A 116,554-nucleotide genomic window follows, 5' to 3' on the forward strand; every position below is an offset into this window, starting at 1 on the left:
CTTTTTGTCATGGGCCCCTGGCCACTTGGCCATTGTGCCCGTGTGTTAATCCGGCCTCGCCAGGAAACACAGGGCGCTGTAGGATGACTCATTAAGTGTAACAGTGAGGGGCTCAGCTCCACAGTTTGCTTCACTTGACTGTGTTGTCCCTGTCTCATTGACTTAAGACAGGCCTAATAATATGCATGAACATTCTATATTGAGAAGATAATAAAAAACTGAGGATGGAAGTGGCTAAAAAAGAGAGGATGCTATTGGCTGTTGATTCCTTAGGTTTGTACACGTAGTAAGCGCAAGTACTCTCCCTCTTCAATAGAAGCCCTTGGTTTCCTTCCTCCTTTTTAATCCCGGTTTTTGAAAAGAAGTGTTTATTTTAAATGTGAAACCACCTTGCGCAAGTACAAAATGAACACAAGTTTATCTTTAGCACCTGTTGACGTCAAGATCCGGTACTTCAGCAGTTGAGAGGGACATTAACAGTTTTGATGGTCGGCTCTGTCCGTGATCAAGAAAATCGGTGGGAAAAAGAGATATAGTTATCTTAGCTGAGTACTGCTGTGACACTCCATGCTTAGTGAGAACAGAAAGGGGAGCTCAGAGAGATGCTTTCAAATACTGTATGTGTGAATTTGCAGCACTTCGGGAAGGGCGTGAGCAGTTGTGGTTTCCTCTGAAGTTACATCGTTTAGGCACACCAAGTAGGTAGGGGAGCTATGTAAATACACTACTGGGGTGCTTGGGTGATAAAATGTGTTTTTTTATACAGAGAACTGTGCAATTGAGTGCATTTAAAATTGAACATTGATGCATTTTAACTTCCGCTCATCATTTAATGTAAGCAATGCCTTCCGAGTTTTGGTTTGCTGGGACTCTGAATGCCAAGAAACTGTGATACCATAGCTTATTTTATCAGGAAGTCAGGGAAGGAAGTCTTTATCTACAAAATGTGTGCATGTGTAAAGACAATTCTCATAAGCAAGTAATACACGAAACTGAATCACACACCATTGCTGCAATAAATGGTTGCCTATATAAGTTTATGATAATTCAATGAGTGTTTACTCTTGAATGGTAAGCTTCTTTGATCATTGCACTTCTGATGGATCTAACTTCACTCTCTGCTTGGTTGTGCAGATGCTACATGAATCATGAAGATACTATGGTGGGCCACTGAGAAGTCAGTGGTGTGATGGCAAGTGCAACATGGTGTGGAGCTGACTGACCTAACTGCAATTGTAAGTGTTTGTGTTTCATTGAGGTTATTGGGTAGTACTGTAAATGAGACATTGTCTCTGATTATTCATCATTATCATCAATACAATTGTCACCTGTACCTCTGGGGCGATATATCCAGTGCTGCCTACTAAGGATTAAACATAACTGTAATTGACCACTGTGATTTTATTTAATTTATGCTTTATTTTACCAGGACCTGACAAATACAAAGAGATGTAAAACAATATTAATTATATTGATTATAAGACACAGCTTTTGGGAGAGGTTGTAAAAATATGAAATGGTTAAATAAGATTAAAAACAGTTGCACTCCTCAGTTATAGTATTAAGAATTAAACCAGTCAAATCAGACCATAATCGGACCATTGATATATGAACAAAAATAACTAAAAGGGAATATAAAAGGCTTAGTCTAGGTATTTTCTGTATATTTTTAACTCCCTTTACAATATGTCTCTGATTAACAACTATTTTTCAAAAGCTACGTTGGTTATATATTTTCTATTTATTTTCACTTTCACATTGCACATTCTGCACATTACTGAAGTTAGGAAATGTCAGTGGGCTTTGGAGGTAAGGTGACCAATGATGGTTATTCTTCTTACCCTGCCAGTCATGAGGAAAGAACTCTAGCTTGATGGAGAGAGAGAAAGGCAAAGTTTGTATTGTCACAGGCAATTCACATTGTGCTCCACACCATCTCTCCTTCAGTAATGGTGTTAAGATGCCCCTACAGAGACTCATCCCCTGTCTGGCCTGTCTTGCCCTCAGCCTGATTTGGGATGTTCTGCTGCCAGCCGCTAAGCATGGCCACTGCCAGCTGGTAAGGAGCATGCAATCTTCCAGGAGTTCCCAAAAGAGCAGTAATGGGTACTAGTGACTGTGCATAGATAATGTCCAACTCTTTTGTCATACACCACTTGGTTGGTTTATCTGGCTTCTCTTTTCTAGAAAAGGATATTGCCATACATGTGGCATGTGGGCAGCTGTGTGTATACCACATTAAACCGTCATCAACTGACTGAAGTTAAAAGTTAATTTTAGTTTTTCTACATGGTTTTTCTGCATGGTTTTAAATTATTTTATTTTATCTCATTTTTACGTTTTCAAGTAGAGATACGTACATTATGTTTTCCTATAATTTGATTTTGTGATAGTCAATGATGATGACAATGTACAGGTAAACTAGTGGAAGCACTTCAGGATGAGCAAGACATTTTATACTTTGAATTTTATATCTGTATGCTTTGCAGGGCCATCCATGATAGTCCTCCCATAGCACTAACCTAACACCATGTGGCTAACATCCCCCATGGCTTTAATCACTTGCCTAACAGGAGCAAAGACTAATAAATGGATGGTAATATACAAATTAATCTGGAGAGATTCATTCGAGTTTTTGAGAATTTGGGTTCCATTGCTTGCAAACCAATTCAACTGCCAAGAACATTTAAGGAGAATCAGTATTCCTCAAAATGGCCTTGTCCACTGATGCCTCTCTCCTTCCTCAGGCACAGCAGGCTGCCCTGTGTATAGGACTTCAGCTCTCATCTGTACCTGCAGACCTGCCAGAAAACATAAAGGATCTCCAGCTAGATCACAATGCCATCAGCGTGCTGAGAAACACGTCCCTCTCCCGCTATCATCACCTCGAAGTCCTGAGTTGTGCCAGCTGCCACTTGGAAACCATTGAGTCATATGCCTTCCATAATGCCCTTAACATAGAGAACCTCAACCTTGCAAAAAACTATATTCACACCAGGTACCAGCAGACCAGTCAGGCCCTATGGCATCTAGCCCGCCTAAAGGTCTTGGACCTTTCTGAAAATGGACTGACAGAAAACATGGTGGCTTTCCTCCTGTGTAACATGTCTTCTCTTGAGCGCCTCTCTCTCTCTGGGAATATCATGTTGAGGCTGGACCAGACTATCTTCCGTGATCTACGCCGGCTGGAAGAGCTAAACCTTGAGAGGAATGCACTCTATGAAATTGAGGTAGAGGCATTCAATAGTCTGCAGGGTCTGAAAAGGCTCAGTCTGGCCTTCAACAACCTGCAATGCCTGATGAACTTTCGGCTCACTCAGCTGTTGGTGCTGAACGCCAGCTACAACAACCTGGAGTGGTTCATCTCTGACCAGGATATTAAAGAACCTTTCCAATTACAAACCCTGGACCTCCGGGACAACAGGCTTTTCTTCTTCCCCTTCCTGCCCACCATAAGCCATGTCCACACTCTGCTCTTGTCTGACAACAAGATTGGCTTTTACCAGCACCTTGCCAATGTTGGTTCCTTGAACTGGACAACCCACGTGCAGTTTTTCAATCTGAATGGTAACATGAGCAATATCACAGTTGAGCTTTGGGATGAGACTCTCCATGGGGATATCACCTCAGTGGAGCTGCTGGACCTGACTGGGAACCATGTGGCTAACATCCCCCATGGCTTTCTGGGTAAGATGCCAAAGTTATTGAGGTTGAAGCTAGGGAGAAACTGCTTGGAGTCACTGGACTTGAAAGAGCTCTCTGCCTCCCTGTATGAGCTAGACTTGAGCAGCAACAGGCTGACCACGCTCTCAGCCAACCAAACCACCCTGAATGCGCTTGCCTCTTTGGCTCATCTTAACCTGAGCCGAAATGGTCTTCAGAGTCTCCCACCAAGACTGTTTGTAAGTTTCTCCAGTCTTACCACAGTTGACCTTAGTTACAACCAGGTGGGTATTTGTTCCTCAGAGGAGTTAGACTCATGCACAGATGACTGTGGCTGTGTCATTTGGACAGGTGTCAGCTCACTGAAACAGCTGTACCTAAGAGGGTGCAGCCTGAGGCAGGTACCACCCACTGCTTTCAATGGGACACCTATAACACACCTTGAACTTTCAGACAACCCAGGAATATTTCTGAGCCACAAATCTTTAGCTAGCCTGAATGGAACACTGCAGCAACTGGGCCTTGGGAACACCAAGACTCAAACCTTTGACTTCACCCCGTTCATTCACTTGAGGTCTCTTGATCTTTCCAGGAATTCCTTGTCCTACCTCCCAGATATCCCGCATCTGAGGTGGTTGGATTTGAGGGAAAACAGCCTGACCACCATCCCCCTTCAACAGGCTGAGACTCTAAGCAGCAGTCTGCAGACCCTCTTCATTGGGAGAAACCCATTCAATTGCTGTGATGTGGACTGGTACAAGATGTTGGGGGAGGTGAATACTGTGAATATCATGGACTGGTCTGATGTGACATGTTTGCATGCTGTTCATGGGACACACAGGATGGACCGTCTAAGTAGCAACTTGTGCAGAATCAATGATGAAGAACCAAGCTGGTGGTATCTTGTTGTCCTCCTGGTTGCTTGTCTCTGTTTTGTGGGCATTGCCATTATTACACTGACCTTCAGGTCCAGCCAGGTTCCAGGGCTGAGAAATGAAAGATGTCTGAAGCCCACCTCATATTAACAATGTTGCTAAATAAAGACACAGCATCATAATGATTTGGTTTCAGTGTATTTCTTCTTATGGGCCACTGTTACTTTGATAAGCATGCCTACATTTTGTGTTTTTATATTGCTGGATTTGACCTCTGTATACTTGCTCAAATTCTAATTTTGTTGTTATTTGGCTCCTTGTTGACTACTTCACTGTCACTCAGAGGCATACGCATGTACTGATAACAGAATGTGAAGAAATACAATGCATTTCATACGGAAATACTTTTTTAATTGTTGTCCTGACAACATATTTCTATAGTACTATTTCTGTATTGCCTTATGAACATCACTTCTTACCTTGGTGGTTCACATGCTGCTTTACGTGCACAAATTAAGTAATCTGATTGTGAATCACATGGCTTGTGCAATGTGTAACAAAAGATGATGGTTCTGTTGTGTGTGTGTGTGTGTGTGTGTGTGTGTGTGTGTGTGTGTGTGTGTGTGTGTTTGTGTGTGAGAAAGTATTGCAGAAGTAAGCTTCCACTGTAAGCAGCAGAGGAAATGTGAAATTTCCGGTTGTGCCACACTGCAGTAAATGGCCAGTTCTGCACCTTAGTAACTTGTATCTGCGGTTTGGTTGTGGGTGGATGTTATACACACAGCTGCACCTTGGCCAGATCAACACCCTCAAGCCATCTCCATAGACCACAGCTGGGTTAGTCTATCTTTAGAACTTTTGCAACTTCCCATAAAATGTTTACTAGGGGAATGTGAAGTGCACATCAGGATACAAACTGTATGAGCAGATAGGGACTAATCTCAACTAAGAAGACTTTATCATTGCATACAGACTGTTTGACTGTTTGGCTAAGAATAAAAAGCAGGAAATCACTTTACCATACTACTGTAGACTGGAGGTTACTGATACAAATCCCATGTAGCACACACTGGACCAGAATTGTTTAAATGGTGAGAAGTGTTAAAATGGTGTGAAGTAAACTATGTATTAGATGTATTATAATTGGCCCTATAGAATGATAAAGGGGACTATACCTCAAGGTATCAGTGGTATGCCACAAAAGGCAGCCTAACTCAGCTGCAGTAACCAATCTGGGTAAGAAGCATGGTACTTTATGCCTAAAGAAATCAAGTGAAAGGTTCTTTGCAATGTGAAAAACCACATCACATTCTGGTTTCTGGTGCATAGATGGGGTATGAGTTTCAGTCATTTTGGGCTGAGCGACGGGGACTAGAGGCAACATTGGTGACTGGGATGCATTTGCAACTTTGCATACCACACTGAGGCTACAAGCAGGGATGCAAACCAGAGTGAGCATAACCAGAATATCGCTGTGGTGAGGCTGGGCCAGGGTGGTTTGAACAAAGAAAAGGTCAAATGGCTTCTGTAATGTTAGACAAAGGGAAACTAAGTAAACACATCAGGAAGGGGGAAATATGTTTTCATGGCACTGTATTTGTTAAGACTTTGAACACCAGTTATTTAATCATACTGTTCACCATCACATTGAAACCAACAAGCAAGGGTAACATGAAAATGCTTGGATGTGCAGAACATTTTGGCTTTGCTGTTTGACAGCGATAATGTGCATATAGGGTGGTGGGGAATAGCACTTCTCTAAATTTGTTTTGGGGAAGGAATTACCCAGGGCATCAGCATGTGTGATTAAACAGGAACTGAACAAACCACAGAACTCTACTTCCACTTAACCCTTTCCTCGCCACATAGAAATACTGAGAAATATGGAATTTCAGCAGTGTTGAGAATGATGGCACAGGACTATTCTAATGTACAGCACATCCATACTGTTCCAAGGTTCATGTTTACCACTGTGGCTGGCAGTCATGCATGGCTTTGCACACAAGGGAGGGATTCAGTTGGCACAAAACATATAATGGCTAGTTCTTTTGAATAGAATACATCAACAGCAGAATTAACTGTGTTCCATATATTTTAAAATTATAGCATTTATACACACAAATCCCCTTGCTCCTTGCTTAAGTCAAATACCAGTGAGATTAGTAGTTATTACAGATAAATGTGTCACCATTCCAGCATGTCATGCAAGCAGGGTGTTTCAAGCATGCGCTGCCATAAAATAATAAAATATATTCTCAAATAAAGTAGGTAAGCTTGCATTCAAGGAGTAAAGTACAGCTTTAAGGAAGCCACAAATATCTATACCACACAAGTTCCATGTGGGAGCTTAAATTGTGGTATTCTAAGTGAAAAACAAAAACAAAACTTCTTTCAAGAGGTAGCAAGACCCTTTATTGCGCAATATGGCAAACTTGTGACAGCATACCACATTTCCAACGTTTTATAAAGAATACGTAACTAAGGGTAACCAGTCTTCTCAGAATGTTAGATTGATACAAATAATGTTCTTTTTAACAATAAGTCACCATGTTTTACTACAGAAAAATCAAGCTTTAGTTGTTATTCTGAGAAACCAAAAAGTCTTCCAATGTGGGGAAATATATTCTAATATATATATATAATAACTAATATCACATTTATGCATTTCTATCGACTATGGACTTTTAAGAACTATATTATTAATTAAATAGTGATGTGCAAAATATGGCAATGTATGCTTCTACAAGTACCTTCTTTCAGTTAAGATATATACCTAATAAACATTTATAGGTTTAATATTATTTTCCAAAGACAATAATTTCCTGCAAGTAATAACATTCCATTCAGCAGAAAACAAATACTCCATTGTGACAAAAAAAACTAATGTATCAGCCTTTCCATTTCTGATAGAAATGGCAGTCAGTACACGGTAATGTTTTAACATTTCTGTAAAGCTAAAACAACTGCAGTGAGCTGAAAACAGTGTTCTAACCACCAAACTCAGTGAGCACTTTATTTGGTAGTTATTAGACTTATTAAGTCTTCTGCTGCTGTAGCCTATCCACTTAGAGGTTTGACATGCTGTGTGTTCAGAGATGCTCTTCTGCATACCACTGTTGTAACGTGTGGTCATTACTGTCAGCATTGACCAGTCTGGCCATTCTTTGTTGACCTCTCACCAACAAAGCGTTTCTGTTTGCAGAACTATCTGCATGATTTTATGCATTGCACCGCTGCCGCACGACTAGATAATCGCATGAATAAGTAGGTGTACAGGTTCCTAATAAAGTGCTCAGTGAGTGTATATATCACTAATTCTGTCTCCTATAGCTTTATCACAAGGCACTGTTGCTCACCTCTGAAACAGCATCTTACTTTGAGAGAATCTCCTCTGCTCGCAGCCTGATTTTCCCCTTGTGAAGGTTCTTAAGGTATATTCAAGTAAAATACATGCTATCTCTCAATGGAATAGACTTTCATACAAGTACAATTGACTGACAAGAAGATACCTTTATCAGTCAATTCTTTAACATGACAATGTATGACATTAAATTAATATTTTAAAAAGTAGTGTGTGGTCTTTGCAAAGATAAAAACATTAAATTCAAGTAACATTTACTGGTTATGTACTAAGTAGCAGTACAATTACACAATTTACGTACGAGCCAACGCTGTGGTTAAAGTCAGAGTTGGAAAAAATGACCAGTAAAAAAAGGAAATATCTGTTTGGCAATCTGAAATCCCTGGAAAGGTTTTTCCTCAATGTGTTGCTGTCGGCCATCACTGTCGGCCATGTGATGTGAAAGAATCGAGATGGCTTCATAGGAAATAGCAGTTATTGAGTTTAAATGCTACATCTTGGCAGGAATAAGCGGTTAGACTCTTCAGCTCATGCTACACTCTTAGTCCCGTAACTCCAGATAGGTAATGGGAACCTTGCCCTTGTGGTTCCCCCTTTCACCCATCAGCCAATCAGAGTCCATGTCTGGGGCACTGGACACTATGATGATCTGAAAGAAAGGTGTGCCTTTTCAATCAATGTGGTACACTCTACAAAACAAATCGTTATACCGCGATGGCTATATCGCCCAGCCCTAATTCACAAATGATTGGCTGTAAAGCCATGAACATAAGTCTAGTACACAAGGTAGACAGGACCCACCTCGTCAGCTACAAGGGACATCACTCCGCTATCCGCGGCCTCATAGTCACGCAGTACCCGTGCCTTGTGGCTGGTGCTGGAGCTGTGCAGCTCATTCAGGGCAGAAGGGGAAATGGGTGGCACTGAGGGGGAAGCTGTGAGCATGGAAGCCTGGGATGTGGATGTTGAGGGTTGCTGGTTGTTGTTGGAAGAGAGCATGGAAGCAAAGCTGGAAAAGAGAGGAACAGTTAAAAGCAGAAGACTAAAAACACTGGGCATTCAGTACTGCAACTGTTTAATGAGCTGGCTGATGCGGCATCACACAAGTCCAAGTTCTCTTTTCCCAAACAATATCACATATTAATCTTAAATCAAAAAAATAAATAAATAATAATTTCAAGTATATTATATATTATGACTTGCTCTGCATTTACAGTGGGGTCCAAAAGTCTGAAACCACATTGAAAATCTGAGATGAATTCATGTAATCCTGAAAATAAAAATGAATTGTTTTTGGACTGAGGGCGGCACGGATGGTGCAGTGGGTAGCAGCAAGGAGGTCCTGGGTTCGAATCCCCGTCGGCCGGGGCCTCTCTGTGCGGAGTTTGCATGTTCTCCCCGTGTCTGCGTGGGTTTCCTCCAGGAACTCCGGTTTCCTCCCACAGTCCAAAGACATGCAGGTTAGGCAGATTGGAGAGTCTAAATTGCCCATAGGTATGAGTGTGTGAGTGAATGGTGTGTGTGCCCTGTGATGGACTGGCGACCTGTCCAGGGTGTATTCCTGCCTTTCGCCCAATGTATGCTGGGATAGGCTCCAGCCCCCCTGCGACCCTGTTCAGGATAAGCGGGTTAAGATAATGGATGGATGGATGGATGTTTTTGGACTGAGAGCAAGGAGTGCTACACAATCCACAATGACCTGACCTCAACCCCAATGAACATTTATGGGGGCACTTGAAGACTGACAAATGCTATGCATTCAGTAATATCACAATATACTCGTTGGAACATTGTCAAATAATGCTAGGATAACATGGGTTTGGTTTTGCACAAATGTGTGCATGCCAGCTCGAGTGCACAGGAAATGAGGACAGTGGCCATAGGAAGTGTCATACAGAAAGCTTTGCGAAGCCAAGTGCAGGATTGCATGCACTATATTTAGCTAGGTTAGGGGCGTGTCCAATCTGATTTGAGAATGGCTAATATCAGTACAGTCTTTTCTTCCATCTGATTCACCATCTGATCAAAGCCTTACAGAAACTGAAAATTGTATTCATTGAATCAAGCGTTTTAGTGCTTGATCAAAAACTCGGACCTACATTGGCTCCTCTCAGTCAGATAGAACACACTGAGCTGGAAAGCACAGATAAGCTCTAGGGAAACTACATCCAGCGTTCATCCCTCTCCACCAACTCTCACAAGGGACATATACAGCAGTGTACCAGGGGCTTCCTAAAATAGTGGTGTCAGACCTTCCTAGCTGTTTCTGGAGGTCCAGCATGTACTGGCAGCACCGTGTGTAGTGGGCGGCCTGGGCCTCCACAAATTCGTGCAGACAGCGGAGGTGGTTCGCCTAAAGTGGAGAGGAGCAAAGTTCAGTGTTCAGAAAAGAAGCCCTCTCAGATTGGAAGCGGTGAGGAGCATATCTTCTGGGTGTTTTTGTGTCGGTGCGTTTGGCGCGTGAGTGCGTACGTGGGTGGTGCTGATGCCCTGCAGCAGGAGTCTGGTGGTCTCTGCCTGCTGGTCGAACTCGCGCTGCGCCACCCTCAGCTCCGTCTCCGCCTGGGGGGGGCACACACGCTGAGCAATCTCTCAGGACTAGGAAGGCCCAGAACCGCATCTTACTAGGCATGCTCAGAACCGTGACATACTGGGCATGCTCAAAGTAGCATCACACCAGACATGCTCAGAATGGCATCACATCGAACACGACCAGAACAGCCTCACCAGACACACCCCTCACCCTCATACTGGGCACGTGTTTGGTAGAAGGGACAGGAGTTTTTCAATGTTAATGACAGGACTGAACACGTTGTTCCTGTAAACAAGCTATGCACACAACTGGCACAAACACACTGGTCTCTTCTCGGTCATTCCTGAAGTCCCACAGCTTCATTAAAATACAGTGAAACATAGTTCCATTCAGACTACATATATACAGAACAGTATAGAAAAGCTGTCAAATCAGGTGTAACCTTTTTTCAGCACTAACACTAAAGCAAAAGCTATATTCATAAAATCTGCCATTGGACTTTACAGTTAGACAAAAAAGGCTGGTCTTTTAACAAACAGCGCCACCTGCTGGTGACAAATGGGGATGTTTCACTCACCTGCACCTCCTCCTCTGCCCACATCTGACCAGCATGTGAAAAAAGTGACATCATTAGAATAACACACCTCAAAGGGGTAATGGATAGACACAATAAAAATATGGCCATAATTACTTGGGATGACTATACACAAATGTAAAAATATGTGTATAGTCAGTATGTACAAAAGAAACCAAAGAAAGGACAATGCATCTTTGTCAATCCAAATGAGAGAAAAAAAAAACTCATCCGATCCACAGGAAAGTGTCACTGGGCCGCAAACGTGCCAAGTGGATGACCGAGACACACAGCCCTTCGTTACATTCTAAAGAATCAATCTCAAACGCAAGCAAATTTAATACATCACAATATCCATGCTGTTGTGAAAATATTGCAGCAAAGAATTCACTTTGATTTACAAATGACCTGACACACCACACCATCCAGGTTCATTTCTCAATCTCAATTCCTCTTCTTCCAGATGAGGTCACATATTTATCCCTTTTGAAAGGAAGTGCCTGACTGCTTTGCCTTTGCATTGCAAAATGCTCAAAATAAGTGTGTGCATATGTGAAATCATCACATTCTGTACACAAGGCCTTGCATATACAGCAATCATCAGTGTCTCCGAATTTTCACCCCCAAAACGGGTTCCGGGCTACCTGGTTGATCCTGCCAGTAGCATATGCTTGTCTCAAAGATTAAGCCATGCATGTCTAAGTACACACGGCCATTACAGTGAAACTACGAATGGCTCATTAAATCAGTTATCACCTGGTTAAATAAAGGATAAATAAAAAATAAATTGGCACTAGACACTGCCATTTTGCTTCCCCCAAAACCATGGTAATTGCATGTGAAAGCAGATGATGAACAGGGAATTCAACTGAGATAACGAACCTTTAGCCATTTTACATGCAGAAAGCTGAGCATGTAGCCAAAGTGGGCTCCGTACTCCTCTCCCAGTGGTGGAGTCGAGTTTAGTTGCTGAAAACACCAGGAAAGCGTAAGAAAACACGAGCTTTGTAGCATTGCAGGAAAAGTGTGAGAAACAGAGGTACAGAAGGTCTATACTGCAGTGTCTATAAATCAGTAGCACAAGCAGAAGTGCATGCACAATGTGCATCCTTATTGGACAAGCCTGTTCCAGAATTGATGGTACATGAAAGTAAGGCTTTATATATGCTTTGCAAAAGTAGCTAACAAGAATGAGTCATCCCTTTAAAAAAAAGTTGCTGTAAGGTATCAATGTTCTGCAGAGGAGCCTATGTATGAAGACACCCCCGCTGCATGTGTAGGTCAGTAGAGCTCAAGAGCTGAGCACACTAGGAGTAAAGGGCGGTGGAAATGGGGGAATGAGAATACCCACTGCTGATCTGGCTTCAGCAACCTTGGCTTTCTTCAGTTTGGATTTGGCGACGTCCAGGTCCAAACGCTTGTTCTGCAAGACCTTTCGTTCTGTCTGAAGGTAAATGAGGGCAACTCTTTATTATTTTTTGAGTAGAACACTGGGCAGGTTTGCACATTTGGCTATTGCTTTATCTACAGAAATATGAGCCACACAGCCAATGTGGAAAGGTAACAATGATAACGCTTCCTCTTAGTAATGTAAAACAATTAAATCCTTCAATTCTTACAGAGATGGCCTGAAAGTCCCCTTCAATGAAGTTCCTGAAGGGTGTGAGGAGGTTGTTGGTTGAGCTCTGAATAAACTCTCTTTCTGCACCTCCAATCTGTCTCTCAGTTGCTCCACATTTGATGAGTGCATTTCCTGAGATAACATTAATGACAGGTGAGCCACAATTCACAAAAGGGGCACCCACAGGCATTACAGCAAATGGTACCATGTCATTCTCAGGCCTTACCAACTTATGCAGTACCCTAGATTCAACAACAGCGTGGGAGAAGTGGTAAGACGCCAAAAAGTCGGCCGACTGCACACATCTACATTATAATGTGGAAGCATCTAAAGCCAAGCTGAACTTACCGTAAGCCGTTCCCGGCCCAAGCTCATGTCCGGAGTCAGTCATGTGCTTCCCTAGTTGCTCATGGTTATTTGCATGCAAGGGGACTTTCTTCTCCAGTTTCTCATATAAAAACTCCTCTATTCTGACATCTGAAAATTGTAAAGTGGAAACTCAATTACAGGAGGAGACAAGACATCAGAAGTCAAGTGAATCCTTTCACGAATGCAATGAATGGAGCTTTTTTTATTAAATAACCCTGTGCTTTCACAGCATAAAATTCTGAAACTTACTGTTACTCTACTCTATAAAAATCTGAAACTTACTGTACCTCTAAATACAGTGGGTTCCAGAATTATTTGATCAAGGGTGTCAATAATTCAGCAGCCCTCTGCATAGGCTTATATTCTGCACAAAATAGTTTACACATGCTGTGGTCAGTCGTGTTAGCTATTAATGTGTACTGCTTTCTGTACACAGAAAAAAGTAGTCAATGAATGCAATGTAGCCTATTTCAGGTGGGCTTCCTTACTTGGGTTGGGTTGAAGTAAAACTTCAGTCTGTTTCATTATTATCTCCGTCCACAGTTTTGTATATTCTGCTCTGGCGAGAAGAGTTTCCAAATGAGCATCCAACTCGGTTTTTTCAGCTTGGCCAAATATTTCCCCTGTGAACTGAGTGTGACAGAAAGCACGGTCACAATATGAACAACTCAAGCCCATGCAGTCACTATGTACAACCCTTTTTTTTGGGAAAGAAGTCCAACATTATGGCCAAATATGCAACCTGGTCCCAAGTTTTTCAGTTGTCATCATAGAGTCTTGGAGTCAAGTGTATTTTCATCTGTATACATTACATTACATTACATTATTGGCATTTGGCAGACGCTCTTATCCAGAGCGACGTACAGTTGATTAGACTAAGCAGGAGACAATCCTCCACCGGAGCAATGCAGGGTTAAGGGCCTTGCTCAAGGGCCCAACGGCTGTGCGGATCTTATTGTGGCTACACTGGGATTAGAACACTGGCCTTGTGTGTCCCAGTCATTTACCTTAACCACCACGCTACAGGCCGCCCCTGTATCCATGCAGTCACCTTTCACCACATTTATTTTTGGGAAAAGAGAATCAACATTATGGCCAAATAAGCAACCTCGTCCCAAATTTTTCAATTGTCATTGTAGAGTCCAAATTTTCCAATTCTGAGTACGTTTTTAAGCAATTACACACTTTGTAATTTGTGCAGTTAAATTATGGGGGAGAGTGAGGATGTGAATTTCTTCATGTCACTGGTGAAAAGAGAGTGACAGACTGTGTCTTTGGAAGCGGTAAGGCAGGGACTCTCCCTATAAGGGCAAGTGAGGTAGTTCTGGCTGCCGTGGCGTTGTCCCAGCAAATCAGTCTCACTCAGTTTCAGACAAAGGGAGAGAAAAGGCTTGTTAGCTGGGAAATGTAGCTGAGTTTCAACAGCACAATACTCTGCTCTGTTTCACATGGAGGAAATGATGGGGTACAGATTAGTCAGCCCCTCAAAATGCAGCTGTAGCAGCACAGGGGCACTGCTCAATGTGTTGAGTTTTTCTTGCAAAGCTGCTGTCTATGGTGCTGATCCCTGGTTCCTTATCGTTTGTCTGTTGACTGAGAGCATCACAGCAACGCCTGGAGAAGGTATGTGTTACACTTCGGATTACATTCATTTCTGACTATTTTAACATTGTTACCATTGACATTCCTTTAATGAAAATCTGTAATATTGCAAAGTACACGGTTCGGTTTGGGCCTAATTTCTAAGTTCACCTGAACTAAACCGTGTCCTGTTTACCCACCCTTGTTGCCCTTCCACCATCTCACCCCAGATACACCACTTTAAATAAACAGTCTATCTCTCAGGGGGCATTTAAACACACACTGCTGTTACTGCTTCTGTAATTCTTCTTAAAAAACAGTCCAATTAGACCCAGATTGCATATTTGGCCATGTTGTAATCATTTATAATAATGTTGATCCCAGGGCTCCATGAAACAAAATAAAAAAGCTATTGAGAAAACAATGAATAAATTGGGCCCAGGTTGTAAAATTGATGTTTTCCCAAAAAGAAAGCTTGTGAAAGGTGACCTGGACACAGATGAAAATAAACTTGACTCCAGGACTGAAAAATTGGAAAAGCTATTGAGAAAAAACTGAGAACCAGATTACATATTTTGCCATAATGTAGGGACTTTTTAGCAAAAAGAATGGTTGTGAAAGATGACTACATGGACAGCAACTAAAATAAAGTTGAGTTCAGGGCTCTATGATGGAAATTGGAAAAGATACTGAAAACCTTGTGCCCAGGTTGGGATTTTTTCCGAAAAACTGCATGAACAGCAACTAAACTAAAGTCAAATTATGAAAAAGAATTTGGCCCATGTTTGACCATATTTTTGGTATTCTTTCCCCAAGGACAAATGTAAAAGGTGATGTGGTCACTGATTAAAATAAAATGTGTCCCATGGCTTGCTCTATCTTCATCACTAAGTGAGCTATTAAGCATGAAAAACAAACTGGAAAAGAAAATGGATTACATGTCATGTATGGTCAGTTTTTCTTCAAAGGAAAGGTTGATGATTATTTGGACAGGGATGAAAATAAAAATGATACCACGACTCATCAGCTATTTATCAGCTATTTAAAACAGGTGTTTATATTTCAAACGGTGTTCTTTGATAGGCAAATGAATGACATTAAATTGATTTGTTTTATCAATGCACAAGAACAGACAAAACAAAAGTTTCCACGTTTTGTAGTTATCATGCACTTGTTCAACGGTCCCTAAATCGCTGAAATTTGCCGTGCGTCTCGCGGTGTTTTTTCTGTGCACTTCAAACCAAAAGCAAACATATATAAAATGTATGTTGACTTGTTTCGTGTAAATACACGGAGTCTGGAGAACACTAATGGCAAAAATAAATTAATAAACATGTACTGAAATTTACCCTCGCCGAACGTCTAAGACCATACCTAAGTAGCATTAGTTCTAGCTGCTAAGACATAGCTAACGTTAGAAATATTGATGATCACACTTCACAATCGGCCATACAGCTACATATTTTATTGTCATTCAGCTAGCATTACAGAGCAAGACAACAAATGTATAGTGACAACCACGTTTTCTAAACAACAAAATCACGATGCTTGGATTAAGTAACGTTAGCGTACATTATCTAACGTTATATTAAATCAGCCAGACCCTGTAACAGAAACAGGCCTGAGATGGCATCGGATATTTCGTGATCAGAATGATGTGCTGGCTAATACACATCGATGCTTTCTTTAATCGATTTGCAATAACGTTAGCTATGGCTCGCAACATCTTCAGATCTCTAGAAATTCATCATAACGTTAGTAGCGTACCTGTACAGCGCGGCTGAGAAAAGTACCGGCGTCTGCGGTTAATCTTTTGACGTTGAAGTCCATGTTGTCTTTTTCCCTCAAATAAAATGCAGCTGTCTTTCCGATTTAATATGGGAATGAATCGGATTGCAGACATCAAATTTCATAAATCTTTTCTGAGAGTTTCAGTCGGTCCAATTGACCGCTTTAAATTACCTGTACTTGGATTAGACTTGGATCACACAGTAGCCATCGTGAAAAGAGGAGGAGTTTAACATGCAAGGTTACAGTTGGTTGTGTATCTTTCAGGTAGGCTACTGTTGCTTTGACCACTGACTAGGTAACAGCATGGAGCCAGGCGACCCTCTGCCATACCCTATTATTTTGCGGACACCACCAGTTAATATGATTTAAAATGAACGGATTCAAGGACTGTGTTTACTTATTGCTTTCTGAATTACCCATTGACCATTTCTTTGTGCTGTGTTACTGCCTCATCAAACCACTTTTTAATAATAGGCTAATAATAATAATAATAATAATAATAATAATAATAATAATAATAATAATAATGATAGCCCAATCAGATATTATTGCACCCTCATTATCATACTCTAGGTGTCTAGGTGAAATTAATAATTTAATAAAATAAATTAAAGGATAAAATAAGTTAAAAGATATACGTTTGAGTTTGTGTACAGTTGTTGAACACTAGGTGGCAAAGTAAGTCAACCAGTAAACGGTCTGGGCTGTTTAGGAAGCAAAGGTGAGGCGCATTCCTGCAAAGAATCACAATACTATGTGAGATTTAGAAGAGCCTTTCAGATATCACTACAACTATTACAGTTACAGTACTAATGCAGAATATGCCATTATGACCAGGGATGTGTCAATATTCTAAATGTTCAGCAATGGTTTGGTACCATTTGCCTAGAATGAAATGATCTGAAATAATATTTGAGACACGTTTGATCCCATCTAGCAGGACTGACAGGGGTGTAACCAGAAGCAGTAAATTATGCATTTGCTGTAAGAATCGGTGTGACACTGTAGTCACCCTATAAGCAGCCATAACAGTGCTCTGTATCTGGACATTCAACATGGCACCATTTTACATAAATGTACAAAAACACACATAACAATTAGATGTACATTACAGAGACAAATACGTAATTCACAAATCAGTTCCATCCCCTACTATTTTTAATATAAGCATACTGCTTTATTGTCCAAGTTTACATGTCTTCAGTCTGCACATGCTGAGATTCAGCAGAACAAGAGGCATCTTAGTCCAACCTTAAAATATTTAAGTTGAACCATTCATTAAATGTTTTGTCAAAGATCAACAGTACCATCCTGAAATACATTCAGACAATATGTAGTTTCTCACAGGGAATAGGGTCCGAAGGTCTATTCTTATTGAACAATTTGACCAGATTTGAATACACTCTTCTAAACTATAACTGTGGTATTGATGTGTATAAGGATACCCTAATTAAGCTTGGTGTGTGCTGCTAATTTTTTTTGCAAGCTCAAGCAAAGACTGGTATCTGTGGGTCTTGCTCTTCCAAGAATTCGGAATTCCCTGGAGTCCAATCTGAGAAGACAAAGATGGAACATAAGAAATCCATTTGCATCTTACCCAATTTCAGTAGTCTAAGGTTAAGAAAATGAAACTAACTGAAGCAAAAAATCTATATGACCAGAACCTGGCAGAGAGCATACCCGTGCCACTCATTTCTCTTTGGATTAATTTGCTATTATTTAATAAAAATCCATCCATGGCTTTTGGCCCTCATCATGTCTACTTACAAATGCAAACAAAATTTTAAAAAGCACAAATTTACAGGGGCGATCACATGCAACTAGTGGTGGGAGAGCTAACAAAATAAAGTGAAACAAAACAAGATGACAGGTACCAGGAAATGAACTTAAGAGAAAAGGTAAAATAATAGGAAGTACACATTGCTGCAAGGTGTGAAGTATGTCATATGTAAAAATATGGATTGAGAGGTTTCCAGAGGTGCTATACCTGAGCCCCCAGACAGGCCCCGATGAAGGAGCTCCTGCTGCAGGTGCATCCCCCGCAGCACATGGTGTCTCTCATAGCCTGGGTGAACTCACCCGCTGTCAGGACTCCATGCAGCGCTGCCTGGAATGCACCAGGCAAACCTGGGAGGAACCAATCAAACATCAGCCAAAGGGAAGGGGTTTTAGGGGGAGCTGCACAAGTTTGAGTTTGTGACAGATTGTGGCTATATCAGAATCAGCCTCCTAACTACTGTGTCCACAAACTGCTGTCTGCTGTCTACTAAACATACTGCTTACTGGTTAGTGCATGTGTTTTAGTATGAGATGGGCAGTATGCAAAAAATATTTTCCAACCGTATTGTGGAAGTGTCTTAAGATGTTCCGCCCTTGTGGCCATACTCACGTGTCATTGTTGTTTAAAAAAAACCACCGGCGGTTTGTTTTCAAACCGAAGCGAGGAAAACTGTGTCATATTTATTGGACCAAAATGTTTACTTCCTCATAAGGATATACTGAGTATATCCCGAAGTACATAATTTTTGTTTCTGACAGAGAAAATTTAGCCTACTTAACACCTTTCTCATCCAGTGCACTCAACAACTATACTCAAAGTAGGCAAGTGTGCTGGCCCGTGTCCCCAAATTAAAGCATGTTATCAGATCCCAATGTCCATCCAAGGCAGCAGTAGCTGGGTAACTGTCTTAAAATCTAAGGTATAGCCTAAATGGAGGAGAAGAAAACCCTTCTGGTGCTTATTGCTGATGCCTTGCAAAGGTGCTTTTTCTGCCAACATTTTTTTCTTTTTCTTTACTTTGCATGGCATCATAGCTACAAGTGACAGATGACTGTATAGCCTCCCAAATCTGCTGTGTGCTTCAGTGGCCTGACAGCAGGAGGGAGCTTAGAATACCTTTTCAATGACATCCAATCAGTAGTCAAGACAAGTGCAAAACACTATCACACGCCTATTTTCTTCTTGTACATATTACATGGTGGAGTTGATAGGAAGCTACAGTCAGTCCAGTACTACAACATTTGTCTAAAACCTGAAAGCGCCATTACAACACTGTGCTTAGCCATGGCCTGGTATTACCTGTTAATTTCTGTGCCTCCTACTTTGCTACGTAGTAAGTGACTTCCTTAGCATATGTTTCTTGTCAAAACAAACAACCGTTTTAGGGGTGGAAAAATCTTGGCAGGATCAAAGACCCATGTGTGAACAGAGCTCAAAGGTTTGCTGACAATAATGTTATTGTACCATGGAGACAAACAACTGATTGGGCCTACCTCATGAGTTTGGGAACACAGCAGGTATCAGTTCCTGTGGCGTTTTGGATAGGTTCTCCTTCACTTGGTGAAAATGTCCTGCCGCAAAAAAGAATAATTATGAGTAACATACTTCACATGAGCCCAGATTTAATGGGTATGACTCCTTTTCAAGTGCCAGGCCATTTTATTAAATGTTCAACTTAAAGTGAATTAATGAGGACCCACACACTCTGGTCTCCAGATGAAGACCTCCAGATAAGGTGTTTTACTGTAGGTTTGTAAAACAGTTTAGGAAGCGTCAATAGTTATTTAAAAGAAAATCCATATTATGGTCTCGTACACAGCATATACAAAGTTCCACAGCATGTGAATGTGTACTTTGGTCTTATTAAGTGGCACAAATTCCATTAGTTTAGTAGTATATCACAGTAATATTCGTAAACAAAGCAGTCACTTTACATTACAGTTCTTTAAGTGTACAACATGGTGGCATTGCAAACAAAAACAAAGCTATCAACAGTTCACAGTATTCAGTCTGGCAGTATGAAAAAGGTGACCCAAAAAGGAGGGCACACCGCACTAAAATTTCTCCAAGGAAATAATGAATTGCGAATGTCATCGGCCCTGGCGATCCGTGGATGTGGGTGCGCTGAAGCGTAAGACCCGTGCTTCCCTTTACCGGCCACGACCTGGTCCTGTTCCTGGGGCTTCTTTCTGTTCGGGTTACCAAGCTGCGTCAGCACTGAATCCAACGCCTTCGGATCAGGACCGTTCGTGATGTAATGCTCCAAGACCCTGAAGCGAGATGTTAATAACAACCTTGTGCTTTTCAGTTCCAACTCTGCCGTTAAAAAAAGGTGATTCAATGAAATTAATGAAGAATTAGTCATTCGATGATATTTGCAGCATTGCGTTTTTACAAAAACAGCATTGCCCACTTTTCTCTTCCCATGAATAAACATAACATCATGCTATCTGTGGCAGGTTCAATCTGTGGAAGGATACCTGCAACTATCCAGCTTATTCCACACCATATTTACAATTTACTATGCACAGTGCAATATCACTGCTGAACACAGCAGTTTTACTTATACAGTGTTACAACACCTTCCCTTGTTGATATTGGTGTATAAAGGCAGTGGCCTGGTGACTAGACGCTGGCATATCGCTACTGTGTATAGATGGATGGACAGACCTGGCTGCAGCCAGCGTTTCTGCAACACACAGGTCATTGTTCTGGGTCACCCGGGTTGCATCCTCCACCTTTTCCAGCATTTCTGGCTTCCCAGCATAGAGGGCCACAATCGGGGCCAGCTTTGCTATGCCGTCAATCTGACAATCATCGCACCCTGCGATTACAAGAAAAGCCACACTAAACACCATAGAAACAAGAAACATCGGAAACAACATAGGGGAGGGTGATACAGTTTATCTTTCACACCTGATGTACAATGTTAATTATATGCATGGCTAAGCATATTGTGCCTGGTATGAGATGCATGTCCTGATACATTTCTGAAAGATAAACCAGGCCCCCACATACCAGTTTCCTGTCTCCCTGCATCCACATTTTTCAGGAAGCCCTTTATACTTCCATGTCTCCATGGTCCCTCGATAGGAAGCTGAGGTCTTGGACCTTTAATATTTAGACAGTGCAGTTAACATCAAATAACAACAAATCTACAAGTTTCAATTAAACTGGATATCAGAAGTAACACAAAAGTGTTTCCCAAAACTCCCTATTTCGAATCTACAATTGAGCCTCAATTTACAGCTATGCCAAGCACATCCACAAAACAGGAAATCAGTGCAGTTGAACACTGGACCATATACTATTTCAAATGCCGCTGTCAACACAGTGCTATAGAAGAGAACTTGTGCTGATTATAGAGGACAAAACCATTAGCCACCTGGAGTTATTGGAGAAACTAACGTAAAGGTAACCTGCGTCCACTTAAATCCACTCTACCTAATGGAGTGAGGCAGTTGTGTCCCACCAGTGTCCTCTTGGCAACATTGTCTAGTCATTGCTCAAAACAATCCCTAGTGTTCAGTTAGGAGCCACTGACGAGACTTGCTTACCCCCTTGCTCTCTGTATGGATCATTGACAGGTGTGTCGTATTCTGATCCTGGGCCAAAGGCCTTGTACATCCGCTGTTTCAGATCCTCCACATTCAAACCTGTTGAAAAAGGGTAGAACAGAAAAAAAGCAGTTACACAATGCTTAAATACACACAGCGCTGATAATATAGCTTTGAAAAATATTGGGAAAGAAAGACCACAAAAACACTTGGACTAAATGAAACTGCTTGAATGTGGTGATTATTATGTTATTGAAAAATATAAAAGAAAAAAAAAAGATATGCCATACCATTGCATTCAGCCAACGACTCAAGCAGCACATAGGCCTGGTCACCATAGCAACTCTGCTGGCCAGTAATCCTCCTGTAGAAAGGATTAGCCGACTGGGGAAGAAATTCTGGGCAAGGCTCTTGCGCCAAGATAGATTTCAGTTTATCCAGGTTGTAATTCCAATGGAGGGGTTGGGCTGGTAATAAAAACATAATTTAATTTAGACTGCATTTGCTTTATATGAGAGAAGTAAAGGTTTTAAGCTTGTCAATTCTAAAAGAATGAGTCATCACACAGCTGATTGTAGTAGGAACATTCTGCCCCAATGAAACTTTAATAAATATGAGGTTAAAATACAGACTGTCACCTCCAATTTGAAGGTATGTACATCCATATTGGGTGATATGTGAAGGAATGAAGTATACTTTTTATACATAACATGGACCAAAAGTAATTGGACACTTCTCAGCGGTTTCTGATTAGACGGATGTATTCGATTGCTTCCTTAGTGCAGGTATTAGAAAGCTTTCGAGTCTTGATTCTAGGATTTTGATTGCCTTTTGGAATCTGTTATTTAAGTCTATAGTCCAAATGTTTACGGACCTTATTGTATGTTCCAAAGAGGTGTACAGGGATGGAAGTATGCATGTCATCTACCCAAGTCATCACAAGCTGCGCTTCTCTCCTTACTGCATATGCATTTAAGGGAGGATATCTTGCAAATAACGAGCAGATATACAATCCAGAATTACTGGCACCCTTGATAAATATGCACAAAAGATACTGTAAATGCATGCTGAAACTGCATTACTAAATTAATTAACTAAAACAGGGTTACTGTGTATCTGTTTTTATTTATTGAATTATAGTGTAGCCTACATTGCAAGGTTTGAGTCTTTGGAGCGCCTGTTGTCATTGACTGCAGGATGTATTATAGTTACCATCGAAAACTGTTCGCGCCCCCCAACAAAAAAAACAACTAAAAACACACAGAAGACACTAAAAATAGGGAAAGACAAGGAACTGCCAGAATGGAAAAAAACATGGAATCAGTGACACCTGACAACGAGAAATAATTACTCTTCGGGGAGAAAACTTGAATCATTACACTATGTTGTGCACTTACAACACACCAGAAGATGCATCAATTTCCCCAAGGCAGTCCCATTCGCTGTAGCAATGAGCAAATAAGACATAATTTGTTTCCCTAAGCAGCACCATACACTTGGCTGCAGTTCCAGTATTACAGACATGTTTACAGTGAAATAACACACAGAATAGACACAATCTTTCTTTTTTAGTCCGGCAGTTTGCTGCAACTGCAAACAGTAGGTTGCCTTTAATGCGCGCTTCAATGTAGGCAAGTTACATTGAGGCAAGTGACCACACACCCGATAGAGAAAAAAGTCAAGAGAAGACGTGGACTGTACCGTTAAGTCAGGACCTTTCTATTGTTGATATCATTTATGCGGGTCCTATGACGCTGTCAACAATTATCCTTTTAAAAGTAACAGTTACCTGCTGCGTCCGCCACAGCTGCGCCGATAATTGCTCCAACGGCTCTGTCGACGATGGACAGAGCCACGGCCATCTGTAACATTAACAGTTTAAAAAATAAATGACTACAGACAAATGTTAGCTAGCCTGGTAGACCTAGTCATACAATAATCTTTGACCTGAAGATCATCTTTCCTCAGCTAAACGTAAATAATAGATTGCTAAAAAATATATATATATTATTTGTAGAATATTTTATGTTGCATGCAAAAATATTTATCAAACTGTGAGCTATCGAATGTGCGAATAATAAACAAGCTACCGAAACAGACATCTTGCTTAACCATTTACTGAAGACAACTGACATCTACCTTTACGAAAGTAGATGTTGTAGGCAAGATTTAGGTCTGCTGCCTTCGGAATTCAACCACCTCGTATTCACTTCCGCTTCAACTGGCGAACAGATTCGGAAAACTGGAAGAACCCTGTGTTTGCGTTTTGTGATTGAGATAAGAAGTTCCGGTATTTCCGGCAATATGGGAAAATCTAATAAGTTCCGGTTTTATGATTCCCACGACAAAGAGATTACGACTGGTAAAATGATCTCTATGCTGCTTCTTAAAAGATATCAAAATGAGAAATATCTAGCCTATATGACCTTTGGTATCCAATCATGTTGTCAAAAGGTGATCGTAAATGCCATAGGACAATATGATATATTAATATTAATATTAAGATTCGTCTTAATGTTGTGTAACACGTGTAGATAAAATTAGAATTTCCATAGCCAATATTGTAGGCTATCTCAATTAGCATGTTTCTTCATTTGGAGAATGAAAATGCTAGAACAGCAGCCAAATGATCAGATATGCTATGTGAAGTGGATAAAATTTTGATCCAAAGTCCATCATGTGAATTGTACTGTTTTACTTGGGTTTGATGAGATATTAATTGTTTTTACTTTCTCGACTTCTTCTACTGGCCTCACAACAAGGAGGCCCTGGGTTTGAATCCCCGGGCCTCTCTGTGCGGAGTTTGCATGTTCTCCCTGTGTTTGCGTGGGTTTCCTCCGGGTACTCTGGTTTCCTCCCACAGTCCAAAGACACGCACGTTAGGCTGATTAGAGAGTCTAAATTGCCCATAGGTGTGAGTGAATGGTGTGTGTGCCCTGCGATGGACTGGCGACCTGTCCAGGCTGTGGCCTTTCGCCCAATGTATGCTGGGATAGGCTCCAGCCCCCCTGTGACCCTGTTCAGGATAAGCGGGTTAAGATAATGGATGGATGGATGGACTTCTTCTACTGCTCCAATATAGACATGATGTATGTTGAACCTGGTTGGGTCAATAAACAGTTAACTTTATTTTAATGCTGTCAGAATGATGCCATTGAAAATGTAGAGGGAATTAAGTGAGAGAGGGTATATGGGTTATAGCACATTGTAGGTTGCAAACATTTGCCTCAAAATTGAATTTTCCAGTTCAAGATGTTATGTAGCTAGAATCCAATGTAGCTAAATTTAATCCCTCCTGGACTAGTACCTCGGAGGGAAAGGGCTTAACAGTCCAATAAATCAGAAAGCTTTAATGGATTTGTTAATTTTAAATAGGCAATATATTGGACAACCAATATGCATTTACATAATTATGCTTTACAATAGGCTATGCTCCACATTAATATTGTATTGCTCTTTATCAGTTGAATGCATCTTTTGCAAACTATTTTGGAAATTGTATGGGCAGGCCAGTTATTTAATTCAAAACATTATCCTAATTACAACGGCTTTAACACCAAAGTCTAGGTAGGAGCATGTATATAAAAAGATATGTCTATTAAACCAAAGCATTAACCAATTTTGGAATAGCCTACAACGCCTGCATTTAGGCTAGGCTATTACAATTTGGTATTATCCATAGACAGTGCAAAGTTTGCTGTGAAAACCACGACTCGGTTTTGATCCAGAACCTCTGATACGTTGTGATGAAATCTGGGCTGATTGACAAAATATTTTTTCTATAAAATCTTTGAAGGAAATAACAGGAAAACACCCGCAATGTTCCCCAAATAATACATCAATATGAACTCGTCCCTTATCTTCAAGCACTCGCTTAACGGCATTTTTCTGGTAGCCTATGCAGGCTACTACAGTAGGCTACATCTTCCAACCTTAAGCCAACTTCAGCGTCGAAGCATTTGTACATAATCATTATAAGCACAGAGCAATTGAGTGGACGGAAGATAAGTACAAATGAGGCAAAGAGAGAGGGCGGGGGAGCGCTATATACAGAGAGCAAGGAAACTAAGCCAGATATGCAAACCGTCACAGCTCGCTCGCAGCGAGACTGAGCAAACAAGCAAAGCGTGTATCAGTATGCAAGCGCATCCATCTCTGAAATGCACATTGCAAGTCAATATGTGTTCTCCAGCTGTAGGTGAATTTATCTGAGCCCCAGTTCGATAAGAGTTTATCTGTAGTTTTTACAGAGCAATTGGCTTTCTAGTTCCACAAAGAAACGATGGAGTATTGGAGGCAGTGCGCGCTGTGGCTGATCAGTTGCAAGGTGCTGCCGCCGAACCACCGGGTCACATGGGAAACAGCACAGGTATTCGATTTGGCCCAAACCCTTCGGGATGGGGTCCTTTTGTGCCAGCTTCTAAACAACCTGCGACCCAAGTCCATAAATCTGAAAGAGATCAACCTCCGGCCGCAGATGTCACAGGTAGGGTTTCCGTTCGCATTTGCACCGATGTAACAGGCGTAATGGTCACCCAAGCGTCGTTTTTGCTTTTAACAAGCTTTGCACACGCTCCAGACCAGTCTGACAATGGACATTAACCGATCCGAACTTAAAAGTTAATCAGACGGCTTTCTGTGTTTTTCCCTTGTTGTAGCCTATTATTAAAAGCGTATGAAAAGGGAACTCGGCATATCTCTTGTCTCGGTCTAAATGTGATTTCTAGACCAAAGAAGTTATAGCCTATAGCCTACTCAACAAAAAACTATGGCATTATCTTATATAAAATATAATTGTCCGTATAATTCTTACATATGCATATTGTCTTGGCTTACTTTGTATTGAGTTTGTTTTGCAGACATAGCTGTAGCCTATACACCGAACACAGTCCCCCCCCCCCCACACACCCACTGTATAGAAAAATCCACTTAAATAAGCCATTATTTGGTCTAAATAATGACTCCAAGAATAATATTTATCCCTTAAATCAGCTTAATTCAAAATGCTTAACCTGTATTTTGATGACTCAGCACAGCTCTGAGTAGTTCCCTGTCTGTCTAATATGAGGAAAGAGCCTTTCTCATGCTCATGCCAACTCTCTGTCTCTCCTGTCCTGAATTGTGATATGCTGTCCCTTTATATTTTAAAACATGATAAACACATTTAAAGAACGTTTTATTGAAACACAGGCACACATATTTATTTGCTTATTCATTTGGAAGAGCTGACCAAATCAATCTAATCTATAACTGATGTAGCCAACATGCAGATGATATTACTGTACCATCTCCACATGACATACTGTAACTGATTGCTATTGAAGAAGTTTAGTATTTGTCATGTAGCTAGGTTTACATTTTAGTTTCTTACAAAGGAAGTAGAGGAGCATTTATAGGACTAGTTGCCTCTTCAGACTGAACCAAACTGTACTTTTCAAAGCCCTTTGTGCACTACGACATCACCGGGTAAGCTTTGTATCAGACAACTTAATACATGGTGACTATTGCACTGTATTCAACAGAACTCATTAATAAGCAGTGTCACTCTGTTAATATGGTGGTTAACGCAAACCAATTAATACATTTGTGATGTACTAGCTTTTGTGTGGAACGAGGCTCTTGATATTTCAACACAGTTCAATACACAATTCTACCATGCCTGACCAATCACTGCTATTAAGAATGGGGAAAAATCGAAGTGACTTTGACCATGGAATGATTGTTGGTGCCAGATGGGGTGGTTTGAGTATTTGCTGATCTCCTTGAATTTTCATGGAAAACAAGTCTTTGGAATTGACAGAAAATGGTCTGAAAAAACAAACAAACAACCCGTAAGTGGCAGTCCTGTGGGCCAAAAAATAAATTATGAGGGATGTTATTATTTTAAAGGTAGAAAAACTCAAATTAGCTCCATGCCAATTATTTTGTCAGAAGAGTAAAACATGGCATGCTGTTTCTGCACATTTCATACAGATTGAGGAAGCATGCATCCTTTTGAAACAGAAGACATGGTTATCATTCTGTTACATTAGCTTTGTAGTACATTGCAGTTACAGTCATGTTGATATATAAATAATTGAAATAGAATAGGCTCCAAGGAAGGGTGTACTGAGGAAGGATCTAAGAGGATGAACCCTTAAGAAAAGTTTGGTTGGATGTACCAAGAATTTCTAAATCTGGCTTTTAAAGACTGTTTACTTGATGTAAAAATTGACTTGACCTAAACAAAAATGCCTTCCCTGGGGCTTATTTAAAAACATTGTAGACTTTATGTCTCAAAAATGCAAAAGAAAAGTTCCTACTGCAGCACAATGTTATTGCATATCAAAGAGCAAAGTTTCCCGTTAAAGGTCAAAATAGTCCTTTGAGATGAAGAGACCAGTTTGCCACGTCAGTAGTTTTTCTCTCATTTTTTTCTCATTTTCACTTTTCATCACTTTGCGTTACTTGTGTAGCACCACTCTGCGGTAACAAAATGTTTCTACAGTGTTATACTATATTAAATATTAATTTGATTATTTACAATGATAGTTATTATTATTGATAGTGTAGGTTATATTAAATATCATATTATAACACTGGTTTTGTCGGCAATTACAATTGTTTTATTAAATATTAAATTATCATATCAGTCTTCATTTTTGAGGCAATTATGTTCAATGTGGGCATATGTTGATATGGTGCACAATCAAACATGTGGCAGACTTGCAGACTTGCAGACTTGCAGCCTCATCTTGCATATGCAGTAAAAGTGAAAGGAAGGGCCTCAGGACCCATGGGGAGGTCTTGAAATAGAAAATGGCGGCTGTGGATAATAGCATCCATATCAGTGTATAACCAAGTTACCACAATGGATATTATCTGTTTGCTTTTCCTACACATAAAAATTAGTCCAAATTTTTGTATGTACTGGTAACCATCTGACATTAAAATGTAGCTTTTGGTCTAAAGAGTTTGGTATTCTGTACTTGAGTAGCTGGATCAAAGTGGGGGTGGGGGATGGGAGGAGCAGCAAATCACAATAGGGGTTGTTCACCAATAAGTTGTTCATCAAGAACTTCTGGCTGTAAGTCTCACCCAGAACATCAACTTGGTCCAAAAAATCGTTGTGATATGTGGGGATAAATGGAGAAAAACGTACTGTAGCAGTTTTTTTTGTTGTTGATGAGAAGTCACATTTTATGGCATATCATGTTAGTAATTTTCTGTCTTTCCTGTTGCTGCTGCCTGGCTGTAACACAGTACAACCCCCATGTCCCACACACAACACTGATGTGAGAGTGTTGGACAAAGAGGAAGACTGTTCAAAACTGGTGAAATGTTTTTTAGGGAACTTCAATGCAAAGACCTCCTAGCTCCTCAAGACAAAATTCTAGAACAGGGTGTAGTGTGAGAATTACAGGGGTTGTGTGAAACATTTGTTGAAAATGAGTGATTTACAAATATGCAGTATCATTCTTTACATATGTGTCATTTTAAAAAGTATTTAAAATCTGGATGTAATTCCAGTTTTTAGGAAGTTATAAGCGATAAAACTATCAGAACTATAGAAAAGGCAGATAGAGCCCTGTAATTATCAGAGCTTGAGTGGTCTCCATGGATAAAGTATTTACAAATGACTGTTTGGTTCTAAATCATTTGCAGATTTACACTGACAACAAAAACACTGTAGTACCTGTGGAGGGTGTGCGGTTATTGGATTTTCATGATAATCTACATTAATCTTATTTAGTTTAGTCTTCAGTGTAGCATTGTATGTTAGAAACTGAACTGAAACCTGAGAGCTGCAGGACTGTCAGAACATGGTGATGGACTGCAGTTATATCCTTGAACCAAGTGCAGAAAGAACACACAGACAGATTGTCTAAAAAAGGAAGACTATTCGGTTGAGGAACAATATATCACTTTATATCTTTCTAATTCGAATTTGCTGTAAATTTTTAACAAAGTATTTGAAAGCAAACTCCTGGTAAAGTAATGTTGCACAGACCAATCCATAAAGCCACTGGCACTTAATGAAAAAGGAAAAACCAAAAAAATCCACATTGCATTTACAATACAGTCTTTTATTGCATAGCAGTCAGAGCTTTTTCGTTTATTTGCATAGTTATACAGCAGCAAAACACAGAAAATTGTCAAAGATTTATAAAATTTAGAGCCAACTTGGGTGTACAGTACAAATTAAAACAAGGTGCCTTGGTCAGTTCTCAATATATTCAGTGATGCAATATTTAGGACTCTTTAAGGCTTTGAGTCATACTTTATAGTGCTAGCTCAGCTCAGACTGGTCCAAGCTGACAAGAAGGTGACAGTAACTCAAATAACCACACATTACAACAGTGGTATGCAGAAGAGCATCTCTGAACACGCAATGCTTCAAACCTGGATTGGCTACAGCAGCAGAAGATTTAATAAGTCTAAAAATAGTGCTCACTAGGTGTATATATAAATTAATTAAAAAATAATTTGTTTAAGAAAATCTTATGACAGAATGTGATGAAATTACCTCAAAGAACATACCCCAGGGGAGTGACTTATTTTTAGAAAACCAGCTCTCAAAAACAAATGTGCAATTGCATATCCTCAAGTGATACTTGTTAGCAAACAGTGATGCTAAGCAATTCATTGTGGATCGGTTGTGAAACTGTGTATTTATAATGGTTAGTTATATCATTGGATTGGATTTACTGACTACCATTGGGAATGTTTGAATCTAATTTTAGCATTAAATGTGGGCTCTCCTACAATTGGTGAAAATACCCCACCCCAACTGATAAGGACCAATAGCGTGGGCATGCGTAATATTCAGTCAGTACAATATGGAAACGCTGGTGCTCAAAGGTACGTAGGGTGTAAATGATGAGTAGCCAAAATATGTCCCCGAACGATACTGCCCAAGGCTGGTTTATCAATGAGGTGACCTCAATTACACTGACATACTGTCTCCACCAAAGCCTGAGCAATATGACTGCACTTATAACCCTATTCGGTCAGCGTGACAGTGTCGCAAAATGTAGCCTAGTTAAACTTGTCTAGTAATACTGCCCACAAAACTGCAAAAATCTGTGGTAACCTGAGGTGACTAGAGATACAACATAAGCAATTTCCTGTATTGCAATGAGCAGCCAACACCGTATAAAATACTATAAGAGTGGCTAGTCATACAGTTTGAAAGAGATGCATGAACACTGACAATTTCATTTTGTCATTTTCTAGTAGCTACATGATAATTGTCTTCAACAGTTTAAAATGTTTGGCTACAGTGGCAAGAGGAGACAGATGCAAAATATGGTTTTTAGTAGCTGTGTTTCTCAAGAAAAAAAACACATTTTAATCTTGACTATACAGTGATACGATTAAATTTAGAGGTACTGTGATCAATAACAAAGGTCCATCTTGAATACAGTAGTCTAAACCGACAAAAATGTTGATTAACCTTGGTTATAACATCGTTTTTATCAAAAGGCAATGCTGCGTACATGCTTATCATTTTGATGTTGGTCCAGTGTGTATTCGACCAGAGGTATCCATTTTATTTATTTCAAAGTCCCATAATATGACCACATTCTCTGGCTGTGGGCCTTCTATTATGCCAGCCCCTTGTGCCGTGTCTATAAGACTGTAAAGATGTCCTTATACAAATGTCTGTAAAGATGTCCTCATACAAATACTGAATTAAAGATGGAAATGTTAATGACAATATTACAAAGGGTGTGTTACGGCTTTACAATACAATTATTTGAACTTAAGGCCTAAAATATGGCATTTATGAAATATGAAATTATAAATGGGGATTTTCACATGAAAATCCTGGGGCACCTTCACAGATGCTAGGGGTCCTCGTACCTCCTGTTTTGACTGTAATATCCAGGTTCAATCTTCATTCTTCCATTGTCATTGCCGTATAAATGGATTCTGTTTGAAGTACCACAGGCAAAGACATAATTAACTAGACCCAGATATAGCCAGAGATATATAGCCTACAGCAATGGAGCAGCTTCCAGTCCAAGTGGCTTTCAGTGCACTGTAAAATTTCAGCGCACCTCAAAGCACTCTATAAATTGAATGGCCTTTTGCATTGTGTGATTCAAGCCAGAAGTGGAGTGATAATGGATAAAGGAAACTGAGTGCAGCGCGCTGTTATTAAGTAGCATGTGAAATTAGCCATTCTGTCTGCGGTGTTTTGCTTCATGCCTTGGAGTCACTACTGAAACACATATTTACACTGAAATATATTTGCAGAAAAATAAAAAAGAGAAAGCGAGAGAACTGACTGATCATCTTGTACTGATCTGGACATACCTACCTGGACAAGTGCAGTGCAATTAGAGGAACACCAGTTAAAAATTTACTATTTCAGTTGAAAGCACATTCAGATTTGTTATTGTATTATACATCTTTCAATGCACTTCTGTGTGCAAGTGCATGAGGAACTGAAATTACAAACATTGGCTAGAAACATTTCTGGGACTTAAAGGTGTACCAAGGATTTGTGACTGGTGGCCATTTACCTGGGTGGGGCACCATATACTTGCGTGTGACACAAACGAGTACTCAACTCCAACCTCTATAATTACAAAGGAAAGCCAAAACAATGCATGTATTAAAATAAACATTTTTGTATATAGTTAGCAACAATCTTTACCTTGGAGGCTTAATAAACTATATAGGGTTAATACAACAATGAAAAACAAGAAAATAGTAAACATGCTGTCCCAATTAGCCTCCATGATGCCTGATGTTGGTAGTACGTAATGCAAATGCTTCCATGAAAAAACGCATATGACGTCACTCTCCCCTAAAAGCATTTCATAACTTTCAGTCTTCGGAGCATGGATTTCTTTCTTGGACAAAGTGAAAAGGTCAATTAATTAATATTACCCTAGATGGCGAGAGACTTTAGAGATCATTTAGATTCAGCTTCTCTTTATAGGGAAGCAACACAAAAGATTAGAGAAACAGAAAGCCTGCAACTCAAACAGTGGTCCTTTCAGAGATGCTCTGACCTCTCTCATTAACGACACGTTTCTGCCCACAGAACTGCTGCTCACTGGATGTTCTTTTGTTTTTCGCACCATTCTCTGCAAACTCTAGTGACCCCAGAAAATCCCAGGAGATCTGCAATTTTTGAAATACTCAAACCACCCTGTCTTGACCACATCTGCATGCTTTTATGGATTTGCCCACATCTGCATGCAGTTGCTGCTACATGATTGGCTGATTAAATATTTGCATTAATGAGCTGGTGTACAGGTCTACCTAATAAAGTGATCACTGACTGTACTATACAATAATAATTTCGTATATGGCCTTCACATCAGGAGATGTGGGCATTTTCATGACTTTCCAGCTATGATATTTTCCCCATTCCCAAATTCTTCACTCCTTTGATTGGTCATTTTCAATACCTGCCTTGATTTGTATGATTGGCCGTTCAATCGCAGATTCTTTTTTCAACTGGGAAGTGATCTCAATGGACAATGTTAATTTTGAGTGAAGACAGTTTTAATTGGATGGTTCCAAATCACGAAAATGACAAAGCTAAAGTATAAAATTAACATGAATGGCTGTACCCAATTAAAGTGTATTCCAGCTGGAATAATCAGATTAATGAGAGCTGTAGCAAAATGCAAGAGGTGCTCACAAGCTATATAAGTGCACAAAATAATTGCTTGATTTTGCTTGAAGAAGACATAGTTGTGTTTTCTTATGACAACATTTTTCAAGGGACATCCAGGAAACAGATTTATGTGAGGTATGGTTGTCCAAACCTTCCAAGGATTCTGTGAATCAAGGCATATTGACCTCGATTTGTTGAATGTGGTCTGAACTATCAACTGCAAAACTAGACGAAAATACTAACTTATGCATTGTTGCATGTCCTGTTGGCAGACTGTATTACAACAAGTCTTTCATACTGTTTCAACTGCACTATTATACTACTGTGACCCCTGAACCTGATGGTATATGTTTCCAACTTGTGCAAGCTTTGTCTTGTGTACCATTTTCTGTAATGTATTTAATAGGTTAAGGCTCTCTGATTAACATTTCAACAGATACCTGAAATTAAACGGCAAATCCAAGTGTTTTCTTAATTGGCCTTCCTGATTCACATGTTAATATTAATATGTTAGTTCTAAATCAATGTAAACCTCTGATGTCTGAGGGACAGTTGATGAATTATTATAACACTGTTCCAGTATGTGGATGTGTCCCTGTGGTCCACAGTATGGATACTGTAAATATAATTTTGCTGACATTGATAGGATATTACTCTCCCTCTGTTCTAGTTCCTCTGCCTGAAGAACATTCGGACATTCTTGAATGCCTGCTGGGAAATATTTGGCATGAAGAAGAATGAACTGTTCGAGGCGTTTGACCTATTTGATGTCCGGGACTTTGGAAAGGTAAGACCTGCTGATGTACTTGTTTCACTATTGCTCTTTTCCTCACTGACTTTGAAGTTTCAGAGAAAATTGTGGGGAATGAACATTCAACAAGTAAAACTGTTAGATAATGAACCATCTCCCCAAGTAGTGCATTGATTTTATGTTTGGGTTGAAAAGATCTACCACCTACCCACAGAGACGCACAGTGGTATACGAATTCTGTACTGCTTCTGTTTGTACTGAACCAAAACAAACAAAAATTGTGTTAATGGCCATTCCACTCTTCAGAATAAAAATAGCTCCTCTAGTAACGTTCGCCTTCATGGATGGACAGCTTTGCTTCGCCTCATTATCTTCAGCTATTACTTGAATCTCAGCCTGGAATCTCTTGATTAAAATTATCGTCCCCTGCTGGGAGTGCACAGTGCAGTCTGGAGTTGGCTTAATTAAAGATGGTCCTAATGCAGCGGGACTTCAGTGGCAGCTGTCATGACAAACTTGGGGTGTGTTCCAAAACACAGCCTAGATACTTGTGAGCTTGATAGCGCGTATTGGCATGTGTATATCTGAGTAAGTAGGCTATGTGAGGCATATGAAGTGACACTTTCGCGTCATCGTTTTGCTGTGAAATGTAACTTTTTTATATTGAGGTTATCTCACAAAATCCACAAAGTGTTACAATAACCAAGTGTACAGTAATAGACATAGCGCTAAGCCCCATCAATACTAACCAGAACCCTAAAGAAAACCAATTTGAATACACAGTAGTATGAAAAAGAGAAACGGGCAGAATCCATGCCGAAGTGAAAACAGTCCTCTCCTCAAGAGTCTGTTAACCAATACCTCACCGATGTTCCAAAAGAGGAATTGAGGTAACTTCTGACTTCCCGTTTTAACAGAACAGAATCAGAAGCGCAGAATCAGAATCATCAGAAAAATAGTCAATGCAATTTATACTCCTGCATCTTTCAGCATCTCCAGTAATAGGCATCTTTTAGTTTGGTTGCTAGGCGATGGCATCCCTGCCTCCCTGCCTCTCATGAAGAGCATTGCCAGGCAACAGCGCGCATCTCCTACTGGGATCTCCAGAATGGGACTCTGGCATCCTCCACTTTGGTTGTTCAGCAGTGGGACCTCAGCATCCTCCACTCCAGCTGTAAAAATAAACTGAACGCACAGCAGCACCAAAACAAAATGCATTGCAGGAAAGACACAATAAAACAGAAACTACATTAATTGTTTCTCCTGAAAAATGTTCCTATTGAACTCGGTGGAATAAATATTATGGAGAAAGAATTATTGTGGTATCTACTGCCTATCTGACAGCAGCAGTTTGAGGCTCTTTTCATACCTTGGACCCCTGATGACTTAAAACCATTTAGGCAACAAATGTGTTCCATACTGTATTAGCATAATTATGCTGAATGTAGTCCCACCCCCAAATTCTCGTACAGATCCATATAAATGCAAGGACTTTTAGTATCGCTTGTAGGACAACCTGAAAATAAGATATCCAGACTCTGAGGAGGAATCAGGCATATGGAACAAAAATATAAAGCACGACTTGTTACGATGTTAATTTCCCTCACACATTGAACATGGGGAACTACATATAAAAATTGCTGTAATTACTACATGGTGAAACCAAAATGTATAAATATACCCTTTAATAAAAGCTCTGAGTCTGCACTTTAACCACATATGAATTGTTTGATTACAAACAGAGAAAATAAAATTTTAAATCAGAAAAAGCCAAGGTGACTCAGTAGTGTAGAGTAGTGTATTGCAATTTCTATGCATGTTCTTTTTGGAACAGTACTTGATTTATCAGCCATTAATGAAGTACCTTCTATGTGTTCTACATAGTATGCAAGTGTGCATTTTGGGACATGCCTGTGTGGGCATTTATGAAGTTCATTGTGTGCTCATGCGCAGAGGTAACGGGATTGGCCTGGACATTGTTTTGTTTCTGGGGCTTGTAGACCCCTTCAGTGGTGGGCTGGTGGTGTGATCAATGATGTCCACCCCCGGCGGTGGGTCTCTGGCGGTCACTGGGTTGTGCTAACAATCCCTTCACACACCATCTGTTTCAGGAAAGCACATCCTACAGGTTCAACATGACCGCAGCCTTGCCAATACGAAATCAAGAAGTGAGGTTAGGGTTGAACCTAGAATTGAGCAGAATAATTAAGCAGTAATAATGGGGAACAAACAGAAATAAACATGTCTCCATGGTTTATATTGATTTCCGTAATAGTTTGTTGTACACATACAGTACAGTAACCATTAGGTTGCATGTGTCTACACTCAGCAACCACTTTATCAGGTAGACCTGTTCACCAAAATAATCAACAGTGGTATGCAGAAGAGCATCACTGAACACACAATGCGTCAAACCAATACGTCTAAAAAATAAGTTTAATAGATACCTGATAAAGGGGTGTACATCTACATGTGTAATGTTAACCAGCGGAATGTCCTGTCTTGCACATAGCAGCAGCAGTTTCACCTTTCAAGGTCGTCTATAATCAATACCCCTCGCCTGTTAACCCCCTCATTCTCTGCCCCTCCCCCGGCCCTACGGGCTATACTAAAGGACATGCATTTTTATTTGTTATATTTACATTGTTAAATGGAGGTAATCTTGTGGAAAATGGAAAACAATGACAAATAGTGAAACTATCACACCTCCAGAACAGATCAGAACAGAGAAGGTTTATAATAGTATAGGTGTCTGTGCTTAGGCTGAGTTAAGCTTATGCAATTAAATGGAAAGATTTGTTTGTGTGTGTGTCTTTTTTGCTGGGGTGTTTTTTTTGCAGGGATGAGCTTTGATTATTGATTATTGGAATTATGAGGTTAATTGCTTAAAACTCAATTTCACAATTTTAAACTGTATTTTTGTGGAAAACCTCACACATATACTCACTGAGCACTTTATTAGGTATTTAATAGACTTATTGGTATTCTGCTGCTGTAGCCTATCCACTTAGAGGTTTGATATGTTGTGTGTTCAGAGATGCTCTTCTGCATACCACTGTTGTATAGTGTGGTTATTTGCATTACTGTCACCTTCCTGTCAGCACATTTGCCTAATGTTAATAAAATGCATCTTTTGTCTCTACTGGGAAAATTTTGCCCTGTTGCCATTGTTTACTCATTCTATGTCAGTGAACCTAAATTAAACACTCACTATAAACCTCAGCGATAAGCAAAGACCAGTGTATACAGTATACTGTGAGATGGGCAGGAACCGCTAGAGCAACAGTGACTAACTGCACAAGGATGGGATAGATATATAACCATCAAACCACTTTTACATTTTATATTACATCAGGTCAAGCTTTCTTCTAGGATTGCTGGCAGCTTCATATCTTGATGATTTTTACTGTATAATGGTATGCACACATGTCACTGGGGTTCTACCCTATAGGTATGTAAACTTGTACCACGAGCAAGCAGTGCATAATTCATTTATAACCTTTTTGCTTGTAAAAGGCACTTATTAGAAACAAAATAGAACATTATTATGCTTCCATGGTACATTTATTCCCTAAGAAGTAAAATATTCCTCCATTGTAGCTTTATTTGTTGAGAGTGTACCCCTGGTGAGACATGGCCAAATGTGTCCCACTTTGAGGAGTCCTCAACATATTGAGCAAATGACACGCTGTAATGTAGGGCCCGGCCTGCACTCGAAACAGACTAATGCTTATGAAAATGAGGTTTACATTTGATTAATGCCATGCATTAATCTCTCGACATTTACAAGTCAGATGCTCTGTTTTTTCCCGTTATTGTTCTTATTCACACTTTTTGTGTAGCCTCTTAAAAACCAGGCTATGATTACTGTATTTCCCTCTGGTTTTAATTTACCATGACAAAGCTTGTCTATGATAAGCTCCTGAACACACAGTAACTCAAGTTCGAGTGGCTTTACTTTCAGTAGAAGACAGGGAGCTGCCCTTATAGAATAGAGTTATTGTTGGGGGAAAGATACACCAGCATGCAGGACTATGTTATGAAGATAAGCACCAGGCCTTTGTGGACCAGTTTGAGCTGTGTGAAACAATAGATGAGAGCTGGTTTACTGCAGGCTAATTTTACCTCTTAAAGTGTCGGCTGCAGCCAGAGACAGGAAGTGTGTAATGCGGCAACCACTTTGAGTTTCCTGGCTTAGCTGTGGAGTGGGAACCCAGGTGTGTGCGTGGGTGTTTGTGTGTGTGTGTGTGTGTGTGTGTGTGTGCGCGTGTGTGAGTTTGAGTGTTTGTTACTGTGCATGTATATATTCATCTATCAAGGTGTTTGTAATGTGTAAGTAAGTAAGCATGAGTTTGTATGTACATGCATGTATGCATGTGTCTATTTGCCTATGAGGACATGCATGTATGTATACAGTAAATGCATAGGTGAATTTGCGTGTGTATGCATGCTCAAAAGTCTCCTGAGATCAGTCAGTGTTTGCAGAGAATGGTGCAAAAAACTAAAAACAGGCAGTGAGCAGCAGTTCTGCAGGCAGAAATGCGTTGTTAATGAGAGAGGTCAGAGGAGAATTGCCAGACTGGTCGAAGCTGACAGGAAGATGACAGTAATGCAAATAACCATGCATTATAACAGTGGTATGCAGAAGAGCATCTCTGAACACACAGCACATCAAACCACTAAGTGGATAGGCTACAGCAGAAGAAGACTTAATAAGTCTAAAACACAAGTCTAATAAATACCTAATAAAGTGCTCGGCGAGTGTACATGTGTATACATTATTGTCTATGTGTGAGTGTATGAGTTTGTTTGTGTGGGCGTGAGAGAGAGTGTGTGTGTATGTGTGTGTGTGTGTGTGTGTGTGTGTGCATGAGAGAGAGTGCGTGTGTATGTTTATGTGTGCCTCATGGCTCTTCCTTTGGTCTCTTGCCTCCAGCCTGCTGCGTGTTCCTTTAATGCTGGCAGGTCACTGAGTGTATATACATGTGTATACATTAGTGTCTGTGTGTGAGTGTATGCGTGTGTGTGTTTGTGTGTGAGTGTGTGAGTGTGTGTGTGTTTGTGTGTGTGTGAGAGAGAGAGAGAGAGAGAGAGAGAGCGAGAGAGAGTGTGTATGTTTGTGTGTGTGTGTGCCTTGTGGCTCTCACTTTGGTCTCTTGCCTCCAGCTTGCTGTGTGTTCCTTTCATGTCAGCAGGTCACTGAGTGTATGTACATGTGTATACATTTGTGTGTGTATGTGTGTGTGTGTGTGTGTGTGAGAGAGAGAGAGAGTGCATGTGTATATTTGTGTGTGGCTTGTGGCTCTCCCTTTGGTCTCTTGCCTCCAGCTTGCTGTGTGTTCCTTTCATGTCAGCAGGTCACTGAGTGTATATACATGTGTATACATTTGTGTGTGTATGTGTGTGTGTGTGTGTGTGTGAGAGAGAGAGAGAGAGTGCATGTGTATGTTTGTGTGTGGCTTGTGGCTCTCCCTTTGGTCTCTTGCCTCCAACTTGCTGTGTGTTCCTTCCATGTCAGCAGGTCACTGAGTGTATATACATGTGTATACATTTGTGTGTGTGTGTGTGTTTGTGTGTGAGAGAGAGAGAGAGAGAGAGTGTGTATGTTTGTGTGTGCCTCATGGCTTTACCTTTGGTATCTTGCCTCCAGCTTGCTGCGTGTTCCTTTAACGCTAGCAGGTCACTGAGTGTATACACATGTGTATACATTAGTGTCCATGTGTGAGTGTATGCGTGTTTGTGTTTGTGTAAGTGTGTGTGCCTTGTGGCTCTCCCTTTGGTCTCTTGCCTCCAGCTTGCTGTGTGTTCCTTCCATGCCAGCAGGTCACTGAGTGGACACAGTAAACAGTGACAGCTTCTCCCTTCCTGCACACACCGTGGGTCAAAAAAAGGTCTTAGTCACTCCTCCAGTGGCAGTGCTGCAGGCCTGTTACAATCTCCAATCTCCAAATCAACTTTTTGAAGTAGACTACATTCTTCTTGTTTTTCAGTTTACATATTTTGGTTTTCCTGTCTGAAATTCAGCCATCTCATGGAACACAAAACTAACCAGGCGCAAATCAGTTTTCACCCCCTGGTGGTCTGACAGAGAAGTACACTTGGTAATTGTTAGCAGGAGTTTCTTACAAACAACTTGTGAGCCACATAGTGTCACATTTATTTATACAGAAAAAAATACATTACATTATCAGAAGGAGGATATTGAAAAGACTGAAATAAACTTTTAATTACCCCATGGTAGAGATAGGACTTTTGATCCTGACCACTGCCATTGCATTTATCAGGATGTTCTGCTGGCAGGATACTATGGGACCATCTCTGAATACTGTTGAACCATCATATAGTTCATATGGGAAACACTAAAATGCAAAGAAGTCAGAACATTTTAAATAAAGTGTCCAGACACCCACATTAGTATGTGCTGTACATGTTCTGTTCTGTTCTTTTTTATTTTTCAAACTCCTGTAGTGCTAATTTCCTTTACCATTGTGCTGCTCAGTGGATCTCAGGAGTGCTGGTGGATTGCCAGTTTTACAGGATAGGCTATATAAATAGCCCCAATACAGTTTTCCTGAGTGCCTAGTGAATAACTGCACTTCAGAGCGCCTTTAGAGAGAGTTATGTGCACCAAAGGCGCCCGGTAAATACGATGTGTTATTTATTTATTTACTGCAGAATGGAAAACATTTTAATGGGGAGATATTTAAAGCAACAGGCCCACCTGTGCTAGCGAGAAGCCGCAGATAAGACACAGGAAACTAGAACAGATCCCCCACCTGATATAGCATGTCTTGCATTTGCTCATTGACTGTAAGGCCCTGTGACAAATGATCAGTGAATGCTCTCTCCTGCTAATCTGTGCCAGGGCTTTTTATATCTCCTTACAATATTCTTTCTTTGTGTATGTAATGCTACACTACTCATACTGCTGCTGAAGTTTTACCATTCCACGCATACAGTAGAGAAGGGTAGCACAGCTTGCTCAAGGCTTGAGACTCAACCCTGCACCATGCTGCTCGAAAGCCAATTTTACTGGGCAGGATGTTGCACTGGAGGAATTCCTTGACTAGAGGCATAACCGAGAACCGATTGCCACATTGATCTTCACACCATATTACTGTTTTCGGGAATTTATATAGCCTATTCCTGTCATCTTAACCATGTCGATTTTTTTTGTTTTACAACTGTGGTAGTGTGGTAAAACTGAAGTACCTGTCTGACGTACTTTTTAACATCAGGGTGTTCATGGATATGGTGTGTAAGAGTATTGTAATACAGGGAACGACTGTTAAAATGTGGACTCATATAGTATCTGTGTTGGCTACAAATGGAACTGTTTTCCACAGGCAGTAGAAAATCTCTCTTTCACTTGGAGAGATCTGAAATGTAATTCATTTGATGCTTTGATTTCAAAAAGTCCAAAAAAAAGCATATTGTGTTTTCCACATAATTCATAGTACAGCAGTTGGCTGTATCAGTCTGACCTTTGCTTAAAGTTTCCTGATCTATGTGCATCTCAGGAAGCTTTGAAAGACTGAAAGACACTTTACTCTTAAGAAGTATGAACAGTATGTAAGGAATATTCTCTCTTCTGTTCCTATGGCTGCCACAGACAGACCATCAGTACCCTATGACGGTTGCAGCATTAATAGAAGTGTGAAATGAAAGGAATTGTCTAAAGGTCTTGCTGAGTGAACAGCACATAACCCAGTGCTCCTCTGAATCCAATAAGAAATATATTTTATTCAGGCTGCTGCAATATTCTCTTTGATGTGTAAGATATTAAAACGTAAACTGACGGGTAAATCATATCACAATTACAAGGGATCTGTGTGGCCAAATGGAGACAGTAATTGACGTCTGAATAGGTGATTGGGCAGAAGAGACCAATAAACTCCTGAAACCAACAATAGCCAGTAGAATACATGGATAGGTGATCAAACAGTTACTCAGGCCAACCATTTAGAGTTGAGTAGGTGAATAGGTGATCAAATGGTTACTCAGGCCAACCATCGAGAATTCTAATTGTATTTAAGGTCAATGTTCTCACAAAACAGGACTCAGACGGACTCTGCTGAATCCAGAGTGCTTGCTGGTATTCTTGTATTACCTGCCATTTACTTTGTCATTGTTGGTATCGGAATAAAGGCCTTTATTCCGAGCTGTTGCTGCGATAGCAGGACTTGAGGTTGATCAAGAGCTGCATTGGGTGAGTGTGACCTGAGAGGATTAGTTAGATATCACTGCTCTCCTCTCTTTGTGTAACATTGGGCACTCAAATGATGTGGTGCACATAACCACATAGAAATATAGATCATCTGCAGACCACCAGCTACAAAACAGTGGCACTATGCAGAGAACACAGAAGCAAGGTGCTGTGCTAAATTCAGACTCCATGTACGCTAGAGAAAGGCTCCCTCTATGAATAACTGCAGTGGTCCACTGTTTTACACAGGTAAATCCTATGCTACGGTCCTTCTGTTGGAATGGAATAATACTACAGGATTGTGCTTAGTTTAAAAACAAAACCACTGTACTTTTGCTAAACTTCACAGAATACATTTAAGCTGCTCAATGTGGTGTGAGGAGGGATGATTGCAGTTTGCAGTGAATTTTATGTGAAGAAAAGAAATGCAACATTCTCATTCTCTCTCTAAATTAGGTTTCATTTACTTGTACTGCTGTGTTAACCTGCGCTTTGAAGAACTCAAACCTGTATGTAAATGTACAGAACATTTGAACATGACAAACAAAAAACATTTGATGACAAACTAAAAACATAAAAAAATTGCATTATATCTGTGAGCACTGAAGCCATTTTATACAGTAATTGAATATAATTATTATATGAATATTATATTAAATTAGTATGCCCATTTCTGTTTTGTTTTCCAATGCCTTGGCATAGAATATTAGAGCACCAATGAGGAAAACAGGAGGCTGTTTTCTAAATGGCAGCTCCAATTGGAAAATTACGATTTGCCATTGAGTCGTATACAGTGTGCGCACAAAGGCATCGTTGAACACAGGAGCTGAGGAAATGCAGGTGCCGTACAGTTGTAGTCAGAAATAGGCACCGATTCATCAGCCTTGCTGAAGCTCCAGAGAGAGCCTGGAGTATTATCAGGGGAAGGGTTTCCTGGCATCGTAAAACATGAGCCCTGCGGTTTATATTTTACAAAGTTCAAGCTGTGGATGATGAATGACCAAGGCTGCATCAAATGCCGTTTTTCAGAAGAAAATTCCAGCACTGCATATTGTCCATGTTCAAGACACAGATCTGCATGCAGATTTAAATGTATGTTTGCGGAGGGTGCTTAATCTTTATGCATTCTTGTGTTACATACATTATTGCACATGTTTTGCTGAGCAGGGGCTACACATTCTTGGAACATTCTAGTTTTTTTCTCCTTGTTTATTATTGTTATTGCATGTACTGCATAGTTCTCCCGGAAATAGTGTATATGGTCACATTCAACCAATTGGTTTCACATTTTTTATTTATTATCGCTTTCCACAGGTCTTTATTGTTGCAAAAGGCGAGTATTGCTGGGCTGAATGGTCTGTTCTTGCCATTACCTTATGTTATGTTATATGCAAGTTAATTTACAGCCCATATTAAAGCAGACATACAATGTAGGATACAACAATGACAGAAATGAAAATTTCATTGGATGTTATTGCCTGAGGAAACTTTGTGATGAACAAACATGCTCTCTTGCTGTCGGTGACTTGCTGTCCGCCATGAAAGGGGCAGTACCATCAAGTAAGGTGAAACTAAGCTGCCATAGTGAAATGAGCACAGATTGAAATGAGCACAGATTGCATTCTGATTGAACGAAGATTTGAGAAAGAGTATAGACTTCTACAAATATGGACAACATTATGAAAAGCAAGTTTTGAAATAATAATTACATTTCAACAAAACACGACAGAGGGTGGGAAATGCTGTTTGTTAGTCAGCTGACATATAAAAGCCAATTAGCTTTGTGTGAGCAGATGCACTGGTACCGAACCAGGTGTTTGACAGGACGAGGCGTGGAAACCACAGTGGCTGCCCAAATCTCTCTCTCATCTCCCGCTACTTCTGAGAACCTACATTTACTTGCAAAACTTCCTGTTATGCGGGGCTGCATTCAGGATTGTGCACGACCACTTCCTCCAGAGAAGAGTAGCGAAAATTTTATTGGGTTCACAACACTGAGAGAGATATGATCGCTGTTAAAACCAAACGACATTGGGGGAAAACATAAACGCAAGAGTCTTGTCCTTGTGTTGTGAGACACTAGACTACCAGCCAACTATCAACTGCATATAACCACACTGAATAACTGCAAACTCTATGTCTATGTGCAGCTGTTCTAATATTAATCATTGTTATTAATCATAAGTATCATTTTTTATTACTGTTACACTCCAGATAGGTGCACAATTTCACAGTTTATACAGTTTTCAGGAGTTGACCATGATGCTTTGTTTGTATGTACAGTAATGTTCCTAGATGGGGAATGACTGACAATTCAGGGTGAGTGACTGAATCAAATGATGGGAAATGTAATGTCTCACCATTGCTGCTTGACTTGTAAATTCCCTCTGTTGTTTTAGGTGATGGACACCTTATCCAGACTTTCACACACAGAGTTTGCACAACAGGCAGATATAAGGTAGGACTGGATGGAGAATTCAGATCCGATTTTTATTTTTTTTGTACAACAGACATGCAACAAAGCCCTCAGGACTTCCAGGCTTGAGAAGGTATTCAGCAAATTAAGTCCTACATTCAGATTTGTCTGTTTGCATGTTTTCCAACAGGCCATTTCCAACAGAGGAAAGTTTGGGGGATGAAGATATATACAATGACCTAGAAGACTTGATAGAGTACGTATTGGCCTCATTCTACTAGAATGTTCTATTTGTGGTTTACAGGTTCAATATGGAAATCTGCATGCTGCAAAAGACATAGGACATTTACTGGCTGCTTTATTGATGGGTTACAGCACCCGCATGTTTTTGCATAAGTAAGGAATGTCTTCCTGATTCACTGGCAGGTACAAACTTTTCAACATTAGCATGATGACCATGCATTGGTTTAGTTTGAATTAAAGAGTAATTGCACTCACAGTTTCAGCCTAGCTCCACCTTCGACACAGTTTAAAAAAAAATGCTTTTGGGTGGGTCGTTTTGGCGTGTCCATCTCATTTGCATAAAGTTTAGAACAGCACTTCATATGTATTTTACTAGCTATGGATGTGATGCTTTAACTTGTGGAAGAACCTATGCACTTGTAAATCGCTTTGGATTAAAAGCGTCTGCCAAATGACTAAAATGTATGTAAATGTAAGTATTCTCTAACCAATAAGGTGCAGGCAGTGTTCCATATGATATTGACCTGTAACAGCTGGCCTTCCTACTTTGAAAATGAGCCCTTTAAATAAACAGACAAATTAGTTGTCAACAATTTTCCGACTCAATATCAATTAATATCATCATCATCTTCATTGAAATCTATATGGCTTACCTTGAAATGGGTACCCTGACATCACAATTGGGGTGGGGACAGAGTGGACTGCAGAAACCATTTTTCAGACTTTATAGGGCTGCATAACATGCTTCTCTACCTGTTTGCTATGCGAGAATACAGGTTGAAATAATGGCATGGATTAAAATGATTCACTATAAAGTCTTCATCTGGAGTGTAATTACACTTTGAGGGGTGAATGCACGGCTGTCTGAGGGATAGGGAGGAATGCTGAGCCCAGGTAAATGTGATTGACAGTCCATTTTGGTCCAGTGACAGATGCCTGGCATCTTAAGCTCCCTGATCTGCTAACATAGTCACCATGTGACACATCAAAATGATAGATGGTTCTGTTTCCATGTGTGAACACCCAAGGCACTTCTGAACGTGCACCCGGAAAGACTGCATTATCTCATGGGTTAGGTAGAGCACAAGTACATGTATTTATACAAGTGGATGTATTTATATGTATACATGCACACACACACACACGCTCTTGCACTTTTATAGACATGTGCATGCACACACATGCAAAGTGACATGGTACAGATATTATATGGTAAATAAAAACACAGACACATACGTACGTAGCACATGCATTCACACGCATGCATAGGCTCATGCACATTAACCTAAACACACACTCACACACACACACACACACACTCACTATGTTCAGATAAACATATTAAGTGCAATTACTTGCCCAAGCATACAGTACAAAATGCACACATGCTTTCAGTATATTAAAATACATGCTGTGAAATCACACTAATACCTCTTAAATTAAAAATACTTTCAATAAAGTAAGCCTCCCAGTTATCTCAGTCATTTACTGACTGGATAATACTACTTTATTATTATATAATAATAATAAATTAAAAAATAAATAAATAATAATGCTGTCATTTACTTTTTTTCAATGGTTACATGCTTTACTTTCTACTGAAAAGAAGAACATGTAAAACATACTGTGGACACAGTACTGTAAAGTAATACAACATGTAATGGTTAACACAATAATGTAGCACAAGCTTTGATAACTAAACATTTGCACCTTTGGGTTGAGAAGGAAAAGTCCACCCTTGTAATTGAGAGGCAATCGATCAGGAAAACACTTCACGCTAGATCAACACCGCACTAAAAATCATTATTTACAGCGGGACTGTGCAAATGTGTGTATACCAGTTTCAAGGACATCCACCTCATTTGATAAGAAAATAAAATGTGTTCTCATCCTGTCTTTTTGCCCTTAAGTCTGTAGGGCCTGTGAGATATTAATCTGGCTCACACGGTTACTGAGTCATCCCTTTTCATACAAAGACAGAACACATACTTTTATATTAAATGAAAATCTGAATAATATGGACAACAACCCTTCACCGCTTGTAGGGACCTTTGACCTAATTTACTGAGCCACCAGCTAATCCAGCTTCATGCTGCATCCAGTGTGTGGGAGTTATGGATTTCTAAGTATTAACTGCAAATCAAGAATAGAAAGCAAACAGCCTGAAGACGTCCTGCTTCACTATTAGCCACGTATTGTGTAACCCATATTGGCAGCTCATTAGTTTTCTTATTGCACATTTGAAAATAGCCACTATACACACCTTTAGGCAAGGATCTGACCCACAACTTGATTGATGATTAGAGGGCAGACTCTTATTGAAAATCCACCAGAGCTGAAGGCTGTTGAAGAATAGTTGTCATGGTATTAGCAGCATATCAATTAACATGAGGGTAATATACACCGTTGTTGGAATGTTTGTTAATAATATTAAATTTGATTCAATTTGGTGGATTTTTCATTGTGTGCTCATTTTGAATGTACTTAACATTTCCATGTGATTGATATTAACTTGTAGACTTTTGTTGAATTACTCTTGAAAGTCTTAAACAATTCTGTGAGCACATATGGGGACCAGTTTCATGGCAGATTTAGCTTAGTCCTGGACGAAATTGAGTTTTGTATGGATAACTTGAATTTAGTTGAAGACTCGGCTTAATCTGTGTCTGTGAAAAAGGCCCATTATGTCTAGGGCTTAACTGCAACGATGATGATGACGATGATGATGATGATGATTATAATATTAATGATGATGATGAATGTTATTTAGAATAATATATTTGAGAATAATGATGTGGTATTCCTGCCTGTCGACTGCGTGACAGTAAAGATCTAGTAGATGACGAGGAGGAGCTGTATGACAGTGTGTACGACGATGACGGAGTCTACGACGACCTGATGAGAACTGAGGCAATACCCCCACCGGTATGTTACACACACATAGCCCTCTCTCTGTCTATCTCTCCCTCTCTCCCTCCCTCTTTCGCTCTCTCCCTCCTTCTGCATTCTAGGAGTACAAACTTTTGGCTAAATTGTGAGGAAACTGTCCATCTTAGAAACATTACTACTCTGGGTCCCCAGACAGACACAGATATTAGATGTGGGGTTGATTGACTCCCCCCAGAACAAGACCTCTTGCTATGTGTGACATGCTTTTGATGGATTTGCCGGGGTTTTCCTTTGGTGACAGCAGAAGCAGACGGAAACTGATATCCGAAGCTGCTGTGTGGCAGAGATTAAACTCACAGAAGAGAAATATACAGAGACTCTGGAGTCCATAGAAAAGGTGAGAGACGGGTTGCAGTCTCGTGTTTTATATTTTTATCCCGATTTGACATGCTGTCTTAATTATAGGCTCGGAGGTGCCACATGCTCTGTTCGGAAGAGCCAAGTGTTTGTATCGGCTGTGCACACAGATGATACGAACTGCTGACTGTCGTTACACGTACAGGGTTGCACTGTGGCTGTGGCACCATTAGCATTGGTTGTGAGGTATATCATGAGTGCTAGACAGTTAGTTTTTTCGGTCACAGCTATTTGGCAGACAATGTGCTGAACGTTAATTTTCACATTTACTATTTTTATGGCCATTTTAACTTGCATTTGATTGCATTGAAAACCTTCAGATGTTCTTTTCAAACCTGGGTCAAATGTGTAACACTTTTGGATTGAAATTGTTTTCTGTGAGCCATCCAAGAGGACCAGAAGGTTGGGTTTGCACTTTTTGAGAGTATTACATAGGTTCTAATACACCAGACAAGCCCAATAAAGCATAGAAAAGTATTTGAATCCAAAACAATTACGTATTTGATCCAGGTATGGTTTTGTCTTTGTTTTCTAAAGCCAAACTGTGTTTATGAAAGCAAACAATGAAAACTGTTAGTCAAATTAATAATAAAAATTGATCCTGACCTCTGTCTAAAAACATGTTGTACTGCTTTTTTTATTCGCAGTACTTCATGACTCCTCTCAAGAAGTTCTTATCACCAGGAGAAATAGAGAAAGTGTTCATCAACATTTCAGTAAGTAAACCTTATTGGTGAGAGCAGGTGTAGGAATGTGCTCATTTCAGACTCCAATGCCAAGAGGCTTCTGGAGGGAACTTGTTTCACACCTGAATGCCAACAGAGGCTGCAGTGATATTGTGTTTTTGCAGAGGTGGAAAATCCAGGTTCAGAAAGTAAATGTCCTGCCTGGCATTTTGGTCACTGGATTGGCTAATTAGCACAATCTTTAAGCGAGAAGTTACTGTAGAACTCATTAATAGGTTCTACCTTCTGGCTTCTGATTTTATATTAGTGAAAACAGCTGGTTGAGTTCAGGGATGGAAGAAGCACATGACAGGATTTTATTTTCTGAGCCCTGGACTTTCCACCTTTTGTGATTTTGTTTCAACATACATAAGAAATGTGGTCTTCATATAGTTTGTACTCAATGTTGCAACAGATTACCCCCACTGTTTACAGTTACAGTATTTTGAAAAGACACACTGTGCTATCTTGTTCATTACCATTGTACACCATTGATGATTTTAACCCTGTGATCTTGGTACCACATAAGACAGAGGGGCTGAGAGACTGTTGACATGGACAGAAAAAAAATCTATTGTTACTAACTACTAATGCTATTTAATTCAAGTGTTTTTAAGGTGTATTTGACAAGTATTCGGCCTTTCGTCTGATGGAAGGAGTGTTGCAGATATTCATGACTGTTTTTTCGTGCCATTTAAGTGCCCCCTCACTTTCTTTTCTATTGTAATATAGGACCTGGTCAAAGTGCACAAAAGCTTAATGCAGGACATTCAAGACTCTATTCTCAACAAAGACGCACAGAACCTCTATCAGATTTTCATAACTTATAAAGAAAGGTAAGCATTATCGTCTTAGATGACATGTGTACGAAGCCTGTAGCTGTTATGTCTGAATATGTTACTGTTTGTGTTTTCTGTGTTTTTGTTGTGTCTGCCAGACTACTTATTTATGGAGTGTACTGCAGTCACGTCGAAATAGCCATTGCTGTATTGGATTATATCTGCAAAGAGAAGGAGGCTGTACGACTCAAACTGGAAGTAAGACCGCGATTCACATCCGATTTCTTCCTTAAAGTTGAAAGGCATCAACAACTTGCAATGGGTTCACGATATTAATACGGGAAAGATTATTTTAAATCTAGCACCCCCTAGTGTTCAACCAGTTGTTTTCCTTAAATGCCCAGTTTATTACAATACTGCTGTATGTGTATGGAAGTTCTAGGAAAATGCTTTCGGTCTGTACATTACAGTTCATGGATGCTGTCAGAATTAAAAAAAATATGTTCTATTCTATGCTTTTGTTGTAGGAATGTTCAAAAAGAGCAAACAATGGGAAATTTACGTTAAGAGATCTACTTGTTGTTCCAATGCAGAGAGTCCTGAAATATCATCTTCTTCTACAGGTAAGCAACTTCAGACAAAACAGAGGTGCTACTGCCACATAAAGACTGAGAAAAGTATCTCTCATTCATCTCATAATTCATTTCTTATAATCTGAGGACAAAATTACATAGGGTTGACAAAAAAAAAAGAATTAGTATTCATTATTTTTGATTTCTTGCTTGATTTCTTGAACTGGTCCAACCATCATCTTATGCAGATGTTTCCTGATCTATGATTGGTCTGAAATGGCAATATGGGTGTGTCCAGTCTAAAAAAACTAAATAGTACTAAAAAACATTCCACCAAATCTATGCAGTTTTTATGTTTACATGCTCACTGTCGAAACCTGAAAAGAATACAATACAAGTTAAAATCCGCTTGTCATGTAACATTGCTGGTGTTCATTTTTTTAAAACTTTTTTATACACATTCAATAACAACCGCTGTTGATGGAAGTGCTGAATAATCTGATACAAAAAGAATAAGAAGTTAACACAGGCACAACAGACAGTTACAAAATGCATAAATATTGACATAGACAGACATTCATGCAAAAAACTAGGAACATTTAAAGGAGAAGGAATAAAAAATATGCTCACAAAATGTTTAGTGGGTTTGGTGCACCTTGATTCATTCATATCCAACAAATTAACTCTTTGGCAATTTCTGTCAGTCTCTACAAATACTATGGAAAACAAGAATAAGGCAGATGTTGCTGTCAAAAAGTTATTTTGCGGTAGGTATTTATAAGTATTTATTAGGTTTTACTAAACAAAATAAAACCAGGGAAGATCATAACACAGGCTGTCATGCGGATGACTCTGTGAACTGTCGCTCAAACAAAAGGAAAAAAACAACATACAATTAAATCATTAATTCATATGAATGATATGGCTCACTAAACTGAAGTGAACACTTTTGTTTTGAGTGGAAACGGGCATTGTGTATGTGAATGTTTCCTTGATTATTTGCCCTTCAAATCAACGTGATTTTTTGGCTACCTATCAACATACCCTCACTCTTGGTCCCGGAGAGCCGCAATGTGTGCTGTTTCTTGTTTTTGCCTCAATATCAGCAACCAATTCAGACCAAAGAAACCAGGTGCATAACTGTATAATTAACTGCTTCAATTGATTAATTAAGCAACAATAGCCAGCACACCCTGCGGCTCTCCAGGACTAAGAGTGGTCTAGACCATTGGACAGTCAAGAGCATAAGAACCTGAGGGATGTGGAGGTTGAGCGGGAATGAAGGTGCAGAACAAGGTTGCTTGATCCTGTTGATTGCGGACCCCCAATTTCATGTTGCTCTATGGAGGTACTGGCCTGTCAACACTGGCAAAGCTAGGATTCAGTCCAGTGTGGCTCATCCCGGCACCACTGTTCCGTGCTTTAACCGAGTGAGTCCTCCTGTAGCCCTTGTCAATAACATTTCTTGGAATTGTAGAAATTAGTTACTATTCTGGAAACTCACATTTCCTGTCCTGCTCGAATGTGTCAATGCTTCATACTGAAGTGTACTCTAAAATATGAAAGATATTCCTGAAATAGGCGCAATACTGTATATACTCAACTAATTCTGTATCATTCTTGAATGCTTGAATTTTCAAAAAAGTTTTTTATCGTCTTTTAGGACTGTTATACGTACATTTGTTAAAAAAAACAAACAAATAAACAAACTCTGTTTTGCCAGATCAATTTTGACTATGATAATCAGCAACTACCACTAGGTGGCAGCAGTGTTCTTTAAACCAAATAATTTTGTCCTTGGGAAATTTCTAATTGACAGTCCGTCTGTGTGTATAAAAGTCCGAGTTAATCATTATTGTCTTTAAGTTATCCTCAAGTTCCCAGAGCATATAAGGGAACGTAAAAAAACAAAAGACGAAAACAAAACAAAAAATGCAGGTGCACACAATCTTGCCATGAATGAGCGACATTAATTGCCACGGTAACAAGCGTGCTGTACCGTTGCCACGGCAGTGGTGGACAGGGGGGTCTCGTGGCCTGACCCTGGGGAGTGCGTGTGCGACACGGCGCACCTGTCCGCCTGCCACTTCACATCGCCCGGGGAGACAGGTGGCAGAAATGCCTCAGAGGTGGCCGAACGCCGGGTGACCCTCCGAGAGACAAGGGCCACTGTCGCCCGCTCTGCTGGACCAAACCACGATGCGGAGGGGGGGTATCCGGGGCCGATAGGACAGCATTGATTGAGCGTTGCTTCCAGGGCAGCATTCAGCACCATAATACCCCCCTCTTCTGGTGCAGTACACCGGGGGGGGTGCAGAGAGGGCCACATGCCACACCTGCCAGGTCCGGTCCTGTCACCACAGACAGCCCGGTTCAGGGAGCGGACGCTCCTGTCCTCTCTCCTCGTCGTTATCAACTGATTTTCCGCCGGCCGCTTCCCCACGCATCCCCGAGCTCGCTTTAACTTTATCTGCAAGTCCCCTGCTGTCTGGACTACTGTCTCCCCCCGTATTCAGGGCTGAAGACACTGTAGCCAAAACACTGTCCCCTGTGTATGATATTAATGGGGAAGTTCAGCCTGACTGACACAAGGGACTCTGGGATGCCTGTGTGTGTGTTTGTGTGTGTATACATATATATAGAAGGCCGGGGACACAGTGTGGGCAAGCAGAACAGATTCATCTCAGATTTTTCTCATAGACTGACATGGAAAGTTACCTTAGCCAACTATGTACATTTTGAGTACATCCTTATATCTTTTCCGTGGATACATACAGTGTATGCAATTTTCTGTATACTGATTCTCTTAAAACATGACAATTATTTTTTTTCCCCTATAGGGGACATCTGTCTCTTATTATCAATAACCATATGCTGAGATTTTCACTGCACACGTTTTTGTCATCTAAGGCAATTGTGTTATTTAAATACTTATAATTATAATTATTACAACTTCATTTGAATATTTAAACATTTAAAAATTTTAAAATTGTCTCAGGAGGATATGAATTTATGAGATGTTCACACAGAAGAAGAAGTGAGATGATGTGCTCCAGGTTCATTATTAAACATTCAGTTCAAAATACCGTTGCAAATTATGCAGTGCTAACAAAGAAAAAAAAAAAAAGATGTTAATTCAGTCGGTTGACTGCATAAAGCCAGTGCAAGGTATGCTTTGACAATGGCAGCAGTAATTTTGCAAGATGGACACAATTAAAGTCATCAATAAATCAGGAGAGCTGGATTATTTAGAATGATAGTTTCCAGACTGGAAAACAAATGATTAAACAGTACAGGCTGTTGCTGTGGCATTGACTCTTATTACCTATCTCTCCCTGAAACAGCTGACACCCTTTTTCTTTGAAACTGACTTCTCGGACCTCTCCACACCTGCTTTGATGTTTGTACGGAGTAAGGCCCAGCCCTGGGCCCAAGATTTTGAATTAGTTTAACCTTGTAGGCAGCAGTAAAATTCCTTCTTACTGACAGTTTGTTTTAGGCGCATTTGGTACAAAATGACTTCACATGCTTGCCTGGATGTTAGAAAAAAAAGTATCTGACGAGGACATTTTTAACACACGTATGACACAGACAGCTATGACGCAGATCAGATCACACCACTCTGAAGATAAGTTTCATCGCTTGGCTTCCTTCCATCTTTTCTTTCAGTCTCTGTTTTACAATAAAAACAGACAGGCCCTCCCTTTTTTTTTTTTTTACTTTTGTGCTTTTTACAGGTAGAAAGCAGAGCACGTAACCAGTAGAGGGCCGGGTTAAAACCCACGCCCTTGTGGGGGTACTCGCATGCAGCATGTCTGGCAAGCCAGTTGTCTTATCGACGTTTCCACAGCTTGGTGATAGACTTGTATAATATTTCATGTCATTTTACGTTCTTTCTTACTGAATTTCAGTCTTCTCTGATGTGCAGTATGTTCAGCCAGACAGTGGAATGAGTGATGCTTCAGTTCTGACTGAGCACTTTGCTCATTATAATGGCTAGTACTCATCCTTGATTGACTGCACACTCAGCGGTTTGATATAAATACAGTAATTGAGTAAACTTCATGGTACTCGAGTTGCTTATTGTGAATTTAGCCGACTCACAATTTCTGACAGAATGCGGTGTAAGAAATATGTCTCTAATGCCACTAAGTCTGCTGGCCATACATTCCCTTGAACTTAGTTAGTGTTATAACACAGTTGGTACAATGGTAGAATAGCGACTGAGAGTGAGAGATCAGGAGCTGCTCAAGTCAACAGCCTTGCTTATTCAGTCACTGCAGGATGGCCAGTACGCTAATGCCTAATTGATAGGTGTCACGAATCAAGGCTTTGAATGGTATAAAAAGTAGCCACTGCAAATGTTCTGGGTTCAGACGAAAGCCGCTGAACCAGAACACGTTTAATGTATTCCTGACAACTGCCTGTAATAAACATACCTTTCATCAAGTTTGAGAGACCTTCCTTTTTCTTCTTACAGTGATTTATGAATTCATTCTTTGTGATTTTAACCCTCAGAGTAATAAGCTACTCTTAGAGCATAATAAAAAAAACATGTAGGAAGTAGGAAAATATTTGTATTTATATTGTAATGATATATATGTTCTTGATTGTGTGTAATCTCTAAGTTTGGCACAGTGTGTGAGGTAAAAAATGCAAAATAAATACTCTTACTCAGACACACTCACAAATAGATACGTGCTCATATGCTTACATACATCTGCATACACACAATCCAATATGAAGAAACCTATGTGCATTCACTAATTTTCAGGTAAAATTCACACTCTGTAAGTGTACTGTACTTAGCTAAAGGCTACGTTTAATTTGTTGGATTTTGTAACAGCGTTTTATTAAATGGGAAGGAAGGAAAACATTTGATCCCTGCTGAATGAAAAGTGATTTCACACTCTGTGGCATCCGGGACCAATTTGCACACTTTTCAGCTGCATGCTAAGTGTCTCCCAAGCAGAAAATATGCCCTAAGCTAAACATGCTTTCTCAATATCTATTGATGTGACAGAGAATTGAGGTGCTGCTTTATTCAACTATTTACCCATAATTAACTGTTGGACAACACAGACAACACAGGGATACGCTGCAGAGCGGACTATTCAACCGTTCCCTTTGTTTAAACCCAACAGGAATTAGTCAAGCACACCCACAACACCGCTGACAAGAACAATTTACGGATGGGCCTAAGCGCCATGAAGGTAAGTGTTTTTACCTCTTGTATTGTGGTAAACTGGGTTTTGGTTTGGGTAGATAATCTTAAGCATCGCCATTTGGTGCTGTGGTTCTCTCTCCAGCAACTTTTATACAATCTGCAGAGGTGAATCGACGGAACCAACTAATGATTCAGGAAGTGTGTGTATGCGTGCGTGTGTCTCGGTTTTATTGTTTTACACTTGCAAGTTTCTAGTTTTAAAATTGGAACGAGTCACTTTTTCTGATTTAATTTGAACTTCACAGTTATACTAAACTTAAGTAAATAGGTTGTCGCGCTAAATGGATAATGGATAAAGTATTTCTATATCATATATATTCATATAATATAGATTTAATGCACCGTCAAATGAATTTCGAGAGAATGCCATATTGCTGACATCTTTGCTTTGCATAAAATCTCTATTTTCGAAATCAATATTGGCTCCCCACTGAATGGTCCTGAAGAATGATTAAGGCAGCTGCCTATGGGCACTGACAGTCAGGGTCCCTGTAATAGAAGCAAATCAGTCGGAGAGGGGATTGCAAATTATGCAGATGGGCTGTGATGATTTCATTTAGAGGAATTATCCACTTAACAGCGATTGTGCAGGCTGTATATCCGAGGAGCTGACGCCACTCCGTAATGCCTGCATTTTCCCGCTCAAGTGCTTTTCCACGGGTGGCTGGGTTCGTCTCGTCTTCGTCTTGTAGCTTGCTCAGTGGAGTACGCTCGCCGTGGATTGTTTTTGGTGGGGCCTGTGCGCTGGCTGTTCCCGGGACTCCCCCGTCTGGGGTCCCCACAGGCTCCAGAGACACCGATCACCCTGCCTGTAGCGTAGTCGTTAAGGTGCTTGACTGGGTCCTGCAAGGTCGGTGGTTCAGTCCCTGGTGTAGCCACGATAAGATCTGCACACTTGGGTAAGGCCCGTAACCCCTCATTGCTCTTGGGGGGGGGTTGTCTCCTGCTTAGTCTAATCAACTGCAATTCGCATTGGATAAAGTGTCAGCCATATAACATGTAATGTACTCAGTTCTTTTTTGTTAAGTCTGAACATAAGTCTCCCCACCAGGGGTGCCAAAATCCTTTCAGAAGTGCAGGGGGCAAATATATCCTTAGCCAACCCTACAGAAATACAGAAGTCCAGCAAGATATTTTATTGATCCTTAATTTCCGACCATGCTGTGTCTCTTGGGCTACTGGTTGGCTTATTTAGCTTATTTTAGTTTAGTTTACTTTATCAGATAAATCTTACTTTAGTTAGTTCAGGTAATGTTTTTTTACCTTATGTAAAAGTGTGTGTGTGGGGGAGGGGGTCCAAATGAATTGGTCCAACTATAGAAAAAGAATGCCTGGAGAGTTGTGTATACCATGTTAAGAGTCAGCAGAGAGCAGTAATGTGTAGACTGAATGCATAGAAAATGTGCATTCAGTGCATGATCCACGACATACACCAATGTCCTTCTCTCTGTTGTCCCTCAGCCTGGCCCTCAAAGCACAGAATGAAAATATCTCTGCCTCATGCAGTACCCTCATTCAGTAACAAGGACATTTTTCTATGCAGTAAGAAGTATCTATGAAGCCAGAGCATTCTCATGAAACCTCATTTTAAAATTGATGAATAGCATCAATGTGGAAACATGATGCCATGCGTTTTAGGGTGGACATTGTGCACACGCTGTTGATAAATGAGGCACACAGAAATGCGGACCCAGTACGGACGCGTTTCTCCTCCATCTTGAACCGGATGTCCTTGTACCTCTTCTTTTCACGAGATTGGTCAGCGAGTTCGCCTCTTGGGGGATGACTGTCTCAGAATATATTTCCGACTTGATGAAAAGTTGCGGCCTGCAGCTGGTTGAGAATCGCACGATGGCGTCCTCTCCACGGAAAGTAAATTAATTCATTTCAGGCTGTGGGGCAGGGAAGCTGCATTTGAAGTGAATGTGGTGTGGGAATCTCTGGCATTGAAAATACATTTTCATTACAGATGATCTTTTTTTGTACGTTTGGTGTGTAGGACCTTGCTCAGTATGTTAATGAAGTGAAGAGGGACAATGAGACCCTGCGGGAGATCGATCAGTACCAGAGATCCATCGAAAACTTGGTGAGCCCTTCAGACTCAACCAGCAAAGTATATTGGCTGTTATTGGAATCATATCTGCATGAAATACCCGCTGCATTATTTTATGTACAATAAAAAACTGTATAATTGAATGTTCAATTTATTTTCATTTAATTGATATTGTAGTTCATTAAATGTGTGGGATTCCTGATATTTAAAACTGGCTATCATTATGCAGTTATTATGTAGTAATTACAACATTGATCAATATTTAGCCAGCTGCCATTAGATTAGTCAAGTATTACACTATTATTATGAAATCAGACACTTCCTTTAATTAAATCTACTTTAGGTAATTGTTTTCCAAATAATTAATTTTTTTCTGTGAAACTATAGGAAGATATTATTCATATTAAGGTTTTGACTTCTGATTACACAGGTGAAGTGCTAATGGAGATGCTTGTGAAGGGTTGTAATTTGGATTGTAATTTGAGTAAAAAACTATGAGAAGTGTTTCAGAAATAGTTTAGCATTTTGATACTTCAGCTTCAGTTTTAGCTGTTCAGCTGTGTGTAAAAACACCAATGCTGCAACCACTACTACTACTACTACTACTACTACTACTACTAATAATAATAATAATAATAATAATAATAAGAAGAAGAAGAAGAAGAAGAGTAACTGTCATCTTCTTGCCAGTGACATCATTCCCATACTGTAGGTTGTCTTAAGACTTGTTTAATGTTCTCAAGAGTGCGTTTGCGTGTTTGTCTTGTATTTGCCAGGGTCTGAAATGTTCTTTTGTTCTGCAGAATCACTCTTTACGGGACTACGGAAGACCCAAAGGTGACGGGGAGGTGCGGGTTGCAACGGTCGATAAACGGGCCAAGCAGGACAGGTGAAGAGCGTCCGTCCGTGAGCTAGTGAACGCACCGCCTTCCTCGGAACAGAGCTGACGTGTTTTGTGTGTTTGTTTGTTCTGTGATGCAGGCACATATTCCTCTTTGACATCGCTGTGATTGTGTGCAAGAGGCGGGGCGACAACTACGAGATGAAAGAGGTGATCGACCTCAACCACTTCAAAATCACTAACAACCCCACCATGGACAAAGAAAACAGAAAGGTTAGTTGGCTACTGAGACGCACACCATGAGGCCGTTTCAGACCATCGCAGATGCTTCGTAGCCAAAGCAGACTGGATTTTGAATCGGAATTAATTTCCTTAATTTCAATAGCAAATATTTTGCTGAGAGGGAATGATGGCCAAACCAACTGCTCTGAATTTTACAGCCAAAGGAAGATATGGAATGTTTCTCTGTTTCTATGTACCAGCTCAAACATTTATGGAAAATGGCTTTTACATCTTTTCAGAAATATCACCAGTCATGGCTAGTAATAATATTTTAGGGTTAGGGTTAGCAAGCCCTTGCTATTTAACATGGTGGCTTTTTACACCATAATTATTTAGCAAATGGTAAAGTAGCAATGAGATCTTTTTTTTTATTCAAAAAAATATTGTTGGCCATATAAAGCATTAATCAGCCTAGTATCAGTCGATATCAGTATTATTTACTTTATTTGTGGTATATCCAGCTGTACATCTCCCCTGAGCTTTATCAAATAATTAACCTTAAAGCCTGCAGATACTGTAGATATGAATGTTAAATTATCATTAAAATAAACGTGTGACATGGGCCCAGATGGCAGAGCAAGATTACCCCGTTCCCCATTATCTTGCAAATTCACATTATATTCCATTGTGCTACCTTTCCTTACATTCATTTAGCAGACATTCTCACCCAGTCTGACTGAAAGAAGTACCTGAGCACAGAACAAGAAAATAAAATGAGGAGCTATAAATAAATAAAAGAAATGATGTCAAAAAGTGCTAGAATCCTCAAGTACACTATCATTAGCGGCTGTCTTATCAATCGTGGTCAACTATCCCGTGAGCGTATTGAGTATTGAACCTTGTACTGAGCTATGGTCAAAGAGCTTTGGTGCTAAAGGAGCTAAGATGCCGAATGTAGCACTTTGCCTAGAGTTGGCATTGCAACATAGCCAAATTTCTTTGTTGTTCTGACCACCATGGCAAGCTTGATCAACCACCAGGAAGCCCGAACAAGAACAAGCCACAAATTACACGGGCTCATTACAAGGTCATCAGTATCATTATTTTTAAATTTGAGAAATACTTATTCCTGTCAAAACCCTGTCCAGTTCTTTGAGGTTTCTTTGAGCCTCCTGTTCAAAAACATGGTGTTTGTTGAAGGAGACCTTGGCTGAGCCAACACCCACTGGACCGCTCTTTTGAAGTTGCCCCGTTGCCTTCCATACTCCAGATCTGAGGCTCACAGAGATCAGAATCCTTCCTTTCCCCACAAGCCCAGCTCTGTGCTTGCTGTTTGCCCCCAAATGCTAAGTGGAATGCCAAAAAAAGGCAAATGATATATGTGCATGCCACAGAAGGTCACTGACAAACCTGCAAAGGCCTGTATCACCAGCTGCTCCTACACCTTTTAATCGGATGCGCCCTGGAAAAAGGCATGTTAATGTGTCAGGTTCTGAGTGTGTGTGTTTGTGTGTGTGTGTTGGTATTGTTCCTGTATCACCATGTATGTGCCTTGTATATCTGCATGCCTCTGTGTGTGTTCTTGTATACACATTTGTCACACGTGTGCCTCACTTCCTGTTCACAGTGGTCCTACGGGTTCTACCTCACCCACAACCAGGGGCACACTGGCTTTGAGTTCTTCTTCAAAACCAGGGAGATGAAGAAGAAATGGATGGAGCAGTTCAGCATGGCTCTGTGAGTGCTGGGGAGTGTCTGGGATACTTACGGTAGTTTTGCCTGTTTAGTCTCTTTGATTAGCTTGATTAGATGTGAACTAAAGTCTGCCCTGTTCCAGAGGCTGTTTCCAGGTGGGCACCTTTGATTATGGCCGTATGGTATAGATACTGTATGTAAGGGCTGGCTGTCAAGACAAAAAACCTCAAGAGGTTGTATTCATTTGTCAACCGTTTGTCATTCAGTCAGCAAAGGTGATTTGTAATATTTGAATGTTCTGATTTATCACAAGATGTAAAAGAGGCATATGGTAAGTTCTTTTAATGCCTTTTTTAGAGTGCTGCCCCAGTTTAGAATATTAGAATATGTATAACATAAAAAATGTACCGCAAAGAACCTTGGCTTGTCTTGGAGTTGCAGAATGAGGTTAACCCTAGCAAGTTTTTGAATTGAGCCAGACAATTCAAAATGGGTACTTGAACATTTTGTTTATTAGTTTTCCCATCATTCCATGTAGATCTGTATGTCGAGCACATTACAATACAACCTATCTGGGTAACCACTGCTTATTAACACACTGCATAGGCTGTATTGCCATGCCTTTCTGTTTCTCCTGTGACGATACAGTGAGCTCCATAATGTTTGAGACAAAATGGGACAACATGTTGGTGCTGAACATACAATTTTTATGATTTTGAACTGTAATGAGGCTCCACAACCGGGATGTGATGAAAATTTCAATACAAGGCACATACATGGTGATACAGGAACAATACCAACACACACACACACAAACACACACACTCAGAACCTGACACATGCTGCAGTCATGCTTCAGGCATAGATTTGAAGAACAGAGCTTGAATAATACGTTTGTTGTTTGCCTGTTAGAATTATTATTCAGGACCACTCATATTGTTTGCATTACGAAAGCTGTCAGCAACAGTTGCATCAGTCAAACCATAACAGCATGTAATGCCACCACAAGGAGAGTAAGAACTCCTCCCCCTTGCATTATTACCTGGTAGATCCAACATCCGCCCAGAAAACGCTGATAACAACTTCCATCAGTTCAGGATGCACACTTTTGAGAGGACCGCATCCTGCAGCTCCTGCCACATGCTCCTAAGGTAAAGATCCACAAGGCACTGTCCTTGGTCCCATGCAGTTTCTACTATTTGAAGTTGAACATTGTTTTGTTTTGAAGTTGCTTTGTTATAGTGTATGGTTGTTTGTACTGTGGATATACAATTCCATTTGGTATCCAAGCAAATGAAAATATGAAAATATGTGCTAATTGCAAGGAAATTAAAATATGATTTGTGCATCAGTGATTGAAACATATTGTATGTATGAAGAACTGAAAACATGCTGTGGTGCATGTGAGAAAATCTAAATGTATGTTCAAACTGAAAGTGTAAGCAGTTACAATTGCTGTTACCGGCTATATGCCTGTATTAGACACTACATTTTTTACATTGGATTTATCTATGGGCCTATATTAATTAATTTTAGCTGCAGTTATTTAATAACTAACCAAACCACTATTTACTTAGAAGGGTCCAGGCTGGTCGTGTACAAAGTTCTTTATCAGAGACTACTGCACACTCTTGCTTTTAGTGTTCCTTCTCCTACTGTCAGTGGAGAAGGAACACTAATACAGTGAGACTGGCCTATTAATAATTAACATTTGTGTTAGACTAAATGTACGCTCAGTGAGCACTGAATTAGGTATTTATTAGACTTAGTTTTTAGACTTATTCAGTCTTCTGCTGCTGTAGTTTATCTACTCAGAGGCTTGACACGTTGCGTGTTCAGGGATGCTCTTTTGCACTGTTGTAATGCATGGCTATTTGCATTACTGACAACTTCGACCAGTCTGACACTTCTTCTCTGACTTCTTCTATCAATAACAAGGCGTTTCTGCCCGCAGAACTGCTGCTCACTGGATGTTTTTTGTTTTCAGCACCATTATTTGCATACTGAATGTTGTGTGTTAAAATCCCAGGAGATCAGTTTCTGAGAAACCAAAACCACCCTGTCTGGCATCAACAATTGTTCCACAGTCAAAGTCACTTAGATTACATTTCTTCCCTGTTCTGATATTTGGTCTGAAAATCAGCTGAACCTCTTGACCACATCTGCATGCTTTTATGCATTTAGTTGCTGCCACACGATTGGCTGATAAACTATTTGCATTAACAAGCTGGTGCACAGGTCTACCTAATAAAGTGATCACCGAGTGTATGTCTGACTCGATAAACTGTGTATGAATTTCTCTGCAAGTAAACAATTTTGGTGACGCAAGTTTATTTTGGTGATTCTATAATATGATCATATCTCTCCAACCTACCCTCCAGAGGGATTTTCAACCAGGGATACATGTGCGCCAAGTGTGGGGCAGGGGCCCATAAAGAGTGCCTGGGGAGATTTGGCAGCTGTGGGAAGTCAAGCCTGGGTAGGTCTGCCTCGTAGTCACTTTGGAGACTTCCTGTGCGCCTCATGTACTGTATTTCAAGCCATTTTGTTCCTGAAGTCACAGCATGAGCGAACATTAGCATAGTGAAGGCGCCGTGAGGACAAAACACATATTTGGGAACAACCAGTGTCCTCCCCAACTATACACTCTTATCACTGAAAGCACTAAAATAAAAGATTGCATGTTTTGCATAAAATGGACAGTTTCCTTATCACAATCTATCGGGTGAGTTAAAGACCCTTAATGAAACTTCATTATTATTAACATATTATCCTCCCAGTGACATTAATAATAAGCAATAACATCTAACAAATCACAATACATTACGCGGGGTAAATATGTGCAAGAAGTGTGTGAATCTGACGTATCCGACTGATGAAAGATATACGGCTCAGCTTGAGCTGGCAAGCTGCTGTGCGGTAAATCACGGCAGCCCTTTGGTTTTTAATTGTGATCGGACGCCTGGGTTTGTTTTCCGCGTCTTCGCTAATTTGTCCGCCATTACTCTGCCGCTGTCCTTCTCTCACATCTGAGAGATGCAGGGGGAATGCCAGTAGGGGGAACGCAGAGATTAATCTGTCTTTCCGGGATGTTCGTTTGTTTTATCATTTGTTTATTCAATTGTCGTGCTGCATTATGTTGCACGCTAAACAAATTAAAATTATACGTGTTAGCGGTGCTAATGTGCATGTGTATGCAGCAGTTTGATGTAGCCAACATCACTTATTATGGCTGATGGCTCAACCCATCGGCCATAATCACCATGTGTTTTTTTTTCTTTGTTGATTAAAGGGGAAATGTATCATGTAGAAAGCTAGTATGGATCGTTCTTAATCATGCAACAATTTCCTTGATGACAAATAGCAACCCATTCCTTTTTGTCGTCAAACACAGGGGTTTAAATGAACAGAAATGTCGACCTGAGATTTAAAAATATATATTTTTCAAGGTCAAGGTCACATGGTTTGTTTCAGTCAAATGGCCATCATCAGTACCTATAAAGGAGACCCATGACTGAACAGCATATATTCTGCACAGTAGATTCATAATAGAGTTTCTTACAATGGCAAGAAGATTGTCAATGTCACTCTGCTGTATATAAAGGGAATATACAGCTTTTCTCTGAACAAAATAGTTGTTTAATGTCAAATTAAGATTTAACACGTGTAGCTAACCTGGGGGGCGGGGGTCTAGTTGAATTCATCTGGGGAAAATCAAAATACATTTGGAGATGAACCCCAGCCGGCTCTTTCTCTTGGCTTGTGTCAGGTACTTTCAGTTGAGCAAGAGCGGGTCTGACAAGCATTAGCAGTGCAGCTGCACACCTGGCAGTTTAGTTACAAGCGCTCACCCTGCCTGCTTTTAAACTCATTTCAGAATCCGGGACTTCAAAGCTGCAGGTAAGACACGTGCGACTTTCAATATATTCAGACACAACTTACGCTATGTTTAAAAGCTGCCTGTAGATACATTAGTCAGCATGATGTGCTGCAGCTCATTGTACTAGAACATTCTTTTTCCTAATTAGCGGTGGATGGAGTGTACTGTGGGAGTTCAGCCCCTCATTAGCTTTGGTTTGGATTATTTGACTGTATTCTACCCATGACATTTTATACAGTCATTTTTTCTTTGCTGTCATATTTGGAGATATACTGTGCCTATGCTCGCTAAGATCCCGTGTGTGTATTTTTGTCTTTCAAGCAGAAAGGATTTGTTTCAAAAAGACGGATTGATCCAGGTTAGTATACCATTTATGGAATTGCAATAAGTTATGAAAGTCAACAAACAGTACAAAATAATTAATGGCAAACTTTAAAAGTGCCTCAAGGATAAGAAATAATTTTGCTAACTTGAACCAGCCACCATGTGAAAATGTGTAGCCACATTTTGCTTCAGACTGCTCATCACATTTCAGCTTAGTTTGAGAGGATTTATTTACCCAATTAAATTGTGGCACAATTAAATGACTGGACTGGAATTTTGCCAAGACATCAGGGAACACCCCAACTCCTGTGATTTTTAATGAGGTGGGACTGAAGTTAAACCTCTCACACAAACACATACTGTACTGTGTGTATTTACATCCATATTGGCTGATCTATGGTGGAATTACAGTTTGTCCAATATGCTGAAGTACAGCAGCAAAACAACACAATTGTGTCACCTGTTTCAATACTTTTGCATTTAATGGCATATTATTCCGTAATGATACATCATATGAATAGTTTTTGAAAGACACATCATATTTACTGTATAGAACATATGCGGTGCTTATAGGAAAATGGAAGTGCACTTGCTACTGTACATTCAGTGGTAGTGTGGAGCTTCAGGTAATTAATTTCACTGCAGGGTGCAGTAACTGGTTAGGCTATTTACCTTTAATATAATAAAATTACTTTAGTTTGTAACAGACTGTATAAAAGGACAACAAGCAAGCTCTCTAAATTGTCAATATCAATCTCTTGGGAAAATCACTTATGCTAATATGATCAATATTATATCATACAGTATGTATGTTTTATATTTTCAATCTAATGTTTGAGCTTTCTACTTTTTCATGAGAGGCATTTGTTAATTGGACACTCAGCCCTAGTGGTTTGCTGTGTGGTTCTTGGTTGTGTTGAGACAGATTTCTCAGATCACAATGTAGCTCTGATAAATGGCTTACAAATTGGCCTTAAACACAATGCTCTTGTTGATATCACTCCAGTTATGCTGTGGGATATCCTGGCCCCCTCTTCATTTCATCCTGAAATTGATCGATTCTAGGCTTCTTGGGCCATACTCAATTAAATTCCTTCACACTCTGTAATTTTGCAGTGTGTGTGTGTGTTCCTACAGTTTTGTGTAATGGAAGTTTATTTCATTAAGCTGTGAAACATCATTATTTTCCCCAGCCTCATTTCATTGGCACTCCTGCTTATTGGCAATATTAGTTTAGTCCTGGGTTTTTAACTGGCAGTATAATCTGGGAGTTCTGTATATGCCCTGTTCTAATGCCTGAACCTTGCATAATTTTCGCCACCCAGTGTCACCATTGACCACCTGAAACCACTACATATAACTCTGTTCAAGTAGTAACATTAACATATTGATACAAGAAGATTGTGAGCACATACTCACACAGACCCACACGCATGCACACATGCATGCACGCCCACCGTCGTGCACACACACACCACACACACACACGCACATGCATAGTCATGAATGCATGAGAAATAGTTCATTATTTTCCTGCCATTGAACATCACTGTATCAATGTATCCTGCTTTTCAATTTGTCCCGAATATAGACTTTCATGAATATTTGTGGAACTTTTTTTTCCTGTTTTCAATGCTTCAAAGTTGTTTGCAAATTGTTTTAAAAGTTGGTACTATCAAAACAATATTTCACAATGATGTGTCCATATTGTGTGCCTTTATGGTAAATGTATTTAATGAGAATATATTCAATATATCGCAACACTCATATTTAGAACCTATAGCAGTAAATTATATTTCTGTAAGGCTAGTCAATGATTATAAAACCACATTTACTGGACAAAAGAACAAAAGTCCAAGGCACTCAAAATAAAGGCTGAGATAAAGGCATTTTAATTGATCAAAACCACCTTTAAAAGGTTTTTGTTGCCTTTGGGACCGAACGATTTTTCATGCTTCGATTTCAGTTATAAACAAACTCAATTCCTTCCCATGTGCCTGGGGCCTGGTTAAACCAGGTAGAAAACCCATAAAGGTGCCAAAAGCAAAAAGGAAATATGGCTAAATAACAGCAGTGGTTTTGAATAAATACAGAAGATTCCGGAAAGTAGTAGGAACAGTGCTGGAACAGCCACAATAACGAGGATGCACAGGCCCGTTCTGCTCTGAGCCTTGTGAGCACTGTAGCATTAATGACACCGGTACTGCAACATAGCCACAAGTGTCATATAAGTGCTTTTTTACAAGGTGATTGTGAAAGTCCTTCAAAAAGCGGATGCTTAATAAACTCTATTATAACCTTTCTGGGGCTTGCCGTAAAATATGCTCTCTTATTTGGTGTGCATGAGAGGGTATGTGGCTGTAAGGTCCAAACGCTCCCGGTTCCTTTTAGGCACCGAGCTTCAGAAAGAAGAAGGCCTCGCCTTGCTTGGGGACGTGGATACCCTTTGTCTTCTTTCACAAAAGTGGCGAGTTTGTTTGTCCTTCCCCTCGGGAGAGCTGCATTCACAGGGCTTCCTCTGACTTTAAACTGCCTTCAAAGAGGCCTTTAGTGAGAGGCTTTCCTTTACTCATTGCAGGCTGAACAAGCTCTGGCTCAGACTTTGTTCAAGGCCCACGAGAGGCCAATGCTAATTTTAAGGACATCTCCTCTCGGCACGTCGATGGAAAATGACGGCTGGGGGGGGCGCTAGTGTAGCGCCTGGAACACCTGTCATGGCTGGCGCCTGGCGATTGGAGGGCTTCTTGTTTTGCCAGCAGAAGCAGGCCTTTGAGCTCAGTCGTAATCGCTTCATCAGATCAGTCCAATCTGTAATTAGGATAATGATGTACCGCGTTGCTTTTGAACGAAGCCAGCGTCTATGTACAGGAACAGGTGTGGCTACTGGCTATAATGAGAACACATTACCGCTCATGCGGTCGCATCTTAGGGAGCCTATTAGGGCGTCAGTGTTACACTTCTGTAGAACCCCGCTCCCTAACAGGCTAATGCAGTTTCAATTTCGAAAGCCTTTCAGGGGGAAAGAGGCCGCGGTTTCTTCATTAACACTCAGGCAGCACCACTTGCTTTGAACAAATGAAGTGTATACACGGCCAGCATATTTGCATGCCCTAGGTAGAGACAAAGGTCTAGATTTACTCAACATTTGATGTTGCGAGATTCCGCTATATATGAAGTCTGGGCTTTTCATTATTCCAAAGTATGCCATATGGCATTAACCATTTTCAAGATACACAGTTATGAAATATACTATGAGCTTCTGAAATTATGTTAAAGATACAGGTACAAAAAGTGCCTAAAAGGGTACAAATGCTTGTCACTGGGGCGATACTCTATAGGTGCATAAAATTGTACCCGTCTGGTACAAATGGAAATTTGTAATCAAACATTACAGTACTTTCATGGTACATTTTGGAAATTTGATCCTTGAAGAACAAAAATGTACCTCCGCTGTCACTGAGTGGAGCACCCTGTGTTATCGTCCTGTGTGTGTCTTCAGGCCTGCCGAAGATGCAGGCGATCCGTGAGTACTATGGCATCCCCGGTCCCCTGAGCGGCCTGCCACTCGCCATTCAGGATGGTGACATCATCGAGCTCATCTGCGCTGATCTGCACTCTTCCTGGTGGCAGGTGAGACTGAATTCAAATACACCATCCCAAAATGGGAGATTACATTTGAATTTTAATTTGATTTTCAATTTTGATGACATACATTTGATTCATACTTAAAATATATACATATATCAAATGGTGGGAGATCTATTCATATTGATATATAATATAATATATAATATATAATATAATATATCCATGTATTTGTATATATATATATTATATATTATATATATAGAAATTCATAGAAATTCATATTTTACTTCATTTTGTGATCTTTTCTTTTTACGCAAGGGTTTAGCTATTAGGAAATAAATTAAGTCAAGCAAGAGGTGCCAATGAAGAGATCTAGCGTAGTCTGTGGGTGCATCCAGCCTCCTGACTGTTTGGTGCTATCGTTGTAAGATTAATGCCTCGGGCCAGATTCTCCTCCAGCTCACACGGACCCCTGTGAGTAGACTGCATGTGTCGTGTATGATGAAAGGCTTTTCTGCGCTCGGGTGAAAGAGTTGAAAGAGACAGCGGGCTCTTGCGAATACGGTCACACAGACAGGCAGTGCAGTCAGACACACAGACAATAGCCTACATAGATACATGACATGAATCGAGAGACATGGTTTATAGGAGGAATTAAAGGCGGTCGAATAGATAGGCTGGTGAAATTCGTCTGTTTTTTGGGGGGATGTGTGTAGCTCCAGGGAGCGTGGTTGCCTTTCGGAATGTTTGGCTGTTATTTCAAAGTGCAGCATTGGCTGGCGCGTTGGTGGCTCTTCTCATTGCACCTTGTTTATTTAGTTTTGCTTTGCAGCTATTTTCGTTCCACTTTATTGCAGCACTAAAGCACCGTCTGCCCCCTGTTGCTTCCCCAGTCTGGCTGCTACACCATTGATGGGCCGAATGGGATTAGGCACTTGGTGTGATTTCCGACGCGTTGCGGTCCATAACTCCCGGTAGCTCACAGGAAAATGGCAAATTGACACCCGGAGACCAAGTTACTGAGACACTGGCTTTGGCTGGCTAAACGCGCACACGTTTTTTTTCTTTTCTTAAATCCCATCTGTGCAATGGAAATGAATATTATCTGTTTTTATTATTTTATGCAAAACAACGCTTAACGTAACACAGGGCTACTTAATCTTCACAGCCCCATGGTGCCAAAGGCTGGAATTACAGAACACAGAGCATTCGTCTCCAATGTAACCGGGAGACAATAATTTCTATCCTGGTGCCAGAAAAATACAATCAATCACAGTAATTTCATTTCATTCTCCTGTTACCATCTGCTTGCTCTGATGGGGTTATATGTTTAATCTTTACTGTGGGCTTATCTGTGGACTAACAAATATAAGAGGCTTTCAAGAGGCCTGATAAAATGTTATTAAGCTAAACTGTATCATTGATGCTCTAGGAAATGGGTCTCAAATCTAATTTGTGTTGAAGAGTGTATTAGAACAAATACACTTGGCCCTGTAATAAAAATGCATTGAAGAGAAGGCAAAATAGGCATTCATTGGTCTTTCTTATTTTCATAATGCACATATGTATTTATAGAGGAATATGGTATATTTAATACACAAACAAACGCACATTATGCTTGTGGAAAGGGTCTAGTTTACAATAGCTTTTCCTGACCACTTTAGACCTTGTGTCCATTGCAATGGACATCACATATTTAGTGTTCTTTTTCTATGTTAATGAATGATTTACACAATAATCTTCTGATTGGGCATTTAGTAGACCCTGGGAAAAAGTGTAAAGTAGACTAATCATTCATTCATTCATTCATTATCCTAACCCGCTTATCCTGAACAGGGTTGCAGGGGGCTGGAGCCTATCCCAGCATACATTGGGCGAAAGGCTAGACTAATCAATCAGATGCAAGTATGGCCCAACTGGATGACAGCATTACCTCAGAGTCACCAATTCAAATAACTTTTTATCACATTATTATAAATATATCGCAATGGACATGAACTAAAATAAATAAGGAGTTGACTTTTTTATTTTTCTTGTTTGAGCCTCATTTCTACATAATAATAGAAAAGATACTCTTGGCTGGAAAAAATCCAGGTCTGGAGGAGCTAAACAGGCATATTTTGTGTTTGGAATTGTTTCCGTGTTTTTTTGTTAATCTAGCTTTGCTTTTGACGTGATAAAAAATGAACATTACTTTGCTGATTCTCTCTGTTGTGACACAAAGTGTTTTGTCGCCCTGAAATTCAGAGATTTGAATAATGTTTATTATCAGCATTTAAACAAGGCTCTCGTTTTGATGGTGTACAAATCTACCCATTGGCAGGATTTGAACAATAATTAACTCAGGCTGTAAATTAGTCGCACTGCTTGTTCCAGGGTAATTGTCCTGGATTTACTTGGGGCATCAGGACAGGCTCCCGACCGAATATAATGCAATTATATGTTATGGTTCCAGGGTAAGAACCTAGCGACGAAAGAAGTTGGCTTTTTTCCCAGCGATGCAGTGAAGCCTTGCCCATGTGTAAGTATCATGCATCTGTATTTGTTTCAACAGGGATAATAGTATGCACATTTGATCCAAGGAAGGGAAATGTTTCAGCCTTCTTTTGTATGGAAATACAAAAGTCATCATCCCTCTATCCTGCTATCTATTAAAAAAAGGTGCAGGATTTGTATGTTATTCACATGTTTTTAACAGGCATTTTTTTTTTCACAAAGCTTAACTAAAAATGACAAAATATATCCAACCCATACCCATTCTGATCCTGCAATGTCTCAGTTTGACTGATACTGGTGTGAAGTTGAATATGTCCCTGCTGTAATACAATAACCATTTGAAGATTTTTGAATAGGTTTTTTTATGGGGTTTTTTCCAGTGTATTACTTCTGGTTTCACAGAACTTCAATTGCAAAATGGTGCAATCGACAGGAAAATTCTCCTTAACGTGAATTCTAATATCTAGCCAAAATCCCTTTAGGAAAACAGGCCAATTGAAGACAAATTGTAGTGTACTTAATAGAAGAAAATTTACGAAACATCTCTTTCATCCACTTTTTCTCAAGCTAGCTAACGTACATATAATACATTCAAGTTGCTTCATTCACAATTCCTTTCTACCACACACATCTACCCAGTGCTGCAATATGAAGTTACCTTGTGTATAATTCAAAGGCATCTCGATGTAGCCAAGCCAGCACCCACAATAGATAACCAAGCCATTTCTCATTCTTTTATAGCTAACTGATACATTTCATTGTAAACGTGTGGTGGTGGTGGACCTTGGCCGTGTTTCCCGATAAGCGTATCTCTTAGTGTTTTACCAAGACTGGAAAGTATACCTTACTAAAAGTTGTTGTGTTCCCCGAACTATTCCTTTGCAGGTTGCTTAAGGTATAGCTTCTACGTGCGATAGCATGTTAAGTTTTATTTACATTCTTTTAATATATTTGTCATGGTGCCTTAAATCACTGTGCAATCGGGGTTGATTTGCCAGAAGCACCATCACATTACTGGTAGGCCTATACTTCACTCTTTTCTCTGATGTTTTCTATAAAAGTGCACCAGCAAGCGAAAAGCACCAACACGAAAACAACATGAGCTAATGCTGGGGGGAAAAAAAGCTAAGAAAGTAGCGGTCCCACCGCTTCACAGTAAACGAAACAGAGATATTGTTAGACATGGTGCTGAATAAAGAAACATTATTTTCCACTTTTAGGACTACAGTGTCCAACAAAACAGAGAAAGAACTATGGTTAAACTTTGCTCCAGCCCACAGAGAGAGTGGGAATCCTCAGTTTACAAATATAATCAATTATTAGGCAACATGTTCAGTGAAGTCCAACATGCATCCTTCGTAATGTACAATTTTATTCTTTGCATGAAAACAGTCCCATTCATGTGGTATTTTAGTAATATTATTAGCCAACTACTACAACTAAAATGTCCCTCGGGATGAATAAAGTATCTATCTATCTATCTATCTATCTATCTATCTATCTATCTATCTATCTATCTATCTATCTATCTACAACTGTAGAATTATTAGTGTACATATTGTGTAACAGATTGAGATGTAACTAAGGATTTCAGAGGCTTGGGGTCCTAACAGTGGTGGCCAGCGGAGTAAGCTGACAACATTGATAACGTTTGGGAAGAGTGGTCCAGACCAACCTTAAGAAAGTACCACTTACAGAAGGTAAACTTAGCTGAGAGTAAGAACGTTTCAGGAAACACGCTGAAAGGTATAACTTACAAACGACGTAGCGTTAAGAAGGCTTCTGGACACACAGCCCTTGTCGGTACTGGAATGTATTAGGAAATAGTGTTATAGAGACGTGGATGCTGTTAACGTTAGCTCATCACTACAAACATTAATGTAACGTTAAAGTAAACAAATGATTCTTAGCTAAATATACAACTTTGCTAGCAGACGTTAGCTGCCCCCGTTGTAACTTCATATGGAGGGATTGAAAAACGTGATGCCAGCGCTAATGAGGTTAAGTGTTACGCTGAAAGATATAGCGAGCTACACAGCTAGCATTTGGTACAAGCTGAAGTTCAATGAATTAACATAACATACATATCTGGGAAGCATTTTGTGCTACTTTTTTCTATGGGTACTGAAACAACTCAATTATCTTACTTAGAAAGTTAGTTTGTCTAATCTGGTTTAACCTGAGACCCTCAGTATTTGGTTTCGATGCCTACCCTAAATATAACCGGAAGTTATGGTACACTGCTTTGCTGGAACAGAAGCTGTTACCATAGCGACATGAAATAGACCCATTGCCTGTTCAGAGTTGCCTTTTAGAGCTGTCTTTCCGTGAGATTAAATGCTCCCCCCTGAAATATATTGTATTTGTAGCATGGGATGCATCGCCCTCTATGTAAAAAATCACAATGTAATGGTGTGAGACAGAACATGAAAGTGTGAGTCTCGCGCCGAAAGTGTGAGTCTCACGCCAAAAGCATGAGAGTTGACAACTCTCTGTTACATAAGCATTACACCGTTCAGTTAAGAGAATTTTAATCACATATTTGTGATCTTACACCTAAAGGGATAGCCATATAACAATACATATGCATGTTTTCTAAATAGATTCAATATGTCAATATGTGCTTTGTCAGTGGTGCATACAGTATGGCATGAATAATATATATTCTTATATATGACAATGTACATAACACATACTCACGTTCAGATAGAAAACTGTGTACTGAAGCTATCAAGTGGCTCAACAGCAGTGTTAGATCTGTGGGTTGATGCTGAAACCGTTCATCTTTTTTCAGGTCGGTATCCACTGACGACGCTGCCTTCAATAATATCCGTGTGTAATTCCCCCATACTGGGTAGTCTGTACACAGAAAAACCGAAAAAAAAATAAGATGTTGTTCATGAACAGTATTTATTGCCCAACATATTTGAGAAACCTGAGTTTTCAGGGAGGCACAAAATAGTACTGAATGAAATATTTAATTTATTAAAGGGATTAAAAAAATCAGGAACAGGAGATTCCTCAGGTTGAGTTCTGAGCAGAACGAGGCTGTTGTGAAGACCTGGCTTGATACGGTGCTAGATATTATCTAGCATTTAGGTTAACAAAGCATTAGATACACTTTAGTGGTAGGAAAACGGTGAGAGTTGTTCGGCTGAATGGCCTGTTCTCATAATTATGTTATGCTATATATTGAGGGTTTATGGTGGCAGGGATGATCTTGAATGATGTGTATGTAATGCACAACAACAGTCTCAAAGTGCTTTGGTCCTGGGTATCAAATAGCAAATAATGTCACCCTGGCCACATTGGTAAGTTTAAAAAATGTATGCAGTGGCTGTCAACAACAATAATGTGTGTATGTGCCTTTCCTCAAATGCAGGTCCCGAAGCCTGTCGATTACTCCACCCAGCGGTGGTAGGCCTCCTCCATGTTCATTTCTCATTTACATACGCCTTTCAAACAGTGCTTGGAGAAAGATCACTCACTTCTATTCCACACAATGCATACATTTTCCATGCTGACATTGTCTTTGTACTGCTCTGTAGTGAATCATATATTTACATTAATTTTGCAATAGTATATTTGCTTTAGAGACTTCTGGGAAGTCTTTACGAAAGATTGCTTTGAAGTCTTCACTTACTTACCATCATTTTTTGAATCCATTGGGTAAAGCCATAATAGGCTATGTATCTCTTATGTTTGTTTGTTTTTTTAACTTTATTAAACCAGGGCATCCCTTGAGATAACAATCTCTATTTTAAGGTTGACCTGGCACAGATAGCAGCAACACAGTACTGTACAAAGTTCAGAAGAAACACAAAACATCACGACAATACCATATTGTGGCAGAAAATAAATAACAACACAAAATATTGAAACAACTCATTGTACACTTAAAGATGAAAAACATCCAAGCTTATATTTGCTTGATTGATCCAGCAATGAGGTAAACCAATGCAGATACCTGCAGGCTGTTAGTGGCACTGTGCTTTGGCTGACAGTGGTGGTAACGGCTCTGACGTTGCTGATGGTGCAGGTTTGCGGGGGCCATGGAGAGGCCTCAGGCAGAGGCTGAGCTGATGGACAGGGGAAACAGCACCTACCTTCTCAGGCTGCGGTCCAGGGAATGCACGGAATACGCCATAAGCATAAAGTAAGTTCTGCGGGAAACCACAGGAACATTTGTGTTTCTGCAGGAAGCAGCGGGCTACATTCATGCGTTTCTATGAGAAGCGGCGGGAAGTGTTAGCGTACTTCCACGTGAAACTGCATGATATGGTACAGGGTTCTGCTTTTTTTTTATTGGCACAGCATGGAAACAGTGAAACTTTGGTATGATGAAATGTTTGAAGTTGAGAAAAGGGTATTTAGCCCATGACTAGCTCAACACTTGACTATATCTAATGCAGTAAAAATACACCAATATGTTATTTACTACAATGTACAGTGGGCTCCAGAATTATTGGCACCCTTAATATAAATGTTTCACTCGTATGTAAATGAGGTAACAAGCATGCAAAATCCCGTTGTCAACCATCAGCATGGGAAAAGCCAAAGAACTATCAATTCAGAAGACACAGATGGTAATTGACCATAACAAGTCAGGTAATGGGTACAGAAAATACATAAAATACTTAAGCATACCACTTAGCACTGTAAGAGCAACAGTAAAAGGGGTAAAACATATGGAATGGCTGCAAACTTGCTAGGAAGAGGATGCAAGTGTATATTATCCCCATAGACCCCAAGACTTGGTTGTATCTTTTTGTGCATATTTATCAAGGGTGCCAATATTTCTGGAGCCCACTGTATATGTTTGTTTCAAAACAAGTTTCACCCCCAAACTCGAATCAGTGCTTCATATCGTCTCCAGAATGTGGGTCTTTTTATGAGTTGTCTTAGATCGTTCTGCCATCTGGCGCATGTCAGGTTCAGGTCTAAGGTTGTGAAACTGTCCTCAAGTGTCCCTTTACTGAAGCACATATTGCTTTCTCAGGCAGGGGCAGATTTGATGCGTCAATATGGCTGGTTCTTAGACTGTGTTAGAGCTGTAAATGACATCAAGTGTGGTGAATGCTCAAGGTCGTTTAGTGGAACCAAAAAAAGTATTCTCTGTGTACAGCATTTGAAATGGTATTAAAATCCTTCTCCGCTGCATCCTTCCGTTTTTAATAAAAAACGGAATTTTATATTAAGCTGTGTCCATGTTTTATTAAGAATGTGTATAAATAATATGAATAATATGAACTCGCCATATATCACATGGCTGTGTCTTTATTCGTGCTGTTAGGACATCATTCAGAAGTTCAATGAAAAAGCCAATGAAAAAAGGGTAATATGATTGCTTTGCCACTTCTTCTGGTAGAAATGAATTCTCCCATAATGATCACCTCGCAGATTGACTCAACAGAGGGCTGATAGGTGTGCATCAGTATCGTGAACCGTGAGTACGGTTCGTTAATGAGAGTCTGGGTGATCAATTGACATCCCTGCGCATTACTTGGAGAAATGATGCCCGTTATTAAGGCTGCCTAGCTCCGGGTTGCGCTCGATCGTGGTAATCAGCCAGCGAATTACGCTCACCGTTTATCGATCGCCCCTCAGGTTTAACAGTGAGGTGAAGCACATCAAGATTTTGACCAAAGAGGGCCAGTTCTACATTGCAGAGAACAGGAAGTTCAGGAGTATTTTGGTAAGCATTCTGTTCTTGACACTGTGTGAATCAATTACACATTCTCTGTTTTTTTGAGACAACAGGCAAAAGACATTCCAGTAAAAGAAAAGAGCATACATGAATCCTTATAGCCTCTCCCCCACCCCAAGGATTGTGTTCAAAATTAATCAGGTACACATATGAAAAGCTGAAATAGATGTAACAAGAATTGCAAAAAACATTTTTAACATTGGGAAAAGATGTGAATGAGGCAAAATGAAAAAATTATTAAATGTTTTAATTGGACTGGATCTTTAAGGTGTTCTTTATGCTTTTTAAATTTTTTAAATTAAAGTTAAAACAAATTGCAGTTAAGACACCTGTCACACTTATTAGCTAATAGAAACTATAACTAATGCATTGTGGGAAATGTGGTGAACAGGAGCTGGTCGAGTATTACAAGCATCATTCTCTGAAGGAGGGGTTTCGGACCCTGGACACCACCCTGAAGTTTCCTTATAAGAGCCCGGAAAACACAGAAATTGGAATTCAAAGAACCAATGGGTCGAGTGAGTATGACCTGCTTACCGACTGTGTGTAGTGTATATTAATTGATTAACTGCCGAGTAACACTGAAAATAAGTGTACCCTGTGGCTGTCTAAAGGCTATGGGATCTATCTAGGACTTTATTTGGAGAAAATAAAACTTCTGGATTAAAATAAAGAAAAATGTGCTATTTTTATTTGTAATACTAGTAATAAACTATAAATAAATAATGAAGAATGCCTTCCATCTGTGAGGGAGGTTAAACATGGCACGCCAGAGGGTGCAACATCGAGCAGTTCTCAACTTTACAGAATGCTGAAAAAACAGTCAGTTTCGATTTTGGACAAAAATGAGATGAGCGCAGATCTGTAATTTTGAAATACTTGTCTATCATTCAGCTATAATTCCATTACATGTCATTGTGTACAAATATGGATTACTTTATATTTGCGCACATACTTCATGTCAGCAAGTGCACAAAATTTGGTAAAGATATGGACAAGCATTCAAATTCCAGATGAGCTTTGCAAAAACTGCAACCGGAGGTCATCAAGTGTCCCAAAATCTCTCCAAATACAAAACATCTGCATACAGTGAGGTGAAAAAATGTGGGCACTCCTGGTTTAAATGTCTATTACAATGAATCTGTATGTGATTGAAAGCAAATCTGAACTCTAAATGGTACGGACCTTTCTGCAAAATAAAAAGATCGCTTTTTATTTTCATTTTTTACTATTTATAAATGTTATAAAAAAGGAAAAGGGTGCTGTGCAAAGGTTTGGGAACCCTTTTGGATTATTCTTTGTTACTTTTTAAAAATGAGTTGGCCCAGACCTAGGTGACTTACTCGTTAGGGCTTCGATGAGTCAGGTGAGTATAATTCCAGGGCTGAACCTTTTATTCTGAAGTAACTCCATTCCTTCTAAAGTATCCAACTGCAGTGGCTGTTCTATCTGGTGTTAACAACCATGAGTTCCTCTAAACAGTTGTCCAAGGATGTCAGAATGAAGATGGTTCATTTCCACTAAGAAGGAGGCTGCAAAAAAATGTTTCAAACTATCTATTTCCTCTGTCAGAAATTTTATTAGAAAATGTAAGATAAATGGAATAGTTGAAGTCAAGGAAAGGTCTGGAAGACCAAGAAATATTTCAGATAGAATGGCCAGAGACCTGGTGAGAGATGCTCTGACGAACCCATACATCACTGCAAAAGAGCTGCAAAAAAGAGTAGTAAACACATGTCTAGCTTTTCACAGGACAACAATACAACTTACTTTAAACAACAAAATCCTACATGGCAGAGTTGCCGCAAAGAACAATCTCAACACAAAATTAAGTGTCTGATGTATGCAAAAGAAAACATTGAGAAGCCTGAAGCCGTTTGGAACAATGTGCTTTGGACTGACAAAACCGGAATTGAACGTTTTGACCAAAGAAGGTATGTTTGGAGAAAAAATGGTGAAGCCTTTGTGGAGAAGGACCCCTTGCCAACTGTGAAGCATGGAGGTGGATCCATTATGCTTTCGAGTTGTGTGGCAGCTGGGTGCACAGGGAATATTGTGAGAGTGGAAGGAAGACCTGATTCCACAAAATATAAAGAAATTATTGAGGATGTTCAAAGGTCAGTCCACACATTGAAGTTGAAGAGAGGTTTGGTATTCCATCAAGACAATGATCCAAAGCATACCTCAAAATCAACCATGAAGTACCTCCAGGAAAGAAGTGAAGGTTTAGGAATGGTCTCAAAACTCTCAACTTTGAAGCCAAAACCACTTCTGTCAGACACACATATTTTAACAAGCAATATCTCCAAAACGGATTGGTCAGTACCAACAAGTGATACCTAATATTGTACCTCCGATCTTCTAGTTCCATATCAAATAAATAAAAAAGAAATAAAAAAATAATAATAATAAAAATAGAGATCTGCATGATGATATCCACGCCGCATCACAAATGCACTGCCTGTACTACCAGCAAACCTTTGGCTAGACCTGCTCTTTCTTTGATCAGGTTTATGTGACACAATTCAGTCATGCTGGTATGATTTTATTTGTGCCTCCAAAGATAGACTACTGTGCACAATGCCTGTTGGAGAGGTCTGGGAAAGAGGTATGATTGCTTGAGGGCTCTCTGCATGCGGGAAATGCTCACAGATCACAAATCACACATTCATGTTTATTTCAGTTTTTGGCACCTTAAAACAAACTAACAGGAGAAAACAACTTGAAAGGAAACAAAATGAAATTCAGACAGGGGTGTGCGTTTTCTCCCCCAAAAGCCCTTGTCCAAGGAAAACAACAGCTTTCTGCCAATAGATCTGCACTTCCTTTACACCTTAGAACTTGCACAGAAATGTCATAGGAATATAAGAAAATTCATAGTGCAACTTCAGCGCTAACATTTTCAGCAGGGTATCGTGGGACTAAATAGCAATAAACAAGCGCAAGTGGCAGTACAAAACAAAGTGTGTGAGTGACCACCTTCAACAAAACTTTCAGCTTTCAATGTTTTTTCAAAGTGGGAAGAGTAAAACTTTCTGAATTATTTTTCTAGATTTTTATGCAACTTTGTGTTTCATGACATATCTAGCTATGTCATATCTCCAGTTTTTTTTTTCAAATGAGGAAATCATTAGAAAATGTATCCAAATATTGGCACTTTCCCACTGATCTAACCATTTCTTTCTTTGCATCACCCTATTCATGTTGAAATTTGTAATTTCTTTCAAACTGAAGTTATTTTTGATTAAAGTCAAACTGCTTGTTATGGAAGGCAGGAATGTAACCTTCAATTTACTTTAATTGCGGTCAGAAACTTTAGCCATAATACCACTTTTTTGTGTGTAGTTTTATTAGGTGGTGAGAATCCTGCCCTGGGTATTTGCTGTCTTTTATTTTATGGATGCTACACTGTGAGAATCAGAAGTGCCCATTTAATGTTCATCAGATGGTCTGACATCATAATGTTACGGAGTGGACATTGCAGCTGAGGGAGACCTTTCAGAGTAGCAGTGTGCACTCAGGAATAAATGTATATCTCTCCCACCTTGCATTGAGCTGGGAATGGCTCCTCAAAGACGCAAACAGATGTTTGGAGAAAACCCCCCCCCAAAAATCCACAGTAAGAACATCAGGTATGACACACTCATTGCCCAACCACCTTCTCCCATTACCACCCACTCAGGAACAATGATTATGTCTGCAATGACAGTCGTGTACACTCTTTGCAGCGTGGTGCAGAATTTGTTTCCTTGAATCGCAAGAAAAGCTTTGACAGCAACATATTCACCCTTGGAGAAATGTTCAAAGTTCAAGTTCAAAAGAGAAAGGCTGCTTTTGCTCAAGTTCAAAAGAGTAAGGGTGCTTTTGCTCTACGGAGGAACCAAACGAATGGGAAGGTTTTCATTATACTCTAAGACCACCCACACCATGCCCAACCCAGTGATGCCTGGCTGGGAATTTCTCAACTCACACAGATGTTACGACCTGCCTCATCAGGAGTCTTCTGTTGACAGCGTCTGCGGGAAGAGTTCCTGCCTTTTCTTGTTAGGGACGTTGCACACAAAGGAGAGGCCTGGTCTTTATTTGATAAGCCCTGGAAATTCACATAGACACTATTAATGATTTAAAAAAACACACCAAACAAACAAAAACATCAAAACGTGAATAGCGACGGAATGATATATTCAGTCAGTTGTTGGCAAAAGATAAAGACAAATGTTGGGTTGATGAATATGAGCCATGCAGCCTCTGGAGGGCAGCTCGTGTGACAACACAAACATATTGGCTCCCCCCATGTTGGGAGACAAACAGGGGCAGTAAACATATTGCGGAGAGCACGCCAGATAGTTTACAGCTCATCGGCCTGGCCGGTCAGACGGAGCATCAGATGGTGACAGAAGTGGCTTTACTGTTTGGACTTAGCAGGTGCCACTGCGACACGGTTTGCATGAGGTTACGTGCTGCCGTCTCCTGCCAGTGGAGGGTGTGTGACTCGCATACAGTTTCCAGAAATGTTTATTTCACTGTGTACGGTGAAGGTAGGGCACGGTGTCAAAGACACGTCTCGCATCTTTTTTCACGGGCTGCTTCTCAGGAAAGAGGTGTAAATAAAATGGGTTTTGTCACCTTGAAGTTTGCACTTCATCATTAAAATACATCTCAGTAGTGCTTGAAATGAATTTGTAGGCTTTCGGCAGAAGTCATTAGAAAAAGAACCATAGGGGATGGTGTTTAAATGTACATGAAGTACCGAGCAATCCATTTATTTTGACGAATGTTTTGCTAATGTCAGCTCAGTGCTTGACCTGCATTCTATTTTAACTTCTCAAGACTACAGTATCTCATTCATATTATTAGCAAAAACCCCAGGTGACTTAAGCCCCTTTCACACATAGAATCCCCAACCATTTTTATTCCACTACTTGTTCAAATATCCCTCACAAAATCACACAATGCAGCAAAATGTGCAAAATCTCATATTTGTGCAAGAATTGTTGAGAGGGCAGATTCAGTGAAGTATTTACTGTAACGAACAAAAGGTCTTGCATTGCAACCTTTTGCATGCTTTATACAGGATCATTGTTGCTTTTGTTCACACTAGTGCCATGGAAGATTTACATAAACCTTACTGTATTCAGACAACCAATTGCTGCTCCTGTTCATACAAAACTCATGGAAAATGTCCATGGGTTAATATGCCTGTTTGAAAGCCGCATTAATTGGCTTACATTCTTCATATTAGCCGTACATACGGGTTAATATTTACTGTACCTGGGAGTAGGTTGCATGCTTAGCTTGAGGGTACAACAGAGGCCCACATAGGATTCAATCCTGTATTTCCCTGGTTGCAAAACTCAGTTAAAACAGCCGAAAAAAAGTCGACAGCCTGGGATCAGATTCATGCCATTTGCTTTTCTTTTTGTGTTGTTTCTGTGTGTTGGTATTGCATCTCTGTCAGCCTCTTTGTCAGTCTGATGTTTGTGAATGTTAAATTAGTTTTGTACGCTTCCTCTCTCCTCCGCCTCCTCTCACTCCCCCAGATGGGCTGCTGCACGGGCTTTCTTTAGCTTCTCCTGATGGCTTCAGCTTTGTTCCTCCCTCTTCTGCTCCTTTCTGGTCAGGTACATCTCTGTTCTTTTCATTCTCTGACACAGCATTCCACTGCACCATTGCGCGTGTGTTTGTGTGAGAGAGAGTATGTGTGTGTGTATGTATGTGTCTATGTTTGCTGAACTGTGGGTCTACTTTCGGGACTTGGGAGCTACCACAGATAAAGGGCAGTCAGTAATGAGAGGAGAAGGAGGCTGGTTGGGGTCAGAACCCTACTCATCGCTCCTGCCACACTGAAAGAGTCTCCTAGGAACAGAGACAAAATGTTTCAGAGCTCAGCTAATCAGGCTGTATGGCCTTGGCACCACCTTAGTTATGAACCAGTCTTGTTAAAACAAGGAGAGTGGGAAGCCATTTTAGATTTTGAACACCGTACAATAATAAAGTAGTTCATACAAATTGTACATAATGTGTTATGTTATGGAAAATTTTCATGAATACATTTGCTCTGTTTCTAAATATTTTGTGAACAGTTTGTATAAAGAATGTGTAATGTGTACGTGTTTTCAAATACCAATTCCAATTTCCAATGCAGTGGACAAGAAATCAAAATGCAGAGGAAGTACATACTACTTAGTTTAACATTTCTGAACCTCAGATTGATAATAACGCACTTCAAGTGTTGTTTTCAATACATCACAATTTTGTTGTTAGTAATATTGAAATGTAAAACAAAAGGTTATGTTTTTTACTTGATTAATCTGGGCCATGACTGGATCTTCCATATTTCCAATATGAATCCACTCAAATGCGTTGTGAACACATGAACTAACTTTTGGGGGAATACCAGTTCCCATTTAATTTATTTTCTTTTTAATCTCCCAGTGTTCACTCCAAAAGTGATGGGCTTTGCCTTAGCCCGTTACGACTACAGCTCCAGGGAGCTGCGGGAGCTGTCTCTGCTGGAGGGCGATGTTGTGAAAGTCTACAGCAAGAGTGCAAACGGCTGGTGGAAAGGGGAAGTCGACGGCCGGGTGAGTTCTTCCTCCGAGGGGAAAGGGCCAGAACTCACTTCACATTATTTAGAGTAATTTACATGCCCACAGTAACTTCCTGAGCTTACATTTAAACCTTATCCTTTAAGTAATTAGTACTCCGCCGTCCTTTGGCTCAGTTCCCGCGCAGCGCTGGGTTGAGCAGGGAATTAGGGAATGGTGTGTCAGCAAAGCCCTTTGTTTTTAGTCATCATTCTTGTTTTTTTTACGGATCACTGGGCTCTGCAGGTTTTGATATATGCCGTAAGGCAGCGGGCTTGCATACTCGCCACTGCCATTCTAAATTGGGCCCCGACAGGGTCACGGGCCCCCCCTGGGTCAATGTGTCACCGCAGCTGCACGAGTGTCCTATTTAAAGGGGAACGGATGGAAGGGGACATGTATTATTTCACACTGCACTGTGGGTAGGGATGGGGAGACAGGTGTGGGGCCTGGCCGGCGAATCGGATTATTGAGGATGTGCTCTGAGTTAGTTTCCCCGTTCACAGCTGCAGGTGCAGTGACCACTTTGTCTGACACAGTCCCTATTTATTCTCTCGCCACTCCCCCACAATGTAGCTATCACTTTCAACCGAAACCCACCCCTCTATCCCTCATCTTCCTGTTATGCCTCTCTGCAGGTGGGCTGGTTCCCCTCTGCTTACGTGGAAGAGGAGGACTGACCAAGCCCAGGGGCTACCTGACCGTTATTCCCGTCGAGAGTCAACGCCGCACAGCTTTCGCAAACCAGGGACAGCGAAATTGAGGGAACCCTCCGGCGGCCTGTACTCACAAATGACTGAGCAAGCCTGCTCTGTATTCATTGACAATCATTCCGGATGAGACCCCAAAATACAGATTTGTCTTGTCGCTCAGCCCGACCCACTTGCAGAAGTACATTCGCCTTTTTTGTTTACGTTTCAACATGGCCACTCCCAACCCAACCCCCCCAGCCAAGGGTTCTTAGGATGAGACAGAATTGGGGGAAAAGCACTTCCTAGGAAATACATTTTCTTCCAGGTTTACCTCGCAGACACCTCCCGCTGTCCTGCTCTTCTTGCGTGTCCTACTTACCCGGGTCGTTATTGATGGCCTCGCCTGTCCGCTCTGTTCCCCCTCGAACCCGAGGCCGCGGGCTGGAACGTCGCGAGCGATTTAACACGCAACTGTACCCCCCGGACACACGAGGTCCCCGCAGCCCCGAATCCGCGGTCCCGGGGCGGGGCGGGGACGATCGGAGAGGGTCGGTTAGCGGCCGATCGCCCCTATCATCTTCCTCCCCCCTTTCAGCGCAACGGAGTCGATTCTTCACGGTCGCACTCACCTCTTCCCCGAGAGCCGGGCAAACAGAAAGCCGGTCTGTTTGCCATCTCGCTCTGTTTATCTGGTAGCCACATTATGTGCGATGTGACGGTAACAATGTGCTAGCTGCTGATAGAAAGCAAACACAATCAGCCTGACGTCCCCACAAGCAATAGTACAGCACGCCAAGCACAGTGCCGGCAGCTTGAAAATAATGACATCTTCCCATTAGGAGGGAATACCGTTAGCTGTAGCACAGCGCATCCCTAATCCTACAACAAATAGGATTTGCTCAAATTTATTCAGTGCTGTTTGCTAACAGAAAAGTTGTGCGCTATGGCATGACTTAAGGTTACACTCACCCCGAGGTGGTAAACCCAGGTTCAGAAAGTGCTGTTATGTCTTCCCCAGTATTTTGGCTGCTATCACCTGGATTTGCTAATTAGCACAATTCTTCAGCCAGGAGGTAGAATTCATTAGTGAGTTCTTGGGTGGAAGGAATACACGGCAGATTTGTTTTATTTTCTGACACCTGGAATTTCCACCTCTGCACTTACCAATTGAGGTATTATTTTCATAACAAGGAAAATGTAAAACCCTTCAGTGCAGTAAGACAAGGTGTTCTACTGGCTTTTGATTGACAGGTGAATGAACTCAGCTGGGCAGAACTTGATATGTTTCCAACCATTCAATGTGAAATTTCCAGGCAGCGATACAACTCTTGGTATCCTTTCTGGAGCCACTGGCAGCAGGAGAAAGCTTTAAAACTAATGCAACTCTTGGACAAATGTATTGGATGCAAATAGATGTACAGGTAGACATACACGAACACACTTATGATAGATAGATATACATTGGGGTCCACAAGTACGATACCAATAGTTAAAATGCTTCTATTTTGCATTGTTTTCTAATTTAATATAAACTTTTTCATTATGGATTATATTATCAGCATAACAATTTGAGTGAAAAGTTGAATCTTTACATGAATTACATAATCTTTGAATTACATTAATTTCAGAATTTCTTCTTCTTCTTCTTCTTCTTCTGTACTCAAGCAGCCATGAAGTCCTCAAATTGGTGCAAGACCTGATTTCCCAGCATTATTTGACAGTGTTCCAAAGAGCATCTTGTGATGTTACTGAATGCTTGGCTTTTGTCAGTCTTCAAGTGCCCCCATAAATGCTCAACGGGGTTGAGGTCAGGTGATTGTGGATTGTCCAGCACTTCTTGCTCTTCTTTGCTCTTCGAGTAGTTCTTGCAAAGCTTTGAAGTAACTTTCAGTTTATTTCCAGGATTACGTGAAACAGCCCTGATTTTCAATGTGGTCTCAGACTTTTGGATCCCACTGTAAATAATGAGTATCTGGTTTAAAAGTTACTTAACTGGTAGCTGTGTATAATATTGATAGGATGTATAAGTTGATTTGTGGCCAGGTATTAAGTATGCTGCCTGAGGGAGAGTACACAGTCTGAGAATGCATTGTGGCATTGGAACATACTGTACACAGCAGTTCGCTTTTTTGCTCCTAAGGCTATTTATTCAGGTTGTGTGGTTTTAGCAGAATACATTTATTTCTTCAGCTCTCAAGGGTTTTCCCGATTTCTTCTTTTTTTTACAGGTATTAAATATGAAATAAGCTTCCAGTTTTCCTTGGGAAATAATTCCTTTTTTGTTTGTGTGCATTTGTCTAGATTGGATGTTGTTAAATACGTTTTAGACCCTTCCTGATGAGGGCAGACCAAGAACCAAAGTGAAATCATGTTGCCCAGTCACCAGTTTCCTGTTGTATTGTTTGTAATAAAACTTTTTAATAATTTATTATTTTCTAACAGGACAAATAGTCCTTATAATAAAGCGCAACCCTTGACTTATGACATATCTTGTTCATGTGTTTTGATCTGGAGAGATTGATGCCAGAGTAAATAACACCTGATGGGGAAGGCTAGTGGATCTCAATGACGGTGATAATGTCCGGTGCCTCTAATGTGTGTGCATTGGGTAAAAGGTGTTCTCCTTTCTGAAGGACAGCGCACCATAGCGTGGTTCTCATCATGTGATTCGCTGCTCAGGACTTTTGGGGGTGGGGTTGGACCGTTCTGATGTTTACCTGCAGTGGCCATGGCAGCTGCCAGGAGAGGAGGCTCACCAGGTCTAGGTGGAAAGTGTGGACAGCGTTTGCCTAATGCGCATGACCGCTGAATATTGTATGCCGTGAACTGCTTCACTGTTACTGCTCACATACATTTTCCCCAAAACAGATAAATTCAGAATTTAATAAAAATGTCTCTACTTTCTTGGTGTTTTGCCTCCTGTCATCTGATGAGATGCAGAGACTGCAATAAAATATGGTGCTTCAACAATATTAATATTCAGTGGTGCTGCATTTGCAGAGGAAGTTTAAGGTGACAAGACCAATTGCACTGAATGTACGCAATGAGGAACCATGTTAAACTTTTGCATTAGATGTTTTTGTTCATAACAGTGTAACATATTTTCTTAATATTTTGCTGGGAGAACAAAATGTAACTGATGTTCTTTTAGCTCAAAGGGTTATCTGTAATGTTCTGTCACATAAAAAAAAGGTGAAACTTTTTTTGTGTTGTTCCTGTAAATTATTTTGTTTCATATTTCATAGAACAGTAGCCACTAGAGGTCAGTCTTAAATTTGATGAAAATTCCCTTGTGGCATTCGCTTTCTGAAATGGGGGGGGGTTAAGCTATAATCAATTTATGCAGCTGGCAGAGAGCACTCATTACCTCCTCAAGTTTCACTTGTTTTTGTGTGTTGTTTTTTAAATGCAGTCACTTTCAGGTACTCCATGTGCAACCTGAGGCACTGAAACCCTTACTGTTCATCGGAGATGGTGTTGAGAAAATGTGTTTCATGAAAACTGTTGGATGTGGAATAGAGGTTATGAATCTGCTTTTAAAAGAGCTGTTTACTTGTGTAAATTCGGTATGTCCAGTTACAGACTTTCCCTGGGGTGAGATTTTAGATGCTGATAGAAAATGTTTTCGGAAATGTTCACATATTCAGATGGATATACGCAGTTAATGACGATCTTGAAGTAAATGACTGATCAGAACACAGCCCTGGGTTCCCTAAGTCTGCACAGACTCGGGGATTATTGCTGTTGCCGGGCGCGTGGTGGACCGCTTAAGAGTCAGGGAGGAGACGACGGTTAGGATTTCAAAGCTTTTCAGCAGATAATCTGTCTGCTTCTTGCTGCACGAGAGATGAACTCTGAATGTGGCTGGTTATCACTCCTCTCTGTGGAAGTAAAAACATCTCTGCTATTGGGCAGCGTTTGCTTCTATCATTGCGTGATCTTTTGGTCCTGAAACAGCTTTTCCTTGCTCCACACAGCAGGCGTTTACTAGTATCCTTGGTTATCGGAGGAGTCCTGGTGCTGAGATGAGAGAGTGGGTTTTACAGCGGGTTGTGGGGGTGGGTGTGAGCTACTGTAAGCTGGTTGTCTGTTCACAGCTCAGCCCTGATAGGAATAAGATCCGTATCTGCAGTCATTTCATTAATATTTTGCTGCATGCTTATTCTCAGATTTGGAAGGCAGCTGTTATCTCATAGCTGGTGATTTCTCCTTCAGTTGCGTGTGGGAGATGAGACAGGGTCCCATACTGTGTGCTACCAGCCACTCCTTCATTTTGTTCTGTGGTCCACCACAGACGGGAGTTGTGTCTTTGCTCTTGAGGACTGTGCTTCTCGGAGTGGCTTTGGTTACTGAGTTAGCTTGGTACAACATGGAACCTTCCCAAATCTGGAATATGAATTGAAGCTGTTCTGGGTTTTACTTAGTGCAGTTATCCAGCTCAGTAATCCTGCTTCCTGATACAGGCCCCTGGACTCAACACAGTTTGGAAACAACACATAAAGTGGATATTCAATTGAGTACATGAATATTGAATATGTTTGCCTTTGATGTTAACCTTAAACAGATCAGACACCTCCTGGGTGGTAAAAACCCAAAAACAATCTGTCGTTTGGTGTACATAGATCAGTAAGAAATGGATTGGCTTAGGATTGTGTGCGAGAGTATGACTGCACATTCATGCACTTGCAGAAGGACGTATGCTTTGCATGTAAGCACCCCATCTACGTGTGACAGAGAGTTTACATATACACACATACACACTGATACAGAATGAGGATACATTACAGTGCAGCCTTACCCTTTTCACCAATCTTGCATCTGTCAAGGGGGACCTTTATCTGTTAAATACTTAATTTGGAGTTCCTGGGTTGTTCATAACGGGGAGTAATAGGCTTATTGGCCATCAGAAATGTACAGGTAATTAACGCCCCTGTCTGTGGTACTACCCCATATTCAGATATTTCCTATTAAATGAGTGGGCCAGGGTTGGAAGCACTGAAAATGCTTTTCAGCTGTACAATGTGCATGGGGCCAATTACACTTGACATACATACTATATTTCTACCTTCTGTGTTGGAAGTTTAAGAGGCCCCACAGTGACATAGCTATAGCTATATGTCAACTGGAATATTTGGCAAGGATTAATGCTGGACATTTGCCAGCATTTGGCCAGTAGGAGGCAATGTGTGGTTTGGTGAATTAGGAGGATTGACCTACACAAGACGGTTGCAAGATTGCAGGTTATGCATCTTCTCTTGTACCTGAGTTGAACTCAAGCAACATTAATGATATATAAAATGCAAGTTGTAAAGCAGAAGGATTCTTGCCAGGAAAATAAAATAATAATCCAAGAAAATGTGTTTAGCCCACGAGGCAACAAAATTACTCCAAGCTGTGCGTTGTTGTAGATTCATGTCTTTCCCAGATGCATGTTGCAGTACTACACCCATACAGTGCGTTACGATGGAATAGTTACAAGAGGAGAAAGTTTGTCACACACGTGTCTGCAGTACTGTTTGTTTGACCATCTGCTCAGGGTTGCATAAGTACAATATAGACGGAGGCTTAGACACAGGGTTCGTTGTACAACTATCTGATTTTGAACAGCAGGAGCTGTACAAAACCGTCTCTCCCCCTAGTAGTCTTTGGCAGTGGTTTTGTAGCGTTCGAAATACACTTCTGGCAGCCAGCTACTTAGACAACAGATGGAGGTGGCAGGAAAGTGATTTACTTTCCTGGCTTTTAGGATTGTAGACTGCAGAAGAGACATAGCTGTGGGAAACTGTGTGAATCCTAGTCAAAGACAAAACCAAGGGAGGGGCGTCTCTTGATTGAAGCTGTCTGTGAGTTGCACAAATGAACAGGTTTAAGGATTACTGACAACCCTCAAGGGTTGGAATTCTTGCTTTGGTCTCAATACCTGACTTATACCTGGAGCAGTGGGTGACTATGCTGTTTTGGTGATTAGTTAACCTTAAACAGATCAACGAATTAAGACCTGTATCACTATACTTGCTAGTACACTATAAACCAGGGCTGTTGGGTGTGGCTTTTTTCATTGACTTGCGGTGTTGAAAAGCAAGCAGGCATTTCTCAATGAAATCAATGAATTGTATTCATTGTATTATAATGCCGTAATGAAATTAATAAAATTTGAATTCATAAGAACTTGTATTTATAGTTGCACTTGCGGGAATAGTCTTAATTGTGTACTTGGTTACTGCTTTTTGTAAGAAGCCTTATGGGAGTATGGGCTTTTCTCTGAGATGAACAGTGTTGATGAAGGCACTGAAGCTCAGCTTTCAATATTGGCAGTGTATCATCTGCAATTTTGGCTGACAGAGGATGTTATGTTGGCTTTGTATTTTGAAATCAACAAAGCATCCGGCTATATGGCCCCAGTAGGCAGGAGCTACATTTCCATTAGCATGAATTTATGCGACTTCACAATGTTGGTTCACAAAGTTTATGCCACTTGGCTAATGGAAATGCATGCTGTGCATGTAAAAGCAAAAACGAATCGACTTTACAGAGACTTGCTAAATGAATAGTTTGGGATATGTGAAATAACTGGGCTGCCTTACTGAGTGCTGTTGCAATGGTTGGTGGTGCGATTGTAGAGTATGTAATACAGTATACAGAGACAGCGACACCAATAGAAACATATGGGCCACATAGGGCACTCAGTAGTGTCCTTGGTCACATGCCTAGTCACATGCACAATGTGGAAAACGCAGGGTAATCACATGCCCCAACGGATGAATCAGGGAAAAATATTTGGGTAGTTGCCAAATGAGGGTGCAAAAATGTAACATTTGACACATTTGACATCAGTGCATTTTGGTAAATAAGAGTTTATCTATGTGTTAGGGAAAAAAATTGAAAATGAAAAAAAGCATGACAGTGTACAAATAAATAATGCCAATGAGAAAAATACTGTACTTGTTTCAATGGAACCCAACAAAATCAAACATAGCCCGAACACAACCTGCCCTGGACCAGGTTAGCTTTTCAACATACATTGCACCGGTCATATACCTCAAATTAAAGTAACTCAGCTTTATAGTACAGGAAACCCAGGGTTAAAGCTTGGTTTGCTCAACGTGGTTTGGCCAGCTAAAGCTACATTTTTAAACAGCTGGAAGTTTCAAGCTGGTCATAGCTGGATTTTACACCAGGGAATGGAAACCTGCAAGTTTCTAGTAAATTATGAAATGAAGTCTATATTTAGCTCCCATTAGCCAAAAAACTTGGTTGTTGCGTTTCAACTCCGTTTCAATTCAGAAGTCCTGAGCTTCTTGGCAGTGGATATGTTTTTGGCGGTTCTGTTTCACAGGCTGTGGCTGGTGTGTAACATCCGCGTCGACCCCTCTCATCCCTGAAAGAGAATCCGCGCGGCACAAATGCAGACATGGGCATCTGTTCAGAAACATTCCCCTGCTGTATCCAATGTGTGTAAACAGACTAAATCTCTCTGACTCATGTCGGACCACGCCGATGTTTGCACATCTTGCTTGATGCATTGCATAGTTTCTCCAGCCTGCATGGTTATGAAAAAGTGATTTATGTTTAAATATATGTTTACTAAAGGTGAAATTCAAAAATGACATTTTACTATGCAGTCCACAAGTATTTGGAAACATTTTTTTATCATTTCGGCTCTGTACATATAACAGATATTCCCTCTATTTTTAAGAGAGTGAAAACTACAAGCTCTTTACATTCACACAGAATGTGTAATTGTATCCTGTAATTCGGGAGAATATAAGCTATGCACTGCACACTGTTACATATGAATGTGATTTATTCTCAGTCAATGTAAAGAGGTAATTTGATTGGCTATATGAATTCAGTCTCAAAACACCAAGTCATGATATATTCAGCATAATCTAGCCCATTTGCCATCTGCACCACACGCTTCGAGCTGTGCGCTTCTCCTGACAATACCAACATTCAGTAGCCACGCCCAGTGCATGCCATTGACTGTGTCCAGGTGCCATACAGGGACCATGTCAGAAATGGCTATGCATGCCATGAAGAATAAAATTCCCATTTTCACATTGTGTGAAGCAATTGCATCAGAAGTGATAATTTTTTTAACTGATCAAGGTTGGTTTGTTATTTTATAATCCCCCCCCCTTAAAGGAGCACTGTCACGCTTTTTTCAGTTGAGCTTATTTGCATTAAATTCTTAAATTATGTGTGTAGGCATTTTTAAAATCACTGTCAGTGTAGCAGTTTCCTGAATGTGGGGCCAAACTTCTAAGGTCAAACATGTCCAGTGATGTCTCCAGCCTGTGTTTCCCAGAAAGTAACAGGCGCTTAAACTTCACCCTTGAACGCAGAAACTGGTTCATGGACAGCCACCCATCCAGGTGATCACATAACACTCCCATGAAAATACAGTAACATTAGCATACAAATATCACGGAACCTTGGCTAGCCTCTGAGAGATATGAAGGACAGCTGTGACTTTGCCGAGTAAGAGGACAAGCTTTTTGATTTTGACGAAATACAACCTTACAGTTTTGAACCGGAATTTACAGAGGAAGAATTGCATGTGAGAGAGACAGCGGAGGATGAGGCAGCCGAAGCTAACCGAGAGGATTAATTGGAAGAAGTATCCACAACCAATGTTTTTATACAACTTATTAGCTAGATATTTACTTACTTGTCACTTAGTTTCCCTCCTGGACCCCTTGGTTGTGGATAGTGTGACAGTGTTCCTTTAAACTGATTACAATAATGCAGGTTTTTGGTTTTGGCTTGTTATCATATATATATACATGTTATGTCTTTGAGTAGCGGCCAGGTGTCCATGCTGTCACCAATTAGGAGCTTACTGATTTACCTCAGTTTTAAATTATTTACCCTCTTAAGCCACCACTTTTTACTTCATGTAATTGTTTACAATAGGCACAATGTGAAAATGGGATGATGTGGTTTAAGAGGGCAATTAACCCTATCTCATTTGCCCCCTTGGTGTATTTTGTTTACTTCATTCCTGTGGCACTGAAAGTGGAAGGAGGCATTACTCTGGCAAGGTCTGGCTTATCTGTTTCTCTCTCACTTTTCTGGCATTTGCAATTTAATGTATTGTCTAATGTCTCCTGTTTTGTAAATTAGAAGCAGTGAACCTACATTTAATAAAGAATGTATGATTTTTGTTCATCATTCTAACTTTGTCTGCTTCTTAATGAATTAATTTAATCTTAGGATCTGATATAGATCAGATTTTTTTTTGTTGATTTCAAGTGTCTTTCTTGATGCAGAATGTGTAGAGCCCTTGTCACAAGGGGATGATTAACAGAATACCCAGCCACTCCTGGTAAATACAAAAAAAAAAAAAAAAACGAATGCTACTCTTGAACTTTTTTGTGCTATTGAAATAGCCGGCTGAGTTTATGTTTGTAGATGGCTAAATACCCAGCAGCCGGCTCAATTTGAGAACTCTGCAGCATATAAATAAAACGGCATAAATGCTTTCACATAGTGATAAAAGTCTGTGTTTCAAAACAACTGTCATTATACAAACTGTGACAGCTGCTGCTAGGTTACAGTACTTTTGGGATGAAGGGGAGACGGAGTTCAATGAAAAATACCATCCACAAATCTTGCCTTGCCTTTCTCCAATATGGTTTGTTTTCCACATGTTTAAATAGAAGATAAACTTTTTTCATTCTGTGCATTGGGAGGTAGCAGTGAATCATTGTTTGTTTGCACTATTTGTCTGATTCATAAGTAATTTGATCCATGGGAAGGAGCGGGCAGGTTTGGGGGAGGTTTGCAGATTAAACTAAAGGACAGAGGTGTGGCACCTCACCTAGGAAAATAACACACAATGACATTGGCTATTATCTCACTCGACGCTGGAAAGGGGTAGCAATTTCTTCAACTTGGAATAATTTGACACACATACCTGCGCTTGATTTTGCTCGCTGGGTTCAGGATGTTTATCATTCAAGTGAGACGGTGGATTGGGAGTAATTTGAATGCGTACTGAATTACTGATGTCTGTGTTTATACTGCAGATGCCATACATGTATAATAGAAACCTGGGGTATAAGAATTTTCTTTTTGTCAGACATACACATGCAAACACACACCCACACATTCATAGACACATACACAACACACATACAACACAACCAACTTGCACAAACACAGGCAGAAAGGCATGATCACACACACACACACACACACACACACACACACACACACACATACACACATGACATGCTAACATATACACATACAAGCACATGTACACATATGTAATGTTGCATAGTGTAAACACACACAAAGATGTCATACTTGCGCACACACATACACACACATGCACACTCACAAACACACACATAAGGGCAGATGACATACCTGCGCGCACACATGCACACACACACACACACACACACACAAACACACACATAAGGCCAGATGACATACTTGCGCACACACACGCACACACACAAACACACACATAAGGCCAGATGACATACTTGTGCACACACATGCACACACACACACACACACAAACACACACATAAGGGCAGATGACATACTTGCGCACACACGCACACACGCACGCACACACACACACACGCACACACACACACACACACGCACACACAGAGACCCATTTGCTGATGCAGATGCAGGGAGCCCCACGTGTAACCACTGCCTCCAGGTATTATTCCCTTTCATTTGTCATTCTTGAAAATGGCAGCAGTTCAGGGTGTGCCATTGCCCCTTTTTCCCAGCTCCTGCCAGCCCCCAACCAGCCCCCAACCAGCCCCCCACCGGGCCCTCGCCAGCCCCTGTAAGCCTCTTTATTTCTTCACTGCTTTCTGTCTTCACTGCTTATCCAATTATGGCCTCCATGATTCCCCTACTGCTTCCACCATCTCTAGCACACAAAAAAAGGAAGCTCGGAAATTAGGAAGGCTGCGATTTTGTTCTGGTCGCCGAATCTCATAAAAACAGTGTTTTGGACCATCATTAATATTAAGAAACAACAGGCAATGGGGGATATCAACACAAATGAAGAGGTAGCAACCTTAGAACTGTAAAGAGTGAGTTTATTGATTTTTTTAAAGGAGGCAGGAAAATAGGAAATTGCTTGTAAAGTGGTATGAAATCAGAGAAAAGCGAGAACAATGTCCACTTCTCCAATAATACTGTAATAATACACATTATTTTTAAAAACTGGCCAGTTTTGCACTATTATGCTCATAAATTATGCAAAAGTATCCTATTACAAAACTCTTTGTTTTTAAGCCATGCCTGATTTTTAAATTGCCGAGTGTACAATACACAATACACTTGAATATATTGTAAGACCACTCCAGTTTTTTTAATTTTTTTTATTTTAGCATAATTGCATAACTAAAGATTAGCAATTAACAGTGCTGTGAGTATTTGCCCCCTTCCTGATTTTATTGCATATGTGTCACACTGAATGGTTTCAGATCTTTAGACAAAATATGCGAAAAAATAAACATCTAAATAACCCTTGTGAAAACCTAATTGCACCCTTAAACTTAAAAACTGGTTGAACCACCTTTGCAATAATTGCAAAGAAGCCTTTCCTATAATTTAATATCAGTCAGTGGAGGAATTTTAGCCCACTCTCCTTTCCCAAACTGCTTCAATTCAGACAAATTTCAACATTTTCAAGCATGAACTGCTCTTTTCAAGCCCTGCCACACCATCTCAATTGGGTTGGCAGTAAGGATAGAATATGTGAACATGTTTCAGTGACTATTGCCAAAAACCCTATTTCTGTTTAAGCTGAAAGATGTTGACAAATGCCAAGACTAGATTTAATGGCATGTCCCTCAATTAAGTTGTATGTTCCTGGAAGGCAAAACGGCCAGGGTTCCCCCGATCAACAGTGCATATCCTGCATGATACTGGCCGTCGTTTGGTGGAGAACAAATGGTAATTTCCGAATGTGGATGTTCCTGAACTAACGGATTTAATTAATTGGCCAGCTTGCAGACATAAACTGCTAAAACTAATGACACTAAAAGCACTGTAAAATGACAATGCGCCGTAATAAATCGAGCCTAATTCATTACCTTGTTCAACATTATTTAAGTGTTTAAAAAGGTCCTTGTAGGCTCACTGTGTACACTATTCTGAGAAATTACTCATGCAATGCGGCAGTATTAATTAATGAGGTAATTATAGAGCACTGTTTCTCTTTTCTCGTCTCCTGTGTTATCTTAAACACTAGGCGTAGAGACTAGAGACTAGACTTTTAGAGGACAGCACATCTGAATGAAAAAATACAAACAGTTGGATTCAATTGCACATTTTTAATTTGTAAAAATCTGTTTTAAAAAAAGAATGGTTTCATACTAGCACAGGGACATTGGTTGGTCAAGACAGTGGCAAGCACTAAAGACTTCAAAGACTAAACAGATGGTAACCATATTCTTAACATTTAAAGTTTTCTCTACTCTTGAAGTTGAAAGTGATCTTCTGAATATTCATGAACAGGCACCCTGGTCAAGTAAAATACTAGTTGCCAAGGACAATACCAGTGGCTATGTATGTTCTGTCCTTGGACACGCCTAGTCTTGAATATTCATAGACTGTAATATAGCACCAAAGATATAGAGTCAGAATCAGGGATTCTATAGGCATACACAATGCTCAGTTTCATATTCTTCACGCTGAAATCTGTCCTCCTGCCATTGATGATTAAATGAAACATTCGAATTTGATGCATCATATGAATATTTATGAGAGGGTGTGGCAAAGAGCAATGCTGCGGCAATGGATATTCTGTCCTTGGGTTCACCTTTTGTTGAATTTTAACAAATTGCAATAGACTGTAGCTAAGAAAAGCAGTACCAGTGAGTATTCTGTGTTACCTCTTCCCCTCGAGAAGCCACTTCTTCAGGTGGTTTGTGTATCTTACGCGGATGACACAAAATAATTCTGTGTCAACTACTAGCCTATCCAGTATAATGGTAGATATAAAACATTAATCAACAGGTTAACAGCATCTATATGAATTCAGTCGTCAATCAATCACAAATAAGAGATTATTAACCAGCAACTACAATGCACAACCCAAATCATGTACAGTACAGATGCATACATTACTCACAGGACTGTATGGGTGTGTTAGTTTTTCTCTTTTTTTGGATCTACCAGTGACTGGAGTGAGCTGACTGCAGTTAAAAAGTGCTTTGTTTCCAGGCAGTTTTAAGCAGCATTAAGCCATTTATGGCCAGTGACCTCATTTACATGCCCATTTGTGCTTTATTTAATACCAAGATCAGCACCGAGGCCTGTCCTCAGCAAGTCCAGGGATAGTTTATATCTGTGCTTTGGCTTTCTTTCTTTAACAGCATTTCTGACTTCTGCAACCCTACTCAGTTGAGTCAGAGAAACAATTTTAAACCCTTTCGTTTAACAGTATAACTTAGACTAGTGTTGCACGACACAGATGATATAACTGTGCACCCATGCAACACTCTCAAAAAAAGGGTTCCAAAAGGAACTATAGAAGATCCTTATCTAGTTCAAGGTTCCTTTGTCAGGTAAAATGGTTATTCGCCTGGGAGCTTTCAGACTTCACACCTATGGTAGAGCGTTCCTTAAAGAGCTTTCTCTATGGAGACACGCCAAATAGCGTAGAGTCCCCCGTCTGTGAAGATTTGTGAGTTGTCTTCTCGGAGTCTGGCCTGCCCTTGTTAAAGCGTCCACCGGGCTGCACTAACCCCGTCACGAGAGGCTGAAGGGACGGGGTCGGAGTGGCTGTTATGGCACGTCAGATAATGTCCCGTCTTAAAGCCCCCGTGACAATCGGGCTGTGATCAGAACCTAATAACGGCACAGATGGCGCCGCCCGTCATTCGGCGGGGTCGTCGCGAAGCGGCGCTCCGAAGGCCACGGACGTCGCTCCGAAACGTTCCCGTCCTTGGCCCAGCTGTGCCGTGTCTTCTGACTGGAGGGGAGAGGGGGGGACGGAGGGGGACGTTAGCGCCCGACATCTGGACAACGGACACACGGTGACGTGTCCATTCTTCACACCCGGCTGGGTATGGCGCTTTTTTCCCCACCACAGCTCGTCCGGCTCCTGCTCGTTTGCCCTTTGCTCCAGTCAAAGGGGGGGGCGCGTGAGGAGTTAACTGCTGGCATTTGGCGACGACCCGGAGCATTCTACGCGGCCTCGTTCCTCTGGGGGCCCCCTCCCCCCAGACGGGGTCCGTCTATTCCGATCGGCTCGTTTTTAGGGCAACACCTGGCGAGGACGCCGCCGGCGATTTACCTGATGGAGCGTTGAGAAACCCGCCTCCCGCCCTTGAGCGCGCTGCCATTTCAGAGACGCGCCTCCTCCCTCACGCGCCGCCCGTTAAGCCCTTTACCAAAATCAAAAAAATAAAACACTCCCAAAAAGGTCATATGCAAATGTTCCCATTACGTCTAATTAGAGAGCGTTTACTGCCGACATAATTCCCCCGCATCGCTCCCTTCATGTGTAAATAGACCTTTTCATACGAATTCTTTCTCCGCCGCTCGCCGTGGTTAATAGGCTGTCCCTTTGATCTTGCTGGACTGCATGCTCCCCCTGAGCCGGGGGCCAGAGCGCCGGGACGTGCCGGGCTCCTCCAGGTCCCCCTGCACGCCGGGCTTTCACGGCCCTTCGTGGAGACATCATTGCCGGGGAAGGCTGGGAAGCAGTGGGGGCGGCTAACGACTGCCTGGAGCTGGCACCGGACAGACTGGCACAGCTGGGAGGGTGGAGGAGCGGGCACAGTCAAGAGACCGAGGGGAGAGCACGCCGTCTGACAGTTATTTCGGCTTCCTCTTATCCGTGTTTCCGCTAACCTTTTTGCGCGAATGCCGGTAACGGCTTCCCCTATTAGCTGCAGTAGGTCAGGTCCTTGGCCTAGAATATTCCGTCTTTTAGGCCCCACCGCACGGCTTTCCTTGAGCATCTGTTTTTGAAAAGCAACAAATTTCATGTACATGTTATTTGGCATGCAGGGCTGGCATTCCCTTGATGTGAGGATGCACTCCTCTGCTTCTTTTTCACAGTCATCCTGCACTTTTGACAGAAAGCCTAATGAACTCATACAAGCACAGCTCTGCAAGGCCTTCGGAGACTGTTTGACAGGGCTGTAACCTGGATGCTGATACGCTGCTATGCTACTGTAATGACAAGAAGTAAAATACGCTATCAGGTTCCGTGCATGTTGGCCTCTGTTTGTGTGTGTTTGCTTGTTTGTGTCTGTGTACTTGTTACATTGTGTGCTTATTAGACTATAGGGTTGCTTTATTTTGATCGTTTTTGAAAATGACACCCAGGCACCACACACACGCACACACAGACATGCACGCACACACACGCACACACAGACACACACACACAGACACGCACACACACACGCACACACACACAGACACGCACACACAGACACGCACACACCTGTTTCTGAGCCGTGCGTTTGGAAGCAGCTCTCACTGTGTACACACAGCAGGAACGGATTTCACCAATCCGGCACCTGTCTGCCCCTCGGGAGCGGACCGAAGGGATCAAACTTGGCTCCCAACAGCTATCGATTTATTTTAGAAGGAGAGGCTTAATTAAATGCCCTGTTGTAATCTGGGGGGCACTTCATTATTCCCTCAGCAGGAAGAATGGGGTTTCTCATGGGCAGACATGCAGACATACTCCATGCATTTTAACATGTAATTCCCTTTAACAAGGGAATCATGGGTTGTATCATAATGTCTTTTTTAACATTAGGACGGCTGGGTTTTTTATGATCTAGCACCTCCATTCCTGCTGCCTGTCAGCCCTGTCCAGTATTCGGGAGGGCAAAATGGAGCTTTAGAATGTAGACTGAAGTGTGCGCACGTGAACTCAGCAACACATAAAACGTGCAGAAAACGTAATCTGTCCACTTTTTTAGTTTACTGCAGTGGTGACAAAACAAGAAATATATGAGTGTGTGGTTAGCCCATATTGATAAGGATTATTGATGCGGTGAGTATGATACAGCTAGCATAAAATAGAAGCACTAATACATAAAAACAGTTGTTTAAGGGTACTTGTTTAGAAATTCAACACAATTGTTTTAAGCCCAAAAATGTCTGGTCATGGAAGGAGGAGAGTATTGCATTCAGATTGTTGGGGTAATTAAAGTTTTAGGGCCCTATTTTCCGGCCAGCGCCTGCCATGTTGTGAGTGTGTCTGCTGTCGATTTTGTATTTTATGGACAAAAAAAGCCAATTAACAGCGTGGATTTCTGGATCTTATATTGTTCAGTTTCTATTTGATATACATTCAGCGGTGTTTCTTAGACTTATTAATTAGACTAAAAAAAGATATATATTTCAGATTTTTCCCTTTTTCTCCCAATTTGGTAGCCAATTGTACCCCGACTGAACGATTTAGAGCTAGTATTAGATACACCGCCCACACCCTGTCCCTCAGCGGCCCGAAAGAGAGCGACACGCCTTCTTCAAGCCATCTCGTCACATGCTCGTGACCGTGATTCCGAGGCGATCTACTAACCCTGCCAAGTCTCTCCCTCTGGAGCAGCAAGCCAATTATGCTGCTCCATGTGAGCCGGCCAAACTGGCTTTTAGCAGGACTGGGAATCAACCCCCCCCGCCCCAGTCTTCTGCTGCTGTAGAGGTTTTGAAAAGGTTTGATGCGTTGTGTGGGCATGTTCTTCTGCATACCACTGTTGTAATGTGTGGGTATATGTGTTACTGTCACCTTCCTGTGTGCTTGAACCTGTCTGGTCATTCTCTCCTCTCTCAACAACAAGGTGTTTTCACCTACAGAATTGCTGCTCACTAGATGTTTAGGTTTTGCACATCATTCTTTGTAAACTTTAGAAGCTGTTGTAATTCCTTGAAATCCCAGGAAATCAGCCATTTCTGAGACACTCAAACAACCATCATTCCATGGGCAAAGTCACTTAGCTCTGTTGTTTGATCTAACCAACAACTGAACCTCTTGACCATGTTTGCATATTTTTATGCATTGAGTTGGTGCCTCATGATTGGCTGATAAGACATTTGCATTAACAAGATGGTGTATAAGCCTAATTTGGCATCACCTTGTCTTTTTCTGCTTTTTAATTTAATATATTAATATATTATTTCCTTTTTTATAATTGGTGACCGCCAATGCACCATGCATAGTTGTGACTCCACCAATACACTGTGCGAAGTTGATTCCCAAAAATATGGCCCTTAAAATCCAAAGGCCCAATGGTGTCGACTCGAGTGTTAATAGTAGGGGACAACCTGAGGAACCACTGTAGGTTTATATTCTTGGTCATTCGCACAAGTAAACGCTGCACACACTGCTGCACAAATATGGGTTTGTATTCATTCTTTGTCCGGCCCTCTTCCCCTAATGGCCTAAGCCAACACCATCATACAGTTAAACGGCTGCAATACAGGGAACGAAACACTTTGCCATTGGTTTAAGCTTTCATAAGTTATTTGTGCCGGCAATCCGCAGCAAATGCATAATCCCCACTGAAAATAATAGAAGTACCATTTGATCTAAAAGAACGGATGACATCCTCTCAGCTCGAGAGGTTGTGAAATGAAATGACAGATTCAGTCTGAGGCTCTGTAACTCGCCCCCTCCTCCTCTCCCTCCCCCACAACCTGAAATAAAAAGATGTGCCTTTGAATGGGTTCCAGGCTGTTTACACTGATATTCCCATATGGCGAGGAGACAAGCTCAGTATGAGTGCTTATATTCCCCTTATTAAGGAGGTGAGGGGGTGGCAGTCACTGTCGGAGACGAGAACGGCCTTTTATTCCCAACACAAAGACGAAGCGCTGGAATGTGGGTTAATGGCTGGAGTTTGGCCACCGCCGCACGCGTGTCTACAAGCAGTCCCCATTACGGCTCAGAGCCACGCTTTGCTGTCCTCCCGACAGCGGGGACGCAACAGGAAGCAGAAAGAAAGGCCTTTTCTTTGAGGTCCCTGACGAGAAACCCGTACAGCAATACCCACCGAACTGAGATAACGAACAATGAAACGGAGGAAGTGGCCTTCCACGCGGTGCCACGGTTACTTGTTCCCTTTGAGCGCGAAGCCTGCTGTTCCTCGTCTGTTCCTGAAACAAGCGGGAGGCGGCTGGCACTGCCTGTTACCTCTCTCTAAAGGAATTAAGCCAATAATTATCCTTTACCTGGGGCAAATGTACACCTTGTCTCACCTTGAGAAATGTTTACAATTATTTCTGTACTTCACACAGAAAGGTCTTATTATTCATAATAATAATAATAATATTAATAATAATAATAATCACATTGTACCTTGTGGAATGAATATAACGCCACTGAGAATGGTGCAAAATACCAAAAAACATCCAGTGAGCAGCAGTTCTGTGGGCAGAAATGCATTGTTGATGAGAGAGGTCAGACCTTTCAAAACTGACAGAAAGGTCACAGTAACATAAATAATCACACAAAACAATGGTACACAGAGGAGCATCTCTGAACACGTCAAACCTCTTAAGTGGATAGGCTACAGCAGCAGACCAATAAGTTTTAAAAATAAGTCTAATAAATACCTAATAAAGTGCTCACTGAATTTGCAGCACTATGAAATAAAGGTCTGCTTTGGGTTAGAAATGAGGACCAAGTCCACTTAAGCCCAAAGTCTTTACTGTCTTGACAGTAAAATAATGCAGTCTTTCCGGCAAGGGGCAACACTTCTACCAGCTGTTAACGATGATTGACAATGATAGTTTTGCTAGCGTAACAGTATGCTCAGCTACCAAATTAAAGCCGTATTTGAGCTTAGCGCTAATTTTTAAACCCTTCTGTTTAATGTGACATGCAACTCTACAATGGACAGCACAGGAATTACTTCCTCAGGCTGGTCTGCAGTCACATCTAAATGCGAAGACATATACCTTGGCTAGCGGCCAAGGACCATACCCAGACCAAATGGCCAGTCCATTGGTTATAACACTCTTGGTACACCTTGGTATCATTACTGCACATTGTCTAGCCTTATCTAATTAAGAGTCTGCTCTATGATTTAATGTAATGCTAAGGTCTCCACCTTCGTCTAGTGGCCAGGTGTGTTACCTCGTCAAAATGCTAATACATTTTACAGCCCGGCAGGTTTTTAAAGTCTTGGCTGTAGGTCATTGCTGGACCCTAAGCTCCAAATATAACATCAGTACTTCAGAAATTCACAGTGAGAACTGAAAACCCCTGTCAAATGCTTTGTATAGAAATGTATTCTGTTGATTATTATTGCTAGTGATATTCATAAAGTTTATGATTATTATTATTATTATTATTATTATTATTATTATTATTATTATTATTATTATTAGTAGTAGTAGTAGTAGTAGTAGTAGTTGGAGCAGCAGCAGCAGCAGCGGTGATGGGTGTAGTAGTGTATATTGGTATTTTCATAATAATCATCCCTGTAGGGAAAAGTCCACCTATGTATGTTCTGCTACACCACACACTCTAGTCTGTGCTAGCATTGAGCACATTCAGTTTTTACTCGACACTTGAAAAAAAATTTTTGGGCTTTCTGTGCAGTTTAAGCAGAGACATATTGAAATCATACCTTTCCAACACACTGTTTTTCAAAATGTATTATGTTATTATGAGCTGCTGCACCCTTACAATAAAAACAGGTTAACTGAGACATCATTATGGTGACAGGAAAACTAATATAATGAATGGTAAACTGCAAATGCAACCTCAGCGGTTGTTGAGCGGTTGTTGTTCATTATGCAGGTGCACCTAATGTCCTTTACCTGGGGGACTTTTATGGTGGCACCAATGCTGACAATAGAACTTTTATGCCCAAAAATGTCAAAGTAATGACCCTCACACTCTTGTCCTTGAAATGAAACAAAAGTCAGCGGGTATAAAACTGCTTGCCAGCGTACATGACACTCTGGCAGCTATCCTTGCACCGTTCCCGGTTTGCACTGCATAGCAATGCACCACTGTGCAAACCCAGAGCATGGGCAATGGCTCCGTAAACAGACTCCATCTCTTGCCCGATAGCGTTGGCTTGTGTGCACAGATTGATCTTGTGTGTGTTTTGCCCGTGAAGACCGGATTGATCAGAAGGTTGCCGGGGGTGCACGCAGGGGCGGGGGACTAAGGAAACAACGACCGCCCGCACCAGGTCTTGTTTGAGCTCGCGACATATCACAAGGTTATCATCCATGCTTGCTGGCTGAGTGAATTCTGGTGTCTGGTACAAGCGAGGCCCATCATGCCATGCCAAGGTTGTGTCCATTGAGGCAGAGCGGAGCACATATTGGCCCTGCATAATGTGAAATGTTCAGATGCCAGCGTTACAGCACAGAACGCACAGCCCGACCGTGTCACATTCTTTGTGCAGAGTAGAGGGCGTAGGTTAGTTACTGAAAATAATATAGAAGACAGGCTGGTTTTCAGATAGAAGACAATGACGCATTAAATCCATCTGCTGGTAGGGTCAGTTAGCACATGATCAGTTATCTAATGTCTAAACATCTCTCCCTGGAGCTTCAACTGATCTTTACTGTAGCTTAGTTCATTTCATCTTGTGCTGTGCAGTCCGTGTAGCTGTTGAAAGTTTGACATTTTCTGCAGACCTGCCTCAATTGAGTGAGCAACACTAACAGCATTCTTTGAGTGATTACTTCTGAAATTAAACTGCTAAAAGATTTGCCCCTTCGACTGAGCAGAGATGCAGAATTGTGAGTTGTTTTGAGTTGTTTTAGGCTTTGTTCCTGCCTGCTGATCAGTTCTTCCTAACTATCCTGTCTGTTTAAGCAAAGTGTTTTCGCCCTGCCTAAGTTGTCCCTCATGATGTTCTAGTCCAGAAACTATATCAGTCAGAAGGTTGAAGGACCTGATCCTAGAGCACGCTTGGCTGTCGTAGCAGCAGCTTAACTTGATAAATTGTAAAATGTGAAGTAGGTATGTGGTTCTAAATAAAGGTGTTTGGCAAGCAAACAAGGAAGGTGATGTAATGTGAAGGTCACAGTCATGGCTGGGATGATATACAGGTAACATTAGAGCTGTATCCCAGGGGCGTGGCTCAGTGGTATAAATAGAAACCCCAGATAGAGCAGATTCAACTGATTGGCTACAGAGGTGTAGGGTTTTCCACTAGCATTCCGGTCTATCGAGCACCCAACTCGCTTTTCTCTTTAGTTGATGAGTCCACACGGTACCTGTCACATCGGCCCACCCTCAACGATTTTCAGAGGGAGGTGGTGGACCAACTCCATATGGTCTCCCCAGAGACTTGTCAGGCTCCAGCAGCCAAGCTGAGCATCCTGTCTTAAAAGGGAGGAAGAAACTCCTTTAATGACCCGTACTGCTATTTTGAAACACTCCACCATTTGCAAATGCAAGCATAGATACGGAAAAGCTACTACTTACAGCTATACTGTATACGATTACATTAACCTGATATCTTGGAGAAACATTGACAAATATTAATAGGAAAATATATAATATGTTTCCTGAAAAATTATTTGCAATTCTTGGTATTTCTATATTACCAATATTTGTAATAGAGAAATTACAAATATTGAACACTCTGAAGAACTGTGGAGTTTGTTGTTATAGATTAACTGCAATGAATAATGTAATTTATTCACAGTAAAATATATGCATAAATGACACAACACTCTGTTTTGGATTTGCATTATTCTTCCTTCACAAAACAGTAATTATTGCCACAGTATAAATATCAGAACATAAGGCATTAAGTTATATGTGCTAGAATGCACATGCAAGTATCTGAAAATATTTCAATTTCCACTGTCATATAATATAATGCATTGACTTATATTTCGAAACATGAAATATACGTTGCAGACCATTTCATGAAATTGCACAGATGAACAATACCTTTTTCATTTTTGAATATGTGGCACACTTTCATAAATATTTATTATGTTTTATATTGTGCACATGCATAATCGGCTCTTTGTTGTGCATTTAATGCATTTCTCAATTATAAGCATTGGTACTCATTAGAATGTTTTGCGTTGCATCTCTGTCACAACACAATAATTACTCTCATAAGTGACCCACGTTCCACAGATCACACATCAACCATCATAAGCATCCAAGTTGAAGGTCACAAATAATTAATTCCATCACGGTTGGTTTGTGTGAAGAGCTTTTGCATTTCATGTTTTCTCAGTGCTGCAAGCACCATGCTGATGGGGTGGGACATTATCATATTTTACAGTTTGTGTTTCATTTGATGTTTTGCATACAGGACAAGAACGCCGCCTCGTGGGAAATAATACTTGCGAGGTTCCGACAGTAGGGGGCAGAAGAGTATCATTTGTACTTTGGGAAAAAAGACATTGCTCTTTTTTAACTGGGAAAATATTATAAAATACCTCTTGATTCACCATATACATTTTTCTTGCGCAAAGAATAAAAAATGGGAATAAAAAATATATAATTATTGTTATCAATTTAAGTAGCATCCTTAATGAAATTCCCAGTTGACTTCCATGAATTTATTTTCCGGATTTGTAGTAAGATTACCCATAATCCATAATGGTGTAGTGTTTGTTTTTCACACAACCACCTCCAGATGGCAAATGTGAGTACTCTACTCCACAGCTGTCATGAGCCCACCCTTGCCAGCATGATTGACACCATTTTCATGTTTGTTATGGAAAATGAATGAAAACAGGTTGAGACCAATGATCAGTTTAAAGACATGCTGAAAACAAAATGAAAACAAAATGAAAACAAAATGAAAACAAAATGAAAACAAAATGAAAACAAAATGAAAACAAAATGAACTTTTTCCTCATTTAAGCCAATTCTTCAGAACTGGACAAACACGTCTTAAAGTATATATTACAAAACAATTATACAGTTGTAATACTTGTATAGTTTCACACCAAAGCTTTTTTCCATCCATTTCCTGGAAAACATATTTGAATGTAGATTTTGTGCCATCCTGTATCAGTGGCGTTGATAAAATGCCTGTCAATTTTCCGTTACCCTCCAATTAATGTCCTTTCACGCAGAAGAGCACATTCTTTTCCCTCATCAATTGAAATCAGTCAAATCAACTCCCCACCCCGAGAGATTTATTTCAGTCACATAGTAATATGTCATATCACCGAAGATAGAGCTATTCTAACTTCCGTTTCACGCTGCGAAATTTACGCCCCACCAAATTTCTGCTTACAGTACCAACCACCAACTGCCTCCAACATGTCACCTTTGAACCCTCACTTCCAGCATGGTGTACTGTCATGGGAACTAACTTGGTGTCCAGACATAACTCCATCCAGTAATGAACTGGCCTAAAATATATCAGTATCAGCAACTGCATGCTTTATTCGGAAATCACAACAAAAACCTTGTTTTTTGCCTCATTCCATATAGGACAAAGGCTGCAGGGTACATATTTATCTCAAGAAATTATCAGTTTGTCTCTTCCATTTGTTTGAAATCATATTAGACAAGTACAGTATCATGGAAAATATGTATTTTAAAGAGATAGGCTTGGCCTTCACAGAGGAATAATAGGTTAGATAACACAACCATGGAATTGCTTCTTTTCCTCATTGTCCCCCCTCATTGGTGTAGGGAGATACCCCACTGCCGACTCAAGATAGTGTAGACACAGTTCTCCTCTGAAACAGATGGTGTTGCCACCAGTGCCTGATCGCAGCAAGGGTCACTAGATAGTGATAAATGCAGATCACTAACTGACTGAGCCCCCCCATACCCCGGGAAATGCAATCGGCAATTGTGCATTACCCTACATTTTCAGAAAAAAAGGGTTATTTTGCTTGCCTCCTCTTTTTATGGAACCATTAGTTCTATATGGTCTATATGGTCACGCTACGACTTGGAACTGTACTTTCCTGTAGGGTCCTCATTGCACCTTTGATTTGCACTTTGTTGTACGTCGCTCTGGATAAGAGTGTCTGCTAAATGCCTGTAATGTAATGTAATGTAATGTAATGTTCTAAGTGTGTACTGTATGGAGCTACTGGCCGGGTCTGGATTTAGTTCGAGACCATGGGCTAATCCATAAACCACAGCGTGCTGCGTAAACAGAATGAGCCATCCAGAATCTTCTCTTAAAAATCACTGTCGGTCATGAAAAATATTTTAGTACCTTATCATGGAATGAAATATCACTTAATTATAGTTTGTAAATTATTGTTTGCTCCTGTATTATAAGCTAATATAAGCTATCTTTGCTGATATAAATCATGATTTACATCTTTGTGGATGTAAACATTATTTTGATACATGGCACTGTGTATGCAACTGAATCTTACTGTCAAATGCTTCTATTTCAGTTTAATGGTCAGTGAATAAATAAATGTATAACTCTGTTACAGGCAGGTTTGTACCTCTGCTTTGACTGTTCATGATGCTGCTGTCATATGCACTCAGTATCGAATCATGCTAATCTTGCAATGTAATATATGTCACCCTGGATAATGCATGTGCCAAATAAGTAAATGGCACACCTGTTTGTAATGCCAATCAACATGGCTTATGCACAAAGTTATATTTGAAGTGATTGAAGAAACTAGACTAATTCAGTCCTTTCATTACATTACATTACATTAATAGCATTTGGCAGATGCTCTTATCCAGAGCGACGTACAGTTGATTAGACTAAGCAAGAGACAATCCTCCTCTGGAGCAATGCAGGGTTAAGGGCCTTGCTCAAGGGCCCAACGGCTCTGCGGATCTTACTGTGGCTACACCGGGGATCGAACCACTGACCTTGCGGGTCCCAGCCATGTACCTTAACCACTACGCAACAGGCGCTTCCCTGCCAACCTGGGTCAAATACGTAATTGCAAATACATAATACTTTTAATGGATTACCAAGCTTGTCTGGTGCATTGGAACCAATGAAATACTCTCAATCACTCAAGCGCAGAGAAGTATTTGAATCCTAAACAACTGCAAAAATGTACCCAGGACTGCTTTCTTATTAATTGTTTTTACAACGATCAGATACATATCAACCCTGTTTCTTATCCAGCACTCTTTTCCTGATCTAGATGTATGCATACACAATAGGTTATACTGCAAGGGCATCAGTGTTCTATCAACTCTAACAGTGCTTTTCTAGATCACATCATCTTAATGATATTCTATCAGTATTGATTTTACACTTACCATTTTGTGCACATATTAAACAGGCTGTTGAGGTTCACCTGCTCTCTGTAATACCAGCAAATATGTTGCTGCCTTTTAAATGTATAAATGGTGCAGGATTTTAGAAAATGACCCCCATAATGTCACATGAGGCATGCTTTCCTGTAAAAAATGTACAGCATGTAAACCTGGAATATGTCTTTAAGTGGCCATTACTTATTTAATTTTTTTAGAGAAATGTATTCACAATACTGAATCAAATTAATTAAATGCAGTATGTTCCTACAGTGCGAAGTGGCTTCAAATCCTTTAACTTGAAAATGTAACTGCCTGATAACAGTGGGTAGAACAGACGTTTTGTCTGTGGAAAAAGTGAAGGGGAACCTGTGGTGCAAGGAGAAGTAGCTTGTTCTGTGTGTAGCACAATAATAATCCTTAAATAATAAAAATAGTGATTAAGCTAAAATATATTTGCTTAGGGTGGCTGGTGGATTCAAAGTAGAGAAGCAGACTGACAACGGGAAGGTTGGTGGCTTGATCCCCGGCAGGGACAGATGGGTGTATTCCAATTGTGGGATAGCAGCTGGTTGGTGGCTGAGGTTAAATCTAAAGCCCAGTCTACATCAAACAGCTGACACGAGACGAGATGGGAGAAAACATCCAAATTAAAATCTCAGAACGCCCAAGTAAAAACAAGGCAGTCCACACCAAAGCACCAACTAAACAAATAAACGAATGTTTCCATAACAGCGACTCAGTTTGACTGTTTATGTTTCTTCTAGTGACCTTTATATGTGGCCCGTTCTATCATAATCAGTTGTCGCGACGGTCAATTTAACATATAATTACGTTTATGTTTTCATAATCTGCATGTTTTAATGCCAAATTAAGAATATAGATATAGATTCAAATTGAAAATATAGATTTTAAGATTTTAAATGCAGTGAAAGTAATTGTGCATTGATTGGAGGCTAGCCAGCTTGTCACTTTTCACCAGTCACAAACAACCACATCCGCTACGTCCATAGCTACATGTTAATGTATTCACTTGCATGGTCTGTATGTCTTAATGTCAAGAGTAAATGTTCAGAGTAAAAATATAGTTTTAAAGGGTTTATACATAAGATGACATATTCGTTAGCCCAGTGTTGGTAGTCTTCCAGCCTCAAGTAACTCTTGTAAGAAAACTGAAGCCGTTTTTCTGAAAAAAAACATGGTGTGGTGGCATTCAAAATGAAGCGGGACACAACTCCCATGATATGTGGAGTAGAGAGATAACTTTTGGTATTGTTAGAAAGTTTACATTCTCCTCTTTCGGTTAGTTTCTAAAACTCAAATTACATTTTGGGGTCAATACGACTGATTTTGGTACAGCCGGTCACATGTGTATTTTGTTCAGTTAGCTAACATTAATGCTGTATTTTCTATAGGTATTGCTTGGTACTGTGTTTTGTTTTAGCAACATAACAGTAGGTAAAAAGATCTAGTTACATATATAGGGATAGCACTACTGCCCATTCTTCTAGTGAAGTGCTTTATGATTGGTAGCCCAATGTTCTAAAACCAGTCAACTTGAGATGAGTCAAAAGCATCAAATCCATAAATAGCAAAACACGCATGTAAAGCAGTTATAACCAAAAACAATAGTCATCGTAAGTATTTATTTAATACAGTGTATACATTAGATTGGGGGAGGAGGGGAAAGTCAAGAGGGAGGACTAAGGTACAGTTTGAAAAGGTGTGTTTTATGTCTGTGTCGAAATATGGGGAGGGGTTCTACTGTTCTGATAGTGGTAGGCAGGTCATTCCACCACTGAGGAACCAGAACAGAGAACAGGCCTGAACTTGCAGCTTGACCACCTAGTGCTCGTAATGAGGGTTACCACAAGGCGACCAGAGCTGGCAGACCAGAGAGGTCTTGCTGGGGTGTAGGGAGCAATTAAAGTCTGGATGTACAGTGGGGCAGTCCCCTTAGCAGCCTGGAATGCCAACACTAGAGCCTTGAAGCAGATTCGTACAGCAATTGGCAGCCAGTGGAGGGAGAAAAGTGGGGTGACATGAGCACACCTGGACTGACTGGTCGTCAGGCAGACTGCAGCATTCTGGACCAGCTGGAAAGGCAAATTTGGATTGGTGAAAACATTACTTTACATTACATTACATTACATAGCATTTAGCAGACGCTCTTATCCAGACCGACGTACAATGAAAACAGAACTATTAACATTAATTTTATAGTGTCACTGTTTTCTTTGTGTTCACATTGGAAATACTTGTAGTCACCATAAAGTAGATGGCCAGTCAATAACAAAAACACATTTTCTGTCTAAGTTAAGTGTTCGTAGAATATACTTGTGGAATTTAGGGGGGAAATGCAAAAGGTCTTTACACTAAAATTATTTTCATAAAGCAACATGCCTGTAATCAAGTTTCTGGAATCACTGTACCTAGTCTAGTGTGGAGGTACTTCTATCTGCACTGATGAACCCAGCAGCAGTTACATCATCCAAATCAGCCATAAAACAGGTCCTTACCATTAGCAGTTCAGAGCAGGTTTTGGTAGTGTCACCTCTTGGAAGTTGCAATTTGAAAAGACTGTGGTGTGTTATAACAGTGATACACAATGGCATTCTTAACCGAGTGATTGGCAATTTTAATTCAAGGCTTACGCAAGAATGACTGAGCAAATTTGTAGGAGCAACATTTTCACTATTGCATGGTCTGCTCTGCATATGGATTGTCTTTGGTGAAAGAAAACACCTCATGGAGGTAAATTTTGTTTTCATTATTTGCAAAGAACCCCAGGCACCCTTTAATCAGTGTCAGTTTGGTGTCACTGTGTGTGTGTGTGTGTGTGTGTGTGTGTGTGTGTGTGTGTGAGTGTGTGTGTGTATATAAGCAGGTTTATCCTGTACTGTGACAAATATTGACCTGGACAGAGCCTTTAATGGCAGCATGGGGGATGCCTGAATGACGGCCATCACAGCTACATTTGTGCTGTATTGTTGGTCCCTTATGCCCAGCCAGCTACAAAGAGCTGTGCAGAGCCAATTTAATTTTCAGTCTAATTAAAAACTATTAGTGTTCCTTTGGGCTGATGAGATGTCTGGCTCTACAATGTGACAGCCATTTAAAAATGCTTTTTCTGCAATTTGGGTTTTAAATCCTGGAATAAATGAGTCGAGAAATTACATTTGTCGAGGGAAACACGGTTTTTCCTGGCTCAAAATGAGGCGGAGGCAGTACTTTAATCATGCTCACGTGATCAAATTAATCACATCTTGTTCAGTAACTGTATTGCCTTTTCACCAGCTCCTCCTCGTGACCTCTCTTTAAAAAAAAAAAAACTGTTATTCTCTGGGCCATATCTGCAAGTTGAAAACACTAAACTGATAGGATGTAGGAAATGTAACCAGCTTGTCTTCGGCTTGGGGATCGGAATAATAGTAACATATCCCCCCACCAGATGTTCAGAATAATGTGTCAGGATAAAAGTTCCCCAAAATCACATTTTAACCACCAACAATGAACTTTTTTTACATTTTGTAACTTTTGTCAACTACACTGTTGTTGCAGACAGTATCCGAATTGGATGTCAGCAGAAGTCTACATAGCAACCGTTTGTAAGTTGTTGGAGGACTGCCTTGCTAATACATTTGCTAACGGTCAATTAAAGAAAGTACAAAATAAAACCAGAATATTATTTCACAATCTCATATCTGCAAGTTCAAGCCCCATGACCACTAGTGATCATGACATTTCTGAAGTGCATACTGTATGTAGTCTGTTGACCTTTTCGAAATAAATAAATGAAAGATAATGGGTAGAATGGCACAAAACCCCACCTTCGTTGGATTAAGGAGAAGGGAAATCTATTTTTTCATTTTATTCAAATAAAAAAAGTTTAATCCTTCCCACATGATCACTCAATCTGTGTACTGTTCCACCTGCAAGGGGTGACTATTATTGTGTCCAAGGGCTCTGTGGGATTTCATATAATTTTCCAGCTCTCGGCTGCAGTAGAGCCTCCATGGTGAGAAAGATAATTTCTTCTCTATCCGCCATCGAAACCCCAACAGCGCAAACCCTTTCATAAATGTATTTTTATTCCATCCATTCACTGAACATGATCTTTTTTCACTCTGGCTGGTTGGTTTTGGCATTTTAATGCAGCTGCATATGGACTTTGGACCGTATGCTTTCTTATGTTTGCTGATCAGTAATTTATAACACAAAACAACATCATAATTCATGCAGCCATGCTAGGAGCCAAATATGCATATCAGCTGTTTCACTGCATGTATAATGGGTTGTTGCATGTACAAAGGACGTACACAATGTTGCAATATACTGTTTGTCCAGCAGCTAATTACCCTTTGTCATTTGGGAGGCTGATCCCAAATAGGTTTTTTGGACAAATAAATACATCAAAATTTGATTCACATTGTCAGTGACTTCATTCTCTGCATGATAAAATATGTGGTAATATAAAGAAAACTGGAAAATGTGTCTAATGCAAAAACTAAGGCAAAAATAATTTTCTGAAGAAGACAGTCAGGGCAGGCTACTAGTGTCCGTATGCAAATGATTCAATGGATAAACTGAAATGTAATGTAATGTAATGAAATAACATTCTTAGCTTTATCCAACAAAACATATTTTTCGGTCCAAGTGGACAGGTCCTCAAAACATATCTTGGCACCAAGACATTCACAATCAAAACAGCCCTCCAAAATTCTGTCCCTAGTGGTTTACAAGGTACCGTGTCTGTGCACTAGCCAACAGATGAATCAGGGGCAGGCTACACACCTCTGGGCACTTCTTGCAATTGCAATTACGTTCTCAGAAATACATTCCACTGCAGTTTCAAAATGTCAACAGGGGCTGCTAAAGGATAATGTAGGCCTTAACATACTGGAGAAAAGGCACATAAGATCTGGAGTTGGGCTCTTCTCCTGTTTGAGATTCGCATTTGAAAACCATGGCTACTTGGCGTAAATACAATAAACAATATTGAATCAAAACTAATCAAGCAAGAGGTGGGTTTGGCGAAAGGCAATCTTAATTTCCATTTAAAAACTTTTTTACGTTTCGCACTGCCACTGCTAGTCTACCAAATACGTAAAAATTAGACGTTCCGGACGATTTAAAAAAATGTCCACAAAGTCTGAGCTTCTTTACCACCTAGCGGACATTTCGTTTTAAAACTGCAGCACAGTGTACCTGCGAGAACGCAAAAGTGCTCAGAGGTACGTATATGCCGTGAAACTGGACTGACTGTAGCCCTGCCTAAGAGTGAGACCTGCATGGTCCCTATTCCAGCAGCAGTCTTGGCCTCTGAAGGCATCTCACATGCTGAATGGATAATCCTGTACAGTAACTCAAAATACTGTAACACAACACAACAAAGGAAAAAACACAAAAAAAAGATATCCTGTACTTTCGATCCAATCACATATCACGGCCTTCAGCCCACACTGTCCACTGTAGAGATACAAAAGACAGCAGCAGTGGGGCTCCGCAGACAGTACATGTTTGTTTCTAGGATGCGCAGACTCGGAGATTTCATTTGTCATGTTATAGATAAAATGTCTGCCCTGAGACCTGCTGTATAAACTTTGAAAATGGCAGCTGGGCAAGACATCAATAGCTGTTAATATTTAATTTCCCCCTCTGACAATGCTTTGCTTTGTAACAAATCTTTACTGGATTGAACTGAAGATAAATAACTTAAGAAGAGAAATGAAATGCTTCACACTTTTCCAGAACCTTCCACCCCCCCTCCCCCCAATTATAGCTCCTTTCACATATCCACCGATTTTACATTCACTGTTTAGACGGAAGACCAAGTTCGTATTTTTATTTTTATTTTTTACATTAAATTCTGTTTTCACTTAGCTCATCAGTCACAATGTGGAAGAGTGCAGAAAAGCAGGCTCCCTCCTCTGAAGCACGTGATGTCACCAGCTGCTTATTTTCACACCGCAGCACACCGCAAACAACCTCCCGCAGTCTAGGAAGACAGGCAGGAACCGATCGACCAGCAGGAGTCGCTAGCGAGTGATGAGACGCAGATGCCGGCCAACTAGCCCTCCCCAAGCCAGGGCGATAATACCCCCCAACCCTGCGGGGCTGCCAGCCACAGTCGATCCCAGACTACGCTGTCCATCCATGCACTTTGCCTTAACAGGATTAGTCACCCAGCCACCCAAGACATGATTTTGTCTCTGCATTTACTTAACAAGACCATGCTGTGTCTTTCAACACTTGGACACTCTCTTTCTGCTGTGATTTGAGGCTGCACTCCCATAAAAAAGGAAATGTCATACAGTATCCTTTGCAAATGGAGTAGCAACCTGAAACACACATTCTTTAAAGTGATACAGTGGGAGCAATAATTATTTGATCCCTTGCTGATTTTGTAGGTTTGCCCACTTACAAAGAATGGAACTGTGCAGAATTTTAATCATAGGTGCATTTTAACATTGAGAGACAGAATATCACAAAATAATCCACAACAACAACATCATATAAATTTTATAAACTTTATATAACATATTTTCACATGAAATAAGTATTTGATCCATAGAACAATAGGATTTAATACTTGGTGGAGAAACCTTTGTTGGCAAGCACAGAGGTCAGACATTTGTTGTAGTTTTTCCACCAGGTTTGCACAGATCTTGGGAGGGATTTTGGTCCACTCCTCTTTGCAGATCCTCTCCAAATCCTTAAGGTTCCGAGGCTGTCGCTTGGCAACTCAAAGCTTCAGCTCCCTCCTTCAGCTCATCCTCCCCTCGATATGGTAAAGTCGTCCTTTCCCCTTAGCTGAGAAACACCTCCAAAGCATAAGGTTTCCACCCCATGCGTCGCAGTGGGGATGGTGTTCTTGGGGTTGTACTCAGCATTTCTCTTCCTCCAAACACACCGAGTCGAGTTGATGCCAAATAGCTCCATTTTGGTCTCGACTGACCACATCACCTTCTCCCAAGCCTCTTCTGGATCATCCAGGTGTTCTTTGGCAAACTTCAGACGGGCCTGTACATGTGCCTTCTTCAGTAGAGCGTGCGCAGCAGGATTTGTTACTGATGGTTCTCTTCATGACTGTGATCCCAACTGCCTTCAGGTCATTAACAAGCTCCTCCTGTGTAGTACTGCGCTGATCCCTGACATTTCTCATGATCATTGATATCCCACAAGGCGAGATCTTGCGTGGAGCCCCAGACCGAGGGAGATTGGCGGTGACTTTGTGGTTCTTCCATTTTCTAATAATTGCTCCAACATTTGTTAACTTCTCACCAAGCTGCTTGCTTATTTTCTTGTAGCCCATCCCAGCCTTGTGCAGGTCTACAATTTTGTCCCTGATGCTCCTTTGTCTTGGCCATGGTGGAAACGTTGGAATCTGATTGTGTGGACAGGTGTCTTTTATACAGCTACATAACGATGTAACGAGTTGACACAGGTGTTTTGGGTAATGAGTTGAGATTAGGAGTGCTTCTTAATGGAAAACTAACTGGTCTGTGGGAGCCAGAATTATTGCTGATTGGTAGGGGATCAAATATTTATTTCATGCAAAAATACGATAATAAATTTATAAAATTCATATGATTATTTATAGGATTATTTTGTGATATTCTGTCTATCAATGTTAAAATGTACCTATGATTAAAATTCTACACAGTTCCATTCTTTGTAAGTGGGCAAACCTACAAAATCAGCAAGGGATCAAATAATTATTGCTCCCACTGTATATATTAAAAGTTTCAGTATGG

At 40.6% G+C, this 116,554-nt stretch overlaps 4 protein-coding genes across 13 annotated transcripts; 2 read left to right on the forward strand and 2 right to left on the reverse strand.

Moving 5' to 3' along the window:
• Nucleotides 1-372: 372 nt before the first annotated feature.
• Nucleotides 373-4,723, forward strand: LOC133129493 (transforming growth factor beta activator LRRC33-like). Of its 6 annotated transcripts, none has more exons than XM_061243631.1 (4): nt 373-517; nt 1,135-1,235; nt 1,948-2,059; nt 2,748-4,723. In XM_061243631.1, exons 3-4 carry the CDS (start codon nt 1,961-1,963, stop codon nt 4,686-4,688), a joined length of 2,040 nt encoding a protein of 679 aa, XP_061099615.1. In that variant the 5' UTR covers nt 373-517; nt 1,135-1,235; nt 1,948-1,960; the 3' UTR covers nt 4,689-4,723. The 6 variants fall into 6 exon arrangements, with proteins under 6 accessions (XP_061099615.1, XP_061099611.1, XP_061099612.1 ...); XM_061243627.1 differs by lacking the exon at nt 373-517 and adding an exon at nt 526-702; XM_061243628.1 differs by lacking the exon at nt 373-517 and adding an exon at nt 526-698.
• Nucleotides 4,724-6,936: 2,213 nt separating this feature from the next.
• Nucleotides 6,937-16,671, reverse strand: sh3glb1b (SH3-domain GRB2-like endophilin B1b). Of its 2 annotated transcripts, none has more exons than XM_061242166.1 (11): nt 16,345-16,671; nt 13,485-13,626; nt 12,976-13,104; nt 12,626-12,759; nt 12,358-12,450; nt 11,889-11,975; nt 11,010-11,033; nt 10,372-10,461; nt 10,152-10,252; nt 8,701-8,908; nt 6,937-8,548 (listed from the first exon to the last, which is right to left on the reverse strand). In XM_061242166.1, the coding sequence occupies exons 1-11, from the start codon at nt 16,405-16,407 to the stop codon at nt 8,441-8,443; spliced, it is 1,179 nt and encodes a 392-aa protein (XP_061098150.1). In that variant the 5' UTR covers nt 16,408-16,671; the 3' UTR covers nt 6,937-8,440. The 2 variants fall into 2 exon arrangements, with proteins under 2 accessions (XP_061098150.1, XP_061098151.1); XM_061242167.1 differs by having other exon boundaries at nt 16,540-16,654.
• Nucleotides 16,672-17,521: 850 nt separating this feature from the next.
• On the reverse strand, nt 17,522-23,979 carry selenoj (selenoprotein J). Of its 2 annotated transcripts, none has more exons than XM_061243129.1 (10): nt 23,845-23,979; nt 23,495-23,567; nt 21,996-22,172; nt 21,706-21,804; nt 21,167-21,259; nt 20,819-20,972; nt 20,303-20,418; nt 19,642-19,719; nt 18,356-18,495; nt 17,522-17,920 (listed from the first exon to the last, which is right to left on the reverse strand). In XM_061243129.1, the coding sequence occupies exons 2-10, from the start codon at nt 23,565-23,567 to the stop codon at nt 17,819-17,821; spliced, it is 1,032 nt and encodes a 343-aa protein (XP_061099113.1). In that variant the 5' UTR covers nt 23,845-23,979; the 3' UTR covers nt 17,522-17,818. The 2 variants fall into 2 exon arrangements, with proteins under 2 accessions (XP_061099113.1, XP_061099112.1); XM_061243128.1 differs by lacking the exon at nt 23,845-23,979 and adding an exon at nt 23,796-23,839.
• Nucleotides 23,980-25,913: 1,934 nt separating this feature from the next.
• vav3b (vav 3 guanine nucleotide exchange factor b) lies at nt 25,914-86,837 on the forward strand. Of its 3 annotated transcripts, XM_061242278.1 has the most exons (28): nt 25,914-26,191; nt 33,996-34,112; nt 44,682-44,740; nt 44,889-44,954; nt 47,767-47,866; nt 48,132-48,227; nt 48,895-48,963; nt 49,705-49,808; nt 49,910-50,009; nt 50,279-50,374; nt 55,468-55,536; nt 57,550-57,636; nt 58,407-58,492; nt 58,585-58,717; nt 60,294-60,403; nt 61,411-61,512; nt 62,743-62,840; nt 64,239-64,261; nt 64,563-64,599; nt 68,065-68,195; nt 70,609-70,674; nt 74,032-74,066; nt 74,689-74,805; nt 76,257-76,344; nt 76,748-76,874; nt 81,897-81,977; nt 82,792-82,940; nt 83,582-86,837. In XM_061242278.1, exons 1-28 carry the CDS (start codon nt 25,988-25,990, stop codon nt 83,621-83,623), a joined length of 2,592 nt encoding a protein of 863 aa, XP_061098262.1. In that variant the 5' UTR covers nt 25,914-25,987; the 3' UTR covers nt 83,624-86,837. The 3 variants fall into 3 exon arrangements, with proteins under 3 accessions (XP_061098262.1, XP_061098260.1, XP_061098261.1); XM_061242276.1 differs by lacking the exon at nt 81,897-81,977; XM_061242277.1 differs by lacking the exon at nt 81,897-81,977 and having other exon boundaries at nt 48,135-48,227.
• Nucleotides 86,838-116,554: the final 29,717 nt, after the last annotated feature.

Source organism: Conger conger, chromosome 5 (genome assembly GCF_963514075.1).
Source record: "Conger conger chromosome 5, fConCon1.1, whole genome shotgun sequence".
Lineage (NCBI taxonomy): Eukaryota > Metazoa > Chordata > Actinopteri > Anguilliformes > Congridae > Conger > Conger conger.

Excerpts from the sequence above, each read along its gene's own strand:
- LOC133129493 (XM_061243631.1), top strand. The coding sequence starts at position 1,961 with ATGCCCCTACAGAGACTCATCCCCTGTCTGGCCTGTCTTGCCCTCAGC. Across the intron at positions 2,060-2,747 it reads AGCATGGCCACTGCCAGCTG|GCACAGCAGGCTGCCCTGTG; the intron begins GTAAGGAGCATG and ends CTCCTTCCTCAG.
- vav3b (XM_061242278.1), top strand. The coding sequence starts at position 25,988 with ATGGAGTATTGGAGGCAGTGCGCGCTGTGGCTGATCAGTTGCAAGGTG. Across the intron at positions 58,718-60,293 it reads TGGACAAAGAAAACAGAAAG|TGGTCCTACGGGTTCTACCT; the intron begins GTTAGTTGGCTA and ends TCCTGTTCACAG. Across the intron at positions 61,513-62,742 it reads TCCTGCCACATGCTCCTAAG|AGGGATTTTCAACCAGGGAT; the intron begins GTAAAGATCCAC and ends CCTACCCTCCAG.
- sh3glb1b (XM_061242166.1), bottom strand. The coding sequence starts at position 16,407 with ATGGACTTCAACGTCAAAAGATTAACCGCAGACGCCGGTACTTTTCTC. Across the intron at positions 13,105-13,484 it reads TTTACTTCAACCCAACCCAA|ATGTCAGAATAGAGGAGTTT; the intron begins GTAAGGAAGCCC and ends TACAATTTTCAG. Across the intron at positions 8,909-10,151 it reads CTCCAGAAACAGCTAGGAAG|CTTTGCTTCCATGCTCTCTT; the intron begins GTCTGACACCAC and ends TCTCTTTTCCAG.